This window comes from Bos javanicus, chromosome 26, assembly GCF_032452875.1.
Source record: "Bos javanicus breed banteng chromosome 26, ARS-OSU_banteng_1.0, whole genome shotgun sequence".
Taxonomy (NCBI): Eukaryota; Metazoa; Chordata; class Mammalia; order Artiodactyla; family Bovidae; genus Bos; species Bos javanicus.
Window position 1 is genome coordinate 38,318,791 of NC_083893.1, and position 144,179 is coordinate 38,462,969.

General features: G+C 42.7%; 1 protein-coding gene across 2 annotated transcripts; it reads right to left on the minus strand.

Moving 5' to 3' along the window:
• Positions 1-36,071: 36,071 nt before the first annotated feature.
• CACUL1 (CDK2 associated cullin domain 1) lies at positions 36,072-112,665 on the minus strand. 2 transcript variants are annotated; one of them, XM_061403622.1, is made up of 9 exons: positions 111,801-112,664; positions 89,855-89,981; positions 88,651-88,753; positions 61,777-61,872; positions 59,748-59,850; positions 57,202-57,291; positions 53,586-53,724; positions 45,393-45,436; positions 36,072-44,957 (listed from the first exon to the last, which is right to left on the minus strand). In XM_061403622.1, the coding sequence occupies exons 1-9, from the start codon at positions 112,156-112,158 to the stop codon at positions 44,917-44,919; spliced, it is 1,101 nt and encodes a 366-aa protein (XP_061259606.1). In that variant the 5' UTR covers positions 112,159-112,664; the 3' UTR covers positions 36,072-44,916. The 2 variants fall into 2 exon arrangements, with proteins under 2 accessions (XP_061259606.1, XP_061259605.1); XM_061403621.1 differs by lacking the exon at positions 45,393-45,436 and having other exon boundaries at positions 111,801-112,665.
• Between the last annotated feature and the right edge of the window lie 31,514 nt (positions 112,666-144,179).

Here is a 144,179-nt window from a genome sequence, read left to right on the forward strand (position 1 = left end):
CTACTGGAGTTTCATACATGAGTTTGTTTTTGAACAGGGAAAAATTCTATGTCTCCCTTACTCTCATATGCTGCTTCTGTGATCAGATATGTGGGCATTTTCCCTCTCCAAGCAATTCTGCGACACCAGCTACTTAGTCCCACAATTTAATGCCATTCTAATACTGTCTACCTGAAGTTAGCCTCAGACTCCACAGGTTCTGTGGAGCTCAGTTCCAAAAGACTGCCCCCTATACTTCAGATGCCAATCATAAGTCCAGGTTATCACCTGTGCTTCAGACTGACTGGTTATAAGTCCCCAAGACCCCCACTTTGGGTTTGATAATTTACCAGAGAAGCTCACAAAACTCAGGGTAGCTGTTTACTTACTAAATTATGGCAGCAGAGGATGAGATGGTTAGATAGCATCACCAACTCAATGAACCTGAATTTGAGCCAACTCCAGGAGACAGTGGAGAACAGAGGAGCCTGGCGTGCTGCAGTCCATGGGGTCGCAAAGAGCTGGACGTGACTGAGCAACTGAATAACAACAATAATTATACTCAGGAGCAGCCAGGTGGAAGAGATGAGTATGGCAAGGCATGGGGTAGTGGGGAGGCTTGGAGCTTTCACGCCCTCTCCAGGCACACATCCCCCTAGCACCTTCACATACTCAGTGTCAACTACAAGTTGGCACTTACCAAGAGCATTGCCAACGACTGAACAACAAAGGCCTTTGCCCTCTGCCTCTGCGGAGACTGAACCCCATGCTGCCGTAGCTGTTGACCTTCAACAACCCCTGAGGGAGTTCAGGGTGAAGTGAGGCACTCTGTGCTCCAGGGAATCTGGTGGGACAGGTCTTTAGATGGTTGGATGTTTTTAGGAACAGATTTTATGATCTCAATCCTTGCATCTCCTCATATCTAGAGAAGCACTGAATCGTTTCATGGTGCTATCAGATCCTCATGACTAACAAAAAGCCTTTTGTGAAATGAATGCTTCATGGTATTGAACTCCCCCTTCACCAAAACCTTATGTATTGTCTTTCCCCCACTGCCGCTTTGGAGCAGTCGCTCAGAGCTACCTGGGATGCTGCCTCCTGGCTGCAGTCCTCATTTTGCCCCAAATAAAATTTAACTCACAACTCTCAAGTTGTACATCTATTTTCAGTCGACATCACCAACCCAGGATTTTTATGGAGACTTCATTTTGAAGGCTCAGTTGATAAAATCATTGACTACTGGTGATTAAGTTGATCTCCAGCCCCTTTCCCCCCCTCCCAAAGGTGAGACTGAAAATTTCAACACTCTAATTCACGGTTGTTTCCGCCGGCAACAAGCTTTCATTTTTAGGGCTTTCCAAAAGTAATCTCATTAATATGAACTCATGTGGTTGAAAGAGGATTGTGATGAATAACAACAGTCACCCATTTTTATCTTCATCACTCTGAAACTATTTCAGGAACTGGGAACAAAAATGAAATATTATAACAAAAGATGCCCTTATAGCTCTTATCACTTAGGAAATCACAAGGGTTTTCAGGGTTATGTGCCAGTAACCCTGGAGGAAGACCAAAATAAATATACTAAGTGATGGTCAATGGAATGCAGGAGGAATTGTTGAATACCACTTCCAGGTTTGAGCTCTAAAAATCCTCCTTCACAATCATTCACTTCCTTTCTGCCAGCTGAATGCAAAGAAGACAAGACCTTAGAAGATGAAACACCCACATCATGGAAGAAACTTTAGTCCCTAAATACATAGAACAGTCTAAGACCCTCTGCCCACTTCCCATTAACTGGAACAAAACCTCATTGGATCATAATATGAGCAAGAAATGAAATTTTGCTGTATTAAGTAATTGAGGTTGAGGGTTTCTCTCTCTTTCTCTTTTTTTTTTTTTTTGTATTGGTCTACTTCATGTGCCTACTAAAATAATTTTAAAACTTCCAACCAGAAAGTTTACAAAACAACCTCCATATCTTATATGCCTTCTACCACACTCCTCATAGAGACTCCTCAGTGGTAGGTCCACACTCACCCAGCACCGTTCTGGCTTGCGTTGTCACAGTCCGTGAATGAACGCTAATGGTTACTTTCAGTTTGGTTCATTGTCCTGACTGACCATATTGACACCTGGCAGCTCAACAGTTTGTTCTTAATTGCTGGACTCTGTCTCAGTGCTGCTGCTGCTAAGTCGCTTCAGTCATGTCCGACTCTGTGCAACCCCATGGACAGCAGCCCACCAGGCTCCCCCGTCCCTGGGATTCTCAAGGCAAGAACACTGGAGTGGGTTGTGTCTCAGTGGCACCCACCCAAACATTTCCAGAAACATGAGCACATTAGATTCTAATGCATCTCAGGGCTGAGGTCCAGTCAGCCAATTTTCTTGCCACCCCCACTTCCAAACATCCTTTCTCTTTTCCCTCTCCTCCCCCAGGTCCTTCTCTCCTCAGGATCTGCTGGATCACCTAATTTCTCCTGAATTTATCAGCTGAGCTCCTATTTCTACTAGATGATGTCAGTGCCTTTCTAGTGTCCTTTATCTTCCTGATCAACAGCTATATCACAATCATATGCTTGATACCTACTTGGTACCTATCAGGTACATAATATGTACTCAGTCATATTGTGAAAATAGACCATGACCAAGGGAAGGGGAAGGACTGGAAGCAGATTCCAGGGACTCTGGCTTGCATCATAGAAAGAGAAATGTGCTTAGGGGAAGATGCCTGCTTCACTTTGGGACATGCTGTGTCTGAGGTGGTGTCATCCAACCAGGTGAAGATGTCACTTCAATTTACGAACGGGTTTGCTGAGCTCTCGCCTATGCAGATGAAAGATAAAGCCATGGGCATGGACCATCTGCCAGCCATACTGCTAGAGGGGCTTCTTATACCCTGGGAGCAATTAGAACTTCTGAGTCTTGGGGATCAGCCAGTTCCCGGGAAAGAAAGGAAACAAAGGAGCTTTCTGCCATCCAGCCAAGCAGGAAGGTGGTCCTCGTGTTTTCACCAGGGAGACAAGCTCTGCATCTCACCCTGCTGCTCTTTTCAGGGAGGAAATACGAGCAGAAAATCAGAGGCCCCACCTCCCCACTGCCAGGTCAGACTAGCCTCACTCAGGTTTCTTTTTCTCCTTTACCACAAGGATGGAAGCATAATTGCCTTCACACAGCCTGCATGGAAACCCTATGGAAAGCCTCCGATGCAAGAAAACACAGGGAGGTCACAATAGAGCCAGCTGCAGCTCAACAGGCCCTGTGCCCTCTGCCCTCCATCTAGCGAGAAGGAGGCTCTCAGCAATAGGGCCATTGCTCAGAGGGGAGCAGGCGGCTCAGAGCTGGCTTACAAATCAGCTGCACTGAGTCAGGAAGCAGAAAAGAGTTTCCTGCTGGTGACAGCAACTCCTGTGACCAGTGCACACCCTGTCATTCCTGAGCACACCCAGGCTTTGGCTGGTTGTGACAGAAATGGTTGCACAAACAGACATTTCTCCAAAGAAGACATACAGAGGGCCAAAGGCACATGAAAAGATGCTCAACATTGCTAATTACCTGAGAAGTGGAAATCAAAACTACAATGAGGTATCACCTCACACGGGTCAGAGTGATCATCACCAAAAAGTTTACAGGTAATAAATGTCGGATAGGGTGTGGAGAAATGGGAACCCTCCTACAATGTTGATGGGAATGTAAATTGGTACGGCCACTATGGGAGATTCCTTAAAAAACTAAAATGAAAAATTTTTTTAAACTAAAAATAGAGCTACCACAGGATCCAGCAATCCCAACTCCTGGGCTTATAACCTGAGAAAACCATAATTTGAAAAGATACATGCACCCCAGTGTTCATTGCAGCACTATTAACAATAGCCAAGACGCGGAAGCAGCCTACATGTACATCGACAGAAGAACAGATAAAGAATATGTGGTACATATATATACTAGAATATTACTCAGCAATAAAAAAGAACAAAATAATGCCATTCAACATGGATGGACCTAGAGATTGTCATACTGAGTGAAGTAAGCCAGACAAAGACAAATATCATATGATATCGTTTATATGTGGAATCTAAAAAAATGGAACAAATGAACCTATGTACAAAACAGAACCTGATAACAAACACATGAAAAGATGTTCAGTATCACTCATTATTAGAGAACTGCAAATCAAAACTACAGTGAGATATCACCTTACACCAGGCAGAATGGCCCTAATCAAGAAGCCTACAAACAATAAATACTGAAGAGGGTGTGGAGAAAAGGAAACGCTCTCACGCTGTTGGTGGGAATATAAATTGATACAGCCACTATGGAAGATGGTATGGAGATTCCTTAAAAAACAGGAATAAAACCACCATATGACCCAGCAGTCCCACTCCTAGGCATATCCCCTGAAGGAACCAAAATTGAAAGAGACACATGTACCCCATGGTTCATTGCAGCACTACTTACAATAGCTGGAACATGGAACCAGGATGTCCATCAACAGATGAATGGATAAAGAAGTTGTGGTACATATACACAATATAATATTACTCACCATAACAAGGAATCCCTTTGAGTCAGTTCTAATGAGGTGGATGGACTTAGAACCTATTATACAGAGTGAAATGAGTCAGAGAGAAAAAGATAAATACCATATTCTAACACACATATATATGGAATCTAGAAAAATGGTACTGAAGAATTTATTTACAGCGCAGCAGTGGAGAAACAGACATAGAGAATAGACATATGGACATGGGGCAAGGGGAGGAGAGGGTGAGATGTATGGAAAGAGTAACACGGAAACTTACATTACCATATGTAAAATAGATAGCCAACAGGAATTTGCTGTATGACTCAGGAAACTCAAATAAGAGCTCTGTATCAACCTAGGGGGTGGGATGGGGAGGGAGATAGGAGGAAGGTTCAAAAGGGAGGGGATATATGTATACCAATGACTGATTCATGTTGAGGTTTGACCGAAAACAGCAAAATTCTGTAAAGCAAATATCCTTCAATAAAAAATTAATTAATTAAAAAAAAAAAAAAACAAGAACCTGAGTCACAGATGTAGAAAAACTTGTGGTTACCAGGAGAAGGAGGGATGATAAATTCGGAGATTGGGGTTTACATATATACACTAGGGTTGCAAAGAGTTGGACATGACTTAGCAACAACTACAACTGATACTACACACAGAATAGATAAGTAACGAGAACCTAGTGAATAGCACAGAGAACTCTGTTTAGTACTCTCTAATGATGGCAAATAGATGGGGGGAAATGGAAACAGTGACAGGCTTTAATTTATTGGGCTCCAAAATCACTGCAGATGCTGACTGCAGCCATGAAATTAAAAGATGCTTGCTCCTTGGAAGAAAAGCTATGACCAACCTAGACAGCATATTTAAAAGCAGAGACATTATTTGCTAACGAAGGTCCTTCTAGTCAAAGCTATGGTTTTTCCAGTAGTCATGTACAGCTGTGAGAGTTGGACTATAAAGAAAACTGAGCTCTGGAGAATTGATGCTTTTGAATTGTGGTATTAGAGAAGACTCTTCATAGTCCCTTGAATTGCAAGGAGATCCAACCAGTTCATCCTAAAGGAAATCAATCCTGAATATTCATTGGAAGGACTGATGTTGAAGCTAAAACTCCAATACTTTGGCCACCTGATGTGAAGAACTGACTCATTGGAAAAGACCCTGATGCTGGGAAAGATGGAAGGCAGGAGAAGGGGGTGACAGAGGATGAGATGATTGGATGGCATCACTGACTCAATGGACACGAGTTTGAGTAAACTCAGGGAGTTGGTGATGGACAGGGAAGGCTGGCTTGCTGCAGTCCATGGGGTTGCAAAGAGTTGGACACAACTGAGCGACTGAGCTGAAGTAAATGACATATATGGGGATAGCATGTAAAAAATAATGAGAAAACAAACAAGAAAAGAGAATGTGCATGTTAAGTTTTAACAGTATTTTCAGATTGTCTTCTGAAGATAAGTCCCCAGCCTCTAGTATCACCTCAAAGATCTCACCCAGAACAAAGTGCTATTTCCCACATTTTGTGGGGTTTTTTTTTTTTTTTTTTTTTGGTAAGAAAGTGTTGACACTTCCTGAGCATATATCCAGGACATTTCGCATTCTTAGAACATAAAACATAATGCAATTTAAATGTTATCTGTATTTAGAATTATCTTTAAAGGTTGTATTAAAGAAAAAACCCTACCTTCCTATTATATTTGGAAGTAACCCATCTCTATAAACCTTGAAGTAGTGAAGGCTGACTCATCACAAGCAGTTAATAAGGTTAATAAAAGTGAAGCAGAAATGGGGACTGAAACTGATAAGGCAGCACGTGGCATACTGCAGCAGACACATCTGTGACCCGCCCAGTATCTATTCTTGCTTCCTTCTATCAAAACCTTGATTGTGCTCGGATGACAGTGCCATTTGCCTGCCAAGGTCAAGTCCTACTTTCCGACTCTGGTCTGGTCACACAACACAGTTCCAGACACAGAAAAGGAAACAGGTGTCTACTGTGGACTCCATAAAGATTTTTGCTTTTGCTGATAGAAGGGGTGGGTATCAAGTGTGTATCATTTGCACTAACATCTCTCATCCCACCCTCTCTCCACCATTGCTTTCATCTGCTTTGAGTGAGAAGTGATGCATGAAATGACCATAGCCGTTCTGTAAACCTGAAGACAAAAAACATGAGGGAAATCTAGGAGAACTGCAGAGAGATTGGCCTTGATATTCTCCGGCATAGGCCTCTTGATATTTGACTTAAAAAATCAAACATATATATTATGTTCCTCTTTGTTTAACTACTATATTATTTTGGTACTTGAAGACATAGACATCCTTAATCTTGCATATATTATGTAAAAGTGTAGATATGGTGAAAGTATTTTTAAAGCTGAATTCCAATGAACCTTTATTTCACCAAATAAAGAGGTGAATGAAGGTGCTGGAATATCTCTTTAGAAACTGTTTGCAGCCTTTGGTTGGAAAGCAATATAATAAAAAGAGAAGAGGCTGAACTTTGGAATCTGACATGCCTAAATTAACATTTAATTTCTGCTACTATCTCTTGAGGTGAGGGGGGAAGGGAAACGTGATTTCCTCACATATAATTTAAATATATTCTGGTGGCTGCAATCCGCCTGCAACACAGGAGACCTGGGTTCAATCCCTGGGTTGGGAAGATCCCTGGAGGAGAAATGGTTACCCACTTCTGCTCCATTTTTGCCTGAAGAATTCAATGGACAGAGGAGCCTGGCGGGATACAGTCCATGGGGTCCCAAAGAGTCAGACACAACTGAGCAACTAACTCTTTCACTTTCAAGAGTCTTACAGGTTTGTTCTGAAGATTGCATGTGATGATCACATAGTAAGTCATCAACACATGTTGATTCTCTTCTTCCATTCAAAACTAATCATTTTGTGTAAAAAGCAGCCTCAATCTACCTCCCAGGAGATAATACAACTTCTCATTCTTGACTAGTTTATGAAAAGAGGAAAATAACAAGAAAATGAAGTGATATAGGACTTTTAAATCTAAACTACATATCTCAGGATGTGATTCAACTCAGCTCCTAAACTTTATAGAAGTACATCCTAAGTAAACTGAAAATTAATGCTCATCATGAAGGACTATGAGCTTCTGCAAGGTCCTGGCCTAGAGGACCAACTTAGGTTCACTCTCTAGTACTTACCAATGCAGGAAATATAAGAGTGGGGAGGGCAGGGGGGACAAGCAATGTTAGTTCTTTGCTGTTTAGAACTCCCTAAGGATGACTGTGGGGTCACACAGAGTTGGACATGACTGAAGTGACTTAGCAACAGCAGCAAGGATGACTGTTATCTAAGATTTTGTTAAGGATGATAACATGAATTTTTTTTAAGACAGGAGGAACGTGAAAGATCGTTGACATTGCAGAAGTACAAATTCTACAGTTTTTTAAGGTTGGCAGTTCTTTTGTGTCTTAAAATAAAAGTATGCATTTTCTTCTCACTTTGCAATTAAGAACCATGTTTGTACCAAAAACCACTGAACTGCACACTTTAAATGGTTGAATTGTAAGATATGTGAAGTAGATATCAATAAAGCTGTGTACAAAAATAAAAAGAAAAAAGAAAATAGATAACAAACAATAAATAGCATTTGAAGCTATACTCAATATTTTGTAGTAAACTATATGGAAAATAATCTGAAAAAATAGACATATATGTATATATAACTGAATCACTTTGCTGTACACATGAGACTAACACAAATGGGATGTGTCAAGGCAAAAAGCACAGAGAAAGAAGTGTTCAATAGAACGAAAAGGCAGCCTATGGACTGGGAGAAGACACTTGCAAACCATACCTAATACGGAGTTAATGTACAAAATACATAAGTGATCTAAACACTTCCACAGCAAAAAAAAAAAAAAAAGTAAAAGATAATTGAATAGACATTTCTCTAAAGAAGTTATACAAATGGCCAACAGGTATATGAAAATGTGTTCAGCATAACTAATCATCAAGGAAATGCAAATCAAAATCACAATGAGATATCATTCTATACCTGTTAGAATGGCTATCTTCAAAAAGGCAAAAAAGATAAGTGTCGGGGAGGATGTGGAGAAAAGGGGATCCTCATCTGTTGGTGGGAACTGAATTGCAACAGTAGTTATGAAAAACAGTATGGAGGTTCCTCAAAGAATTAAAAATAGAAGTACCATATGATCAAGCAATCCCACCTCTGGGTATCTATCCAAAGGAAATGAAATCGGGATCTCAAAGAGCTATCTGCACCCCTTTGTTCATTGTAGCGTGATTTATGATAGCCAGGATATGGAAGCAACCTGAATGTTCACCAACAGATGAATGGATGAAGAAAATGTGAGAGAGATATATAGGGAGAGTATGGAATATTATATAACATATGGAATATTATTAAGCCAAAAAAAGAAAGAAATCCTGCCATTTGTGACAACATGGATAAACCTGGAAGACATTATGCTAATTGAAATAAGCCAAATGCAGAAATACAAACGCTGAATGATTTCACTTATATGTGGAATTTAAAATAGTCAAACTCACAGAAGCTGAGAGCAGAAAGATGGTTACTAAGAGTTGGCGGGGGGAATAGAAGAAATGGAGAGGTGTTGGTCAAAGAATACCAACTTTCAGTTATAGGATGAGTAAGTTCTGGGAATCTAATGTACAGCAATGTGACTGTAATTAACAATACTGTATCATATATCTAAAGTTTGCTAGATAAATCTTGAGTTCTCACCCACTCCCCAGTAAAGGTAACTATTTGAGGTGATGGGTATGTTAAGTAGATTGATTGTGGTAATTAGTTCACAATGTATTCATATATGAATGCATCAGTCCATATACCTTAAATATAAAAATTTTTACTTGTTAATTATATCTCAATAATGCTGAGAAGAAGAAAAAAGACAGAGAAAAGCCACATATCTAAGGTGAGTTTGAACCCAAATATTTCTGTGGATGACCAAATGTCCTGGTGGGCCTGGGACTAGGGCTTCCCTGATAGCTCAGTTGGTAAAGAATCTGCCTGCAATGAGGGAGACCTGGGTTCAATCCCTGGGGTGGGAAGATCCGCTGGAGAAGGGAAAGGCTACCCACTCCAGTATTCTGGCCTGGAGAATTACATGAACTATATAGTCCATGGAGTCGCAAAGAGTCGGACTTTCACTTTCAGGAGTTTCTCAGGACGGAGTGAAAGAGTGACTTTCATTTTCAGGAGTTTCTCAGGACGTAGGACACTTGGTCATTTTACTTTTGAAAATGAAAATGAACATGACTCTTCATTCAACTTGTGATACTTTCTGGTTCTCCTTATGATTTCTTCCTTGACCAATGTATTGTTTAAAGATGTGTTGCTTCATTTCCCAATATTTGAAAATTTTCTAGTATCTTGTTTTTTTAATTTCAAGTATAATTTCATTTGGTTAGGGAGCAATCTCTATATGATTTTAACCTTTCCAAATTTATTGACACTTGCTTTATAGCCCAGCATATGGTCTAACTGGGTGAATGTTCCATTTGCAGGAGAAAAGAATATGTATTCTGCTTGTTGGGTAGCAAGTTCTAGCAATATCGACTAGGTCAAGTTGGTTGATAGTTTTGTTTAGCTCTTCCATATCCTTTGTGTGTGTGAGTTGTTCAGTCATGTCCAACTCTTTGCAACACCATGGACTGTCACCCACCAGGCTCCTCTGTTTGTGGCATTCTCCAGGCAAGAATACTGGAGTGGGTTGCCATTCCCTTCTTCAGGTGATCTTCCTGACCCAGGGATCAAACACAGGTATGCTTCATTGCAGGCAGATTCTTTACTGTCTGAGCCACCAGGGAAGCTCATTTACTGAGAAAAAGGTAATAAAATTTCCAAGTAGACTAGAAGATTCATTTGTTTCTCCTTTTAGTTCTGTCAGGATTCTTACTTGTATTTTGAAGCTCTATTATTAGGTACATATACATTTAGGATGGCTATATCTACTGAGAACTGACCTTTGTATCATTATGAAAGGCCCCTCTTTACCTCTGGCAATATTCCTTATCTTGAAGTCTAGGTTAAATAATTCATAAGCTCCCTTCCAACTCAGAAAAGGAAAAAGACAAGGAAGTGTGTGTGTGTGACTCTGCCGCAGCCCTGACTCATTTAAAGTCAAAGATAGTCCGTGTTTTTTTCACTCCCTCTTGGAATCTTGGGGACAGAGCACAACATTCAGAGCATCCAAATTTATTCTAAAAGAAATGTTTGGTTTAAACCTTCCCAGATGTGATTCCAATTCAGCTGCAGGGAAAGCAGCTGTTTATGTCAGACGGGCTGATAAGGCTTTTTGTCTTGGGAAAAAACCCGGAAATTTATCAGTTCTCTTGGACCTAAATCTCTGGGCTTTGGGGGTGGGGGTGGGGGGTGGCAGATGCTAATTCTGCTCTTTGAAAACCTCAAGAACATAGGTGACCTTCTCAGCTAACAACCTCTTTCCCAGTGGCTTGTCTCTCATTTCATCGGCATGGAGATATTCCTGGATGAGGTAGAGCCTCAGGTCATGTAGAATAAAATCAATGGTTTAAGGACATGAACCACAAACCCCCAATTTACAGAGGGGCCATGGGGGTGTGAGAGTAGTAAAAGAGAAGTCACAGGTAGTTTCCAGTTTAAAAAATGAGGGAACAGTGACCCCAAAGACTGGAACAGATGCTGGTGAGTACCGTACTATTTTCATTTTGTGTCTTCCGAGTTCATCACAGTGATAAATGCCTAGTAGATGCATAACATGGGCTTCCCAGGTGGCACTAGTGGTAAAGAGCCCGCCTGCCAAAGCAGGAGATGTAAGAGATGCTGGTTTGATTCCTGGATCGGAAAGATACCCTGGAGAAGGGCATGACAACCCACCCCACTATTCTCGCCTGGAGAATCCCGTGGACGGAGGAGCCTGGAGGCCTATGGTCCACGGGGTCACAAAGAGTCAGGCACGACTGAAGCAACCTAGCACGCAAATGCATAATACACATTTTGGGGGTGATTCAATTAATAAAAGAGTGAAACTGAAGTCAGAATGTGCTCTCAAGGAAAGCAAAGGAATAAATCAGGGGTCAAAATCCCAGCTCCTTTAGGGCTTTATTAATCAGGGTTCAGTTGCAAATAACAGTAACCACTGTAGCTAAACAGCAATGAATTTAATTTCAGGAATTGAGTGTTTACAGAGTCATTGGATGGGACAAAAGAATGAATGATCTCTAGTTTGAAAAGAGATTCCCTCAAATGCATGGAACTGGTCCACCAAAGGACAGGAACTGTAACTTCTGCTACAATCAGGAAGCTGCAGATCCAGGAGGCAATGGCTGGCTGGAGGTCTACTGACCCGTGGTCGGGGGCCAGATGTGGCCCCTAGCACTGCTGACTCCACAGCCCCACTGTGCTGCTGGAATCCACGGCAGCAAACAGACACTTAGCTCACTTCTGAGTGCAAGTCCCAGCAAGGGCATCTGAGAGTCGATCTGAATCACCTCTGGTGCCACACCTGCAGAGAGTTTGAGAAGTGCAGATCTTTCCAAACTATCCAGTTTCTGCCATGAAGGAAGTTATCCCAGAAGGAGGTTGCAACAGAATGCTGGGGGTTCAGATTTTAAACTTTTCAAGAAAAGTGTGCTAACCAGACAAGACACATCTCAGCCACACCTGCGTCTCTTGCAAGCATGAGAGTCCTGGTAGAAAAAAGATTGCAGAGGCTGGGCAGAGCCTGGGCCAGGGAGAGGGGAGAGGAAAGTCAGTACAGAAAGCAGGATTCCACGTGTATGTGTTAATATATGAGATTTGTTTTTCTCCTTCTGACTTATTTCACTCTGTATGACAGTCTCTAGGTCTATCCACGTCTCTACAAATGACTCAGTTTTGTGAAATCTAGAAAAATGGTACAGATGATTCTACTTGCAAAGCAGAAATAGTCACAGAGGTAGGAAACAAGTGTATGGATATCAAAGGGGAAAAAAGGGTGGGAGGAATTGGGAGATTCGGGTCAACACATATACACTATTATGTATAAGGTCCCTCAGTCGTGTCTGACTCTTTGCGACCCCACGGACTATAGCCCACCAGGCTCCTCTGTCCATGGGATTCTCCAGGCAAGAATACTGGAGTGAGTTGCCATGCCCTTCTCCAGGGGATCTTCCCAACCCAGGGATTGAACTCAGATCTCCGGTATTGCAGGCAGAAAATTGATAACAAATGACAACATATTGTGTGGCACAGGGAACTCTACTTAATGCTCTGCGGTGGCCTAGATGGGACAGAAATCCAAAAGGGAGAAGATATATATATATCTGATTCATCTTGCTGTACAGTAGAAACTAACACAATGTTTTAAAGCAACTCCACTTCAATAAAACTTAATTTTAAGAAAAGAAGCAGGAAAAGCAAGAGCAGGCATGTGGGGGAGAGAAACAAGGAAGGTTAGTGCAGTTGGTGATCAGAGAGGAGGTGGCTGAGATTGGAGGAGGGAGCAGCAGCGGGGAGCTGGGAGGAAGGGAATAACACAATGGGGACCATTTGGCAGGATCTCGTGAAACTGGCTATAGCCCAGCTAGTAAAGAATTCACCTGCAATGCAGGAGACCCTGGTTCGATTCCTTGGGTTGGGAAGATCCACTGGAGAACAGATAGGCTACCCACTCCAGTATTCTTGAGCTTCCCTGGTGGCTCAGATGATAAAGAATCTGCCCACAATGCGGGAGATCTGGGTTCAATCCCTGGGTTGAGATCTCCTGGAGAAGGGAAAGGCTACCACTCCAAAATTCTGGCCTGGAGAATTCCATGGACTCTACATTTCAGTTCAATTCAGTTCAGTTCACTTCAGTCGTTCAGTCGTGTCCAACTCTTTGCAACCCCATGAACCGCAGTATGCCAGGCCTCCCTGTCCATCACTAACTCCTGGAGTTTACCCAAACTCATGTCCATTGAGTTGGTGATGCCATCCAACCATCTCATCCTATGTCGTCCCCTTCTCCTCCTGCCCTCAATCTTTCCCAGCATCAGGGGCTTTTCCAATGAGTCAGCTCTTTGCATCAGGTGGCCAAAGTACTGGAGTTTCAGCTTCAACATCAGTCCTTCCAATGAACACCCAGGACTGATCTCCTTTAGGATGAGCTGGTTGGATCTCCTTGAAGTCCAATGGATTCTCAAGAGTCTTCTCCAACACCACAGTTCAAAAGCATCAATTCTTCAGTGCTCAGCTTTCTTTATAGTCCAACTCTCACATCCATACATGACCACTGGAAAAACCATAGCCTTGACTAGATACACCTTTGTTGACAAAGTAATGTCTCTGCTTTTGAATATGCTGTCTAGGTTGGTCATAACTTTCCTTCCAAGGAGTAAGTGTCTTTTAATTTCATGGCTGCAGTCACCATCTGCAGTGATTTTGGAGCCCAGAAAAATAAAATCAGCCACTGTTTCCACTGTTTCCCTGTCTATTTGCCATGAAGTGATGGGGCCAGATGCCATGGCCTTAGTTTTCTGAGTGTTGAGCTTTAAGCCAACTTTTTCACTCTCCTCTTTCACTTTCATCAAGAGGCTCTTTAGTTCTTCTTCACTTTCTGCCATAAGGGTGGTGTCATCTGCATATCTAAGGTTATTGATATTTCTCTCAGCAATCTTGATTCCAGCTTGTACTTCCTCCGGCCCAGCGTTTCTCATGATGTACTCTGCATATAAGTTAAATATACAGCCTTGACATACTCCTTTTCCTATTTGGAACCAGTGTGTTGTTGCATGTCCAGTTCTAACTGTTGCTTCCTGATCTGCACAGGTTTCTCAAGAGGCAGGTCAGGTGGTCTGGTATTCCCATCTCTTTCAGAATTTTCCACAGTTATGGTGATCCACACAGAGAGACCACAGCCTTGTCTAACTCAATGAAACTAAGCCATGCCGTGGGGCCACCCAACACGGACGGGTCATGGTGGAGAGGTCTGACAGAATGTGGTCCACTGGAGAAGGGAATGGCAAACCACTTCAGTATTCTTGCCTTGAGAATCCCATGAACAGTATGAAAAGGCAAAAAGATAGGACACTGAAAGATGAACTCCCCAGGTCAGTAGATGCCCAGTATGCTATTGGAGATCAGTAGAGAAATAACTCCAGAAAGAATGAAGAGATGGAGCCAAAGCAAAAACAACACCCAGTTGTGGATGTGACTGGTGATAGAAGCAAGGTCCGATGCTGTAAAGAGCAATATTGCATAGGAACCTGGAATGTTAGGTCCATGAATCAAGGCAAATTGGAAGTGGTCAAAGAGGAGATGGCAAGAGTGAACGTCAACATTCTAGGAATCAGCAAACTAAAATGGACTGGAATGGGTGAATTTAACTCAGATGACCATTATATCTACTACTGTGGGCAGGAATCCCTTAGAAGAAATGGAGTAGCCATCATAGTCAACAAAACAGTCCGAAATGCAGTACTTGGATGCAATCTCAAAAACGACAGAATGATCTCTGTTCATTTCCAAGGCAAACCATTCAATATCACGGTAACACATATCTATGTCCCAACCAGTAACGCTGAAGAAGCTGAACGGTTATATGAAGACCAACAAGATCTTCTAGAATTAGCACCTAAAAAAGATGTCCTTTTCATTATAGGAGACTGGAATGAAAAAGTAGGAAGTCAAGAAACACCTGGAATAACAGGCAAATTTGGCTTTGGAGTACAGAATGAAGCAGGGCAAAGGCTAATAGAGTTTTGCCAAGAGAACACACTGGTCACAGCAAACACCCTCTTCCAACAACACAAGAGAAGACTCTACAGTTCATAGGGTCGCAAAGACTTGGACACGACTGAATGACTTTCATTTTCACATGAAGCTGGAAAAGCAAGCCCTGAACCCTTCCGGGGAAATTCACACACAGGCTCAGAGAGACGAGTACAGGCACAGGGACATGGGACTAGGAAAAATGACACCTGAGTGTCCCGTCTGTGGGGCAGCACAGAGCTCTCTGTCTATTCGGTGAATACAGAGGTGAAAAGAAAGCCTGTCTATTACCTCTGTCACACCCACACAGGCTTCAAAAACAAAATGTTGGATGAGAGGAGCAAGAAGACAAATGACACATGCAGAACAATACCACTTATTTCCTTTTTAAGACGAACACACACAAAGCACTGACCTGGCTTATAGACACACAGGTGTGTGCTCGCTGCAGGGCACAAGGGCGCACAGCAACTCGCTTGAGATGACAAAGGGTGTGAGGAGTGGAATGGGAGAGACGGGACCCCGCAAGAGAGCACCATTGCTAAAGTTTAGTATTTTTTATAAAAGCCTGGAAGAAAATAGACAAGATATTAAGAGCTGTTCATTTAAGTGGTGACAATACGGTCATTGGTGTGTTCTTTCTGTACTTACTTTCCAGGGCAATTTAAAACTCAAAAAATAGATTTCTTTTTTTTTTTTTTTTAAGAAAAGGAGGTGGGTGATTCTGAAATGGTTCTGTACATTTAATGCAACTCAATGAACATTTGTTTCTCACCAACACGTTCGGATCCGGTGGTGGCTGTTCAGAGGGGCCCAGCAAATCCTGCTTCTCCTGAGGTTTAGGAGAAATTGATGGGGCTTCAGGCAACTCATCTCCGCATACAAAGATGCAATTTAAAATCTTCACAGCTTCTGCTACTGTTGGTGCATCTCTCCCCACCTGGTGCAGGGGTGTGGGTTGGGGGGGGTCAGTGAGCAGGCTCAGCAGCCTGGGGGAAGGCGGGCAGGAACCCCAGCCCATCTGGAGCTGCCCACCCCTTCCAGAGTTAGAGGGAGGGACACCTCAGGATCCGTGGACCCTCCCCAACCTCTCCCTGAGCTAGCCCCTCATCCTGAGCAGTCCAAGGGAGTCAGAAAAGGACCCAAGGAGAACAGGGGCACCAAGGCAGCAGAACCGCCCTTGAAGCATACAGAGCCTCACCCTCTGGGGCTGTGCCCACCTCACATCTCAGGCTGTCTGCTCCACTTCAAGAAACTCTGCTCTCCTGGGCAGAGACCAAGAGCATCATGGCTGAGCACCCACCATCGCCAGGCTCAGAGGTAGGCACTTAATTATGCAAAAGATCAGCTCTCTCATCTCCCAGCAAGCCTGAGGGTGACAAGAAAAATTAACCCTGAAGAGTGCAGCAAAAAGGCATCTAATGGAAGGAGATTGGTGAGCTCACTGAAGTGACAGGAAGGCTGCAAAAAAGGGATCCGAGGAGGACCTGGAAGCTGAGCAGATCCAGCGGTCTAGGAAGCAGCTCTTGTGGGAGTCTTGTCAGGGCTAAGCTGCCAGATAGTCCTGAGGGTGACTCCACCTAGAATCACTTTCGCTGGACTTAGTCACGTGATCACTCTGGCCAGGGGAGGGGAGGACACCTTGACATATCCATCTGAGATCGCACATGGTGGGGAGGTAATTCCCCAAAGGAAATCAAGGAACTGTTAGCAAAGGAAAGAAAATAAATGTTGAGCAGCCAATAAACAGCTGATTTTTATTGTAAACACACCCAATTTACAGATGAGGAGACTGAGACTCAGGCATTAAATCCTTTTCCCAGGGTCACACATTTAGAGCTGAACTAAGGTTCCAGTTCCATTCTTTGGGCTCCAAAGTCCATGGCTCCCCACACTGTTTCCATGATTCCAGAGACTACAGGGGGTTCGAAGCAAACAAGTATCACCCCTGGAGTCGAGGCCATACCTGAGTTTCACTGCCATACCCCAGCCATCTGAAAGCTACAGCTTCTCAAAACGTCTGTGCATTCTCACCCCAGATGGGAATTAAGGCCGTGACCAAGCTCAGGACTTATTGCTGTGATGTGGGACGCTGCTGGAATAATTGTCTTATTATAGCAGGCCCAGAGATTCAATTTCTCAGACCATCTGGCTGGAGTACGTGACTGGGAGGGACAAATTAAGATGCCCTTGGAGAGGCTAATCAGATAATAAATAGCAGACACACTCTGAGAGCACAGGTTCATGGAGAAGTAGCCCTGGAAGCTGTTAGGGACTCGGGGCCCGAGACAGCTGAGCCAGCTGGCCTGTGGTCTGGCCCTTCGGCCTGCCGACCCCTCTCTCAATGAAGAGGTTCCGTCGTCCTGATGGGGAGCAGGGAGGGAGAAAGAAATTGGGTTCCAAATGTGAAGCTTTAGGCATAAATGAAATGAGCTAGTTTGCTCATAACTTGAAGAGCCCAATTGATCATATCCAGCATAAAACATTTTAGATACAATCCTGCCAACATGATAATAACCAACATTTAGGCTGTGCTTTTCTCCCAGAGAAGCTGGTAATAAGCAGGGGTGGGCTACACATTTGCAGAAACATCTTCCATTGGAGAACTGCCTTCTGAACACAGAGCGAGCAGCTTGGCACAGGCCTGAATGTTTTTCTGATGAAGAACTGGCATCAGCTGAATGTTAAGAGACCATCCACTACTGCCTGGCTCCAGTTAAGAGTATGTTGTGTATGCGTGTGTTTTATAACACAGGACATCTTCGAACAAGAATCATCCAGCCCAATACACAACAAAAGTTCTCCACCTTGGCACTAAGCCATTTGTGACTGGTTAATTATTTTCTTTTTAAAAAATATTTATTTACTTATTTATTGGATAGCACTGGCACATAGGATCTTCCATTTTCATTTCAGCCCATGAACTCTTCAGGTGCAGCATGTAGGAATCTAGTTCCCCAACCAGGGATTGAACCCAGGCCCCCTGCATTGGGAGTGTAGAGTCTTAGCCACTGCACCAAGGGACTGGTTAATTCTTTGTTGCAGATGGTAGGGGACTGTCCTGTGCATTGGAGGATGTGCAGCCGCATCTCAGGTCTCCACCCACTAGATACCATTAGCTCCCCACCCCTGCCTCTCTCCAGCTCCTTTATCCTTCCCAAGCCTGGTCCTGCCAGCAACTCTTGTAACCTAGGTCAGAGATTGCTGAGTTGCGGGCCAAATAGGTTCGATTTTGTTTGGTTTGCTAGAGTTTAATGCTTCAATCTGCTACCTACTGGCAGAAGAAGTCAAATTTCTATCTCTTCCTGAGAATTCAAAAAGCAAAAGAAAACATCTGACTTTCCTGGCTTAGCAAGGTGGTAAGTGGAGGGGGCTCCAGGTGCCTGGTCACCATGGAAACCCTCCATCCTGCCCACGCTCACTACCACTTCCCTGAGTGATGGGACCAGCCCCATCTGCAAGTGTTTGAGGATGTGTTCTGATTGATACTGATGCTATAGCTGATACTTGGAGCTCTGGGTTTCTTTGTAAACCACCCTGTCCCAACCCAAGGTGGTTCTGAGGGTTACAGGTTCCCTAACAACATTCCCAGCTCTCCTCACCTCTCATTCCAGACCACCTCATCATTTCCAGCTCTCTCAGAGCTTTGGATGATCTCATGGTCATCTTCTTCATCTTTGTAACAGTCCCAGATAAGGAGAGAGACAGAGGTACAGTCCCCCACAGAGTACAAGAGGGGAAACTGAGGCCCTTAAAGAAGTCACATCACTACACCCAAGAGACCCCTACAGGCAAACAGGAGCTGGATGGAGCCCAGGATTTGCTCCTTGTTGTGAACCCAATGTCTGAGCCTCCCCCAACTTCATATGTTGCAACCTTAGCCCCCAGTGTGGCTGTATTGAAGGTGGGGCCTCCAGAGAAATAATTAAGGTTGAATGAGGTCATGGGAGGGGGTCTGCTCTGGTAGGATCAGTGTCCTTCTAGGAAGAGACACCAGAGAGGACTGTCTGTCCCTCCCTTCTCCTCCCCACACCCCACAAGCATGACCATGTGAGGATCACGTGACAAGACTGCCATCGGTAAGTCCAGGAAAGAGTCCTTAAGCCAGGAAAAGAGTCCTCAAAGCAACCAGATGGGCCAGCTCCTTGAATGTGGACTTGCAGCCTCCAGAACTGAGAAAATAAACATCGGGTGTAGAGGTCAACCAGCCTGTGGTTCTGTTATGGCAGTCTGAGCAGACTGAGTCATACCGCACACAATTTTATAAACTGCTTTTTTCACTTAATGGTGCATCGTAGACATCTGGTGGGCTCATTCCTCCTAAGGGCTCCCTCCTCATTTTTTTAACACCCACATGCAGCTTCTCCTAAACGTTTCTGAAATCCTGGCTGTTGACGTCTTGGGGCAGGGACTCCCTGAGGGCAGGATCCCAAGCCTGGCTGAGGGGAGACCCAGGAAGGGCCAGGACCAGCCTTGGGCAGAGAAGTGATGGCGTCGGTCATGCATCTGGACAAGACCGCCATCCCGGCGCGGCCTCCTTCCGGCGGCCGGGGCGGGGCTTCCTGTCCGGTTGCTCTGTGGCCCCCATCCCCCCTCCCTCAACACACCCGCATAACTCTGAAGTTGCTGCCACAGGAACTCACCAGGCAGAGGCTGGTACGGGTTCTCAGCATGATTGGGGATAATGGTGCTGAGTCACACGAGCCGTCTGACTGTTTTTCAGCTCAGTTTTTCAAATTAGGGCTGCGAGAGCACTCCCAACACCACCCAGGCTGGCAGTGTGGAGTGCCACCCCACCCCACCCCTCCTTGCCTCCTCCCGCCAGTTAGAGGGCATGAAATGCTCAGCCTCGTCCGCATCGTCCGCTAGTGCTGTTGACAACAATCTGCCGGATGCTGAGTTCCCAGGCCACCTGCTCGTAAAGCCCTGATGCCTACAGGTGGCCCGGCTGGGAACAGGGACCCTGCAGCCTCCAAGGGGGTGCCTGAGGCCAGGAGGTTGGGGCGGGGTGGGGGGGGAAGAAGGGCAGGCTTGGAAAAATGGGATGCAGGCCCCCCTCTAGCTGAATCCCTTAGTCCTTGTGACGTGGCTGAGATGACAGCCCCCTCCACCCTGGGGCTGCCTCTAAGGTCACCCCTTCCTCCTCCTTCCCAAAGATGAAGACAAAGAACAACTCCCTGAACAGCTACTGTGCACCAGGCATCCTCCTGAGTCTTTTACACAGATCGTCTCACTTAATGCCCCGTTTAGCTCGAAGTGTGGCATGTCCTAAGGCTCTCCTCCTCCAGGGATGATGGAAAGAAGATGCTGAGAGCCTCCAAAGGCCTTGTGGGGCCAAATTTAAGAAAAAGCCTTTGATTCCCCTTTTTTGCCACTGCCACAGAGGGAGATGGAGCAAGGGAACCCTCAGAGGCAGTCAATGCCACGAGGAGAGAGGGGTAAGTGAGGGTGATGTATCCAAACTCCTTGCAGCCCCCATCTTCTGTCTGGGCAGTCTCTACTCAGCCATGGACCAGGCTCTGCCCCTGAGTTGACAATATATGGCCTTCAGCCTCTCTGTGGTCTGATGGCCTTGACTGTGCAACCTCAGGCAAAGTTGCCTAATTTCTCTGAGCCTCATACTTCTCAACTGTCAAATGCAGCTTTCAGATTAAAAAGATTTTGTTTCCAAAAACCTTCAGCAGCAGAGCCCTCAAACACGCAAGAAGCAAAGGCAGAGCTTGATAAATTTGGGGGGTTTGGAACAGTCAGGGAGCTCACCCCTAAGACCGTATCTGTGTGGTTCCTCCCCCCAAGGCTGGCTTAGTGACTTCTCCATGGACACTAAAAGCACCCTATTCACCAAGAACCACTTTGCTAAATACCAAAGAAAATATCTTACATGAAAAATTAGCATATGTCAACTTAAATATAGTCACAACCAAAAAGTGGAAAGTTGTGTTTTATTCTGCAGAAATTTTTAGGATTTAAAGCCCAGGAGACAGCATCTCAAGTAACCCTGAGAGAACTGTTCTGGAGGGGTGGGGGGTTGGAGTGCGGGGGAAGAGTCAGGTTATAGAGAAGCTTGCCACAAGGGGCAGGTAGTCTGAACATCGAAAACACCTTAATTATTGTTAATTAAGGAAAACCAGATATCTCAAGTTGAAGAATTTAGCACTTTTCTATGTATGGGAAGATGCAAGAGTCTGGGTTCACTAAAATCATTCCTTTCATATGTATCTCAGCTATCTGGGGCAATAGCTTATGTTTCTTTCACATCCACCTTCTCCAGCTCCTCAGAGCTCACTGTCGGGAATGGCTGCAATTAGGTGGCTGCCAGATAGCAGGTATTGGCCTCCTTCCTGGGCTCCCTCAGGGCTCAGAAACTCACATTTGGATCCTTGTCTGCTATGTCGTTGTGTGTTATGTTGTTGTATTTAACTTATATGCAGAGTACATCATGAGAAACGCTGGGCCGGAGGGAAGTACAAGCTGGAATCAAGATTGCTGGGAGAAATATCAACAACCTCAGATATGCAGATGACACCACCCTTACAGCAGAAAGTGAAGAAGAACTAAAGAGCCTCTTGATGAAAGTGAAAGAGGAGAGTGAAAAAGTTGGCTTAAAGCTCAACATTCAGAAAACGAAGATCATGGCATCTGGTCCCATCACTTCATGGCAAATAGATGGGGAAACAGTGGAAACAGTGGCTGATTTTATTTTTCTGGGCTCCAAAATCACTGCAGATGGTGATTGCAGCCATAAAATTAAAAGACACTTACTCCTTGGAAGGAAAGTTATAACCAACCTAGACAGCATATTCAAAAGCAGAGACATTACTTTGCCAACAAAGATCTGTCTAGTCAAGGCTATGGTTTTTCCAGTGGTCATGTATGGATGTAAGAGTTGAACTATGAAGAAGGCTGAGCACCGAAGAATTGATGCTTTTGAACTGTGGTGTTGGAGAAGACTCTTGAGAGTCCCTTGGACTGCAAGGAGATCCAACCAGTCCATCCTAAAGGAGATCAGCCCTGGAATTTCTTTGGAAGGAATAATGCTAAAGCTGAAACTCCAGTACTTTGGCCACCTGATGCGAAGAGCTGACTCATTGGAAAAGCCCCTGATGCTGGGAAAGATTGAGGGCAGGAGGAGAAGGGGATGACATAGGATGAGATGGTTGGATGGCATCACCAAAATGGACATGGGTTTGGGTGGACTCTGGGAATTGGTGATGGACAGGGAGGCCTGGCGTGCTGTGGTTCATGGGGTCGCAAAGAGTCGGACATGACTGGGCGACTGAACTGAACTGAACTGATGTTGTTGTATGATATGTATGTTGATAAGACATATCCTTGTCTGTTGATATGGCAGGAAATACTCCCTTTCTTACATAAATGCTAAAATTCTCAAATGCAATGCTGGTGATAGTCTTTCTGTTGATGAAATATCTTGTGTGTGTGTGTGTGTGTGTGTGTTAGTCACTTATTCGTGTCCATCTCTTTGTGACCCTATGGGCTATAGCCTGCCAGGCTCCTCTGTCCGTGGCATTCTCCAGGCAAGAATACTGGAGTGGGTTGCCATTCCCTTCTCTAGGAGGATCTTTCTTACCCAAGGATCAAACCCCAGTCTCCTGCATTGCAGGTGGACTCTACTGTCTGAGCCACCAGGGAAACCCGATGAAATATCTTAAGCAAAACGAAACTCTCCTTTAATAAGCTACTAAATATTGACTTTACCAAATCAAACAGGAAATCTGATGAAGTAGACAAACTGGTTATTTGGCAAATTGATTGGTGAGTTTTCCTAGAAGGCAGATTCTTGAACCCTGATGCAGACTCTAGGAAGCAGGGTCTGCATTTTAAACAAGGTCTCCAGATAGTTCGACTGCTTTTCAAGTTTGAGAAATGCTAATTTAGAGTAGTGATATTTTAGCCTTGGTTTCACATTAGAAACAGGAAATCACACTCTTGAAGAAATACCTGCATCTGCCTGTTCACTGCAGCATTATTCACAATAGCCAAGACATGGAAACAACTTAGGTCTCCATCATTGACAGATGAACAGATAAAGAAAATGTGAGATATATGCGTATACCTATATAATGTACGTAATATATTCTGCCATAAAAAGGCAGGAATTTCAACCATTTGCAACAACACTGTTGGGCATTTTGCTAAGTAAAATAAGTCAGATAAGCCAGCCAGAGTGTGACAAATACTATATGACATTTATATGTGGAATCTTAAAAAGGTGAACTCTAGAAACTGAGAGTATATATTGGTAGATACCAAGGGTCAGGAGGTGGAGAACAGATGTCGATCAAAGGTACAAACTTCGAGTTGTAAGATGAATATGTTCTGGGGATCTGGGGTACAGATGGTGGCTACAGTTGACAGCGGAGAAGGCGATGGCACCTCACTCCAGTACTCTTGCCTGGAAAACCCCATGGACGGAGGAGCCTGGTAGGCTGCAGTCCATGGGGTCGCTAAGAGTCGGACACGACTGAGCAACTTCACTTTCACTTTTCACTTTCATGCATTGGAGAAGGAAATGGCAACCCACTCCAGTATTCTTGCCTGGAGAATCCCAGGGATGTGGGAGCCTGGTGGGCTGCCGTCTATGGGGTCGCACAGAGTCGGACATGACTGAAGCGACTTAGCAGCAGCAGTTGACAGTGCTGCAGTGAACCCTTGAGGGGCTAAGAAAGGAGATCTCAAACGTTCTCACCACCACAACAAAAACTAGCAAGTGTGTGATGATGGACGTGTTAACTATCCTTATCATGGTAATTACTTTGCAATATATACATGCATCAAGCCATCACACTGTACACCTTAAACTTACGCAATATCATATGTCAATCATGTCTAAATAAAGCTAAGCGGGGAAAAAAGAATCATGTGAGGAGCTTTTGAAACCTGTCAGTGCCCAGGTCCCAGACCCAGAGGGTCTGATTTCCCTGGCCAAGGGTGAGGTCTGGGCTCCCTGTTTTCAAGCTCCATAGGTGCCTGGTGCCTACTTTTCTCTGTCTCCTCCCTCCCCTCTCATCCTCCTGGGGACCTGGGAGCTCCAAGCTGGTTCTGACACGCTCAGCGGGGAACCTGATTTCTATCATCTGTAGCTGACAGTCACAACAAGCCATCAGCCAGGGAGATGCGTCCCTTGCAGAACAAGCCGTGAGCAGCCTCCCCATCCACGCCTTCCATGGGACTAATTTCTGGCAGGATGACAGTGCAAGATGCAAGCAGCCCTGCAGACTGCAGATCAATGAGACCCAACCAGGAGCAAGGCCAGCAGCGGTGGGGACAGAGGCAGGACGCCAGCGCTCACTGACCACTAACTTCCTGGCCTGCTCTCAAGCCCATGAGTAGGTTTGGAAAGGACATAGATCAGGGAGCCACCAGGGTCAGAAGGAGACTGCTGGGCTGGGAGAGGGAGTCGTGTGGGGCCAGGGGAGGGAGCCAGAGCTGTGAGTTATGGCGGAGTTCAAAGCCAAGATGTTGAAGGCTCCTTGAGCTACTACCTTTTTCAAGCTCTAGCACCCCAGCTTCACCTGGAAGGCTGGCCTCACCCCCAGAGTCTCTGATCCTGTTGTTCTAGGGAAAGGCCAAGAGGTTGCATCTCAGACACAAAATTCTGAGATGCTGCTGATGCTGCTGGTCCAGGAACCACACTTTGAGAACCAAATGCCTTTGAGACTATACTTTGAAGCAACCCCTCGGTCACAGGATGCTCAGCATTATGGTTAGTGGAGCAGTCTCAGGGGGCAACCACACCTGAGTTGGAAGCCCAGCTCTACCACTTCCCCGCTGTGTGACCTAGGGCAAGTTACTTAACCTCTCTGTGCCTATTTTTCCCTTATGCTCATTTGCAAGAGGAGGCAAGGACAGTAACTATGCCTTAGGGCTGTGGGGACAAGTAAGAGAAGGAATACCTGCGAGATGTCTGGAGTACCGGTACCTCTTAGCACCCCTTACCTGAACTGTGGCCAGGACGTGTCTGGAGAAGCGTGCGCATACCTCCTGTGGGCCGGGCTCCTTCCGGGGTTCAAGTGTACTTTACCAAATTATCTCTTTCCATCTTCAAAACAACACTTGGGAACAGATGCTTGTATTACCCTCCCTGAGCCCTCAATTTACAGATGAGAAAAATCTGCTCAGCAAGTCCAAGGAATGCGTCCAAGTTTATACAGCTAAGTAGCGGGGTCTGTATTTGAACCCTGGCTACTGACTCTCTTGCCCTCCTATCTTTTATTTAAAGGCACTGAACTGATGTGACTTCAGCCTGTGCAGCCATGCTGGGTACACACAACTTGTGTCCAACAGGGTGGTTCAGAATCTCCTGGAACACAGGACCCTCCAGTTATCCACAGTTTCTTTGCTTCTAGAGCTGTGCTGTTCAATACAGTACCCGCTAGCCACACTGGGCTACTGACATTTGACGTTAGATTCATTAAAATTAAATAAAATTTAAAACTTCAGTTCTTCATTTGCGCTCACCGCATTTCAAAGACTCAGTAGCCACCCATGATTAGTGGCTACTCTACTGGGCAGCGTAGATCTAGAACCTTCCCACCTCCACATAAAGTTCTATTGGCCAGTGTTTCTCTAGAACTTTGATACACTTATTCTCTGTACTTTCCTGTATTGTTTTCTAAATAAAAAGAGAAAAAGAGGGAGGAAGGAAGGAAGAGAGGGGTGGAAGGGGTAGGGAGGGAGGCGTAGAGAAGGGGAGAGGCATGAATTAACTTAAGTAATCACTCTGGAGGTCACCTGTCTCTCCATGAAACCTGCAGATCAGGTCTTTCTGTGTCTCCTCTTGAGACAGGCGAGCAGGAGCCCATTTCTGGGGAAGGTTAAATAAGAGTCAAAGACAATGAGAGTCTTAACAGCCACACTAGCAAGAGTCCAAATACTGCCGGAGGGAGACTTGGAATCTCCACCAGAACAGAGATCCACTGACCTCTGCAGGGGCTAGAGCCCTCTCTGCTGGCTTTTGTCCCTGTCTGGCAGCCTGGGTCAGAGGGCAGCTGGGGTTGGCAGTTAGCTCTTCCCCAGAAATTTCTCTATCTGAGCTTGACAGGAGGCCTTTGAAGACCATTCCTCAGCGGTGTTCCATAAACCACAGCGGGGTCATTTGCCTCTCTGTGCAGTGCGTGAGTGATGCAGGCCTAAGGCAGACACTGCTAACTTTCCCGGGGACTGGGGTGAGAGTGCGGGATGGGACTGATGCTGAGTCCCAGACCCAGCTCAGAAGCTCTGAGCTTTGAGGTTTCAAGGATAGCACATGGCACAAAATAGACACTCACCAAAGAATTGCTAATGAGCAACTAAATTGATGGGTACAGGTTTCAGGTTAGACCACCTGGGTTTGCACCCGGCTTGCTGGCTGTGCCACCTAGGACCAGTGCCTAACCTGTCAGAGCCTCACAGAGCTACTGGGGAGATACGCTGAGATCACATAGGCAGAGAGCTGGTGTAACAAGGTGCTCAAGAAATGTTGGCAGCTGCGATGAGAGTGAAAGTCCACTGGCCCCTGGAGACCAGTTTCTACCTGATGGGCCCTTGACTTCAGTCTGGTCTCCTGGTCCATGTTGGGTCAGCAGTGTGTCCGCAGAGAGAATTCTAGCAGCTGGAACTGTGGCTTGGCGCCCATCCAGGCTCCACTTGCCAGAGGTCCCCTTCCCAGTGCTCCAGGGGTCCTGCCTGGCTTGTCCTCAGATGCTATCTCTACGTACCTCTAGAGGGCTTCACTACAGGGGCCCCCAGGGGTGGAAGGCAGCAGGAGGAGGCTCTGTCCAGGCACACCCCCTGCTCCAGGTGAACCCCCTGCCCCAGGTGACCTCAAATCCTCTTGGCAGGATGCGTTCTGCGTCAGTGCTACAGGGTCAGTCCCCATGTTACCTTCACATATCAGAACCACTGCTGCTGGCATTCAAGGCCTCTGGTGATGAGCCCACTGGACCAGAACTTGGAGGCCAGAGAGCCACACCAGACCTGCCTATTTCCCCCTCAGGGCCTGGCCTCACCCCGAGAGGCCGATGGAGACCCTTAAACAACAACCCTCCTCTCGCCACCCCAATATTTATTCACCAAGGCCATGTGTGTGTCATCCAGGGATGAGAATTTAAACATCCCCTGGTTAATGGCTTTGGATCTGCCACATCCAAGAGGCACGTCCTTTGTCCCTGGCAGGGGAGGGAGCAGTCTCCTGGCTGTCTCAGGCATCGCAGAGAGAACGCACTGTGTTTCTTGATCTTAACACGTTTAGTGGTTACATGATTATGTATTACCTCATCCAGGCTGGTCTGAAGGCTCTGCCACCCCAAACTCACTGACTGCAAAGTCTGAGAGCAAGAACAGAGATCCTGCCAGGCCCTCTCTCCTGCCCCTGGATAATGAATGGAGTCAGGCCTGGTTGCCAGAGTAACCATTCAAAATCCATTTATTTAAGGAAATCAAGAATCCTGTTTATGCCCATTAATCAATATTAATAAAATCTTTGACTGCAGAGGGCTCTGGAGGAGGGGTTCCAAATCAAAGCTTCCTCACGCTCCCTCTCAATCCGCCCCAGCTGCCGGGGTAATCACGCCACCCTAACTGGGCCAGCAGACAATGGGCTCCCCGGGGCTGGGCTGCAGCAGGGCTCAGGGGGCTTGCTCGAGAGAGAAGCTTCAGCCAGGTCTCTCTCAGGACCTCCATCCGCGGAGGCTGAAAGCTTTGCTCAGGGAGAAAGCCGTCGTGAATTCCAGAAAATGTGCCCCGCATGCTGGGCCCCCACTGAAGTGGTTGCTGGGCTCCTCCCAGCTGCCACCAAGGGCTCTGGGTGTGAACCTACAGCAGGAGGTGCCCCATCAGCCCCAGGGCACGGTGACAGAACTGCATAAAAACATCCACCGAATTGGGGATTCTAATTTCAGCCCCAGATGATAAAAATTGAAAGATGATTTAAGAATTAGTCTTCAATTCAGACCCTCCATAGAGGGCTTCCCAGGTGGTGCTAGTGGTCAAGACTCCACCTGCCAATGCAGGAGACATAAGAGACATGGGTTCAATCCCCGGGGTCAGGAAGATCCCCTGGAGGAGGGCATGGCAACCCACTCCAGCATTTTCGCCCTGAGAATCCCATGGACAGAGGAGCCTGGAAAGCTACAGTCCATAGGGTCACAGAGTTGGACACGACTGAGGAAACTTAGCACGCACAGACTCCACAGACGTGAGAATCTTAGACTTGGTCCAGCCTGTGTCCCCACTCGGGGTGGGCCCCAGGTGTATGTAAGTCACCTGGGGCATGAGGATGAAGTGCATGTTTCTGGGCCCTGCTCGGGACCTAGAGAATCAGAATCTCAGCAGGTTGGAGAGGGGTAACGATCCCCACTGGCTCTGCAGGCCAAAGTTCAGGAACCCCCCTCTTTTCACCAGTGAGAAGAAGACAGGCAGCCTGTTGGCCAGGAGCCCCCAGCAAGGTAAGGTCAGGAAGAGGCCTGGGAACAATTCACAGAAATGCCATCTTTGCTGACATGGAGAGGGGTGGTAGCCAGGCCTCGATTGGTTGGGAGGCAGGTAGATGGAAGCTTCTGGACTTAAGGGGATTTGGGCTTTGGCGGCTATTTCAGCCTGGCAGGTGGAGTCTCAGCCCAGGGTGGGGTCTTCAGGAGGGAGCAAACCCACTGGGCCAGGGTCCACTCCTGTGGCAGCCACCAACCAGCAGAGTGGACAGTGCAGGGAATGGTTCAGGGGGGTCTGCTCTGCGTCTGACCACCTCGGCCCTGCCACCCAATGGCTGTGTGACCCTGGGCACTTCTCTGGGTCTCAACTCATCTGAAAATTGGGACTAACCAGGGTTCCTGCTCCCTGGGTAAGTTGGGGTGGGGGGACAGGGTGGGGTGGTGAGACATGGTGCAGCAGCTCAATTGCACTTGCCTCTCAGTTCTTGCTGCTTCCCCAACGCCCACCCTCATCTCTCCGTGTTTCTGAGCAGACGGAGGGGGAAACGAGAACCCCAACTCTGCTCCCGCCCTAAGCCTCCCAACTCTCCCTCCTAGGGGCAGAGCGCAGTTCACTTCCTCCCCTACTCCTGGCCCCACCAGACTCCTTGCTTGGAAAGAGGCTGCCTGCCCACCATATGGTTAACTCACCCCCTGTGTTATTCATTACATCTTTAACTGCCCATCAGGACCGGTTAGGCCAGAATGAAACTGCCAAAGTGGTCATGGAGAGTTAATAGCTTTCCAGCTACCAAATAACCCAATCTGAACAGCATTTCAGAGGTAAATGATCGGTTTCTAGTGAGGGTCCTAAAATGCTGAGGTGGCTCAGAGCCTCATTCTCGAGCTGGGGTCTACAGCATGACCTGGGACTGAAATCACAGCCCTTGGGGACAGACCCAGATCGGACCACAGCTCTATCCCCTAGTAGCTGTTGTGCTTAGTCGTGCTTAGTCCCTCAGTCGTGTCAACTCTTTGTGACCCCATGGTCTGTAGCCCGCCAGGCTCCTCTGTCCATGGGGATTCTCCAGGCAAGAGTACTGGAGTGGGTTGCCATGCCCTCCTCCAGGGGATCTTCCCAACTCTAGGATCGAACCCTGGTCTCCTGCACTGCAGGTGGATTCTTTACTGTCTGGGCCACCAGGGAAGCCCTAGTAGCTGAGGGACTTTAAATAAGTTACTGGTTATCTCTGAACACCACTTACCCCATCTGTAAAATGGGGCTGAAAATGCTCATAGCTCCCTCCTGAAGAGTCTTGGAGATTAAATGCCAGTGTATATAACATTTTTCACCCAGGGCCTGACAATGCTCAAGTTCAATAATTGAAAGCTACTGATTCTGCCCAAGGCCTTCCTTCCCTCACCCGCAGCCTTGGACGCCGAGGCACAAAGCTAATAAGATGGAGACGTCTCAGACTACCATGGAGGTTGTCTAATCTAATCTGTAGAGGCTGCTCTGTGGCTGTTTATTGAGTTAAAAGAAAATAGGAATCTAATTTTAGCCCAAAGAAGAGAAAGCTATATGACAACTAGAGTAATGGGCTCTGGCTAGACAGCTTGATAGTAACTGATGATGTTTCCAGCATTTACTACATGGTAACTGCTTTCCCTTAAAGGAAAAAAGTCATTTAAATTGACTACAATTGTAGCTGCTATCCGTTTTCCCAATAGGATTACTAGCCCCACTTCTAATACAAGCCCAGTGTACCTGTAGATGGGGAAACGACAGTCACATCTCTAAGGGGCTGAGCTGAACTGTCTGCCTCCCTGGAACCAGGCTCCTTCCTAACATCAGCAGGATGTTCTGAGCATCAGCAGGAAAACTCAGTGGCAGCTGACACAGCACCAGTTCTTGCAGCTCTGCGGGAAAAGGGACAGATGATGTGGCCCCAAGCAGCCCCCCAGTGTCACCTGCCCAGGGAGCGGACACCACAGTACTGCCATGCCAGGTGCCAGCTGAGTCCAGCTGTGGGGGTGTGCAGTGTCAGGAGGGGATGGCCCTGGGCTAAAGACGAGGGAACCTGGGTTTATCACCAGCTGGTTCCCCTGGGCCGCTGCCTAACAGAAGCAGCTCTGGAGCCAGACAGCCCTGGTCCGGATGATGTCTGGGCCTCAGGCTGACGGCAGGGGTACAGTAGCAGGGTGAGGACACGTGGCACAAAGTGTGCAAGTGCCTGACACAGTGCTTGGCTCAAAGCAAGGCTCACTAAGGAAGGCTTATTCTTAAATGGCCTCATTTCGAAAACAGACACTGAGGTCTTCAATTCACCGTCCGTCCTGCTCAGGACACGGTGAGGTTGGGGGCCCTTTGGGGGCCCCCTCCAGATCCCTCCAGGCACAGAATGAGAGGGCCTTAGAGCCGCTGTGTGTGGGGACACGTGCCCGTCGCCTGTCTCCTCCCACCCCCACCAATCTGGCTCCCACCGGCCCAGAACATCACCTGTCCTCTCTAGGCCCAGATGCCACCCCAGCGCAGCATGTCAGGTTGTCCCTGGGAGCTCAGAAATGCTGTGATAGAAATACACCTACTGCTACCTGGAGATTGAAAATGTGTTTTTCACGCTATCAGGCAGTAGGGCAAAAGCAATTTACAAATGGTCAGCCGCAGGAGAGCTGCGGCTGGAAGTGTTTGGTGGTTTATCAAACAGTGCTGACCAGGGCTACAAGACATGCAGTGCCTGGACAGGGCTGGGGTGAGCGTGCAACTGGGTTTCTCTGCAGGGTGGTGACCAAGGATGCGGGCTCTTAGGAACGGCGTGCCTGGTTACTCCATGCTGGGGACCTTGGCTTTGGGATCAACTGAGCATCCCCCATTTCTACCCAGAGAGAAAATGCAGAGGACGAAGAAATCGTAGACTCCATCTTTTAAATGTATTTGGTACTGAAAGTGTGTGGGGGGGTTCGGTGAGTGCCGTTCAAAAGCCAATAAACAGGGCAGGTTGGTGGAAAGGGAAGTTTGCTTTATTTTAGGTGCCTGCAACGGAAGGGGTGGTGGTGGGATGGCGGACATCTGTTCAAAGGCCGCCTCCCCCACCCCACTCTACCACCACACTGGCACCAGTAGGACAAGAGCTTTTACAGACAGAAGGGGCTACATGAAGAAACAGCTCAGTCTACTCTGACAGTCATCTTCAGATTGGTCATCAGTGGTGTGACCAGCACTATCCCGGTTGTTTTAGGTACAGTTAACCTTCAGTTCCAGCGTCCATTCATTCCCATTTCTTTGAGGCTTGTTTTTGGAATTGTAGCAGCTTAGGCCGTGGGTACAGTCTGGTCACCGTGTAGTTAACTTCTCCCACCTGGGGTTTCAGTATCTATAAGACAGCTCACAGGATATGGTTCAGAATATTTTCTATAGTCCAGATCCAACCAGTCCATCCTAAAGGAAATCAGTCCTGAATATTTATTGGAAGGACTGATGCTGAAGCTGCAATTCCAATACTTTGGCTACCTGATGCGAAGAACTGACTCGTTGGAAAAGACCCTGATGCTGGGAAAGATGGAAGGTGGGAGGAGAAGGGGATGACAGAGGATGAGATGGTTGGATGGCATCACTGACTCAATGGACATGAGTTTGAGTGAACTCCAGAAGTTGGTGATGGACAGGGAGGCCTGGCATGCTGCAGTCCACAGGGTTGCAAAGAGTCAGACATGACTGAGCGACTGAACTAACTTGAGAAGGAACTAAAGGTCCTTGACTGTGCTTAATGACTACATCATTATTTTTGGTCTCCTTTGACTGTTTTCGGTTCTGCATTTCTCACTTCTCTGATTATTCCTTGACTAACATTTTCCACAAAAGGCAGACTGACGACATGGTAGGGGGCAGGACAAGGACCACAGGGTCCTGCTCCATTTCATATTATTTGTTCACCACTTTGTTTCAGAAAAGCTCCAAAGTGGATAACAAAGACCCCGTTTATTGAAAAGGGATCACACAGATCACCCAGATCTCCTGGGGGCCTTAGGACACTTGGGCTGCAAACAGCAAGCACTGACCTTCACCCCTTACGGTGAAGGAAGTGTGGTCACCAAGTGGACGGCAGAGCTAGCCTTTGTGGGAACGAGAGCCTGGTGGCGTCAGGATTTCAGCAGGCAGATCCCAGCCCAGTCCCTGGGGCCTCTTTCAGGCTTCAAACGGCTCTGCTCAAAACTCCATTTCCAGGGGAGAAAGCAGATTGGCTCAGGTAACACGCCCATCCAAACAAAGGCTGAGGAAGGCAGGACAGTTTCACCAGCCCTGTCCAAACTGTTGTTGAATAGGGAAGAGCAAATTCTCTAAATCATGTGCAGGAGATGGGTTTTATAGCAGAGCAAACCGAGGCTCAGAGAGCTGAAGTGACCTGAATGGGGACACATGACACGTAGGACCAGGAGTTACTGACCCCAAATGCATCTGAGTGAAGAGCTTATGTTATCTGTATGGCCCCACATGGCCTCTCAGAAGGCCTGGTCCACATCTGTACTTGCCCGCTAGCCTCTGGGTCTGCAGGTCTGCAGGTCCCCATGTCTGCTGCCTGTGAGGGCTCACCCTGGGCCCTGGCCTCAGATGGCCTGATGAGACTGGCAAGTCTTGGCTCTTACAAATGCTTTCACATCAACCCACCCCCGAGCTCTGCCTTGCACCTGAAATTTCCCACTTCTCCTCCCAAGACCCCCTTACACCGCTGCTAAGATGACACCCCATAGTCAGAAAGCCCATCCATGCCTGCTTCTTCTCTTTGACCTTTCCTGTACTAGGAGATGGGTCTGGTACCTTTAATTTTCTTGCTGTCCTTGTAGCTCTGACACGGTTCCCCCCTTCACACTGCCGCCTTGGAATACCTTGATTTAGCATGACTTTCAGTAGACTGGAGAACTCCAGGTCTGTGTAACTTGGGAGGGTCTGACTAACCAGGTTATCCTTAGGAAAGCCTGAGAGCAGAGAGTGCAGAACCCAGAAGAGAGGGCTCCTTTAGTGCCCAGGAACAACCCCACTGGTTGACTGCATGCCAAGGACTTTAACTGCTCCTCCACCAAAGCTTCCTCTGATGGGTTGCAATGACATTTTCTCCAAATGTCAATCCAATTCTCTAACCCTGATTGGAAGCCAACATGTACAATCAACTACAGCAAGAGGAGCTATGAATGAAACGTGACTCACATGAGAGTTTGTTAAGCTCAGACCCTCCAATTTGAGGATGGACATTTTTATCCATCTCAAAACAGACTTTTGAGGAGCCACCAGCCCCAAATAGCTATGTGTTCACTGGAATCACTGTGGTTCTCTACAGAGGAATCATATCCCCTTATAATTCTGAGAAACCCATGGGATTTAAAAAAGCAGCTTTCTTGGGGAAACAGTTTTAGATTTACATACCAAGAGTTGCAAAGACAGGACAGTGTTTCTATAAATCCTTCCCCCAGTTCCCCCTAGGGTTTAAACTCCAGGTAACCATGGTACGAGCTTCCCCAATGGCTCAGCAGGTAAAGGAATGCAGGAAACATAGGAGACATGGGTTTGATCCCTGGAAGAGGAAATGGCAACCCATTCCAGGATTCTTGTCTGAAAATCCCAAGCAAGAGGAGCCTGGTGGACTAGTCCACAGGGTCACAAAGGGTTGGACACAAACTAAGCACACAATTTGATTTGACAACCGTGACATTTCTCGAAACAAAGAAGTCACCAAGAGCAGCGCTATGCCTGGGGTTTTATCCAGATTTCTCCAGTTACTCCACTTGTATCTTTTTTCAATCCTAGGATGCCAAATGCCATTTTGCCACTATGACTCTGTACTTACCTTCACATGTCACAGGTTTTTGGTTTTCCCTGACCTTTAAGAGGGGCAGTCGGGTGTCCTGGAGAAAGTCTCCCTCTTGTCTGACACCACAGAGGTGAAGTGTCCTCCTCAGGGGTAGGATACCACGTGATTCATGGTTGGACTGTGAACCGTGACCACTTGGTTAAGGGGCTACCCTAGGTTTCTCTGTGATGAAACCTTTTCCATACTCAGAAGCCAGTCACTGAGTACAGCCCATATCCAGGGGGAGCGTAATTAAGCTCCACTTCCTGAAGGCAGAAATATCAAAGAATTTCTATATGTATGTTAAACCACACTAATATTTGGAGAGACAACTTTTGAGTTTATCCAACTATCCTATTTCTCCTTCAACAACTTCCACATACCAATTTAGCATTCATCAGTAGATCTTGTCTACAGCAATTATTACTGTGGTTTTCTAATGGTTTTCTATTTCCCCATGCACACGTGCATGCATGCTCAGCTCAGTAGTGTCCGACTTTGTGACTATAGCCTGCCAGGCTCCTATGTCCATGGAACTTTTCAGTCAAAAACACTGGAGTGGGCTGGCATTTCCTTGTCCGGGGGATCTTCCTGATCCAGGGACTGAATCTGCAAAGCCTGCATTTCCTGCGTTGGCAGGTGAGTTCTTAGCCACTGCAGCACCTGCGAGGCCTCACTCCCCCAGTACTGGTTAAAAGGGATGTATTCTGAAAGGAGCAGTGGGATTCCACAGTGCGGGGACACCACCATCGTTCTCTTCTTGAAAACTGTGGTCTGAGCGCCCCCACAAGGCAACCGGACTTAGACGTGATCTTACATGAGAGCATCTTTACAATGTTTTACGAGATGTGTGTGTGTGCACGTGCATGCCCAGTTGTGTCTGACTCTTTAGTTGTGTCTGACTCTTTGCGACCCCATGGACTGTAGCCTGCCAGGCTCCTCTGTCCATGGGATTATCGCTATTGCAGCAAGAATACTGGAGTGGGCTGCCATTTCCTTCTCCAGAGGATCTTCCGGACCCAGGAATCTAAGCCATCCTGTGGCTCCTGGATTGGCAGGCTGATGCTTTACCACTGAGCCACCTGAGTAGCCCCATTTTCTGAGATGGAGAAATTTAAATCCCAGAAGAGGTTTGTTGGTTATCTCACAGTAACATTTGATAAAGTATTGTCGGTATTAAATATGTTCTTTATTTTTTAGTGATAAAAACACGTTTGCAATTTGCCACCTTTTTTGTGGTGACAAGTGCCTGTCAATAATGCAATCACGAAGGTACTTTAAAAACAAAAAAGACAGACTTTATCCAACTCTTCAAAGTAAAGATGTTATACTAATAATGAGAAAGAAAGTTGCTATTTTCTGAAGAAATTCATGTTAAGAGCATCTCAAAAATGGATAGACATGATTCCAGCTTTACAAAAATGTGTTGTCCAAAATCGGTCACCTATAAAACCTCTTGTAAGAGCACACTCAAACTTGGGAACTAAAATTCAAAAGTGAGTTTCAGTAGGTCTTGAACCCATTTGTTAATAATAAAAATACCACACTCAATTATTGAGCAAGAACAAGTTAGGAACAGTGAGACAGATGGAAATTTATTACAAAGATTTCAACAAACACTTTAAGACTAGGAGATGGAACTGAAGACAGTATTGTTTCTCAGAAAGCCAAGTCATCTGGACCCACGTCTTAATGAAGTGGTTTGTTTTTTTTTTTTTCCAGCTACAATAGCCATAAGAACTTAGCATTAAAATAAACTTACCTTAGAATCACACATTGCTTTTATTGTGAAGTGTTAAAACTAGAAGTTTCAAAAATAATGAAGCATTTTTAATAATATGGCTCTTACTAAACTTTTCAGAAAGAGTAAAGGGTTTTTTTTTTAACCACAATACACACAAAAAGTATTTTAAAACATTTTTACCTCATCTTTTTTTCTCATCTATTTTTTGTCTTACGTGTATTAGTATAGTACACAGACAATTTAAAAATATATATGTATGTACAAATGCTGGGTCAGAGCTCTACATAGTGAGGCGGGTGATTGATTTACACAGGGCTCTGTTTTCAGACCATTGCTTACATTCATAGAACAAACGTCTCCCACCTCAAGAAAATATAAATGGTATTGTCTTCTAGTTTTTATAACTTTAACCTTGTTCACTTTTAGTCCATCTGCAATTTGTTTTTGATGTACCGTATGACTGAATTTTTGCCAGCTGTATCAGCACCTTCCACTGAATAATATGTCATGATCAGAACCACTTAAAATACCCACCTTTACCACACTTAAAAGCATTTGAGTCTATTTTAAACCATCTTCCATTAACTTGTCTTTTGACAACAGTGTAAAAATTTACCATTGTAAAAAAAAGTATTTTTTGGTACAGCAAGTTCCTCTTCTTTTCCCCCTTTTGATGAAGATTTTATTTTCATCTGTTCATACTTTCACACAAATTTTTTATTTATACTTACAATACTTTTTGGTGTTTGGATTGGCTTTGCACTGAATTTAGATGTTAATTCAAGAACTGACATGTTTACTAATATCAGAATGTTCCTAATTCTCAACTGCTTATAAGCCAGTGTTTCTCTCTGTTCTCACTTCCCCTTTACCCCACCTTCAAGGAGACCATGGTCTTGAAAAGTGAAAGTCGTTCAGTTGTGTCCGACTCTTTGAGACCCCATGGACTATACAATCCATGGAATTCTCCAGGCTCCAATACTGGAGTGGGTAGCATTTCCCTTCTCCAGGGGATCTTTCCAACCCAGGGATCAAACCCAGGTCTCCCACATTGCAGGCGGATTCTTTACCAGCTGAGCCACCAGGGAAGCCCAAGATACTGGAGTGGGTAGCCTATCCCTTTCTTTGGCACATTTTCCCAACCCAGGAATTGAACCAGGAGCTATCACAGAAGCCCCATGGTCTTAAATGTTAATAAATCTCTTTACAGTTTTACTACTTATGAATCCCTATACAATATACTGTTTTTCCTGGTTATGAACTTTATATAAGGGTAATTAGGCTGACTATACTTTTCTGATTTGCTTCTTTTTAACTCAATGTGGTTTCTGAGACTTACCCAGGTTGACACACAAAGCTGTGCGCTGCACTCAGGACTCGACACAGATGCCATGCACACACACATTTCATCTCTTCATTTCCCTGTAGATGGGTCGCTGGCTCTTTTCCTTTTTGGTTACTACAAACACTGCTGTTGTGACCATTCCTGTACATGGGTCCTGGGTATTCACATCTGACGTGATTTTCTCTAAAACTGGAAGATATACCTGACGTTCAACTTCACTAGCTAATACTATTTTCCAAAGTGGTAGTACTGACTTACACGCAGAGTAGCAGATGAAGTTCCTGTTGTCACAACCTCTGCAATTTTTAGTATTTTCTGACCCATCCCCCCCTTTTAAAATTGCAGTTGACTTACAATGTTGCATTAATTTCTGCTGTGCAGCAAAGTGACTCAGTTATACATACATACGTTTCCACTACGGTTAACCCCAGGACACTGAATAAAGTTCCATGTGCTACACAGTAGTGCCTTGTTGTTTATCTATTTTATATGTAGTAGTTTGCATTTGCTAATCCCAAGCTTCTAATTTATCCCTCCCCTGCTTCCTGACTTTTTAATTGTTGCCAATATGGGAATTGATGCTTTTGAACTGTGGCGCTGGAGAAGACTCTTGAAAGTCCCTTGAACTGCAAGGAAATCCAACCAGTCCATTCTAAAGGAGATTACTCCTGGGTGTTCATTGGAAGGACTGATGAGAAAGCTGAAACTCCAATACTTTGGCCACCTCATGAGAAGAGTTGACTCACTGGAAAAAGACCCTGATGCTGGGAGGGATTGGGGGCAGGAGGAGAAGGGGACGACAGAGGATGAGACAGCTGGATGGCATCACCAACTCGATGGACATGAGTGTGAGTGAACTCCGGGAGTTGGTGATGGACAGGGAGGCCTGGTGTGCTGCGATTCACGGGGTTGCCAAGAGTCAGACACGACTGAGCGACTGAACTGAATTGAATATGGGGACTAGAAACTGCTATTTATGGTTTCAGGTGTGTTTCCTGATTACTGATAAGGCTGGACATTTTTTCATGCCTATGGGCCATTTCTTTCTTCTGTAAAATGCCTACTTGTGCTTTTTGCCCAATTCTCTCCTGAGTTGTTGCTTTCTTATTGATATACATTCAGGTGCTTTTTAACAATTATGTATATATCATGATTATCTGTATCTTGTTCCAGTTTGGCCTTACTTTTTCATTCTGTGGCATGTTTGGTAAACAAAAGTAGTTACTATTAGTGCAGCCAAATTATTTCTCTCTTAACTAATGGTTTGTACCTTTTTCCCTTCCCCCTAAAGTCATAAAAAATATTCTTCTATATCATCTTATAAGTTTTACAGTTTTAACTTTAATCCAGTAAATCTTTAATCCACTTGGGACTGACTTTTGTGTCTGGTGCAAGGTTGAAGTCCAATTCACTTTTTTTCCTTTTTGAAAAATTACTGAAGCCTCATTTAAGAAATAATCCGTCCTCCTCCTCCTCACTGATCTGCAGTGACTATCTTTTAACAAAATTTGGTTCTGGAACATGAGTGGGTCAGTTTCTGAGCTCTTTATTCCTGTCCATTCATCTACTTATCATCTCTGTGCCAACTCCACAGTGTTTTAAGCACTCACTGTATTTCACAGTAAGGGTCATACTCTGGTAATCCTAGCTCTCCTCACACCTCACCTTCTTTTACAAGTATCTTGGATATCCATGGTCCTTTGTTTTTCCATTTAGATATTAGGATCAGCTGGGATTTTTTGTTGGAATTTCTTTAATCTACTAACAGATTCGGAGAAAGAGTTGAGACTGAGATGATCTTACCAACCACTGTCTATTTATGTCAACAAAGGTGCTTTTTAAAAATTCTCAATTTCTCATTAAAAGGCTTATGTATCTTTTATTAAGATTTTTAGGTACTTTATGACTTTTCTGTTCCTAGTATAAATTCTATTTCTTAACAATATTTTAAAAATTTACAGACATTACTGCTTGTGGTTGCTGCATTTAAAGGTAATCAACATTTGCATATGGATTGTGTTCTAGCAACCCTGATAAACTCACAAAGCTACTAATCTGCCTTGTAGATATTTTGGATTTTCACAGACAATCTGATCACATGTTAATCTGTTGATAGATGGGTCTGTCACATTAATTGATTTCCTAACATTAACCAATTTGCATTCCTGAGATAAATCCAATTTGGTCATCACTGATCACCATCATCACACACACACACACTCACATTGGTTGTAGAGGTCAGGATGGCCACTCATGCTGCAGGCTAATGAATGTGGTAGAATACGGAGTGTCATTATCATTTAAAGGAAGCATCATGAATGTACTATAAGCAAAACCATATATTCTGTATTAAAACAAACTTCCAGTAAACCAGGTATTAACATAACAAGGCCAAGGACATCTGTACAAGATTTATTTCATTAACCACAATGTTTTAGAGTGATGGTATACACCCTAATACAGAAGGAGTGATTCAAAATCCAACAAGAGTTAAAGGTCAGAGCCAAAGTCAGTGGCTCTGAATCCCCAGTCAATAAGAGCTTCATCCACCATTTTGTTCTTCTTGGATTCATAAAAGAGCTAATGTACAGAACACCCTGTTCTAAGCCCCACCACGCTTTCTGACAGAAAAGGACCACCAGGAACTAGACTCACCGCTTCACTTGCTCTGGCTATGCTGGTGGGTGGCAGAAGCGTTTTGTCTGCATTTGGCCTCCCATTTACTCGCAAGCATTCCTGTCTCCAGTCATAGCTCCCCACAACATCACATCTGAACAACAACTCCTGAATTGCATGGCTGTAATATTGACAAACAGGGCCAATGAGGGCAATGAAATTGCCAACTGTTGAACAAGACATACCCTTTGAAGAGAACAGCCATAGTCTTATTGCATTTAGTACATAGTCACAACATTGAAATGACATCTGAGAATACAAAATATTTATTTTTTTCAAACCACAGAATTCACCTCGGAGCCACACTATCAATTTCCCAGAATTATAAGCCAATAACACACTGCATTTCTGAACAATGCAATCCAACTAGAAATGAAGATAATTTCCAATCAGCAGGGGTACAATATACCCTACGGTCCTATAAGAATGTACCTCTGCTTAGCATTTTCTTTAATGCTCCCACAGCCACTCCACCAACATAAGCAGAAATAGTATAGGTACGTGTGCCACTTGGCTCTGGAAAGAGGTTCGAAATGAGGTCTTGGCCAGTGGACATGGGAAAGTGTCAATGATTTATTTAATCAACAGTGGGAATAGAAGAGGAATCATTTCCCTTGAAAAGAACAAAGGTCCTTTCATAGATCCTGGTGGCCAAAAACTGGGACAAATTTCAACTTGGTAAGGAAAATAACAGGAAAGCCATTTCTCTATGAATAACTATGACCTCTGTTTTAACTTCTGATAAACATAAATTTCACCTTGTGCAATCTTATTGAAAAGAGTAATCACAACTAAAAAGGTCCTTATAAATCTCTTCTGGGTGTATGTCAAGGGATTCATACTCTGATCTTAAATTTTAAAGTCCCGTTAAGTGGTCTAAAGTGAATTAAAGTCAAAGTAATACTCTGAAGCTCAATGAGATACCATTAAAAAAAAAAAAACAAAACCCAAACATCCAAACAATGACTGGATAACTAATGCAAGGGTTCTATTTTGTTTTTTAATTGTGAAGTTTTTTAATAACCCAGATTAGTGTATATTCATAGAACAATGTTATCTAATTCTAGCTGCTTATTGGAAAATTGAATTTTAGCTCAAGGGTAATGCCTCGTGTAATAATCATGGAAATAATAAACTGCAATAAAAAACACAGAGAAGAAAACAGAGCCAGTCTCAGTGAGAAGACGAGATCTGAAGGGTGACCCTGGGAGAGTAAACAGCTTCTTTAAATACGACACAAGCGCTCCTGCTCACTTAGCTCCGGAAACCAACTGTGTTTGCGAGATCACCATTACCTTTGTTTGTACGTGTGCACAGACCACCACTCTGAAGTTCTCCTTTTGTGCTGAAAAACTTTCAAACCCCTCGTCTGGCCGGTACAGAATATTATAGCGAGGTGATGCGTGTGCAAACTCTTCCTGAGGAATTCTTTGTGTGTGCAAATTTGCAACCTGACAGAAAGCATGGCGTGCAGCAAGAGGCGTGACAGTGTCACGGGCTGTGGCACTGGGATACATGTGCGTGCAGCGTTACTGACACAGCCCACTCTTCTGCAAGCTCACTTACTCACACGGTGACTTTCATCCCGCACCCCGAAGGCGGGGAGGGGAACCGCCTCCAACTCATAAAAGGGACAGGGAAAAAAGTCACTTCTCCACAAAATTTAATAACGCACAACTCATGTGCCCAGGTATTAGTCTCGTCTCTTTTCACTAACTCTTATCTAAGACGTAGTATGTGAAGAGTCACAACACCAGGTTTTGCTCTCTGCCCCACAGAAAGCACAGCAGTCAGGTTAGGGTGCAGCTGTGACTAGAGAAGGATATGAGACAACACATACTGAAGCCTAATGCCAGCTTTAAAATAAGTACCATCTCTCCAAACAACGATCATCTATTGATGTTAAGTGGCACCATTCCAAAGTGAGTGAAACGGCTTTCTCTGGAGGGTCCAGTTTCAGGCTGCATGTATGTATACACTAGCCCATTTGGCAAACCAACTACTTGTGTTGACTCATGAGACGATCAACCTGCTTTACAATTTTCTGCCTTTGATGATTTGGGCCCCATAAAAAGCCAGTGTTTAACTATGGTGTGTAAACTACATACTGTACTGGCAAGAACACAAGTGAACACGTGAAGGAAATACTTTTAGGCAGACAGTGTTAGTCAACACAAAATGGAGGCATTTCTTACTTCTTCACTGCAGACTAAGAATTTTGTTAAGAATCCCAATTAAATAAGCAAGGTCACTATTGAGTTAAAGAAATAAATTCTTCATACTGCAGTATACCTCACAAGGCTAAGATGAGTAAGAACCAGGCTGAATGTACTGGGAGGTGTTCCTCCAGTGCCTTCCAATCAAAGCTTTGCACCACTAAGCCCTCACCCATAGCGAGCTGCAGCCACTGTGCAAAAATTTACAGAGAGACTAAATTCTGCAAACTTTACTCTGCCCACTTTGTTAACACACACATAATAAAGAAGACAATACAAAATATTCCCCCATTAACTAAACAATGCAAAAAGCATCCAAAGATTTTAATGCCAATTCATATCCTAATGTGATGCTTTTATAGGGAAGGTTCCATTGTTGGCCGAAGAATACTTCCTTCCCAGAAAAAGCATTTGGGTACATTACTAGGATAATGAAGAGTTCATCCACATTTAATGAAACATTCCAACTTCATTCCTTTTCAGAAATATTATTATTAAAACTACTTGAGAGAATTTGGTTGCAGGTGTTACAAGCCTGCAGCAAGCATTCCACTGAGTAAAATAAAATTTGAACTTCATGATAAAAGAGAATTCTTCCTTGACATTAGAATGTTATGATGTGGCAAATCAAATCGTACAGGGCACAATGAGGGCCTGTTAATAGTCTTAACAGTAATTCAGTGTTTATCAATACAATCCAAGATGCTCACGGCATTAAAGGAGCACACGTGAAAAGTCCTCCTCAAAATCTACCAACTCTGGTTGATAAGTACTTAAAAAAATAAATCTGACAACCTTTAACTTTTGCTTCTCTGAATACTAATTTTACAAATAAGAGGATTTCTATGCAATGACTTGACTTGCTCCTAACACTACACTTCGAACTCACCCCGAGCCTGCTCTCTGCAAAAGCACCAAGTGAACTGGCAGAGGCAATTCTATGAACAACCTGGAAATCACAAGTGTGATAGTCAGTATCCCTGGTATGTCTTCTTTTTTTGCCTCTAGTCCTCTGAAGAGACAAATTAGTCTGACATAGCCAACAAAGCCAAAAAGAGTCAAGCATATGCTTGATTTAGATTTAAGCAAAACTGAGAAGAAAATCATTTTTCCCTTGTTGCATCTATTTTCCTTTGCCTTTCAAAATCAATAGGGTAAGCTTCAGAGTCTTTTATAGGACTAAAGAGCACTAAGGAACTAAAGAGCACTGTGAGTGTATGGAAACAGAAAATCTAGCTTGGCCAGAGCCAGAAGGGAGCCTTAAAACAGCAGTGCTACTTCTTCTCTATGACACTTGAATATAATCTTTTAAAAGATATAGACTACAGACTTTTTTAAGTACTTATCTCACCCATTTAAAATGAGACTGATCAGGAAAACCACACTATTGATTATGTTTGGATTTAATAACCGTATCTGCTTCCTAGAGCATCATAGAAACCAGCTTTGACCACTGGGCAATTCTCAACAGTATTAAAAAGGTAGCTTTAGTGCTAAAGTACTGCCCAACCCTAAACTAGCATAATGCCAACACTACAGCAGCTGGGGAGAGCCTGTTAAATGACAGAGGAATGGAAATGTTCTAAAGAGTTGGTCCCCAACATTTAACAAGAAAACACCAACTGCGAGGCAGGGGGAAATCTGACCCGTGTGCAGCATGTCCCTCTTTCCCCACTGATTTCAGCCTCCTGCTATGAGGTCATACCCGACATCTTGGCGGTCAGACTGTAATGCTATCAGCTTTTTCGGGAAGCATTTGTGAGTTTGACAACATGGTCACAGAGCTGCAAAGTGCACAAAGCTCAAGGCACAGAGTAGAAAAGAGTTATGAACTGATGGGGGTGGGGGGAGGGGAGAAGTTATATTGAAAGCAGAGTTAGCATTTTCCTGTCACAAGACTTTCTAATGCTAAACAAAGACCAACTCTTTTTTGTTTTTAAAGGGGGTCGTTTTGGTTACGGGTGAAAAATACTGTATTTTGTAATGATCTGCTTGATTTTAAAGCAAAAGACATCTTGATGTGTGAATCCAATCTGCCAAAGTGCTAAGTCCACAAATGAACAAAACAAGTGCTTTAAAAAAATCCTTCTGCTCTTATATTTTTTGGAGGAAGCTGCTGATTTTGGCTGCCGGATCTCACTTAGCAATGGTCACTCTTCATGATGTGTGTTCCTCACAGAATCTGTAGATAAACTCGTTAAAAGATTGTCCCATTTCAAAACCATCCCCAAGTCTAGCAGCAACTGTTTTGTTTTTGTTAGTTTTGTTTTGTTTTTTTTTTAAATTACAAACCAAAGCAAGAAGTCCAGCATCCTCTTCCAAGAACAGCTTGGTGACACGGCTCCTGAGTGTCTGCGGGACCCCCGCTGTGCTCTGAACACAGTCTCTGCAGCTCCAGTGTCCTCTTTTCAGGAAGTAAAGTACATTCAATACATTCACTATCTGTACCCTCTGGAACTTGCACAGGCTGATGAGCTGTCTGCAAAAAAAAAAAAAAAAAATTGGAAGGGGAAGAAGTATCAACAGCAGCCAACATCTATCTGATAATGGTAGAAATCTGCTTATGTGACACATATTTCTCATCCTTCTCCCAAAAGTAGATCAGGAAAAAAAAAAAAACCTCAAAACCCCGTGGCTGTGAATGACGAGAAAGGGGACCATATCACCTGGCACTGAGTCTGGACACGTATCTCATTCTAGTGGAGACAAAAGAACTGGCAGCCTCTTGACAACTGCCTGAGCACTACCACCAGCAACTGGGCTTCAGAGCTGCCACGGCTTACAGAACAGTCTGACCCTGCCCATATACAGTGCCCTTGGAGACCACCATCAGGAACTCTGTGGACATCATTATGGCCAGTGGCTGCTTTATATCACAAAACCATCAAAAATGGTAAGGAGCATCATTACTTACTATAAGTCAACTCATCCCCAGCTCTCTTCCGGGACTGGTCACCTCTGGGGATAAGAAAAGGAGGAGTCAACAGAACTGACTGACATCGTCACACACCAAAGTAGAGGAGAAATGAATTGACATCACTGATGATGGAAGTGGAGTAAGTCTTTCAATTTTAACAACCTATTTTAAAACTGACTTTAAAATTGACATTAAACTTGTAAACAGCAGCTGAGTCACTTATAACCTGAATATTCTTAGCTAAAAGGTGCTACCTTTTAAATATAGAAAGCCATTAAATGAAGGAAGGATTATCTATAAAGATGGGTCCTAGAAACTGGTTCAGACTAAACTGTCTTTGAAGACAAATCTAGGCTCTATTAACAACATCCCTGGTGAACTGCATATAACAGGGCAAATTTCAACTATGAAATAGAATATACCAAAATCTTCCCCTAAGAGCCCTATTATGGGATTGAAAACTGCTTAAAGCTTTTGAAGAAAATCTCAGAAATCTTAATGAATACCCTTCTTGCAGACAGAACATGAACCTTTACATACAGTAACCAGTTCACCTTAAATACTTACAGTAACACCTAAATACCTACAGAAGTTCGAGTTCCAATTAAGAGATAGGAAAATAAGAATTCTATGCTATTTGTAAATCCTCCGTTAGTCTCTGAGATTTCTTAGACAACAGTCCAGACAAACGACTAAAATGCCTAAATAATGAGTAATAATAACCAGTCCACTAGCTTTTTCCTCAGTCTCAGCAGCATTTACTTGGTTGACCTCCTCCTTCCTGAAACACTCCAAGTTCTGCCCAATGCTCTGTCCTTGGCCACTTTCTCTTCTCCTCCACGTATGTTCTCCTTAGTCTAGGAGAGTGGTCATACCAGTCCTGTGACTTAAAATATGATCCTTATGCCAATGGCTCCCAGATTTCTATCTCCAGCTCTGATTCCCTCCTGACCTTTCGGTCTTGTAAGGTCCAGATTTCTCATCGCCACTGTCACCTGGATGACTTCCACGTTCTGCAAATTTACCACGGCCAGAATGCATTCCACCCCCACGGCTTCCTCAGTAAATTGCACCACCATCCGCCCAACTACTCAGGCCCCAAATCCTAGCTCATCCTTGATTCCTCTCTTTGCCCTACTCTGGAGCATTCTGTCTCAACACATAACCCCAAATCAACCACTGCTCGATCCCACAGCTACAATGCCAATCCCAATCCACTATTACCTCTCCCCTACTCCACTGCAAGATCTTAGAATTAGTCCAGGCAAGAGCCAGAGCTACCTTATGTTAAAAGCATGTATAAGATGACTTCATGTCTCTGATTAAAAGCCCTTCGGTGGCTTTCTATGACAGTTAAAAAAAAAAACAACTCTAATTCAAATTTATTTTCCCAGCCCTGTGAATTATAGCTCTTATCTACCTCTCCACACCCATTTTCTCTCTCTGTTCACTATACTTCAGTCACTCTGGCTTTCTTTCTGTCCCTTGGACATGTTAGCACTTCTGCACTTTTTTCTGTACCTGCAACACTCTCCTCCCAAGTTAGCCGCATGGCTATCTCCTTACTGTTTAGCTGGGATTCTCCTCGGGGGCATTACATCACTAAGTGAGGGGACAGCCCCTCGTGCATGCCCTAGTCAGCTACTCTCCATCCTATGCTCCATCTCATTTTCTGTGTAGCACTCATTATTATTCGAAATAATTTGTTTACACGTTTGCTATTTATCTCCCAACAGCAGAGTATAAGCTCAATAAAAATAGGAACTCTGCCTGTCTTGTTCACCCAGTATCTAGAAGCAGTATCTAAGCGCAGAGTAGAAAAACGAAATATTTGCTGAATTAACAAATTAGTGCATAACTGATAAATAGCCTCCACAGATGGATTAAAATGCTAGCCCAAGTATTTATTTCATGCTTTTGTGTAATGTTCCAGATTACCAATGTTTCCCACTTTCTCTGGTTACGATCAAGACCAGGACAGAAACCTCTTGCTAAGCTGGATGAGGAGTCTCAAGGACCAGAAGAAAGAGAACACACCAAATGGTCTCTGAAAGATTTTTCTCTCGGCTGAGCACTTAAGAGAAAAACTTAGCATGAACCAGGTTTAGACAGCCTAACAAATTCTAAACAGATCCACCCTACTGCTGCTTTTGAACACCTCTATTGTTAATACACTATTTGGCCAAAGCCGGCTGAGAATCTTACAGTAGTATCATCACAGTTTTGTTGCTGTCCAGTCACTAAGTCGCGTCCGACTCTTTGCGACCCCATGGACTGCAGCACAGCAGGCCTCCCTGTCCTTCAATCTTTCCCAAAGTGTGTTCAAATTTATTGTCCACTGAAATGGTGATGCTATATTACCATCTCATCCTCTGTTGCCCCCTTTCTCCTTTTGCCTTCAATCTTTCCCAGTATCAGGGTATTTTCCAAAGAGTCAGCCCTTTGTATCAGGTGGCCAAAGTATTGGAGTTTCAGCATCAGTCCTTCCAATGAATATTCAGGACTGATTTCCTTTAAGATGCACTGGTTGGGTCTCCTTGCTCTCCAAGGGACTCTCAAGAGTCTTCTCCAGCACCACAATTTCAAAAGCATCCATTCTTTGGTGCTCAACCCTCTTTATGGTTCAACTCTCACATCCACATATGATTACTGCAAAAACCATAGGTTTAACTATACAGATCTTTGTTGGCAAAGTGATGTCTCTGCTTTTTATTATGCTGTTCTGGTTTGTCACAGCTTTCCTTCCAAGGAGTAAGCATCTTTTAATTTCACGGCTGCAGTCACCATGATTTAGGAGCCCAAGACAAAAAAATCTGTCACTGTTTTCACTTTTTCCCGTTCTATTTGCCATGAAGTGATAGGACTGTATGCCATGATCTTAGTTTTTTGAAGGCTGAGTTTTTTAAGCCAGCTTTTTCACTCTCCCCTTTCACCTTCATCAAGAAGCTTTTTAGTTATTCTTCAATTTTTGCCATTAGAGTGGTATCATTGGCATATTTGAGGTTATTGACATTTCTTCCAGCAATTGTGATTACAGCTTGTGATTCATCCAGCCTGGCATTTCACATGATGTACTCTGCATAAGCAGAGTGATAATATATAACCTAGATGTACTCCTTTGCCAATTTTGAAACAGTCCGTTGTTCCATGTCTGGTTCTAACTGTTGCTTCTTGACCTGCATACAGGTTTCTCAGACGATAAGTAAGGTGGTCTGGTATTCCCATCTTTTTAAGAATTTTCCAGTTTGTTGTGATCCACACAATCAAAGGCTTTAGTGTAATCAGTGAAGCAGAAGTAGATGTTTTCCTGGAATTCCCTTGCTTTTTCTGTTCTGTGCTTGGTCTCTCAGTCATGTCCGACTCTCAGGCTCCTCTGTCCATGGGGATTCTCCAGGCAATACTGGAGTGGGTCACCATGCCCTCCTCCAGGGGATCTTCCCAACCCAGGGATCAGACCCAAGTCTCCTGCATTGCAGGTGGATTCTTTACCAGCTGAGCTACCAGGCAAGCCCTCGCTTTCTCTATGATCAACACATGTTGGCAATTTGATCTCTGGTTCCTCTGCCTCTTCTAAACCCAGCTTGTACATCTGGAAGTTCTCAGTTCATGTATGGCTAAAACCTAGCTTGAAGGATTTTGAGCATTACTTTGCTAGCATGTGAAATGAACGCAATTGTACAGTAGTGTGAACATTCTTTGGCACTGCCCTTCTTTGGGACTGAAATGAAATCGGATCATGAGCTCCTGATAACAAAATTCAGGCTTAAATTGAAGAAAATAGGGGAAATCACTAGGCCATTCAGGTATGACCTAAATCTAATCCCTTATGATAATACAGTGGAGGTGACAAAATAGATTCAAGGGATTAGAGCTGGTAGACAGAGTGCCTGAAGAACTATGAAGAGAGGTACATAACATCATCACAGCAGCATTCACCAAATACTCTGAAACAAGTAAATTAATGCTGATCAAAAAGGAAGACACAGCATGGATCTTGAATTTGGAACTTAGACTTCTATAAACAAACTTCACTCCCACCCCTGCAAAATTTTTTAAAAAATGAAACATGTTAAAATAACAGGAGAAAAATACGGATATGAAAACAACAGGAGGCACAAAGAATGTCAGTGTGATGTATGTGAGGCTGTTAAACCACTATCTGATAACACTATTAAGTCAGCTGCCCACAACACCAGACCCAGGCTACTACTGAAAAAGCCCTGATCCTGGAGTGACCGTCTCAGCTAAAAGAACAATACCCCTAACAAGGTTCTACTTTGTTCTAGAAATCCAGGTAACAATCACTCAGCAAGAATGGTTTACTTGCCTTTAAAAGCTACTTGGCACATGCTTTGAAGAGGCCCATAGATGGGTTTGAATGAGGATGCTCCATCTGAGGGCCTGCGTGTTAGAAATTCCCTAGTGAGCTTATCTTCCATAATGTAATCTTTGACAACAGCAGACAACAACCTGCCCTTCCCCCAATAAGCAATTCAACTATGCAGGTAACATGCTAAAAACAAAAACAACAACAACAAAAAAACCCTGCTTTTAGCTGGTGTGTTACTTCTAGCTTTGAAATAAGTCCACACTGTATTTCTTTACACCTAAAGATGCTTCACATAAACTCCAACTCAAATAAGAATCTGTCCATTAACTACAAAGACAATATATTTGACAATATTCACTTACTATTTTAAAACACTTCAAAGACTGTGCCATCCACATTAAAAGCAATGCACTGTCATACCCTACATCATGTAAATGGAATACAGCCTTAAATGAAAAAATAGCTTGCAAAGCTAAACAGGAATCATGTGACTGGCTAGACACAAACCATAAAACAATTGCTCATATGAAGGCAGCCAGTAACAGAATTTTTGTTAGACAGCTTATATGATATTTTTTGCATCAGTGGACACCATTTCTTCAAAGCAATTCTAGCCAAATAATGATCAAAGGCAGCACCAAGTTTGGCAAGAGCAGAGTATGGAAGGTCCAGACACAAGTGCTGGAAGCACAGGTGACTGCCGTCAGCTGCTAAGTATATGGTGTGTGCACACCCTTTCTGACTGGTCTGAGCCAGCCCAGCAGTTCAGAATGTTTGCTGAAAGGAGGTCCTACTCTGTGCATATCACCCAACAGAGTAAGTCACGAGGCAGCCTTTAATCTTCAGAATAAATGTATAATAATTTGTTAACAGAAATAGCTCAACTCAGTTTGTAAAATAAAACATTTTTATCATCTTTTGGAATACGAGAGTTTAAATTTCATATGAATGAAAGCACCTGACCATCCTGACCTTATCAGAACAGTGCCAGGGGAAATGGCACCCCACTCCAGTGTTCTTGCCTGGAGAATCCCAGGGATGGGGGAGCCTGGTGGGCTGCCGTCTATGGGATCGCACAGAGTCGGACACGACTGAGGCGACTTAGCAGCAGCAGCAGCAGCAGCAGCAGGCTAGTCCTTCATGTTCAAAGGCAATGTTACCTGAGATTATTTATCGAGTCAGTGCCTCAACTCATCACAAGCAGATTTTACCTAAGAGCGAGGACACACCAAACAGTCCTGCGCCCTGCTCTCTCATTCCAGGTCCCAAATGTTATCTAAGAGCGGCTGGCTACACACCAAACAGTCCTGCGCCCTGTTCTACTCCAGCTCAAAAATCAGGATTAGGAAAATGTCTCTGGATATGTTCCACACTCTTCTGTAAGGTGAATTCAGGTGTTCAGAGAAATCTACAAGAGCTATCTTCCTACACTGTTTCACAGAAATAAAAGCCTTTCAAGGGCTGTTTGTTAAAAGCATTGATAAGCTCATCTCTAAAATTAAAAGCAAACATTCAAATATATATATATATGGGAAAAAAGCATAAAATAATTCAAAATTATGGTGAGCCTAGGAAAAAAACCTAAGAGCTATACTCAGTTCATTCTGCATTAATTTTTAAAACATTTCAAGAAAAAACTTTTAACTATAATTCAGAATGCATAAGCCATAAAGAAAAAACTTGATAAAGTTAGTTACATAAAATAAAAAAAACTTGCACATGACTTCAAATAAAACAAACAAAAAAAACCCATCATAAGCAAAGTCAAAAGAAATAGAAAACAACTGTCATTTTGGGCAAACAACCTCTTCACTATAAAAAGAGCTCCTAGAAACCAAGAGAAAAAGACTAACAATCAAATAGAAAAATGAGCAAAAAAGCAGAAACTGTTTATAGGAAAAGAAATAAAAACACAGGAAAATATGCTCAGCCTCACTCATAATAAGAGAAACACAAATGAAACTAACTCTGAGTAATTATTTTCACCTTCCAGACTGGCAGTGTAACAACACACTCCACAGGCAAGGACGTGAAGAACAGGCGCTCTGCCTAGTGAACGCGCAAACCGGCACAGTCCCCTATGGAGGGCTACAGGCAACATTAATCAAAATTACCACTGCATTTGCTCTTGACTCAGCAATCTAACTTACGGGAATTTACTCTGCAAACATACTGACAACCAGTATGAAAATTACGCATGCAGCATTCTCTGTAACAGCAAAAAGACTGGAAATGATTCAATTTGCCATCTACAGGGGACTGGTTAAATAAGTTATAGTACATCTACACAACAGAATGTGTAAGAAAGGAATAAAACTAAGAATATATATTGTGCTTGTTTGTATATGATATAAATGCTGGAGGGGCTCATAAGAAACTAATAAAAAATGATTACCTAATGTCTGAGAGCAGACAGGGAGACAGGCGGGAGTAAAACTTCTCAGTGTATGCTTTTTAATATCTTTATTTAAAAAAAAAAAACAAACCTATATTAGCTCTTCAAAACTGAGTAAGTAAAATTACTATAGCATTAAATGGCCTCATTCTGTGTATGAAAATAGTATCACTGTTAGAAATACTACAGTTGATGTCAGAAGACACCCAACCACTGGACATGAGGGAGAAAAGCCAGCTGTTGGCATGCAGACTCTCCCAAGGCCTTTTGTTCCTCTCCCACGGCCTTTTGTTCCTCTCTCACTTGCCACAGAGAAGGCGGGCTCGTGAGCCTGTCTACATAGCTTCCTTCTGACATCTGACCGAGCCCTTCCACCGTCAGCTGCCCACGAGGTGGATAATGATCGGTGGGTTACTCAGTGGCCCCTCTACCACATGAATACAGATGCCTTCCAATGCCGGGACACAAAGGGAATAAATGCCAATCCATGGGCCAGCAAAGAACAAAGGACCTGCTTTCTTTTCTTACTGGTGCTGAAATGAGAAACTTAGAAACAGTGATCTTGATCAAGGCTGGTGTTCTGAGACTGAATGTGGCCTCAGAAACTGTGAAAGAGCGTGGCCATCCCCTGCCCAAGCCAGAGAAGTGAGTCAATACTCAACCACTGTTTGTGGTCACAACTATGCCTCAGGGAGGAACCCAGGTGTCTTTCTTGCCACAACTTTCTCCCTTTAATGTGAGGGATTCAAATAAGAAAAGACATGCAACCATGCTAAGGAGAGGGCAAGGATTATGAAAATTATAAAGTTCTACTATACCCCCCAACGATCTGATTACAGAACAGGGTGCTTTCCCATGAGAAATCACACAATTTTTGCTGAAAATACACACTTTGAAAGATTTTCTGGGATAAAGCCAGGATACTGAATTGCAACTTTCAGAAACATTAGCAAAGAGTTTATATCAAAATCAAGGGAGGTGAATTTTGTGGACACATACAAGTGATATCCTACTTTTTAAGAAGAAATGACTAGAATGTAGTGGAAAAAAATGGAAATATGAAAAACACAATCTAAAGCCTGCTTACCAGTTTAGTCATAAAACTAATCCTTTGCTAGTTTAGTCATAAATGTACCTTATAACTGATCATAAAATTTTGACAAAGTTTTTCCAAATATTCAAAACGAGTATAAGAGGATCAAAGCTGGAAGAGCTCTTCGGAGGCTGCCCAGACTAACTGCCCACCCGATGAGAAATTCCTTCTTCAAAATCTACTTAACAGCAGCTCTCATAAAGTCAAAACCCAGCTTCAACACTTTCACAGACAAGGAGCTCACCACCTCAGCACCGGCCCTATCAGCAGGTAGATGTCTCCCATTCTAAGAACCTGGCGTCCCTCCCCCACCAAGCCAAACTGGCCTAAGGAAATGGACACATTTTATCATGAAAGGAAAGGAAAACTTGCCTCATGAAACCATTCTGTATAAGTTCTCTTTGAAGCTTCTGATCTTGAGCAGCATATTCAGACAGTTCAGACTCCACCGCACGAGGGAGAATGTTTGGAATAAATTTAGAAAACAGAGTCGGAGCCATCTGAACCCACTCTGTGAGGGAAGGAAAAGATTCATTAAGGAAATCATACAATTTAAGTAGAAAAGGAAGAACTTTCTTCCCAAACAACAAGATTATAAATTAAACCAAACTTAAAATGGGGAAAAAAATTAGTGCAGCCCCTTCTGATAAAGAGGTTAAGTTTCTTTTCTAAATGGAATTTACCGAAAGAGGATATTATACATTTTACTGATTTAACCAAATTTAACAAAAAAATCCCTAGAGAATTTTTGAATGAACCATCTCAAAAATTCTAAATGTGGAAGAAAACACGAGGGAAATAAGCAAAGAATTCTGAGCAGGAGGGACTTAGAAGGAAAAGATTTGGTGGAAATACTTAGCCCTGTGGAACATTAATTTAAAAAATACACTGGCCTAAGAATAACAGTACATGAAGTAATAAGCAGACATATTTTTAAAGTACCATAAAAATGGGGAGGGAGGTGGGAGAGATGACGGGTAAGTACTTTTAAAATATAAACCAACTTTGACTCACATTAAATTACAGCAAATTAAACATATATAATGGTGAAAGAAAGAGAACTAACTGGTAATCAAACTACTAAGGAAAAGATAAAAGATCAAGAGAATAATCTATAGAAAAAAATTCATTCATCAAAATAAATAGACAAAAAGAAGTCTAAGGAAAATATCTGCATTAGACATGAGAAAGATAAATTAGTATCTTTACTGTAAAGCATTTTCTCAAATCAGATACTCTTCTCCTTACTCAGTGAACACGAAATATAAATACTGCCACTTCTGTGTCCTCTTGGATTAATCTAGTCCTTTCAAATTTTTCCTTTTGGATATATATATAGGCTTCCCAGGCGGCACTAGTGGTAAAGAACCCAACTGCCAATGAGGGGACCTAAGAGACATGTGTTCAATCCCTGGGTCAGGAAGGTCCCCTGGAGGAGAGCATGGTAACCCACTCCAAGTATCCTTGCCTGGAGAATCCCACGGACAGAAGAGCCTGGTGAGCTACAGTTCATAGGGTCGCACAGAGCAGAACATAACTGAAATGACTTAGCGTGCGCACGCGTGTGCATGTGTGTGTGTGTTCTGGCTGTATATATCAAAACCCATAAAATTTCAATGCTCTATTTAATCCAGCATGCTCACTTTAAAAACTGTAATCTAAGTAAACAACTCTAAATCAGAAAAACAAAGCAAAACACATTTAATGCTATGCAATGCTGGATCACTGGCAAGTTAAAAAAAAAAAAAGCCTAGTAAGAGAAAAGTTAAACTAGAGATGGTGAAAAACAAACAACAAAAAAACCAAGCACCACAAACACTCTCAAGGTGATCCAATCACCCTTTGTATCAAAATGTTCTCAACAGTGTCCCTTTTTCTAGCTCAGTTCAAATGGCTTTAAAAAGTCTCAGGTCAGTGCCCTGGGGAACCACTAACCCATATGTCAGAGAAGGCAAGGAGTCAAACCAGTTTTACATACTCCAGGCAATCATTAAAATGGAGATAAAGAAACAATGAAAAGTGTTTGTATTAAATGAAGAAGAGCAAGATGGGATCATGGGAACTATTCCTAGTGAGCTTCTAAAGACTAGATGGAAACACTTTTAAATAGCAGATGTCATCAGAATCTCCAAAGACTAGGGCCCAGGAATCTACAGTTTAACAAACCTTTTTGGGTGATTCAGATGCATCCATTATATAAAAATCAGCACTACTGTAATGAAAGGAACCTTTACATTTAAAATTCAATTTTTAAAATATTTTAACCTTAATCTGTCAGGTGAATAAAACTGCTTTAACAAACTAGGAAGACAATGGATACTGGCAAGACGAATAAATGTCAAAATAAGTTTAAGAGTATCTCAGAAAATAGCTAGGAGAGCAAAAGGTTCGTCTATGATAAAATTCACCTTTCCAAAAGGACAAGTCTCAAACACAGAATTCTCCTCAGAAGTAGTACGATCCTATTACAAGAGCTCAAACCTGGATAAAAATAGCATTTGGATAAACATGGATCTACAAGTTTTTCTACCATTGACTAGTTTTATGCTATAATTTTGTTACTAACGATAAAAGCCAGAGCTGATAAAGCTGCTCAACTATGGAGGCAGAATTTAGAAATCTGTCATACTGTACTTGGATGTCTTCCAAAATAAAAGAAAAAAATCATTCATAATCTAGCACTAAAAGAAAAATTCATGAGTTACTTTCACCACACTTAGCAAAACGAAATTTAAAATTCTAAGAAACTAGAAATTCATCAGTTTATTGGACACAGGCAATACTTTTAATTTTATATAAATAATTATTCTGTAGGAATATGTCTAAAAATTATGAAGATTAGAGCAAGAACTTATTCCAATCTAAGTCACATTACATTTGAATATTCTAGAAATCATTAATTGTTTAAAGTAGCCTGAGAAAGAAGGTGCTTCTGGTAGATCACAGTCTAACCCTAATATCACAGTTTTTACTTGGTTTCCAATTTGGTAAGCTAAATTCTGCTATATCTTTTAAATTAAGTAAGTAAAATATTCAGATATCAGTCCATTAAAATAACCACTGGACCCAAATGAAAACAGTAACAACAGCTAATATTAGCATGCTTATTACATTATCAGGTACTGTGCTAAGTTCCTTAGATCCTGTTTTATTTCTTTCAATCCTCAAGTGACAGAATTTCACAAAAAGATAATTACTGTCCAAAAGGCATCCTTTAAGTTTCTAGACTGGCAAGTATTTTTCTTTTCTCTTTCTTTCTTAAGTAGCAGAGAGAAAGTACACTCCCAAGAAAATATGAGAGGAGACTCTGAAAACCACAAGCAGTCAGAAAACAATTTTCTACCCTGAATTTCGGCAATCTCTGTCCTATGGACATTTTTTAATTGGCTAGACCACTGGGATAAATTTGAGGTGCTGGGTTATAAACAGAAATCTATGTATAAAAGCATCTGGAGAATCCTTTAAATTCAGTGTTTTTATTATAAGACATATATTAAGATAACTTACAAACCATGCCTTGAACACAGTGATCTTTGATTTTTGGTTCTGCTATTCTATCTCCCTCCTCAAAATACCCTTGTATAATTTTATCAGAACTTCTAGATTCCTTGCAAGATATATAACAGGCCTTACAAGATGGAGCTGTGAATATGTATGCCTGGGCATATTTGCAGTATGAGGTAGAAGGAGAACCTAACAAAAAAAGAGATTCATGCCAGACACAAGATTCAACTGTATCTAAAGTGTCTCCTACAAACGATTTCTTGTATTCCCTAAACTATCTGCTTTTCACTAGTATAGAAAGATTTCCAAGTGAGATCCTGAGTTTACATTTCACAATAATGAGTATCTACTCAACTTTCTTCTGTAACAAACCCAAATACCATTAAGCCTCAGAAAACATGGAGAAACACTATCCTCTCACGAATCAGGCTGGAATTGCCATAAACAAACAAATCTAACCCCTAAACAAATGGTGAATGTTTACCTGGTCTGAGAGTATACAGGCCTTTCACAATATTTGCCATAGTTGAAGGTGTGACCTGAAATGGTGTTGACTGGGCTTCTAAAAGTAAAGCTGAAATAAAGAGAAAACGGGTTACAAAAATGATGCAACTCTTATTGATTGTCAAGGTTTCGTTTTCTATCACCATTTCGCCCAAAGACTGAAGGATAAACAAGGATAAGAAAAGAACAGCTTAAGAGGGTAAAACAATTATTTATACACTAAATTTCTTCTTTTTAAAAATTAATCCACCACAGTCGAGTTCCATCTACCAAGTAAATATGTGCTTGTCTGTTGAAACACTGATGGAAATGATTCGATTGATGGAGGTTCTGAAAATAAGCAAAGCTTTATTAAAGCAACAGTACTCACGGTACTTAAGTGCTGCTGCTGCTGCTAAGTCGCTTCAGTCGTGTCCGACTCTGTGCGACCCCATAGACAGCAGCCCACTAGGTTCCTCTGTCCCTGGGATTCTCCAGGCAAGAATACTGGAGTGGGTTGCCATTTCCTTCTCCAATGCATGAAAGTGAAAAGTGAAAGTGAAGTCGCTCAGTCGTGTCTGACTCTTAGTGACCCCATGGACTGCAACCTACCAGGCTCCTCCGTCCATGGCGTTTTCCAGGCAAGAATACTGGAGTGGGTTGCCATTGCCTTCTCCAGGTACTTAATTGAGTGAGCTTTAAATACTTCACATTAAGTTCATGATTTAAAACACTTACATTTGGGGAATGAAAGTTCTCTAACTCCCTCATCTCTAACTCTTTCAATCATTTCCCTTTCCCCCAAATCACCATATATTAACTAACAAATACTCATGAAACTTGGGGTAATTTTAGTCTAAGCCAGGCTTATCAAATTATTGTTTTTTCTATTCACACCTTTTTAAAAATGGAAATGCCATCTCACTTGTTCAACATTTCTGTAGTTTCAAACATGCAATGTGTGTTACATTTGAATTCATGTACTAAAGGCCACAGGGTCACTGGTTCAAGTTTTTCCTTCTGATTTTATCATCAGTAGATAGTTACAATTTTGAATGGCATATATAAATTTAAAGGCTAACAAATGCTAGGCAATGCAGAAAAATCACGTCTTAAAAAGGAATGTTTAAAAACTGAAATTCTAAATTTTAGTTTCTTGGAGTCTCTTCTACTCTACTAATTTCAACATGACCCCAAACCCAGACTCTGTCTCTGTTAATTCATCTTCCTACTTTTGGACCAATCATTTGGCTTTCAGTAAGTCTTGAAAGTGAAAGTCGCTTAGTCATGTCCGATTCTTTGCGACCCCATGGACTATACAGTCCAAGGAATTCTCCAGGCCAGAACACTGCAGTGGGTAGCTTTTCCCTTCTCCAAGGGACCTTCCAATCCAGGGATCAAACCCAGGTCTCCCGCATTGCAGGCAGATTCTTTACCAGCTGAGTCACAAGGGAAGCCCAAGAATAGGAGTGGGTAGCCTAGCCTTTCTCCAAGGTATCTTCCCAACCCAGGAATTGAACCAGGGTCTCCTGCATTGTAGGCTGCTGTCCACGGGGTCGCAAAGAGTCGGACACGACTGAGCAACTTCACTTTCACCTTTCACTTTCATGCATTGGAGAAGGAAGTGGCAACCCACTCCAGTGTTTTTGCCTGGAGAATCCCAGGGATGCGAGAGCCTGGTGTGCTGCCATCTATGGGGTCACACAGAGTCGGACACGACTAAAGTGACTTAGCAGCAGCAGCTCCTGCATTGCAGGTGCATTCTTTACCAACTGAGCTATCGTCTTATTCCCAACTAACTCTACAGGTTCAGTCATATAGTCATTATGTCATCAAATACATACATTTGCAAATAACCTCTACATAACTATAACCACCTATGTCAAACTTGATAGCTACATAAGGAAATGATAAATTCACAGATTAAACATAAAATGAATACAAATTTAGGATGAATTAATTGAAAATAATCACATTCAGTTACAAAAAGATATAACATTTCAATAAAATCCTCTCCACTTAAAATTGTTTATAGAAAGTCTTTAATTAAAAAGTAAAATTTTCTAGTTGAACTCCCCTTTTAAGTAAAACAAAATGGGAATTTGAGGGAGCCATACATGAGAGAAGGGACAAATGTATGTTCAATTCTCATAAGCTTTAACTTTTTTAATAAAAATAAGGAAACTGAGAGGATACTGTGCTATTTCAAAATACTAACATTATCCTTCTAGAATTATCGGTAACAAAATTACAGGCAAATGAACTCCTTAACATTAATAATATTTCCCCCAATGTCAGAGGAAAACAAAAGAGGCAAGTATCACTCCAGCTATGCAGGCACTGTTCAGAGCCTGGCTTCTCCCAGCTCACTGGGTGACCTTCAAGTCACATTTCAATTCCTCAGTGTCCCGCTATAGAATGAGGCTTTAACACTTCTTGAGATATGATTCGCAAGATGTCAACATTGGGGTTCAGATGCCAATGCTCTCTGAGTCAAAAAGGAAAACCTGCTAGTGTCATGTCATCCCTCCAAGACGGAACACTTACGCATTAGGCTGTAAATGTGCTTTTCTGCAACATGTTCGGTAAACAGCTTTATAAGGTCATCTTTTAAGTCTCTGTTAAGCTTGGTTTCGATGTAAAACTTATTCTGAAATGGAAAACAAGTTATTTTTCAGGGCATCAATTAGAGGGAAATAATTAGTCTAATGAACTCAGGCACTAAAAAATAATTTTAGGAAACAATTCATAAAAGCATCAATTAAAACATAAAAAACCAACATCAGAAAACAAAAGCTCTGCCACTATTACAGTCTTCCTAACATGGGAGTTTAAAGCACATAAAGATAAAATGCTATAAATCATATAAAAGAACATGGAAGATACTCAACATTAACTAGACAGGGATGTAATGGGCCATACTGTATGACCAGCACTTAATACGCCCTTTTATATGACTACATCATCATCCAAAGGCAACACCAAGAAACACGAGTGATAGGTATGCTATTTAAAGATCCAGGCTTAAAGCAGGCAGTGGGCATGCACCGGTTGACTCCCCTACATTCCACTTTAATGATTAGTCCGAATCATTCAGTTTACAGCATTCCTTCCGGATGGGTAGTCTTTGGTTCAAAGGCAGACAAGTGACCCAAGGTAACCCAAGCAGACCAAGGGAAACTGAGGCTTGAGTGAAGAGTACCTTACAGTCATCTTACAACCATGTGGAAAACAAGATGAAACATATGTAAAGCAAAGAGACAAAAACAAGCTAAGCCTTTGGTAACACTGCTGCAACTACAGATTTAACCAACCCTGGAAACGACTTCATTTCTAGAATTTTATAGCAAGAGATAATACTTTTCTTTATTTATCTACATCACTTTGAATCAAGTTTTCTGTTTCTTACAGCCAAAAGCATCCTAATTAGAATGACTGGAAAGTCAAAAAGACTAAACTCATTCGTGTTTAAAAATGCTAACTCCATGTACAGGAGTGGAATATACAAAGAGGAATATTAACAAGTTGCTCACTGATTCACTCAATTTTTAACATGTTTTCTTTCCTCTCTGATATGTTTTATTTCCCCTAAAATAAAGAAGAAAACACTTGCTAATGAAGAAATACAACACACTGCTTTACATCTTGCTTTTTCACCTTATGTTGTAGCTTGAAAAGATTTCTCTCAAAAATAACATAGGGACATGTCATTATTTTTGACTGTATAGTTTTCACTGTAAACATCCTTCATCCATTATTTAAACAGTAGTCTCCCACTGACAACACAGATTTCTCCCAATGACCTGGTTTTTTTCTCCCCAGTAAAGCATATCTTATGGACAACAAATCATTTTGAAGTTTGGTATCACACACATAGCGACCTCTAAGCAATAGAATGTAGAATCAATCTAACAACTCAACCTAATATTAACGAGAAAGTGGGACAATGGTTTCTAAAGGCTCTTCCATTCAGTACGAACACAAACATTAAGATCCTATAACTTTATATATTTAAAACGTGGGGTGGGGTGGGGTGGGAGTGGAGAACACGTCAGCAAAATCAAGAGACTACAAATTATACCCATGGCATAATCCTCCAAATGAAAGAGATCATTAGAATGAAAGAAAATTTTATTGTTCCACTTTTTATGGAGTTACCTCCTTGGCATTTATTATACATCATGTTTTTAGATACATGTCTTAACTATACTTTCTGAAGATAACAAATCTTCGTATATAGGAAAGATTTTATTTTCTTACCTTTATTTCTTTATCTTTATTTTCTAAGCACAGTATTTTTTATATGGTAGAAATAAAATAAATGCTAATTGAGTGACTGAGATTAAGTAATGCCTAATTGTCTATTTCAGCAATGGTACTTATGAAATTTTAAAACAGTGTACACAAGGCTAAATAAGTTTTCTATGTCAACACTATCAAATATTGCTGAAAGAGATTAATTTGCATTTCTAACATAATAGTAAAAGAAAAATAGACTATACTTAATTTTCTGCATCTGTTTGCACTTAGGCCAATAAACCAAGGTATGTAGAGAGGGAAAATAGCTCCAACTTACCATATATATGAAAAGAGGCACAATGCTCTGCAATGCTCCCATATATTGTCCAAGAGCTATATTAAATCTTTCAATATAGAGGTCTGGAGGGCTGGCCTGTGAAAAACAACATACATGGGATCATTTTGGGAAACCAGGTATAAAGATCTTCCAGCACAATCTAAAATGCAAACAGAACTCAATCAAAATTCATATTGAGATTCACAATTAGGAAAAGAGGAGGCTTATATCCTGAAGTTTAGTTAAAAGTTTTATCTCTATTCCAGTATCTGTTATATAAAACTAAGGTTTGATTTAGTTGTCTTTAAAATTTGTGTAACTGTACCACCTTAAAAGGCTTGCTCTGTTAATAAATAAAAATGTAAATTCATAATTAAGATAAATGATACAATTTTTTAAATTACCACTAAACTATAGACATTTACTATGGGAACCAAACTATATCTGGGCTTGGAAAAGAGGAGGGGGGATTCAAGGAAATGGTATACTATATACTTATAGTATACTTATATACTTATAGTATACTTATAGTACACTATATACTTATGTACTATATACTGTATATTTAATATACTATAAGAAAGGCCGTTGGTATTTTGTAATTATCTTTGACACAGTAATATTCTGAGTTCTATACTAACTAGGTTGTAAACCACTCGCGTAGCTAACCAACTATAAACCTCATCAAGCCAAAAGAGGGTCCATATACATCTGCAGCTCTGGAGAGCAGTTAAAATAAATATAATACACGACTGGCACTTAACTGTTATCAAATATCATGTTGTAAACCCATCAAAAGAGAACACTTCCAATTTCAGTGCGTGTTGTCGAGTGTGCCTGCCTGCATGCCTGCAAGCTATGTGTGAACCCACACGCAAGTCCTAGCCAGTGAAGCTGCAAGCAGAGGCTAAACGAGGCCACAAGAGCCCTGCTCCTAAAGAATTAGTGTCCTTATAAGAAAAGGCACCAAGGGGTTCATTCTCTTACCCTTCCTCTCCCTTCCCTCCCGCTAAGCATACTCAGAGGAAAGTCCACAGGAGCGCACTGCAAGAGGATGGCTGCCTACAAGCCAGGAAAAGAGCTCTCACCAGAAATCAAATCAGCTGGCACCTTAACCTTGGACTTCCCAGTCTCCAAAATGGTGAGAAGTAAGTCTCCACTGCTTTTTTTGTGTGTGTGTGTAATAAAGTTTTACTAAAGTATAAAGGAGATAGAGAAAGCTTCTGACATAGGCATCAGAAGGGGGTAGAAAGAATACCCGCTTGCTAGTGTTGACAATGAAGTTATATACTCTCTAATGAATCCAAAGAATGTCTGGAGGTTGTAAAGACCTCATCAGACCTACTCCCATAATTTACATTTTAAGATAACAGAATTAGCCAGAAGGTTTAATCCAAAGACTGTCCTTAATCTAGAGACTGTCCTCAGGCAGGATACATTATTGTTATATAATCCTAAGGAATGTGGAGAAAGAAAAAAAGTTTGTCCTTTCTTCCTCCTTGAGAATTCCAGACCCCTCTCTCCTTGGGGACCCCTAGATTTCCTATCAACCTGCCTAGGAAATGACTCTCTCATTCCCCCTTTTTCTTTTAGGAGAATTATGTTGCCTAGGGAAAAGGGGCGTCGTTCTCGTTCCATAACTGCTTCCGAGCTGACAAGGGGCGTTGTCCCTAAATTGGTGAGGCAACATATTCTCCTAATCCTCATATTGAGGATATCTGATCCAGGGGCCCCAAATAGTAGCTGGAGGAAGCTACAGCAGTAGCAGGAGTTTGAGCAACCATTTGTAACTTAAAAGCTTTCATGCGGCTAGAAACAAACCCAGTTATACAATTACAGATGCAGGGAGCAAACAGCAAAAACAAAACAATCAGAATCAAAATTAAAAGTCACATTATGTCCATAAAGTACAAAGTTGCACCAGTCCATTTTAGGGTTGGTAGATGTCATGAGATGAAGAAGAGGCATCGCATGTGATTGTTGTCGAAGGTATTCACAGACTTGGAGAAAGTCTTTTCCTTGAAGTGGGGATGTCCACCACGGGAAACCTTCCACTGACGAAGAGGGGAGCACTCCGCAGACCCAGCAGTTAGACCGATTGTGGAATGCAGCATAAGAGTGAGCCCAGGACAGGAAGACATTGTCTTGAGGATCCAACAGCAGACTCACGATTTTTGGAGTCAGCAGAAGTAGACTCACATAGATTATCAGGCCCATCCGCTGCCCTTTGCTTAACTCTAGAGTTCGGGTCAGAGCCACAAGCTCCGCTAACTGAGCACTGGTTCCCTGGGGGAGAGATTTTGCTTCTAAAACCTGTTCAGCAGTCACCACGGCGTAACCTGCTTTACATTTTCCATCCTGAACAAAAGAACTGCCATCTGTAAATATTTCCATGTCAGGATTGTCTAATGGGGTATCCTTTAGATCCTCCCAAGCTGCATAGTTCAAAGTTAGGAATTGAGAACAATCGTGATCAGGTGTTTCATTTTCCTTCTCAGGAAGGAAAGTGCCAGGATTTAAATTTCCACAAACTTTAAGCTTAGCTTCTGGTCCTTCTAACAACAATGACTGATACTTAAGAGGCCTACTGTCTGTCATCCAAATATTAACCTTAGAATTTTTTTTTTTAAATTTATTTTAAATTTTTAAAAGAAAATCCATCCTGAACCCTCCTCCCTCCTCCCTCCCCATACCATCCCTCTGGGTCGTCCCAGTGCACCAGTCCCAAGCATCCAGCATCGTGCATTGAACCTGGACTGGCATCTCGTTTCATACATGACATTTCACATGTTTCAATGCCATTCTCCCAAATCTTACCACCCTCTCCCTCTCCCACAGAGTCCATAAGCCTGTTCTATACATCAGTGTCTCTTTTGCTGTCTCGTATACAGGGTTATCGTTACCATCTTTCTAAATTCCATATATATGCGTTAGTATACTGTATTGGTGTTTGTCCTTCTGGCTTACTTCACTCTGTATAATAGGCTCCAGTTTCATCCACCTCATTAGAACTGATTCAAATGTATTCTTTTTAATGGCTGAGTAATACTCCATTGTGTATATGTACCACAGCTTTCTTATCCATTCATCTGCTGATGGACATCTAGGTTGCTTCCATGTCCTGGCTATTATAAACAGTGCTGCGATGAACATTGGGGTACACGTGTCTCTTTCCCTTCTGGTTTCCTCAGTGTGTATGCCCAGCAGTGGGATTGCTGGATCATAAGGCAGTTCTATGTCCAGTTTTTTAAGGAATCTCCACACTGTTCTCCATAGTGGCTGTCCTAGTTTGCATTCCCACCAACAGTGTAAGAGGGTTCCCTTTTCTCCACACCCTCTCCAGCATTTATTATTTGTAGACTTTTGGATCGCAGCCATTCTGACTGGTGTGAAATGGTATCTCATAGTGGTTTTGATTTGCATTTCTCTGATAATGAGTGATGTTGAGCATCTTTTCATGTGTTTGTTAGCCATCTGTATGTCTTCTTTGGAGAAATGTCTATTTAGATCTTTGGCCCATTTTTTGATTGGGTCATTTATTTTTCTGGAGTTGAGCTGTAGGAGTTGCTTGTATATTTTTGAGATTAGTTGTCTGTCGGTTGCTTCATTTGCTATTATTTTCTCCCATTCTGAAGGCTGTCTTTTCACCTTGCTAATAGTTTCCTTTGATGTGCAGAAGCTTTTAAGTTTAATTAGGTCCCATTTGTTTATATTTGCTTTTATTTCCAATATTCTGGGAGGTGGGCACCTTAACCTTGGACTTCCCAGTCTCCAAAATGGTGAGAAGTAAGTCTCCACGGCTTAAACCACTCAGTCTGCAGTACTGTGTCATGGCAGACCAAACAGACTGTGTTTTACACAAGTGTACCCAGGTTCTATTTCACTTTGTTCTCCGAAGCGAAATTAATTAGGTACCATTTTAACATTGAAGAAACACACAAATGGGCAAGGATTTGCCAAAAATGAGTGTGTTAGGAGATGACATATCTGGGTCTTCCAGTTCTGAATTGAGTCTTGGGCAAGGAGCTGGGGTAACAGGCATGGCACACAACATCACACAAAGCTGATTCCACAAAAGGGCTGACTCGTACCCGTCTGATAAGCTGATAACCATTATCATACACAGAAAGTCTGGCTTTCAAACAAGGCTACAGAGAAACACCACACTGAAAGACTCCTAAATATTAAATACTGAGATTATAAAACCATTTCAGCTAAGCTGCTTTAGAAAATTTCCAAACAGTTCAATAATATTTTAAAATAAAATTTAACTCTTTTTTTTAGTTCTGCTTAGAAAGAAAGAAAGTGAAGTCGCTCGGTCGTGTCTGACTCTGCGGCCCCATGGACTGTAGCCCACGAGGCTCCTCCATCCATGGAATTTTTCAGGCAAGAGTAGTGGAGTGGGTTGCCATTTCCTTCTCCAGGGGATCTTCCTGACCCAGGGATCGAACCCGGGTCTCCTGCAATGCAGGCAGACGCTTTACCATCTGAGCCATACTTACTTCTAAGTCATCTCCCATTACTGAGTTCTTACATAGAGGTTTGGTGCACACTGTTTTAACATTTATTTTTCTTAGTCTACTGCAATACATCCAACATTTTTCTATTTAACTTCTGACGTAACTGAGGCTCAGAAACAATCACTTGACTGTAGTCTACTGCTAATAAGCCCAAGAATTAAGACTCAAACACTGTTCAAACTCAGTCCTGCATCTATTTATTAGGTAGGTACAAAAGTAACTGTGGTTTAGCATTGTTGAACTTTGCCGTTTCATACTGGAATACATTCTTAAATAAATGTGGTTATGTTATACATCATTTTAATGTGCGTATCTCGATTTTTTTGGCTAGTGACTTACTACTTGGTGTGTATTTCATATTTATTTCAGACTAGGAAATGATGTTAGACGAAAAGCAAACTCAAGTGATTTTCTTATTAGAGTTCAAACTGGGTTGTAAAGTAGCAGAGACAACTCTCAACATCAACAACAAACCCATTTGGTCCAGGAACTGCTAAAGAACGTACAGTGCAGCGGTGGTTCAGGAAGTTTTGCAAAGGAGATGAGAGCCTTGAAGATGAAGTGTTAGTGGCCAGCCATGGGAAGTTGGCAATGACCAACTGAGAACATCATCAAAGCTGATCCTCTTATAACTACACAAGAAGTTCCCAAAGAACTCATCGTTGACTATTCTCCGGTCATTCAGCATTTGAAGTAAATTGGAAAGGTAAAAAAGCTAAATAAGTGGGTGCCTCATAAGCTGACTGAAACCAAAAAAATTGTCATTTTGAAGTGTCATCTTCTCTTCTTCTATGCAACAACAAACCATTTCTCAGTCTGACTGTGACATGCGATGAAAAGTGGGTTCTATACAATAGGCAACAACCAGCTCAGTGGCTGGACTGAAGAGAAGCTTCAAAGCACTTCCCAAAGCCAAACCTGCACCAAAAAAAGGTCACGGTCACTGTTTGGTGCTCTGCTGTTGGTCTGATCCACTACAGCTTTCTGAATCCCAGCAAAACCATTACATCTGAGAAGCATGCTCAGCAAATCGATGAGATGCATCGAAAACTACAACACCTATAGCCAGCACTGGTCAAAAGAGCCCAACTCTTCACCACCACAACGCCCTTCACACAACCCACGCTTCAGAAGTTGAACGAACTGGGCTAGGAAACTTTGTCTCCTCCTCCGTATTCACTTGACCTCTCATCAACCAACTACCACTTCCTCAAACATCTTGACAACTCTTGACAAACATCTTGACAACAGGGAAAATGCTTCCACAACCAGCAGGACACAGAAAATGCTTTTCCAGAGTTCACTGAATCCCAAGGCATGGGTTTTTATATTACAGGAATAAACAAATTTACTTCTCATTAGCAAAAGTGTGTTGATTATAATGGTTCCTATTGTGATGAATAAAGATGTGTCTGAGCCTAGCTATATTTCTTGGGCTCCAAAATCACTGCAGATGGTGACTGCAGCCATGAAATTAAAAGACACTTGCTCCTTGGAAAAAAAGCTATGACCAACCTAGACAGCATATTAGAAAACAGAGACATGACTTTGCGACAGAGGTCCATGCAGTCAAGGCTATGGTTTTTCCAGGAGTCACGTATGGATGTGAGAGTTGGACCACAAAGAAAGCTGAGTGCCGAAGAATTGATGCTTTTGAACTGTGGTGTTGGAGAAGACCCTTGAGAGTCCCTTGGACAGCAAGGAGATCCAACCAATCCATCCTAAAGGAAATCAACCTGAATATTCATTGGAAGGACTGATGCTGAAGCTAAAGTTCCAATACTTTGGCCATCTGATGCGAAGAGCTGACTCACTGGAAAAGACCCTGATGATGGGAAAGACTGAGGGCAGGAGGAGAAGGGGACGACAGAGGGTCAGATGGTGGGATGGCATCACCGACTCAATGGACATGAGTTTGAGCAAGCTCCAAGAGTTGGTGGTGGGCAGGAAGCCTGACGAGCTGCAGCCCATGGGGTCACAAAGACTGAGTGACTGAACTGAACTGACAATGATTTAAGATTCACAGTCCAAAACTGCAATTATGCTTGCACCAACCTAATACAATCAATTTTTAGCACTTCGAAACTTAGAGAAAAAAATTCAAAATTCCAATTTAAAGCACTGTCTTACCTCTATCCTTTCACATCCTGCTTTCACATCCTCCCATGCAGCTACTAACAGCTCCCCAACAACATCCATGTGCTGCTTAGGCCTAACTGCCTACACGTTCTACCTCTTCCACCACACCCTAAGACTCACCATGGCTAACTCCTCCTACTCATTCTTCAGGATCTGTGTCACTTCCTCAAAACTAACTGAGATATATGGCCCTTCAACTGGGCACCACCACACTTACTTCCTTCTCCACTGGGTGGTCTCTGTCACTAAACTTTCAGACCCTAGAGGGCAAGATCTGTGTCTTGTCTTTACATCTCCAGTTGCAGACCACAGAACCTGAACATCATAGGTAAAGATAAATGTTTTTGGTGTGGTTATTTTTGCATTTAGAACAGTCTTGCTTATATCTAAACTTGTTTAAAACTAATCTGTGCTATGCACTCACTTGGTCATGTTAGACTTTGTGACCCAACGGACTGTAGCCCACCAGGCTCCTCTGTCAATGGAATATTCCAGGCAAGAATACGGGAGCAGATTGCCATTTCTTCCTCTAGAAAACTCTAATCTAGCCTTTGTTTAAATCTAAATTGCTATTTTATCATTTAACAAGGTTATATGACAATTTACTTATTTAGCCTTTTGAATTTTGATTTCCATACATACAAAAAAAAAAAAACAAGAAAAATACTAATGTGCCACTTCCAAGATGTGTTGAGAATCAAAGAAAATAATGTGTAAGTGCTCTGAAAAATGTCAATTATTACACATGTACATGCAAATAGTAAACCCCTTTCTGAATTAACTAATACCTCAGAAAAACTTATTAACATTATTAAAGGCATTCTCTGTCAACTAAAGAAATTGGGGAAAACGGTTCCACATTATGGGCAAACTTTTCACTATAACTAATCAACAGAATCACATGTAATATCTTTCTCCAAACTGCATCAAAGAACTCTGGAAATATTTCAGCATTCAAAGAAATAAAATGTATAAGTATTATATGAAAAAAGAAAATCTGAAGAGTTTTTGCATTAAAATAATTTTCTCTTTTCATAAAAGGATATTTAATCTATCCAAAAGTTAAAAGTATGAACACTGATCAAAAGTCATGCTTAACAGCAGACAGAATAAATAAAATTGAATTCCTTAGCTATTCTTTTAAAGAATTCCCAAAGCCTCAAAGGTTATAAGTGTTAGAAAGTACTTTTTGTACTGAATCAAATGTCAAAACAGTCACTTAGCTTTTATACTTCCAAATTTCATGTAGTACTTTTTTCAAAACCTAGAAAATACCTGCTGGTAAAAAAACTAATCAGATTTTTTTCTCCTTAAAACTTAAGTTCAGTATACTTTGGGCCCCACTGGGGAAACTGCTACCTATTTGATTTATATAATTTCACCATTAAGTGTATTTGAATTGGACAGTATGTGAAATTTTTTACCTCTAAAATATAAGCAAGCTTCATTTTCTTCACTAATAAAATAAGAAAAAGCAAGTCGCCAGAAAAATAACCATTATTCCAAACTTGCTCCAACTATCGTAACAGACTTATATATTCCCTGAAATTTGTAATATAGCTGGTAGGAATATTTTAATTTCTTCTTTTTTAAATGAGTAATGCATTCAACTGGTTTTAAACTCAAGGAAGTTCAAAAGTTTTAAAGGGAATTCACCTTTTATTCCTTCCTTACTGAACAAACCAACACTTAATTCCTTTATAACCTTCCAGAAGAATTTTACTTACATACAAGTAAATAAGAGCCCTATTTCTAGCCAGTGGGAACTTAGTGTATAACACAGGGAGCTCAACCCGGTGCTCTGTGACAACCTAGAGGGGTGAGAGGGGTGGGAGGGAAGTTCAAGAGGGAGGGGACATGTGTGTACCTATGACTGATTCATACTGATGTAAGACAGAAACCAACACAACACTGTAAAGCACTTATCTTCCAATTAAAAATAAATTTAAAAAAAATCCCACTTATATTCTTTTTCACATAAATGCTAACTTACAATCATACTGGATCTGTACTTTTCTTAACAATGTATCTTGGAGACTGTTTCCTTCTAGTGGTTCTCAAACATTGGGATGATGTCAGGAATCCTTTATACTCTTAAAAAGTAATTGATTATTCTAAAAGTATTTATAATGTAGGTTATTCAGTGCAGTTCAGTCACTCAGTCGTGTCCAACTCTCTGCGACCCCATGAACTGCAGCACACCAGACATCCCTGTCCATCACCAAGTCCTGGAGTTTACCCAAACTCATGTCCATCAAGTCGGTGATGCCATCCAGCCATCTCATCCTCTGTCGTCCCCTTCTCCTGCCCCCAATCCCTCCCAGCATCAGGGTCTTTTCCAATGAGTCAACTCTTCGCATGAGGTGGCCAAAGTATTGGAGTTTCAGCTTTAGCATCAGTCCTTCCAATGAACACCCAGGACTGATTTCCTTTAGGATGGACTGGTTGGATGTATTGCAGTCCAAGGGACTCTCAAGAGTCTTCTCCAATGCCACAGTTCAAAAGCATCAATTCTTCAGCGCTCAGCTTTCTTCACAGTCCAACTCTCACATCCATACATGACCACTGGAAAAACCACAGCCTTGACTAGACGGACCTTTGTTGGCAAAGTAATGTCTCTGCTTCTCAATATGCTATCTAGGTTGGTCATAACTTTTCATAATAATAATAAAAATTGCATTTTAACAATTTTAATGTTAAAATACAGCTGAATACTTTATAAACTAATATGTAAATAACTATATTTTCCCCAAAAAAATTAGTAAGAAGAGTGGTATTACTACATAACATCAAATAAATTAATATCACCACCTATCTCATCAGAAAAGTCTTTTTAAGGATTGGGATATTATCAAAGTCATCGTGACAGATACAGGTTTTCCAAAATTCTGATTTTCACTTCAACGCTCGAATTTTACCATTGGCAAATAAATAGCATCAGTTGTTTTTCTTTAAGTGACTTGCATCTTTCCTTTTTCAGAAAATGTCTATTAAACAGCAGTCTAAATAACCATGAGGCGTTCCTGGTGGCTCAGACAGTAAAGAATCTGCCTGCAAAGTGGGAGACCAGGGTTCAGTTCCTGGGGCAAGAAGATCCCCTGGAGAAGGGAATGGCTACCCACTGCAGTATTACTGCCTGGAGAATTCCATGGACAGAGAAGCCTGGTGGGCTAGGGTCCATGGAGTCACAAAGAGTTGGACATGACTGAGGGTCAAACACTTTACTTCACTTTCACTAAATAACCATAGTTTGTCATTTTTTCAAATAATCTTTTAAAGGGGAAAACACTACCTAAACAGCTGGTTTAGCTCAAAACTCCTGTAAGTACCACAAGTGCTATTTCTCAAAACAATCTTTGCTACTTTAGTATACACAGCTTCCCATTTCTGCACAAAGAACATTCCTTTAAGTATATTCAAAGTCACAGTTTAGTAAAATTAAGACTTATCACTGTTTCATCCTGGACATTAAGTGAAATGCTTTTGTCTTCTGCTGTGAGTGTCAAGAAATGAAGATTCAAGCTAAGACTCCAGCAGTTTTACCCACCATTGCTTCTGCACTACCAGACCAAATAACATAGTGAAAAGGGAAGATGAGATCTTAGCATAATTAGAAAAACTGGTGATTTTACAGACCCCCTGAAAAGATTTCAGCGCCCCTCAGAGGTCCTCAAACCACTGTTTAAAGAAATCTATTCTTGTAAATACGGTGTTTGAATGTACTATTCATTTAAACAGTCCCCACTGATAGCTTATTGTTTATCTTTTATCACCACACAATGTTGAAATGAATTACTTCATACAGATGCTATTCTGCAGAGTAGTCTTAAGAAAAATTAAGTTTAAAAAAAAGGTAGAATTAGATAATCAAATATCATCATAAAAAACAAAATAATTTTGACACTTTGTTTTATAGAACAAAGCTGCTAAATATCAATATACATAAACACATATATTTACTAAGTATATTCCCCAGTTAACTTAATTTTGAAAGCTAGATAGGAAAGTCTGGTCAGTTACTCTAATTAGATGTATATTAATTTTTAGAACAGCATGACTTGTTTCATAATTTTACTAGCCAATAGAGGGCTTCCCCTATGGATCAACAGGTAAAGAGTCTGCCCTACAATGCAGGCGACCAGACTTGGGTTCAATCCCTGGGTTGGGAAGATACCATGGAGGAGAAAATGGCAATCCACTCCAGTGTGCCTGCCTGGAGAATGCCATGGACGGAGAAGCCTGGCAGGCCTCAGTCCAAAGGGTCACACAGAGTCGGGTACACTAGCACTAGACGCCAACAGACAAATATACTACAATCTAGGTCAGTACTGCCCCAAAGAATCTCCTGATGATGGAAATGTCCCGTATGGGTCATGTCCAATATGGCAGCCACTGGCCACGTGTGACTACTAAGCACTTGAAATGAATTTAGTAAGTTACATGTGACTAGTGGCAACCAAACTGGATACTACAAATGTAAAATACAAGTTCCAGAACTTAATAATTATATCCCTCCTCTTCTATCCACACCCTGTTTCCATCCCACCAAAATGAAAGATACACACAAATAAAATTTAAGAGTACCTGCTTTTATGTTCATAAACAACATAGTTGTCTTCAAATAAATAGCTTTCATACGTTATAATGAAATAGGGAGGTAGAAAGGAAGGAAAGGAAGAATGTAATAAACCTAACAAGGCCACTAACACATAATGTTTGTTGGAAGTAATACATATTCATTGAAATTTTTAAAAATCAAAAATGCAATTATAGAAAAATAACCACTACCAAGAATGGTAGATAACTACCATCAACATTTTCTTCTGTTCTTCTGTGTGTATGTGTTTTTATGGAATGAATTTTGTAATCTAGTATTATCACTGTGTTATATATACTCATTAACACCTCCCAGATCAAATACATTTCTACAATGTAATTATAATGACTATCTGGCCCTAGCAGTGTCTACTTCATCAGTCCCTCTTCACTAGACACTTAAACCAAGCTCTGCTATTTGTATTACCCAGGTATGCACAGTACTCCTACTCCAGACTGGCACTGCAGTGGTGCAAATGTGTTGTGTGTCTTCAGCAACAATACAATCTTACATTTAAACCAAAAGACACACCACTCCTAGCTTGAAGAGAGTCCAGGTTTGGGAATCACGACACATTTCCCCAGGCCACCGCTCTCCTAAGCACCTGAAAGGTTTATTAATGATGCAGATTCCTTTGCCACACTCCAATCCAAAGTCCAGACTCAGAAACTCTCCAGGAGTCTGTATTTTTAATGAGAACTTCAGGGGATTCTTTAGACAGCTGGCCCAGCAGCGGTTAAGCACTTAGAAAACTCTATCTTCGACCACTTCAAAGGAAAGAGAGGTGCTCTACGGGAAGGAAGTCTAAGGGATCCAAGGGAGGGTGGAACAGTAAGCACTCACTGACACAAGGCATTTACTGCATGACACAGGGACACTGCAGCTGCAAACTATACCAAAATCAGTAAAAATATGGTACACTAACATTTTAACATTAGCATTAAGACTATAGGTGAATTGTTTTTTTTAATTTAAGAGCTTCTTGATTATCGAATTCAGTGATTATGAAGTTATTAAAGTCTAGCAGTGAAGCTCTAACTCCACTTAGAATGCAAAAAGCCACCAGAGAACATCAGTCCTGCCCTGATAAGAAAAAGCTGGTCAACCTACAAAATCAATTTTCTGAGCTCAGAGACCTGACGTCACCATGTTTTACAACTGCAATGTCCAACCCCTCCTGATTCACACTAAGAACAGTCACAGTGCACTGTTTGAGAGTCTGAGGCCTTATCTACTGAAACAATAAAACTCAAATCCAACTCAACTACTAACATGACTGACTCAACTCCTCACACTAAGAGCCCAACAGAAGAGCGGCAGGCCCACTAGTAATAAGCATAAAATCATTTATGCCAGTCTCTACTATTGTTTCCATACACACTGTCCAGCATTCAATTAGAAACACCCCAAAAAAGCAAGAACACACACCCACTGTCAAGAGTTAAATGGCCAATAGGCCCAGACACAGAGATGCACACAAGCTGAAACTATCTTACGCACTTTAAAATAACTATGATTAATACACGTGATGATCTAGAAGAAAAGGTTGGCAACACGCATAAAAAGATGGGGTTTTTAAAGTCAAACAAATGCTAAAAATTTTCAAGTAGTTCCTTCATCTTTTAACATTTATCCCTTCTATTACCAAGCAGGACTTCAGCATTTTGGATGCCATACAAAGGGCCCTGAATGCTGTCTTAATATTTTCTGAATCAAAAATTCCTTTTTCTCTTTTAAATCTGCCTCTCTATGAATAACTTTAGCAAAAAAGAAGAGCATGTAACATACTTGGTCTAACTAGCTTAATCCGTGACTTTGCAGAGCACTTCCATGCTGCCGACAGCCGGGTTTCTCAAGGCTCCAGAAGCAAGGCTACCCTGAGACCGACAGACGCTACATACAAACGGAAGTTCTTTCCAAACAGACACAATACATCCATCTAGTGTTATATTCTCATCCATTCCCATTTCCAACGTGCAGATACTGCTTCCACAGTAAAATATGCAAAAAACTGTAAGATATGTACAAGGTAAATGAGTCTCAGGAGCTATTAAGAATTATAATGTATATATTAGATGCTCCTAATACAAATTGTAAGGATGATTTTCTAATTAAAAACAACAGTAAAAAATAAACTGAGTCTAACAGACGGTGGAAGACATTTCTTGTTTAGGCCTCTTAACTTTCAAAGTCAACTGCTACTATTACTACTGTTACCATTATATGGAAATTTCTTTCTCACTTATTTCTAAAAAAAAAAAAAAAGACTGTCTTTATTTTTCAAATACTATTTGGATCTGAACACTAAACAGAATTAAAATCAAACCTCTGTATTCCTGGATTCCTTTAGCTTACCCACACAACAGTGAGATAAACCTAGGTTCTAATCTCAGTTTTTTAACTGACAGGTGGTGGTTTAGTCAATAAGTCGTGTCTGACTCTTGAGACCCCATGGACTGTAGCCCACCAGGCTACTCTGTCCATGGGACTTCCCAGGCCAGAATACTGGAGTGGGTTGCTCTTTCCTTCTCCAGGGTATCTTCCAAAGCCAGGGATCAAACCCCGGTCTCCTGTGTTGCAGCTGGATTTTTTACCAACTGAGCTACCAGGGAACAACAAAAAACAGTTACAAAAGGTTCAAGGATTACATAATAGTGAAAATATCCAAAGAAGTCAGATGGACTCGGATGACTTTTCAATGTCCTATACCCCTCATCTCTTTGAACGATGAACAAAAATGATCTGATCACTTCTCCATATTTGCTTATTTTTTGAAGTAAACCTTTTTCCTTATCTTTTCCAATTTAAGTACATAACTCTGTCTTAAAACAAAAAGTTTACTTTAAAAAGAGTATAACTCATCAAGGTACTCTGTACACTCTGATAATAAACAACTGCAAATAATTATTATTTAAGTGATTTGACTCTCCTGCTCATCACAAATCCATTTTCCAAGTTAACTCTTTTAACTGTAACAGACGGTTCTAGAAATCTCAGCTATAAGGCAAGCACATTTTTTTTTATCTTTATCAACTTAGTAAGCGCTTTTACTGGATCTCTTTGGGGCCTGGTGGTCCTATTAGGACAAATGAAAAGAAAACACAGACTTGCCTTCAAAGGATGGTGGTAAGCATATTAGAACTATGGTCTGAACGCAAGCCTATAGACTGAACAAGGGTTAAGGCGTCTCACTGGCAAATTCCCTGAGATAAGAAAAACTTTGCTATAACAACTACTTTAAGTTCTAATTTGTACTTAAAAATAGATCTCCAAATAACTTATTCGGAAAGACTTCTTGGGAAGAGTTACTTACCAGTTGGCAGTAACAGCTACCTTACTTGAAATCTATGCAGAAAGGGTAACAGACATTGTTCTTATTATCTAAAAATCTGTTAACCTTTCTGCATAGTTGTAGAATATATGTATACACTTTGTAGTTCAACAGCTATAGAAATTATAGCCTCCAAAAAATACACAAAATTTCACAGGACGACACTCATGACAACTAGTTGAATTATGCTGCCATCCACTGGACAAAACACAAATGGCAAAGCAATTCTTGCTCTGATTTTTAAACACAAAGACAATCAGGTTCCATTTGTTAGCAGTTTTAAGAGTAAAGGATGTCAAACCCATGCAGTTCAGTTATCCAAATGGTAGCAGGGCAAAACAGAAAACAGAATCTTCTAGATATCATCAATTCAAGTGCTGATTTTATCAGTCAAAACACAACTCCCCAAACCTCAGTAACTCAACAGAACAGAGCTTAGATAAACAAACTGTGATATAACCATACAATGGAATGCTATCCAGCCAAAAAGAAGAATGAAGCATCATGCTATAATCATAAATAAACCTTGAAAACATGCTACATAGTTATTTAAGACAGATACCAAAGGCCTCATATTGACTAATTCCATTTCTATAAAGAATAGGCAAATCCACAGAGACAGAAAGTAGATTAGTTACTGCCAGTGGCTGAGAGGAGTGGAGATGCCGGACTGGCTACTAATAAGCGCCAGCTTCTTTCTGGGGTGAATAAAATGTCCTGACATTAGTGGTGATGTTGCACAACTTTGCGTCCACACGAAAACCCACTGAGTTATAACTTTCAAAAAGGTGAATGTCAGGGTATGTGAATTGTATCTCAATAAAAATATAATAATTTTTTATTGTGTTTAAAAGAGGAAAAAAGTCCATACAGCATACTTTTATTTCTCCCTTGTTTCATGCCCATCTTGAGTATAGCTCCATGCTATACTCACTTAGGGATCCAGGTTACAGGAGGCTTTACCATCTAGAGCACTGGGCAGAGAAGGGAAACATGGAAAATTGCACTGCCGATCTTAAAGGCTTCAGATCTTTGGGGGGTGCACACCTCACTGAACACACTTTCTCTTACAATTCACAAGCCAATGCACTTAGCCAAGTCTAACTTCAACAGGATTGAGAAGTATACTCTTGATTGGGAACATTTGGTTAACAGAATCAAGACCAGCATATTTACCTAATGAATTGTTGTTGCTGTTTATTTAGTCAGTAAATTGTATCTGACTCTTGTGCGACCCCACAGACTGTAGCCCGCCAGGCTCTTCTCTCCATGGAATTTTCCAGGCAAGAACACTGGAGTGGGTTGCCATTTCCTTCTCCAGGGGATCTTCCAGACCAGGGACTGAACCCACGTCTCCTGCATTGACAGACAGATTCTTTACCACTGAGCCACCAAGAAAACCCTACCTAATGAGTACTTAGTTCAAGACCACAACAGGCCAAGGAAAACAAAGTAAGTTAGGATCCTTGCCCTTAAGAAGCTCTCAGTATTGCAAAGGTGACTTCCTGCTGGTAACTAAATATATGCCAAGTGCTAAACTAAGGACTCTAGCAGCAACACAAAGTGCTAGGGCGGCAAACCCTAACAAGGGGACAAGGAGAATGCCCCCTCTGCAGAAAGGGAAGGAGGAAAGAAACAGCGGCCAAAGGAATTAAGAAAACACACAAAGATAAAAAGACAACCCCTGACCCCACCACCACCACCATCTAAATTTTAAAAGCAAAATACTCTTACACTATCTTGCTGAGTTCAGGTGCAAGGAGCCTTGAAATTCTTTTTAAGCAGGATGGTGTTTGTTCTTTGGGCAAACGAAGAAGCAAAAGGTTAAGAAAATGAATGACATGCTAAGTCTAAAAAATAAACAAAATGGATAGAGGGAGGGTGCAAGGTCAAGATATGAACCAGCAATCTTTTTCTATTGTTTGAGCAAGTATGAATGAAGACCTAAATAAACTAGGGACGTGGCAGGGAATAAATCTGAGACAATTTACAAGGGAGGAAAATCAGTAAGACTTGTGACTCATTTCAAATCTCTATCATGCTATTCACCACACTCCAGTATATTAAAATGACCATCACACTTTTTCCCTGAACAGTACAAAGAATAAACCCATCTTACTCATCACTGTATCCTTTACATCCAGCACAATGCCTGGCATATGGACACTAAATGTTAGCTGAGCTAAATATTCAAAAACCACTCTCATCTTCCCTCCCACTCCCACTTCTAACAATTCCCCTGAAGCCAAAATGACCTTCAAATGCTCTCATCCTACATCTCTTCCATCTTACTGTCTTATTTGTCCTGCCTCTTTCATCTGTGCAATGTGCCCCAGACATCTCTTTCTCCCTTTTGATTGACAACAGGTTCACAATTTTTCACCCAAGATTCCCGGGACTAGAAGTGTGCTACAATTTAGAGCTTTTCAGATTTAGAAAAAGCCTCTTGATGAAAGTGAAAGTGGAGAGCGAAAAAGTTGGCTTAAAGCTCAACATTCAGAAAACGAAGATCATGGCATCTGGTCCCATCACTTCATGGGAAATAGATGGGGAAACAGTGGAAACAGTGTCAGACTTCATTTTTTTGGGCTCCAAAATCACTGCAGATGGTGACTGCAGCCATGAAATTAAAAGACACTTACTCCTTGGAAGGAAAGTTATGACCAACCTAGATAGCATATTCAAAAGCAGAGACATTACTTTGCCAACAAAGGTCTGTCTAGTCAAGGCTATGGTTTTTCCTGTGGTCATGTATGGATGTGAGAGTTGGACTGTAAAGAAGGCTGAGCACCTAAGAATTGATGCTTTTGAACTGTGGTGTTGGAGAAGACTCTTGAGAGTCCCTTGGACTGCAAAGAGATCCAACCAGTCCATTCTGAAGGAGACCAGCCCTGGGATTTCTTTGGAAGGAATGATGTTAAAACTGAAACTCCAGTACTTTGGCCACCTCATGCGAAGAGTTGACTCATTGGAAAAGACTCTGATGCTGGGAGGGATTGGGGGCAGGAGGAGAAGGGGACGACAGAGGATGAGATGGCTGGATCGCATCACTGACTCATTGGACGTGAGTCTGGGTGAACTCCGGGAGTTGGTGATGGACAGGGAGGCCTGGAGTGCTGTGATTCATGGGGTCGCAAAGAGTCAGACACGACTGAGCAACTGAACTGAACTGAACTGAACTGATGGTACATAAACCATATACTCTGTAAAATATCCAGTAGAGAATGGGAATATCAACCTATTGATATTTCTGGGAGAAAACATATGTAGGTTCCCACTAAGTTCCTTCCTCACATGAGTTTTAACCAAGTTTTACTGCAAATGAGTTTTGGCACCAAATTTAAGACCGGGGAAAAAAATCAATTTTCAAAGTTTTTTTTTGTATTTTGGAATTACAGACAAGGGACTGGGGACCTATATATATTCAGAGGTATGTAATTCATATCTCAGTTTTCCTTCACTCCTACTGACTCTCCAAGTTTTCATCTAGGGATATTTTCCTTCTATCTGAAGAACACTCCAGTATTTCCTCAAAAGGAGAAACTACTGGTGATGAATTCTCCCAATTCTTGGCTAAAAACGTATTTCATCAGTTCTCTCCGTTTCATGATCACCTCATCTCCTAATATAACCAGGTATTTCTGACTGAACATCAGACACTGCTTATGAAAAATTATGCAAACAATTTGATGCCTAGGATAATTATCTTGCTACAGACAGAATTTATTTTTGCTTCTGGTAAGCCACTAGAGGAGCTAGCAAATCCACACCATCTTCATTCCATCAGGAATCAAATGCCAGCTACCATGACAGCTCTAACTGACCATTCTTAGTATACCTGGGATGTGATCCTTTAGGTTTGGTGGGACCTGAACCCCAATTTTTATCACCCTACCCTCATAAACCCATCAAAGTTTTATAAAATTTCTCAGCCTGGAAATCCCATGGATGGAGGAGCCTGGTAGGCTGCAATCCATGGGGTCTCGAAGAGTCGGACACAACTGAGCAACTTCACTTTCACGCATTGGAGAAGGAAATGGCAACCCACTCCAGTGTTCTTGCCTGGAGAATCCCAGGGACAGGGGAGCCTGGTGGGCTGCTGTCTATGGGGTCGCACGGAGTCGGACACGACTGAAGTGACTTAGCATAGCATATGACACTCCTCTTCCCAAATAAACAGGCGCCTCTAGCAGAGAAATGGCTCAAATGCTAGTCTCCCGTCTCCAGATTTCCTTCTTTTCCCAGATCTTGGTCCTATAATTCTTCACTTTTTAATTAGCTCCTTGGACTTTTTTTTTTTTTTAAACATTTTTGTTTTTTGGCCATGCCACAAAGCATGTGGGATCTTAGTTCCCTGACCAGGGATCGAACTCGTGCCCCTGCAGTGGAAGGGTGGAGTCATAACCACTGGACACCAGGGAAGTCCCCATCCCTGCTCTCAGCTGTAGAGTTGGTCTAAATGACCCAGACTTATCAATCATACGTCTATGGCTGCACCTGCCAGAGCACCCTGCACACTAGCATAGGAAAGAGCAAGCTCTAGTAGGTTCCCCACTAGGGATCCCTACAACCCACCGACCAGCTCAGTTACTTTATACTGGCTAAGAAATCAACAGTGATTAAGAAAAGCAAATGGGAATCTTTGATGTTTTTGAATAAGAAAGTACGCCCGTCAGAAATTAGCATTTTTAGAAGATTCAGTTCAGTTCAGATGCTCAGTCGTGTCCGACTCTTTGTGACCCCATGGACTGAAGCATGCCAGGTTTCCCTGTCCATCACCAACTCCTGGAGATTGCTCAAACTCATGTCCATCAAGTCGGTGATGCTATCCAACCATCTCATCCTCTGTCGTCCCCTTCTGCTCCTGCCTTCAATCTTTACCAGCATCAGCGTCTTTTCCAATAAGTCAGTTCTTTGTATCAGATGGCCAAAGTATTGGAGCTTCAGCTTCAGTATCAAGATTAGTCAGTCCAAAAAAAAAAAAACTGACTGAACAAAGGAAGACCAGTTAGGAGAGTCCTGCACTACAGTAGGCACTAGCCAGCAATGACAAGGAAAAAGATGACAGCAGTGGGAATAAAAGGGGACAGAAACAAATCAAATTATTGTATTCTATCAACCTTGACTAGCACCTGGAAATAAGAGATAAGGGAGAAAAAAGGAATCAAAGGTGAATATGAAATAACAAGCCTGAGAGTAAAACTGATTTGAAAGAAGAGGAATTTCAATTTATACATGAATATGGAGTATCCAAAAGGAGAAATACAAGTTGAAATGTCTAATGGGCATTTGGAAAAGCTGGTTTGAGCCATCACCTAAAGTATAATGATTGCCACAAGTTTCAATAGAATTTTCTTTTTTTTTTTTATTCAATTTTAATTTAAAAAAAATTATACATGTGTTCCCCATCCTGAACCCTCCTCCCTCCTCCCTCCCCATACCATCCCTCTGGGTCGTCCCAGTGCACCAGCCCCAAGCATCCAGCATCGTGCATTGAACCTGGACTGGCATCTCGTTTCATACATGACATTTCACATGTTTCAATGCCATTCTCCCAAATCTTCCCACCCTCTCCCTCTCCCACAGAGTCCATAAGCCTGTTCTATACATCAGTGTCTCTTTTGCTGTCTCGTATACAGGGTTATCGTTACCATCTTTCTAAATTCCATATTTTCCTTCTGGCTTACTTCACTCTGTATAATAGGCTCCAGTTTCATCCACCTCATTAGAACTGATTCAAATGTATTCTTTTTAATGGCTGAGTAATACTCCATTGTGTGTATGTACCACAGCTTTCTTATCCATTCATCTGCTGATGGACATCTAGGTTGTTTCCATGTCCTGGCTATTATAAACAGTGCTGCGATGAACATTGGGGCACACGTGTCTCTTTCCCTTCTGGTTTCCTCAGTGTGTATGCCCAGCAGTGGGATTGCTGGATCATAAGGCAGTTCTATGTCCAGTTTTTTAAGGAATCTCCACACTGTTCTCCATAGTGGCTGTCCTAGTTTGCATTCCCACCAACAGTGTAAGAGGGTTCCCTTTTCTCCACACCCTCTCCAGCATTTATTATTTGTAGACTTTTGGATCGCAGCCATTCTGACTGGTGTGAAATGGTATCTCATAGTGGTTTTGATTTGCATTTCTCTGATAATGAGTGATGTTGAGCATCTTTTCATGTGTTTGTTAGCCATCTGTATGTCTTCTTTGGAGAAATGTCTATTTAGATCTTTGGCCCATTTTTTGATTGGGTCATTTATTTTTCTGGAGTTGAGCTGTAGGAGTTGCTTGTATATTTTTGAGATTAGTTGTTTGTCGGTTGCTTCATTTGCTATTATTTTCTCCCATTCTGAAGGCTGTTTTTTCACCTTGCTAATAGTTTCCTTTGATGTGCAGAAGCTTTTAAGTTTAATTAGGTCCCATTTGTTTATTTTTGCTTTTATTTCCAATATTCTGGGAGGTGGGTCATAGAGGATCCTGCTGTGATGTATGTCAGAGAGTGTTTTGCCTATGTTCTCCTCTAGGAGTTTTACAGTTTCTGGTCTTACATTGAGATCTTTAATCCATTTTGAGTTTATTTTTGTATATGGTGTTAGAAAGTGTTCTAGTTTCATTCTTTTACAAGTGGTTGACCAGATTTCCCAGCACCACTTGTTAAAGAGATTGTCTTTAATCCATTGTATATTCTTGCCTCCTTTGTCAAAGATAAGGTGTCCATATGTGCGTGGACATGATGGCTGGTTTGAGCCATCACCTAAAGTATAATGATTGCCACAAGTTTCAATAGAATTTTCTAAAACTAACCAGAAAGAATATCATTTACTAAACTAATAAACCAATTTTGGTATATCAAAAAATCAGAACTGTAAATTCACATTTTGAGGCTTTGGAGACATAGGGGAAAAAAACAGAATAGAGATGTTCATCCCCATATTTAAAGAACAGAGGAATGAAGCACAAGTCCGGGAGAACGACTTTAAAAAAAAAACACATGCAAAATAGGTCACAGTTCAAACAATCTGGTAGTTTAAGTAAAAAAAAAAAAAAAAAAGTATAGATACATACATAAGAAAAATACAATAGTAAGTAGAACACTAAGTCGGTTTAGCTATGAAAGTGATTTAATAAATTTAACAACAAAAAAGTTTTTAACTTACCAAAGTGGTCAAGTCATTGTTCAAAAATACATTTTTTCAAGAACAAGCAAGTCAGATTATGCTGTTATATTAAAACATTTAGGTTTGACAAATTAAAAGAATCTTTTAAAATATCTAAAACCAATATTCTATAGTTTTTAAGTCAATAACTGGGGAACATGAAACATTATTTCATATACTCTTCAGTCCCTTCAATACAATATGGCTTTTGATAGAAATAAATAAATCATTCTGACAGTGTAAACATACACACACCAGTAGTTATTTTAAGATGCTCTTGAAAGATAAGAGGTTGATGCCCTAAAGGTCCAACTCACTGATTATATTAATCCAAACACCAAATTTCTGATTATCTGCCAAATGTACCTCATATCACACTCCTGTTTTAGCTCATAACAGCATTTCATTACTACACTCAGAGCTGCAAACAAAACATTCCACCCAAACGGAACTCTTCTGGCTCAAGGGACCTGAGCATACACTCATGTTCTGTCCCAAATGAAAACTGTCCTTAAGGTCTCTATAAAGTAGAGATTGCATCACCATTATGCCACACACCTGCAACACTGAATAAATTGATATACTGGATTAAGTGAAAACTGAATTAATAAAATGCCTACACAACTAGTTAGGACTTTCCAGATGGCTCAGTGGTAGAGAATCCACCTGCGAACGCAGGAGACGTGGGTTTGATCTCTGGTCTGGGAAGATCCCCTGGAGAAGTAAAAGGCAACCCACTCCAGTGTTCTTGCCTGGGAAAGCTCATGGACAGAGGAGCCTGGTAGGCTATAGTCCATGAGGTCACAAAGAGCTGGACACGACTTAAGAGACTGACCAACAACAGGCATCCAGAGACATAAAGATTAGTGGTCACTAATTATGCTACTCTTCCCACTGGTCAAATCTGATGCCGAACATTTACTTGACAAACATTTGGTGAGCTGTAACTGTGCCAGGCACTACAGATAAAAAGACAAACAAGACAGAGTCCCTGCCTTCTAAGGAGGAAGGAGCTGTCAGGTGTCCAGACGTGGACGCAGGAACAATACAGAGTTGTTATTGCCAAGATGCTATGGGTACACAGAAGAAAAAGTTCCACTGGCGTTCTGTTTGTCTGAGGGAAATGCGAGGGTGTGAGGAAGATTTTACACAGGTGGACACTAATGAGTTTAAGCCTGAGAAAAGAATGAAGCAGCACTGGCCGAGAAGCAAGCAAAGAAAAAATATCTTAGACCTGAGAGTAAAGGAACCAGATATTTCGGTAAAGCCACTTCATTTTAAGAATGAGAAAATTTGCAAGATGATATCAGCATGCTTAATCAAGAGGCAAATAGCTGCTGAGGGGCAAGAGTTGAGACCAGAGCCCAGGTCCCCATATTTTTATCCACTTCATCCTGCTATTAATAATGGTTTGACTTAACAATTTTACAACAGAGATCATTTCGAAACAAGATTTTTCATAGTCCCATGCCGCTGAACTCAAAGTAGGATATGTATTGATTCTAAAAATAAACTAAGCTCCCTGGTTTTACATAGTATACTATCTGCATATTTATCAATATAGCTTTTAAAATTTTAGCTATCACCTAATACTAGCTCACAAGAGCTATCACCCCTGACTACAATTTTTATAAGAATTATGCCTATATTAATACAAAGCAAAAATTCTTTAGTTACCTAACATGCCATATTAGTAATGGTAGAGAAAACAGGCATTCTGATACACACCGAACCAGTGGGAGCACATAACTTGGCACAACTTTTGTGAATCACAAAATATGCACAAAGTACATGAGATGGCAGGCAGACCTCAGAGATACTATAGGTTCCACTGCAGACCACCACAATAAAGCAGTTATCAATAAAGAGAGTCACACGTATTTTTAGTTTTCTAGTGCTATAGTCTATTAAGTGTATAATAGCATTATGTCTAAAAAAAACCCAATCCATGTACATACTTTAGTTTAAAAAAACCAATCAATGTACATACTTTAGTTAAAAAAAAATGCTTTATTGCTAAAAAATTCTAATCATCTGAACCTTCAGCAACCTAAAGTAATAATATCACTCATCACAAATCACCATAACAAATATAATAATAATGAGAAAGCTTGAAATATTGCAACAATTGCCAAAGTGTGACACAGAGACACTACGCAAACAGATGTCCTTGGAAAAATGACGTCAGTAGACTTGCTCAGTACATGGTTGCCACACACCTTCAATTTGTAAAAAATGTAGCACCTGTTAACTGCAATAAATCAAAGCACAATGAAACTTATAAGAGCGATTATTCACTGTACCACTGTTAGTAATAGCCAAAGACTGGAAGCAACCTAAATATTCACCGGTTAAAAAATGGTTAAATAAACTGAGGTACATCCATAAAGCAAGGGACAATGAACTATGGTGCATTTGTGATAAAGAATAAAGGAGCTCTACACACAGTCAGAGATCACTCTCCAAAACCACAGAAACTCACTCTCCAAACCTCAGTGTCTCCCAGGTATTAGGTCCCTGTACAGTCCATCCTGGGCAAGTAACAGGTTACCTTTGGGATACCGATAACTGATCAAACAAATTTATGCCAGAGACTGTAGCAAGTGGTCTTCCAAAACTATCGGTTAGATAGAGCTTGATGATACTACACTACAAGGCCCTCTACCTTTAAAAGTATTTTACAGTAATATTCTAATTGTAAGAATGAAAAGTCTTACAGTGCTTACAAAATTAAGTACCAGAAAAATCTACTCAAGCAGAAACTGCAATACGACAAATAGCTTTGGCAAATCAGAACTCTATCAGTCAAATTAATGACACACGAGAAGTCAGAGCATAAGTGTAAAATGTATTATAAAATTTCCAATTCACATTTCAAAGATGACTTTTATAAGACAAGTAATATATTTTATCCTTATAAGTTGAACTGAAAGGTTTGCTTTCTGTTTAGAAGACTATTTAATATTATTTCAATAATAGCAAAAGAGTACTAATAACACGATCCTTTTTGAGATGAGTTTTTTGCTGATCTAATGAAATCTCTGGTATATCCTACACCCAGAAGATCACCTAGATTTCAGGTTAAAAACAAGATCAAACTCAGATTTCTACTAGAAAAATTTTCATTACCCAAGAGATAATAAATATTCATAAACATTCATTCACTATACATTTTATTCAGTAAGTGATGGCTAGTGCGTATCAGACACTGCGTAAGGTACTAACGCACAATAATGAAGACAGACATGCACCTCTGCTCTCTCAGGACACACTACTGGGGCAGGGGGTGTGGGGAGAGGGAACAGCCAAACTAGAAATTACAATACACAGTGAACTACCATGACATACTCAGTGCTAGAGAAGCACAGATAAGGGGTTCCCAAACCCAGACTTGGGGAACAAGGTATCAGAGAATGTTTTCCAAAACAAACGATGTCTGAGCTGCAGCTTGAACGTTAAGTTCACAATGACTGAAAATATAAGAGGGAAGAGGAAAAGGAAGAATGTTTCAGGCAGTCAACTTAACATGGGAAAAGCCAAGATGTGAGAGAGTACCTAAAGTGTTCAAGGAACTGAAATAAGTTCAGGAACAGAAAAGCCATTATTGCTGTTCAGTCGCTAAGTCATGTATGACTCTTTGCGACCCCGTGGACAGCAGCATGTCAGGCTTCCCTGTCTTTCACAATCTCCTGGAGTTTGCTCAAACTCATGTCCATTGAGTCAGTGATGCTATCCAACCATCTCATCCTAAAAGCCATTAGGCTACAGAAACAAGCAGGAGTCAAGACAATGAAAGGCTTTCTAAATCCCGTTAAGAAGCTTAGATGTTATTCTAACAGGAATATGATTATCAGAGCTGTATTTTAGAAACAGTCACTCTAAAGTGCAAGATTCTAGTTAGAAGTGTTAAAAGTAGAGGCAAAGCACCAACTGAGAGGAGCATTTGAGAACACACCTAAAAAGACGTAGCCTGGACTGGATGATGGAAAGTGGACAGGAGCCAAGACAGAAGTAGAACATAAATGGGATTTGGCAATAAACTGGACGTGGGGATTCAGAGAGGGTAGAGTCAAGAATTATTAAGCAAACCATTCAAAGCCACAACGCACAGGTCTTAAGTTTTACCTGTAATTCATATACAATGCCCAGTACTAAATATATTTGTTAAATGGATAAAAATTTTGTATTTACACGTGTATGTATGGCTGAGGCCCTTCGCTGTTCAACCGAAATTATCACAACACTGTTTGCTAATCAACTATATCCCAATACAAAATAAAAAGTTTAAAAAGACAAAAAAGACAGATTTTGTATTTAATGGCAAAAAAGATGACAAAAACAATTTACAGCGACAAAAGGAAAAATATATATCTGGCTATGATAAATACAACTCTGACTATAATTTTTTTTAAGAAGCTACTTTTACTTAGTACAACAACTGTTTGGGGTAAACAAAAACTAAGACACCTCAGACCACAAGGGAAGCGAGGAACCGTATCCAAATAGCAACCCAGCACTTGCTGGAAACTGGGTATTTCAGAATTGCTGAAGCACATCCTGACTGAGGGGGGACCTCGGTGATCTACTGCTGCGTGACTCTTCTACACATCCTGCAATTTCTACACTGCAACTAAAATGTGAGCTGGCCCTGGAATAAAGATAGTACGTGACCTTCAAGCACTGGAAACTTTACTGAGGCGGGGAGGGCCAGCAAGCCATCAAGAAGCCAAGTGCCTCCTTAAACAAAATATTTCTGCAACTTGCCCCAGATTTCACAGCTGGGATGATGTTCGTCTGTAGAGCTGACCAATAAAATGCTAACTTCAGTTGTTAATATTAGCAAATATTAGAAGCTGGTAGGCAAATAACGCTTCAAAGATAACAATAAAAAAAAAGTTCAGAAAAAATTAAAATACACAGGTTCATAATACAAAAGTCACCAAAGACTGAGGTTAACAGAACAAACAAGGTTTTAAAGAAAAGAAATGCTGACATGGTTAATAAATGGAATTAAGGTCGGAAATACACATAATCTAAAAATGTCCACAGTTTATGTTAAATTTCCAAATTAATCTATTCCCAAGACGAGACAATTTGAAGAAGCAAAAATCGATACAATCAGTTCTTTACCTGCAGCTCCTTTGAGACTCGTTCTAAGTGGTTAGTTATCTTTTTAATCAGATCACTGTACATCTGCTCCGAGTGCTGCTGGCACACGCATTTATACACACAACTGTGGGGAGGAGGGCAGACAGAAAAATCAACAATGACGCACTTAACTCAGCCCAAGGTAAAGGCATACCCTCAATATATAACCACTGGTGAATTAATTCGGGCCTAACAAAGTAACCAACTGCAACTCTTAAACAAAAATGTACCCTGCCCCAATCAGTGTTCAGACGGAAGAGCCAGCACTGCCAGCTACAAAGAATCTTTCTGAGGATCCTATTAACTATTTTATCAGAACTAGATAACCTAATACTGGGTAATAATCTGAATTTGACTATGGGAACTACTTAAAAGTCAGCTTCTCTCTTTGACACTGAAAACTGAAAGTGAAAGTGAAGTTGCTCAGTCGTGTCCGACTCTTTGCGACCCCATGGACTGCAGCCTACAAGGCTCCTCGGTCCATGGGATCTTCCAGGCATGAATACTGGAGTGGGTTGCCATTTCCTTCTCCAGCAGATCTTCCCAATCCAAGGATCTAACCTGGGTCTCCCAAATTGTAGCCAGACGCTTTACTGTCTGAGCTAATAGGGAAGTCCCATTAATGAACGTTAAAATAAGGAAGAGAGAGAGTGATGCACAGCCGAAGTTTCTAACTCACAAAAGTGTTTGCAATGTAATGTCTTTGTGATTCACTTGTGTAGAACAGCACAGCTGTCACTGCCTCCTCTTGTGACTGGGCTGATCTGACATCCCACCCCAGTCCTCACTAATGTGGCTACTTTCACCTACCAGGAGCTGGGAAACAAAATCACCAAAGATAGGTAAACTTGTGTATCATAAACATCAACAGAACAAGCTAGCACCTCCCCATGACACTGAAAGGACAATTTTTTTTTTTTTTGCCTTTTTCACTGACCTCTATAATTTCTGCATTGTGTTGGTGGGGGTGGCAGGCTGAGGTAGGGTTAACAATACCTTGATTTGAAAACCAATTCTGAAGTAAGAAGTACAAATAAAACCCCCAATCCACAAGTGTGTAATATAAATAATTTATAGAGCCTCACTGTATGTATCATACATTATATGCATACATACTGCCATAATTCAACTTGCTGTGAACCTCAATATACCCTCTAAAATCCAAGCAAATAAAATCTTGACTTACCTGTATATCTGTTCATAGGATATGGGGATATAGTCACCAGGACTCTGAGTTAAAAGCTGATCTATGGCACCATCCAATTTTGGCCAGTATGTGCTCTTATAATCTTCAATAGTTATAACATTCATTACTAAAAGTAAAAAGTAAGATGAATATTACTATGTGCCACATATAAAATAAACACAAACCACAGCAGTTTTTCAAATTCCTCTAATTTTACATTGACAATCTATCACCTAAATACAACTCAATTATTATTTCACTTCCAATTTCAAAAAGCCCAGTCTGATCAGGGAATTTAAGCAGCCATTAATTATGATTTTAAAAATTACTATACAAAAGAGAAAAAAAACTACTATAAATCTACCTATCATTAAAAATAACAAAACAAGCAATTCTCTCTGGTTCCCTTTGCAGTTTTCTGTGATGACTGAAGCATTCCTAACATGCACTGACCTTCAAATACACATTGTCCATGATGCGACAAGATGGCCTATTCAGGAATCGCAATAAAGTTCTAGGAAACTTAACTTCTAATCAATCTTTACAGAAACCCCTGGGAAAACCTACCTAGGGAAATGACTGGAGATTAAAGTCCCAATGCTAGAGTGCTAGAAACCTGCCAAGATTTTACGGCACCACCAGGAGCTCCTGGACGTGACAATGGCTGTGATGCAGGCTCACGCGACCCCACCCTTCAGATAAGCCCAACAGAAAAGCGTTGAGGAACTCCAGCCGTGTATTGAAGGCTTACCTCATTCCTAACGGCTGGCTGGCTCTTATTCCTCCAGGATGGGTTTAACAAAGCGTTTACATAACAGCCTGTTCTAACTGTGAAATCCAGGGGCGATGGGGACTTCACAGCAATGAAACGCTAATAGTGAGAAGAGCTACCCGAAGCACCTAAAGTAACTTGCATCGTAGAGTCTCTATAGGAGCGAACAACTACTAGATCAGCCATTTTACTATTGAGTTTATCAGAAACTTGGGAGCAGAAGGGTGATTTCCCCAAGAGGACACAGCTAATCCCTGGCAGTGGTACCAGGAAAAGCAAAGTCTTGATCTGACATCTTTCTATCACGTTAGTGTTAGTCGCTCAGTCATGTGGGACTCTGTGACCCCATGGACTGTAGCCCACCAGCATCCTCTGTCCGTGGAATTCTCCAGGCAAGCATACTGGAGTGGGTTGCCATCCCCTCCTCCAGGGGATCTTCCGGATCCAGGGGTCAAACCCGGGTCTCCTGCATTGCAGGCAGATTCTTTATCGCCTGAGCCACCAGTCCATTTCCCAATTTTAGGTTCACTAAGGTTCAAGATATTTCTCATATCTGTGTCACATCTATTGTGTTTGTTCAATATTTTCTTTAAATCAATTGACTTTTGGGGGGGGCTTAATATACTTAAAGGACACTTGAGGATTTAACAAGTGATTTACACAACATGGAATAATCTTAAATGTGTTCTGCTAAGTGAAAGAATCAGATCAAAAAAGCTATATATATATGGTAAGACTCTCGTATTTATAAAGGCAAAACTGTAGGGAGGAAAACGGATCAGTAGCTGCCAGAGACTGGAAGGTTGAAAGAGGGACTGTCTACAAAGGGGAAGCAGGAGGAAATGTTTAAGACAATGGACTCTTTTGTATGGATATGTGGTGGCGGATACACCACTCCGTGCATTTCTCAAAACCAAGAGAACTAATCACTATAAAAAGTAGATTCACTGTATGGAAAAAAAAAATTCAACCAGGATGTAGTAGTAAAGATGGAATGTAAACAGTGACAAATAAATCTAATTTACAAATGAATCACATAGCTGCCACTAAAAAAAAAGGGCTGGCGGGCAAGGGCGGAGGGCGGGGGGGGGGGGGGGGGCGGGCGGGGGGAAATGGAGACAAAAGTAGTGTTCTGACTCTATACAAGGCTAAAGACAAAAAGAACTGGACGTGTGTGTGCACACATAGGCACACACACAAAAGGCAAAAGGTGGTCAGATCCTGGAGGGCCTTATGAGTGGTCGAAAGATTCTGCCTTTCACTCTGAGTTAAGAGGAGGAGGGTTTTGAGCAGTCAAGTTATGTAATCTTGGATTTCTATGTATCATTCCAGCAGCCTTATGTAAGAAAGCTGTGAGATGGTGGGGGGCTGGACTATGTGAGAGCAGTGAGGATAAGAGGAAAGGTCAGATTCCGCATGTATTTTAAGGGAAAGCCAACAGGATTTGCTGATGGTTTGGATGTGGGATGTGAGAGAAGGGTCAAGGATGACTCTAAAGTTTTTAGCCTGAGCATCAAAGGATGGGGGTGCCATTGACTAAGATGTGGAGGACGGAGGAGAAGCCACATGTTCAGGAGTTGAAACCGCTGGTACCCCGCCCACCTACTCTGCCCACAAAGGCCATGGGGGGGGGGGGGGGAGGCACCTACCACTGTTTGCCAAAGTGCTATCTGGCTGCCACTCCTCTGCCTGAGGGAGGGGCAGGTTGGAAGTTCAAGAGAATTAACACCCCCAGGAGCCACCATCAAGTAATGATTACTGAGTCCTCGGGCACACATCCCCAGCATCTCCCTTTACTCTGGGTGAATGCTGAGCCGACTCCCAAGCCCCCACTGGGAACACACTCCAGTTGCCACGGTGCTGACTTCTTTACTGGCTTCCTTACCATCTCGGTCTCTCATCTCCACACTCTGACAGGTGCTTCCTAGAATCACCCCCTTGGGCATAAAACTACCCGTTCTTCAAACAAAACAAACAAAACCCATCAAAAACAGAAAAGTAGTACCATATTGGCAATATGCCCCATAAACATAAATACAGTTGTTAAATTCTAGTGAGGTCCTACTGCCTTGAAAGATTGAGTGAAGCTTGCTTTCCCAGCGATAAAAGGGAATCAGCAGATATTGCAAAGGATTACACGCTATCTCCAAAATACCACCTCCCCTTATGCCAAGTCCCTTCGCTGTCTAACAACGTTGTTAATCGGCTATACCCCAATACAAAACAAAAAGTTTAAAGTTTGAAGAAAAAAACTGAAAATAACTGAAAACCAAAGAACTCACTCTGTGATTCTAGGTTACGGAACCTATCAGTGTGTGGGAGACTGCAGGACAGAGGAGCCTGGCATGCTGCAGTCCATGGGGTCACAAAGAGTTGAACACAACTTAGCGACCGAACAATACAACCTCAGTGTTCATCATCTAAACCACACCATACACCTGCTCCATGCCCAAAGCTGGGAGCTGAAAACGCTAACATGTTCAGATCAGAAAGAAAACTTCAAGTCCCAAAAGCCAAGAACGAACAGGCCAACACACAGGCTCCTGGACAGCTCAGTTCAATGAACTCCATCTGGCACTGGAGCCGGCACTGGAGCTGCCTGCTTTCCAAGCACGGGTCCCACACTTCTACAAATCTCCAAGGCAAAGATCTGATGGAGGAAAAAGAACCTAAGATGTGAAGTCCCGCAGGTGTAAGGACAGGATGAAGTCCCAGTACAGAAGCAAAGATTTCTGATGCCTCTCGGATATCTTTCATGTGGCACTAAAGAAAAAAAAAAAAAAAGCTCTGCTTTTAAATATCTTTGAGAACAGACTTTCAAACCAAAATGAAAAAGGCACAAGTCACAGCAGAAAATTTTAACTACTATTTCCACATCTAAAAAGAAGTTATAGCTATTTCCACATATATTTTGCTTGAAAAACCACAGAAAACCAATTCACTTACTTGCTACCTATTATGGAGTGAATGTTCACATCCCCTCAAGACTCATGTGTTGAAATCCTAACCCCCAGGGTGATGGTATTAGGAGATGGAGCCTTTGGGAGGTTTTCAGATCATGGGGGTGGATCCTCATGAATGAACTGAGTGACTCTAGAGAGCCCCCTCACCCTCTCCACAATATGAGGACCCAGGGAGAAGGTGGCCTTCTATGAACCAGGAAGCAGGCTCCCTCACCAGACTCCCAGTCTGCCAGGGCCTTGATCCTGGACTTCTCATCTCCAGAAATGGGAGCGATAAATAAGCCACTCTGTCTACAACAGTCTGGCCCAGCAGCAGGAACACTAGCTAGCATGTGGTTTCTCAGGAGCCACCCAATCTTCACCACAGTAGAAAGGAAGGCAGAACACAGATCAGCATCTGCCAGCTACAGGGAGTTTGAAGGGTGAGCACCGGCTGGTGTTCATACCTTCAGCCAAAGATCAAGAAGGGTTTTCATATCACTCTGCGGTCAACACTTAAAACAACAATCCCGACAACTTTTAAAATACTTAATTCCTTGCTAATCTCAACCCAATCTCTGATTTAAAACAAACCAAATAATATTAGCCATGTGTTTGGTTTATCTAACACTTGATACACACAGCCTCAAACACTGTGTGTGCCTGAACCCACACAGCCTTGAATTCTAAAAATAGACCCTCTTGTTAGAGAAAGGTAAGCAATCCCTTTCAACTCTGCCCACAAAAAAGTTCAGACTAATCAAAAGAAATATAAAATACGGAACCTAAACAAAACCTAACTGAATTTTATCTAGGTTAGATTCCCCAGCTTGAAAAAAATGCACTATTTTTCAAAGTGCCTAAAGAAGATACTCTAAACTCAAATGCCTACAAGGCCCAGGCCAGTAACATAGATGAGTAACACAGACCTGGCACAAGAATAAAAGACCTGTGAGCATTTCAATGAAGTGGAGAACGCACATGCCCTCTAAGAGACATTCATGTTCAAACAATTTAAAAACCCTACAGCCTCAAAACATCATGCCACAAGGCTTAAACTTTGAACCTCATAAGATAACAAGCTCACATAGCCTACTGAGAAAGTACTACAACTGATCTTTACTAAAATAAAGTGAAATACAATCTGAAACACATGGAATAGCTGGAATCGGAGGTTCAGAAAGTACTGTCAGTTTGCCAATAAACGAGAAACTACTGGGGATATGTAATTCATACCAGGCAAGAATAATTATGTTCAACTTTCATACTTTGTTATCCAAATAACTTGACATATTATGTGTTAAATATCAATCTTCCTCAAACCAGACACAAGCCCTTTGGAGAAGGAATTCATTCAATGCTAGATTCCCAAGTCCAAACTAGCACACGATAGGTATTCAATAATGCATGTGAAGTAAATTAATTTAATGGAAGACAAAATAAATGTTTAATATAAAAACAGTTCAAGGCATACTACTTATCAGTAGCTTTGGAATTAAAGTGCATTTGGTTTCACAGACTAAAGCAAACCCTACCAGATATTCCTTTTGAGTATTTTTTTTTCTTGTTATTTGTTTGTAAGGGGAGGATATACTCAGAAATTATAGCAGGCATTATTAATTCATTCTAGATCTACTGCAAAGACTGGTCACTCCCTTCGATCAGTGGCTCCGAAAATGTGATACTAGAAGCAGCATCACCACCACCTGGAAACTTGTTCATTTGATGTAAATGCAAAACACGGCCAGGCCCCAACCCAGACCTGTGGGGTCAGAAAAGGAGGGAGGGTATAACACATGATGCAGAAATCCCTTTGAGCCCTTCAGATGATTCTTCTGCCTGCCTCTTAGAGAAGCACTGCCCACTGCTCCTACTACGCTCAGAACAGCCGGGGGTCACAGGCGCTCCTGTTCTCAACTTGCTAGCATGTGGTTGTTGGGTCTGAACAACTTCAACCGCAGAACAAATAAAGGTGCACGTGTAACAAAGAAAACAATTTAAAGGGCAGCTAGTCAAAAGAGCCTTCAAGTTCTAGTCTTCCATTCCCTTCTCCCCACCAAAAAAGCCACCTTCATTAAGAATTGGCTCCTAAAGGAGAATATAGTATTGGCAATTATGAAATAAATGATTAAGCCAAATTAAATAGGCTAAATTATGTCTCAAGCATAATGACTTTTTAGATTAATTACAACTAATTACAATGAGATAATCTGACAAGTCAACTAGGAGAAAAAAGATCTGGCTAGGGTACATGATTTAAGAGAAAAAGTATGATTTCTTGTGGTCACAGTGTGCCCATCTATCAATAACCATCTTGTAAATCTGTGTGGTCTAAAACTTCACCCCCTGGTAGAATATTCTTCTCCCTCCAACATAAGGGGAAGTCTGAAATCTTTCAAGCAATGGAGCGAGAGAACAAATCCTGTAGAATGGGGAGAAGCCTTTGGAAAAAAAAAAGAACAGTCACAGTGGAAGAGAATTAGAATCAGAATAAGATTGTGCAGTTTAGCAAATAAATGGAGTTTTCCTCTTTCTTTAAAAAAAAAAAAAATCCCTGTTACTTATTTCTCTCAATAGGAAAATAATTTGATCCAAGCAAAGAAAACAGTAGTTTAGCTGCTCCCAAGAGAACTGCCCAGTTGCGGGAAAAAACAGTAAAAGAAGTTACCAAATCCTTTAAATATATTTTTCCATATTAGAAGGAAAAAAACAAAACCTGTACCAGCTACTCAGGTATATTTTGATTCACCATTAAAAGATGATAGCTAATGTTAAATGTTAATAAAGGAATTGTTTCTAAAGTAAGCTAAAACTTTTTAAGAGCTACATGCTCTATGGGGAGTTTATAAGTTTTAAGTTCTAAGTTCCATGTGTCTGGGAAGTTTCTAAGTTTTAGGGCATATGGTTTATATAACTTAATTTAAACACTATGAACAATATAAAATATCTATTGTGATCATTAAGAAGTCATTCTTTGTAATGTTGTTATATCCATGTAAACACTGAGTTACATTTATGTAAACAAATAACTAGATTAACATTTTGGTCCAGAAAAGAATTATAAGATAAAGACACTGGAGCCTTGGAGAAAAGCTAAGACAAACTTAGAGCATTAAAAAGTAGAAACCATGCATATTAAAAAGTAGAGACATGCGTATTAGAAAGTAGAGACATCACTTTGCCCACAAAGGTCCGTCTAGTCAAAGCTATGGTTTTTCCAGTAGTCATGTATGGATGTGAGAGTTGGACCATAAAGAAGGTTGAGCACCGAAGAACTGATGCTTTCAAACTGTGGTGCTGGAAAATACTCTTCAGAGTCCTATGGACAGCAAGGAGATCCAACCAGTCCATTCTAAAGGAAATCAACCATGAATATTCACTGATGGACTGATGCTGAAGCAGAATACTCTGGTCACATGATGAGAACAGCCAACTCTTTGGAAAAGACCCTGATGCTGGGAAGACTGAGGGCAGGAGAAGTGATGACAGAGGATGACATGGTTGGATGGCATTACCCACTCAATGGACATGAGTTTGAGCAAACTCCTGGAGTTAGTGAAGAACAGGGAAGCCAGGTGTGCTGCAGTCCATGGAATCACAGAGTCAGACATGGCTGAGTGACTGAACACCAACCATATGGAACTATAGAACCTGCTTTGCCTCGCTTCAAGTGACATGTTTCTTTTCCCAAACACCATAAAACTTACACAGAAATACATTCCACTATTACTTAATTTGAGAAAATGTAATAGAAGGGTTGGGGCTTCCCTGGTAGCTCAGCTGGTAAAGAATCCGCCTGCAATGCAGGAGACTGTGGTTCAATACCTGGGTCGTGAAGTTCCCCTGGAGAAGGGATAGGCTACCCACTCCAGTATTTTTGGGCTTCCCTGGTGGCTCAGACAGTAAAGAATCTCCCTGCAATGCAGGAGACATGGGTTTGATCCCTGGGTTGGGACGATCCCCTGGAGGAGGGCATGGCAACCCACTCCAGTATTCTTGCCTGGAGAATCCCATGGACAGAGGAACCTGGAGGGCTACAGTCCATGGGATCGCAGGGAGTCGGACATGACTGAGAACTGAGCACACAGCAAAATAGAACAGCAGAAAATTCCTTCATCATTACTATGTTACAAACAGAAAATAGGCGCTGAGGCCTACCAGCAAGATTGAAACTGACATTACTTTAGAATAATTCCTGCGCATTATTCCACAATATCACACTTGAGCCTGTAAAAGAGTTTCCACAATGAACATGTTATTTATGAAAGCACATATACGAAAACGGTCAAGTGCTATCAATATATCCTTTATGGCTCCAACTCCAACTAATCCCAAATCTCCCCATGCTCAAATAGAAAGCATCTGCTCAATTGAGGTTCCACAGGTGTGAACCATGCCAACTTAACTGTAGGTCTGCCACAGTTTTAAAATTCCGTTACTTCTTGCAAGATTTAAAGTCAACTCTCCATGGCACTGACACCAGGAAAGTAACTGCAGTAAGAGCAGAAGGCAGGACGCGCTGAGGCGCAAACACCAACAGGTGAGCTAATCTTGCCCTGCAGAACCCTGAGAAGTTCACAGGAAGACACTGAGCAAGGTTAGAGACAGAGAATTAGTGGGAAGGGTGAACGCTGGTTACAAATCTGTAGACTAAACAATGAGAAAGAGAAGGGTTATTCTGCACAGAGACTGAAAGATAAGAGCTTGGGACTCCAGGACGAGATACACGGTAGGTGGGTGCGTAGGTGGGAAGCTCAGGGCTGGTGAGTTGAACTGAAGTCAAAAGTCAAAACAAGAAATGCTCAAACATCCAACCCTGCCCCTTTAATTCTAGACCGCCACTGGCAAGGAGTAATGTTTTTACTTCCTATTTGGCAGATCACCCAAGAAAACAGCAGTTCTGCATCCAATTAGCCTACAGCGAAGACCAACACTTACAGAGGCAAAGTCCCTTGCAAACAAAGAGCTACCAATTACCTTTTCACTTTTAAATATGAATAGCTGGCAAAGGATCACCAAAATTTGCAAGGTTTCAAACACGAGACTGGAGAAGGAAATGGCAACCCACTCCAGTACTCTTGCCTTGAAAATCCCATGGACGGAGGAGCTTGGGGCAGGCTACCATCCATGGGGTCGCAGAGTCGGGCACAACTGAGAGACTTCACTTCACTTCAGACACGAGACACCAAAAAAACAAAAATTGCAAAAACATAAAAGCAAAGATAATTAAGAGAATAAAATAAAACTTAAAAAAAAAAACTTTATAATTACCATGCTCAGAGAAGACAAAATTTTTAAATGGTGATGAAAAGGAAGCAATCCAAACACTCTCAAGATTAAAAATACAGCCACTGTTAAAAATCCAACAGAAAGCATCAAGAAATTCTCCCTGAGTTTAGAGAAATAGAGGAATAGTTTAAGAGAAATAGAATATACTGAAAAATAGTTAACAGACTTAGAAGATCAAGGCAGGAAATTCAACATTTGACTACAAATAATTCCAGAGAACAGAGAACAGTAAAGGGAGAAAAACACTGACTCACTAACCTAAAAAAGCATCCCGATAACTTTCTCAAGGGAGAAAAGCCACATGCAAAATAACAAGAATAAAAATTGTACCTAAATTCTCCACTGTAACAGTGCAAACTTATAAGTAAAGGAAGCAACAGTTTAAAAATTATTTACGTAAGAATTCTCAACCCAAAGTGTTAATTGAATATGAAGGAGCATTTTTATATATTCAACACCTGAAACTATTAGCCATACACATTTTTCTCACAAGTTTGCTAGAAAATATGTTTTATACACACACACACACACACAGAGGAATATACCGGTAAAAAGGAAGACATGAAGTGGGGTGGCCAAGACAGCAGAGTAGAAAAATCCTGAATTCATCCCTTCTGCCACGGAAACACCAAAATTACAGCTCCTTACAGAGAAGCTATCTAGGAGAACGGCCCAAAAACTAGCAGAAAAGCTACTCCACAGCTACATACCTAAAGAAGGAATCACAACGACCCAAGTAAGAGGAGACACGGTACACTCAGGACTCACAATTCCAGGTCAGGGATTCACAAATGCGAGGAATATCACAATCACAGATGTTCTCTCCAAGGAGTGAGGCTCCTGAGCCCACCTCAGGCTCTCCTACCCAGGGCTCCTGCACCAGGAAGACGAGCCCCAGAACCTCTGGCTTTGAAAAGCAGCAGGGCTTGTGTCCAGGAGAGCCTACCCACTTGCTGATCCTGGAGAGCCCCCTGGAGAGGCAGGAGGCAAACCGGACTCCCCCTGGGGGTGGAGATGCTGGCAGCAGCCATTTGAGGGCGCCCCTTCTACCAAGGTAACACAGCCCTGGCAAGTGACACTTCGGAATTCTCCCCTAGCTTATCATTGCTTGAGGCTTACCCGCCCACCAGCAGGCAAGCCCCAGGCCCAAGGCCAGGCAGAGAAGCCTACTTCACCCTCCAGCAGGCTTCACAGCCAGGCTGGGGGCCAGTGCTACCCACCAGCGCACCAACCACAGAAGCCCCACCATAAGAGAAGGGGGCAGGCAACCTACAGGGGCGCCCCAGAACATGTGACTCGGCGACCAGCAAGTGTGTGCTGCTGGGACCTACAGGATGTCTCCCACATGAGGCCATCGCTCCAAGACAGGGAAATGCAACCAACCCACCTAACACGGTGAACTGGACAAATGAGCAGAGGAACATGCGCCAAAGACACAAGACAAAACCTCAGAAAAAGAACTAGATGAAGTGGAGGTACACAGTCTACTCAACAGAGTTCAGGGTAATGATCATAAGGACGCTTCCTAACTCAGAAGAATGGATAAACATGGTAAGATTTTAAATTCCAAACTGGGAAAGGAGGATTTCAAGGCTGTATACTGTCACCCTGCTTATTTAACTTCTATGCAGGCAGAGTACATCATGAGAAACGCTGGGCTGGAGGAAGCACAAGCTGGAATCAAGACTGCCAGGAAAGAAAGTGAAAGTGAAGTCGCTCAGTGGTGTCCGACTCTTTACGACCCTGTGGACTGTAGCCTACCATGCTCCTCCGTCCATGGGATTTTCCGGGCGAGAGTACTGGAATGGGTTGCCATTTCCTTCTCCAGAGGATCTTCCCAACCCAGGGATCGAACCTGGGTCTCCTGCATTGTAGGCAGACACTTCCCCATCTGGGCCACCACATTGCTGGGAGAAATATCAATAACCTCAGATATGCAGATGACACCACCCTTATGGCAGACAGTGAAGAGGAACTAAAGAGCCTCTTGATGAAAGTGAAAGAGGAGAGTGAAATAGTTGGCTTAAATAAAACTCAACGTTCAAAAAACAAATATCATGGCATCTGGTCCCATCACTTCATGGCAAATAGATGGGGAAACAATGGAAACAATGAGAGGCTTTATTTTCTTAGGCTCCAAAATCACTGCAGACGGTGATTGTGCCAAGAATTTAAAAGATGCTTACTCCTTGGAAGAAAAGCTATGACCACCTAGACAGCATATTAAAAAGCAGAAACATTACTTTGCCAACAAAGGTCCATCTAATCAAAGCTATGATTTTTCCAGTAGTCATATATGGATGTGAGAGTTGGACCATAAAGAAAGCTGAAGGCAAAAGAACTGTGGTGTTGAAGAAGACTCTTGAGAGTCCCTTGGACTGCAAGGAGATCCAACCAGTCCATCCTAAAGGAAATCAGTCCTGAATATTCACTGGAAGGACTGATGCTGAACCTGAAGCTCCAATACTTGGGCCACCGGATGCAAAGAACCGACTCATTTGAAAAGACCCTGATGCTGGGAAAGACTGAAGGCAGGAGGAAAAAGGGATGACAGAGGATGAGATGGTTGGATGGCATCACCAACTCATGGACATGAGTTTGAGCAAGCTCCGGGAGTTGGTGATGGACAGGGAAACCTGGCGTGCTGCAGTCCATGGGGTCACGAGGAGTCAAACACAACTGAGCAACTGATTCGAAGGTTTTAAAATAGTTAGAAAATACTGAGAATCAAACAGACCCTAAGAATACAGTAACTGAAATTAAAAACGCACTAGAGGCAATCGACAGTAGATTAGGTAAAACAGAGTAACGGATTGGTAATCCGGGAAGATGACGATAGAAACCACCCAAACTGAACAGAAATTAAACTTTTGTTTCAGTACTTCCAATATTCTAAAGCACAAGAAATGAGAAAGCTCAGCTAACCCACTGCCAACGGATCTCTCCACCCAAATGTCCCACAGATAACTTAAAAGAGACACATACACATACACCCCTACCTATACTCCTTCCTTATCCATATCCTCCCTTCTTCACCCCCAAATTTTATAGACTATAGTCCCCAAATGCTTTCAAACTACCGCACAACTGCACTCATCTCACACGCTAGGAAAGTAATGCTCAAAATTCTCCAAGCCAGGCTTCAGCAATATGTGAACCGTGAACTTCCTGATGTTCAAGCTGGTTTTAGAAAAGGCAGAGGAACCAGAGATCAAATCGCCAACATCCGCTGGATCATGGAAAAAGCAAGAGAGTTCCAGAAAAACATCTATTTCTGCTTTATTGACTATGCCAAAGCCTTTGACTGTGTGGATCACAATAAACTGTGGAAAATTCTGAAAGAGATGAGAATACCAGACCACCTGATCTGCCTCTTGAGAAATCTGTATGCAGGTCAGGAAGCAACAGTTAGAACTGGACATGGAACAACAGACTGGTTCCAAATAGGAAAAGGAGTACATTAAGGCTATATATTGTCACCCTGCTTATTTAACTTCTATGCAGAGTACATCATGAGAAACGCTGGACTGGAAGAAGCACAGGCTGGAATCAAGATTGCCAGGAGAAATATCAATAACCACAGATATGCAGATGACACCACCCTTATGGCAGAAAGTGAAAAGGAACTAAAAAGCCTCTTGATGAAAAGTGAAAGAGGAGAGTGAAAAAGTTGGCTTAAAGCTCAACATTCAGAAAACGAAGATCATGGCATCCGGTCCCACCACTTCATGGGAAATAGATGGGGAAACAGTGGAAACAGTGTCAGACTTTATTTTTCTGGGCTCCAAAATCACTACAGATGGTGACTGCAGCCATGAAATTAAAAGACACTTACTCCTTGGAAGGAAAGTTATGACCAACCTAAATAGCATATTGAAAAGCAGAGACATTACTTTGCCAACAAAGGTCTGTCTAGTCAAGGCTATGGTTTTTCCTATGGTCATGTAGGGATGTGAGAGTTAGACTGTGAAGAAGGCTGAGCGCCAAAGAATTGATGCTTTTGAACTGAGGTGTTGGAGAAGACTCTTGAGAGTCCCTTGGATTGTAAGGAGATCCGACCACTCCATTCTGAAGGAGATCAGCCCTGGGATTTCTTTGGAAGGAATGATGCTAAAGCTGAAACTCCAGTACTTTGGCCACCTCATTCGAAGAGTTGACTCACTGGAAAAGACTCTGATGCTGGGAGGGATTGGGGGCAGGAGGAGAAGGGGACGACAAAGGATGAGATGGCTGGATGGCATCACTGACTCGATGGACATGAGTCTGGGTGAACTCCGGGAGTTGGTGATGGACAGGGAGGCCTGGCGTGCTGCGATTCATGGGGTCACAAAGAGTCGGACATGACTGAGCAACTGATCTGATCTGATAGTCCCCAAATGCTTTCAAACTGTGGGGCTGGAGAAGACTCTTAAGAATCCCTTGGACAGCAAGGAGACCAAACCAGTCCACCGTAAAGAAAATCAACCCTGAATATTCACTGGAAGGACGGTTGCTTTAGCTCTAATACTTTGGCCACCTGATGTGAAGAGCCAACTCATTAAAAAGACCCTGATGCTGGGGAAGATTGAAGGCAAAAGGAGAAGGGGATGACAGAGGATGAGATGGTTAGACAGCATCACTGACTCAATGGACATGAATTTGAGCAAACTCAGGGAGATAGTGAAGGACAGGGAAGCTTGGCATGCTGCAGTTCATAGAGTCGCAAAGAGTCGGACACAACTTTTGAGACTGAACAAGTCCCTAGATATTTCCAAAATCTGAAATCGCCTCTGTTCCAATCCTTAATTTGCTCAGGCTGTCACATCTCTTGTCATTACAAGCCCCTAACCAATCTCTGTTTCCATTTACTCTCTTTTCTAATCGAACATGCTAAGACAAATTTTACCAAGGTGACTCCCTGTGGCTCCTGTTCCCACAGAAGAGAATTCCACCCCTAACCTGGCATGCCCTTTGCATCTAGACCTTTCTATCTAGGTTTAACTTGTGCCACTCCCTCCTCACACCCTGCTGCTGCTGCTGCAGCTGCTGCTGCTGCTGCTAAGTCGCTTCAGTCATGTCCGACTCTGTGCAACCCCACAGACGGCAGCCCACCAGGCTCCCCCGTCCCTGGGTTTCTCCAGGCAAGAACACTGGAGTGGGCTGCCAATTCCTTCTCCAATGCATGAAAGTGAAAAGTGAAAGTGAAGTCGCTCAGTCGTGTCTGACTCTTAGCGACCCCATGGACTGCAGCCTAACAGGCTCCTCTGTCCATGGGGTTTTCCAGGCGAGAGTACTGGAGTGGGGTGCCATTGCCTTCCTACAATAATTTCAACTGAGTCTTCCACACAGGCTTCTGTCTCTGCAAAGGAAGTCTTTTCGAGCCCAACCCTGCCACCTCAGTCCTCCCAACAAAATGTTCATTTTCAAAGATTCTTTTTCCCTCTGTGCTACCATGGACATACATAACTTTACTACAGCATTTAATTATAACATATCACAATCATCTGTCCATCAACCTCCATGCTAAATTCTGTCTCATTCATCAAGAGAGGCCAAAATATTACCTTGGCATACAGAAGACAAAAAATATCTGTTAGATAAAATGCCATCCTAGTCAGCACACCTGCAACTACAAATTACTCCTCCTCTATCTGTGGAGGTTAACAGCCAAATAACTACAAACGATGAAAAAAATACGAAAGGCCAGTTTGCTCTGCCAAGACATATTACCAAAGAATACCCAAAATAACTTTTTATATAGCTTTTAAGTTTACAATGTGATTATATCAATATATGGTCTGCAGCTTACAGAGTTACTGTTTTTAAAGAGGAACTAAACAATACTCATTTTCTTGAAGGATTTGGGACTGAGCCTTACATAAATATTAATGGATTTCTCTTACAGTTTCATCAATGTCACTTGTGCAATTTACACCAAAAAATAGCAAGACAAGGGACCTCCCTGGTGGCCCAGTGGTTAAGAATCCATCTGCCAATGCAGGAGACATGGGTTCAATCCCTGGTACGGGAGGATCCCACATGCCCGGGAGAAACTAAGCCTACAGGCCACAACTACTGAGCCTGTGCTCGCGAATTCACAAGCCACAACTACTGAGCCCACGGGCAACAACTATTGAAACTCTCATGCCTAGAGCCCGTGCTCCACAGCAGGAGAAGTCACCACAGTGAGAAACCCACACCCCGCAATGAAGAGTAGCCCGGGTCACCTCAACTAGAGAACGCCCACACGCAGCAATGGGAACCCTGCGCGTCTACAAATAAATAAATAAAGGCAAGACAAGATCCCCAATGAGATCCTGAAATGTGGACAATCGGTTGATATCACAGTGATGTTTGCTGCTCTGGAGAAGGAAATGGCAACCCACTCCAGTATTCTTGCCTGCAGAATCCCATGGACAGAGGAGCCTGGCAAGCTATAGTCCATGGGGGTTGCAAGAGTCAGACACGACTGAACAACTAAACCACCACCAACTGCACTAAGACAGACAGTGAGAAGACACCAAACCACCACAACCGATGCCACAAACAGTGCATACTGTAGGGCCTGAATACATTAGCTGATCCACTTGGAAAAGAATCAACCTGGAAACTGGCAGATAGGACTTGATCAGATAAAGAGCAACTTTACTCAGGATTTACTAAAATCGGTTAACACTTTCACTAAATTCAGAAGTCAATTTTAACAGACTTCTGAATCACTAATTTTAAAAAGTGATCTCATTAAGTTCAATTAAAAATACTGTGAAGATTTCATCTATCTGGAGAAGCTTCTGGTGTACTGTGCTCATAGTTCTCCTGAGATCATGACACAAGATCATCAGTCAATGCAAAATCCCTCCCAGCCATCTCCTTCCATCTACCCCTTCACTGCCTTTTATCCTCACACTCAGTTCCACCTGCCCGCAGCCCCAAACCATTCAGACAGGGAACCATTCTAGCCTATTTAGTACATTTGGAATATAAACAGATGTCACATATGCTACATCTGAGCAGAGGCTTTCAAAGCCATTGGGTACTGCCGTCCACTCGCTTCCCTTTGCCTCGGCCAAGAGTGACAAGACCCAGAAGAGAGGTGTGCCTCAGAATGAGATGACGTGTGAACAGTGACAGCCAGCTGTCAGCCAGGAACATAACATGACCAAGAAATAAATCTTTACTGTTCCACAAGCTTCTAAAATTCGGGGGTTAGTGTTATAGAAAGCTGACTAACGTGCAATGAAAAACTGAAGTAAATAATTTCACTTCCCAAATTACATTCCATCAGTCAGACACATCTGAATGAGATTTGGAAGGGGAAAGTGAGGCAAAGGACAGATTATTGCGGCTGGTGGCTCTGGCAAACAAGGTTAGAGATGTCAGAGTTTGTGGCAGCCAAACTCTGAGTTTCAGCATCTGGTCACCAACTTCAAGGACGAGGGAGGCAACTGTGATGATTCAAGAACGCCGGTGGTGGCAGCAACAGCAGCCTGCCCTGGGGAGTGCGGCCAGTGGAGAGCCTCACTGACTGCATGTCTCCAACCTATCCGACAATTTGCAAAGGACCTGGTTTTTGCTATTAAATCTCCTGTTGCTTTAGATACCTACTGTTTTCTTGGACTGAACTGTGGTTGATGAAGTATTTGGTACCAGAGGAGTTACAGGACACAGACTCAAGTTAGGAAGCTGACTTTGGTTTGCCAATCTAATTGGATTTAAAGGCAATGATGGGCATTGCCACCATTAGATAACATAACGCTAACACTAGATGACATGGAGCGGCAAAGAAAAACCTATCACCTGCAGCTACCTGGGATAAAGGTCTTCTTGAAGAAAACACATGGCAGGCTGCTGCGGCTGTCAGGATGGAAACAAGAAAGACGAGAACTGGAGTGGGCTGACTCTGATGACAGGTGAATGCTTTAAAAAAATATTTAGCTTAGTAAACCGAGGGCCAAAGAACATCCACGATTGCAAAAAAAAAAAATGCCCTTTAATGCTTAAAGGCACAGGATTGATAGAGCTAAAAATGAGAAACAGAATGATTCTGCAAATTACAGAATTACCAAATAAAAATTCAAATTCTAGACAGATCTCTTAAGTAAAAGTTAGGACACTGATTGTGAAATGGTAGGACTCTGAGACCTGAAATGGGGTCAGTTTGGTGTTTTATCAACCTGAGAATTCTGACCTCAAAGCACTCACAGAGAGGAGGACCCCTTCTCCCCAACATGAGGCTGATCTTCACTTGGCAGAAGCCCCTTCCACAATACTACCTGGAAATACACCTCCAACTAAATTTCATTTCCCCAGGGGAACAAGCACCAAATCCAAACAAACAGGAGCCAGTTTTTTTTTCACTCCAAAAAAACTAGACGCACAGTAGTTAAAACGTAACTCATCTTATTGTGCTTTGTTTTACTGCACTTTGCAGATACTGGACGTCTTACAAGCTCAAGTTTTGTGGCAACTCTAAAAGTCAGCCAAGTCTACTGGTGCCGTTTTTCCAACAGTATTTGCTCACTTTGCGTCTCTGTCGCATTGTGGTAATTCTCAAAATATTGCAAACTCTCTACCAGCAAAAAGATTATGACTTGTTAAAGGCTCAGATGATATTTAACATTTTTTTAGCAATAAAGTATTTTTAATTGTTATGTTTGTTGTTTCTTAGACATAATGCTATTGCACACTTAACAGACTATACTATACTGTAAATATAACTTTTATAGGCAATGGGGAAACTAAAATATTCACGTGGTTCACTTTATTGCAATGGTTTGGTACATAACCCATAATACCTCTACATAGGCCTACGTAGACTTTCAGAAGACTTTTTAAGAATTCTAAAGACTGAAATATAACTTTAGATGAGACTTAAGTTATCAAAAGGAATACACTAACTGAAGATTCATTGTAATATCTCAAGAAACTAGACATAATTATAACAATTCGCTCAGTTAACTGACTGAAACCTGGATCCAATGACAGCCTATGTTAAAAACAGTTGGAACTCCTGCTGATCAAGAGCAGACTTGAACTAACAACAAATTAAACAGCAAAGACAACACAGCAATAGAAACTATCTGAAGTGAAGCACAAAGTGGGGTGAAAAAGCTGAAAAAGATAATGAACAGAAACTCAGTGATTTAGCGTACCTAACATGTGCGACTGAGGGGCACTGCGCAGTCATTCTGAACGATAATGTTCCAAACTGGACAAATTCCAGAACCCTAAGCTCAAAGAACACTAAAAAGAATAAACCTAAAGAAAACTCTACCCCCAAGGAACACACAATCAAACTCAATTTGATATAGTGAAAGATAAAATGAAAATCTTAAAGAGAGCCAGAAAAAAAAAAAGGACACATTACATAGAGAGGGAAGTAGAATATTCACAGATTTATTATGAGAAATAATGGAGGATGAAAGACAAAGGAAAGACATATTTAAAGTACTGAAAGGAAAAACAAGGCAATACAAGACCATCAATCTAGAATTGTATCTCCAGCAAAAATATCCTTAGAAAATGAAGGTAAAAAAATACTTCCGTGAACAAGCAAAAGGTAAATAAATTCCAAGGTAGATCCCTTGGCAATATTAGGCACTGCAAATATCTTCTCTAATTCTTTCATCTCTCTGTCACTGAAAGAAAAATCTTTCATTTTTTTCTACAAAGTTATCATTTTTTCACCTCTGTTTAAGTCTTAGCAGCTTTAAGATGCCCTTCCCTGTCCCGAGGGAAAGAGTGTCTTCAACATTGTCTTCCATTCATTTTCTAACTTTTCCTTTCACACTTAAATCTCTAATTATCTATAATTCATCCCATCTGTGGTGTTATATTGTTTTTTTCCCCATACAGTTGAGTCACTCTTCTGAGCTACATGACTTTCTCCGATGATTTATGATAACACCCTTAAGTTCCTAAACATTTATAGGTTAACTTTCTGCTCTCTAATTTGTCCCCCTCAGTCTATGTTCTCACATTCCTACTAGTTTTTATTACTATAGTTTTGAAACAGAATCTTAACTTCTGATAAGTCAAGCCCCGACCAAAGCAAATCTTCAAGACTGATTTAGCTATTCAGACTTTATCCCACCTGTCATATAAATTTTAGATCTAGGTTATGGAGTTTGTCAGAAAAGATGACTGGAATTTTGACGGCAGTTTAATCAAACTTACACATTAAAATGGGAATCTGCCTGACAATGAAGGAGATGTAAGAGATGTGGATTTGATCCCTGAGTGGGGAATAATATCCTCTAGAGTAGGAAATGGCAACCCACTCCAGTATTCTTGCCTGGGAAATTCCATGGACAGAGGAGCCCAGTGGGCTACATTACAGTCCATGGGGTTGCAAATAGTTAAACTCGACTGTGCAACTGAGAACACATTTCTGGCTCCTTAGTCAAGTTCTCTCCTTAAAGATCTTATGTGTTCTTAGGTTCATTCCTAGAGACTAGTTTATTCCCATTATTGTATACAATATTTATCTTTGATTACCTTACTGATTGCTTATTGCTAGTGTACTAAATACTACTAATTTCTGTAGGTTGATTTTAAAAGCAGTAACCCTGCTAAACTCTTACTAGTTTCAACAGTTTCTCTCTTGATTCTAATGGTTATTCTAGATAAGTAATATTATCTGCAAATAATGAGTTTTCTTGCTTTCCTTCTTGTTCTTATACTTTTTATTTTTCCTTCTGTAGTGTCAGTCAAGACCTCCTTATGTTAAATACCAACAGTGATACAACGGCATCCTTACCTTGTTACTGATCTTAAAGTAAGGGTATCTAAAATTTCTTTATTATTATTTGCTGTAGGTTTTTGGTAACGACCATTATCTAGTTATCTTGTATTCAAAGCTTGTTAAGATTTTTTTATCATATATCGGTGCTGGATCTTATCAAATGATTTTATAGTATAGAAATAATTGATGACTTTTCTCCTTCAGTCTATTAATGAGACAAATTACATTAACAGCTAAACAGATGTTGAACCATATTTACATTCTTAAAACAAACTCTATGGATCAAGATTCTTTCAACACATTGTTGGATTTGATGAGCCAGTATTCTATGCAGGATTTTTTGTTTACACTTTCTCATATTGTATATGTATTCTCATATGTATAACTTTCTCACATTGACCTCAACTAGTTTTGAAATCAAGACTTTACTAACTTTATAAAATGAGCTTGGCATCTTTTTTTTTTCCCCCCTATTCCAGAAAAACCTTTAAAAAGAAATTTTCATTTAAAAATTCATTGCAACTCGGTAAGATTATCTTCATACAGGGTTTTCCTGAAAGGGGAGGTTTTGCCATTGTTTATTAAATATTTATTAGTCAGCTCAAGCTATCTATTTCTTCTGATACCAACCTTCATAGCTTATAGTTTTCTAAGAATTTATACATTTCCTCCAGGCTTTCAAATTTATAAATTATAAATTAAAAATTATTTTTTAAACATCTCACGTTTGTAGCCGTTTCCCATTTATCACTTATTTTATCAGCATCTTTTTAAAATCAGAGGTCTGTTTAGCTTATTTACCTTCAAAACATCTTCTTTCAGTTTGGCCAATCTTTCTTTCCTTCCTAATTTCACTGATTTCTGCTCTTAACTGTAGGCTGTTTTTTTTTTTTTTTTTTTTGGAACTCTTGAAATGAACTTGGTAAAAGCACTAAGGCAAGCTTCCTTCAACATTTAGATAAGTCACCCTGCCACTCTGTCTCAGATCTGGTTTCACTACATAGACTTCAACACAGAAACTATACACTATAAACAGTTTTCTCTCCTATTCACAATAAAAATAAAACTAGACAAATCTTATCAACCCTAACTACATATGAATGTCTCTATGTTGAAGGCAAATAAATAAGGTAATGTGCTTGTTCCCCCAAAATATGTAAGGCTACCACTAGGTACCTGAACCAAGGCACTTTCTCTGCACAGCTACTTGGACAATTACTGGTACAGCTTGATAAAATTAGCAACTAGAAATGAAATCTCCAGTTGCTTTACCAGATGCCATTCAAAACTTGTAGTTATTAATAGAAGGGGAAAAAATCTGGCTGTGGCGATCGATTTCCACCACCACCAGCCCCCCAAAAAACTCGCTTAAAGCAGAAGCACTTTTTTTTTTCTAGCTGTGGAAGCATACATCCCTGGCTGGGGACAGTTTCAGGTACAGAAAAGATTTTGATTTTAAATCTTTCTCCCTGCAATTGAGCGTTAAGGGGGATCACTAACATAAAGTTCAACATTCAACACAACCTTGGACTTGGACACATACCGAATGGCTTATTCTTATGAGTGTAGGCTTTGAAAAATAATTTTATACAGTATTAGCTTCAAAACGGATGTCGTAGCTCCCACTGTACTGGTGTTAACTCAAGAAGCAACTCATACATTTTCCCTATGAGGATGCAGAAGGCGTGCACTGGAGACGGGAAAGAACGAAGCGCAGATACAGGTCAACTTTCTAATTCCTGACTTGCTTAAAGCAGGCTGGCTAAAAGCGCAGAAACACAGTGGCCAGATTTTTTTTCCTCTGGCTGCAAAAAAAAAAACAAAAAGACTGAAGGCCTCTCCCTAACGAAACCCGAGCAACCTTATACTTTTCCTTCACGTTTGAGGGTAAAACTTAAGGGGGAACGGAGAAGAAAAGAGCTTCCTAACGTTGAGAGCGAGCCTGTCGTGATATGGATCGCGTCTGCAGGAGAACTCGGGGCTGCGTGCGTTTAACCCCGGCTGCTCTTTTATAGGCCAGGTAATACAAGAAGCCAGGGCCGCTCCGGCGCCGGCCCACCGACACCAAACCGGGAAGGGAGGGAGGGAGGGACGCGAGGAGGTGGGGAAGAGGAGACCCGGGCCTGAAACAAAGGAAGAAGGGCTGGCCGAGAGGGACGGATTCGGCGTCCGCGTGGGGAGGAGGAAAAGCCAAGGCTTCTGGTGAAAGGCTGGACTCACAGAACTTGGAGGTGGAGGTGTTGATGTTGATGGTGGAGCCGGGGGTGGGGGCGGGGGCCGCCTTGGCCACGGAGGCCGCGTCGCCGCTCTTCAACATCATGATCACCCCATTGGCCTCCGGCGGCGGCGGCGGTGGCCCCATTGGAAGCCCCTCCTTGGGGCCTTTCCTGTCCACGGAGACCGCAGGCATCGCCAGCAGCTGACCGCCGGGAGTCTCTCGGGCAGGGGCTGGGATAGAAGGCGGGGGTGGCGGGGGCTGCCGGAAGCCCTCCACGGCGGCCTCCCAGTTGTTGTGGTTCTGGTCGTCCATCATCGCCTCGTAGCTGCCCCCCTCCTCCTCTTCCATGCTTTCCTCCATCCTGTAGGCCCCCAGCACCCGCCCGCCTTCACAGGCACCTGCTGCCCGTCTCAACCCCGGGCCGGGCCGGGCCGGGGTAGGGGGCGGGCACCGCAGCCTCCTCGAGCCTCACATCGCCGAGGGCCGGAGCGGGCGCGGAAGGGAGGGGCAGCGGCGCGCCTCGGGTCTCTCAGTCTCCGCCGGGACGCCTCTTTGCAGACAGGGCTGACGGCGGTGGGCGCTCCCGGGTTCCACTCTGGGGAGAGGCAGCCGTAAAGCGGGAGCGCCCCTCACGACATTTTACAGCAGCTTCCAACAGGCAGTTGGGGAAAGGGCGGGCAGCGGGGGAGGAGCGGCCAGGAGGGCACGTGGTGCGAGGAACCAAGCCTCCGGAAAGCGGAGCGAAAAGGGGCGGGAGCTGGGAGCCACCACCAGGCGGGAAAACAGAGGTTCGCCCCGCCTCGACTGGTCGCGCGCAGAGAGGCAGGCGCTGGGCGACCCAGTTCCCGGGTAGCCGGCTCCGGCCCCGCCCCGTGCCCGGACTCACGTGATAAGGGAGAGGAGTTGCGCATGCGCTTTCTCAGGTTGGTTACCAGGACGACGGGCAGCTGAGTTTGTGACTGAAGATGTGTCCAGAGCCTGGCCTGGCGGTCGATGTGACCCGGGCTTCCCCTTTCGGCCGTGTTTTTCTTCCGCTCCCCCGATTTATCGGGTCTTCGGACCACAGAGGGCCTTGGATTTCCGACTTTTTCTTGATCACGTAACCTTGGTGGGCAGTAGAGGGTCCAGGTCGAACATTATAAATGGGTTGGGACCACCCAAGGGCGGCCCTTGGCCGAATCGCTCATGACCCTCAGCAGACCCGTCCCAAACCCTCAACCTGGTGAATAACAGGCGAAGCAGCAGTGACTAAAAATACTAAGTGTATTTGAGCTAATCAAGGATTTTTTAAGTTCCTAATTCCTCCATACACTGAGGCCAGAAACTTTAAACTTAAAAATGACACTTTCCGTATGCTGTTTCACAAATCTTAACTACAAATTTGAGATTATGAGAGTTTTGAGGGACAAAGAAGAAACATTATGTAACTCTGTTATAATTTCTTCGATTCCTCTGCATTTTCAGATTATAGTAATAGCAGTATATTGTGTGAGAATGTGGTTACAGTTGTTTATTGTGGCGCTCATTCTCGCTGCTGGTGAAAAGTTGTCTAGAAAAACCCTTAATTACTTTAAGCTAGCAAATAATGAATCTTTATTTCCACAGATATGTAATTAGTTTGAAGTTACGTAAATCACTTCAGCCACTGAGAAGTTGTCTCTGATAAACTTGTGTCCACATTTATTTCAGCTTCTCTACATGTATTTTCCCAGCATATTCTGCACTATACTTAATGAAGCATTTTGACCACTTGCTGTTTTTTTAGTCATTAAGTCATGTCTGACCCTTTGGCAACCCCATGGACTGTAGCCGATCAGATTCCTCTGTCCATGGGATTTCCCAGGCGAGACTACTGAAGTGGGTTGCCATTTCCTTCTCCATGGGATCATCTTGACCCAAGGACTGAACTCATGTCTCCTGCATTGGCAAGCAGGTTCTTTACCACTGTACCACCAGGGAGGCCCAGTGAGCACTTAGAATGGTTTAATTTCAGAAAATGCTGGCTCATATTCATTAAGGGCATATATTTTTTGAATCAGCACAGGATTTTGATTCCCTGGCCCTGGGACATTTGGGGAATATGGAAAAGAAAAAAAGACAATTTTCACAGTGAAATGCTCGGGGGGGGGGGGGGGGCGGGTCGGGGATTGTAACCTTAGAATTATAAGCCCAGCAAGAAAAGAATGTGAGAGGAAAGAGAAATTATAGTTTTTTCAGGCAACAAAGGATAGTTTGTCATTACTAGACTTTTGAGGTGGTGGGTGTGGCTAGGTAAAAAAACGCTCAGTACACAAGATAAGAGAATCATAAATATGTGTCTAATAATATGGGCACAAAATACATAAAGCAAAAGTTGACAGAAGTGCAAGAAGAAAGAGAAATCTGCCATCGAAATAGGTGATTTAACAGTTTGCAGTGGGGTTGAATAGTAGCTCCCCCAAAAGATATCTCTGAACCTGTAAATGTTACTTTATTTGGAAACAAGTTCTTTGCATAGGTAATTAAAGATCTTGAGATGAGAGCTTCCTGGATTATCCAGGAAGTGGGTTGCCATTCCTTTCTCTAGGGGATCTTCCCAACCCAGGGATTGAACCCAGATCTCCTGCTTTGCAGGCAGATTCTTTACAGTCTGAGCTACCAGGGAAGCCCTAGGATTATCCAGGTGGAACATAAAACCAGAGGCAAGTGTCATAGTTAGAGCAAGGAGAGAGATCTGAGACAAACAGACGAGGAGGAGGCAGTGTGACCTCAGAGGCAGAGGCTGGAGTGATGCAGTCACACTCTCACACCAAATGCCAACAGCTACCCAAAGCTGGAGGAAGCAAAGAATGAATTCTCCCCTAGAGTCTCCAGAGAGAAGACAGCCCTGCCAAAACCATGATTTCAGACTTCTAGCTTCCAGCACTGTGAAAGAATATCTTTCTGTTGTTTAAAGGCCCCTATTTCTGCTAATTTGTTACAGCAGCCACAAGAACTAACATATAGATCAAATGGACCAAAACATCTTTAAGGGACTAGAGGATTTGAAGAAAACAGTTACCAAGTTTTGGTTTAAAGTATACACAGATAACTCAACAACTGCAGAATATACACTCATTTTAAGAATATGTGAAACTTTACGAAAATTGAACATGCTGGGTCATAAAGCAAGTCTCTCTACATGTCTCAGGATTGGTATCATAGCAGCCACATTCTCTGACCATTGTATAGTTCAGTTAGAAATCAATTACCAACAGACAGCTAGTAAACCCCCATATTTCTAGTCTTCCAATCCACTTATGGGTCAGAAAATCATGATGAAAAGAAGACATTTAGACCTGAAGGGAATGGTAACTGTCACAGCATATAACTTTCATCTATTAATAGTAAGGCTTACTACAGAGAGGCTTACTGAGCATACTTGTGAACATAGAACCCTTTTGCCATAATAATCAATATGAGACATTCATCTTAGCTGTAACTGGTTAAACATACCATTAGGGAAAAATCTAACCATGATTGAACCAAAGCAGTTACTGACAGGGTGCAATTTGCCATAAATAAGAAGCATCACCTACTGAAGGGAAACAAATGAACATATTGATAACATTGATTTTATGGACATGAGACATTATTATATTACACTTGGGGCTTCCCTGGTGGCTGAAACAATAAAGAATCTGCCTGCAATGTAGGAGACCCTGGATTCAATCCTTAGGTCGGGAAAATCCACTGGAGAAGGGAGTGGCTACCTGCTCCAGTAGGCTTGTCTGAAGAATTGCATGGACGGGAGACTTGTGGGCTACAGTCCATGGGGTGGCAAAGTATCGGACAGAACTTAGTGACTAACACTTTCACTAAAAGCTTGATATATTTTAATAGGTATTAACTTAAAATCTTTGGTGATTTGTTCTGGGATGTGGAGATGGGGAATAACATTACTAGCAACCATTGACCCAACACTGTACAGATAGAACACAGGTTAATTAATGATTACTACAACATGCCATAGTCTCAGACATTAATCTATTTTCTTGGATTTTTGATTTGTCTTTTATTTTCTGGGGTAACAGGCAAATTTGGCCTTGGAATATAGAATGAAGCGGGGCAAAGGCTAATACAGTTTTGCCAAGAGAATGCACTGGTCATAGCAAACACCCTCTTCCAACAACACAAGAGAAGACTCTACACATGGACATCACCAGATGGTCAACACCGAAATCAGATTGATTATATATTCTTTGCAGGCAAAGATGGAGAAGCTCTATACAGTCAGCAAAAACAAGACCAGGAGCTGACTGTGGCTCAGCTCATGAACTCCTTATTGCCAAATTCAGACTTAAATTGAAGAAAGTAGGAAAAACCACTAGAACATTCAGGTGTGACCTAAATCAAATCCCTTATGATTATACAGTGGAAGTGAGAAATAGATTTAAGGGACTAGAGCTGATAGAGTGCCTGATGAACTATGGAATGAGGTTCGTGACATTGTACAGGAGACAGGGATTAAGACCATCCCCATGGAAAAGAAACGCAAAAAAGCAAAATGGCTGTCTGGGGAGGCCTTACAAATAGCTGTAAAAAGAAGAGAAGCGAAAAGCAAAGGAGAAAAGGAAAGATATAAGCATCTGAATGCAGAGTTCCAAAGAATAGCAAGGAGAGATAAGAAAGTCTTCCTCAGCAATCAATGCAAAGAAATAGAGGAAAACAACAGAATGGGAAAGACTAGACGTCTCTTCAAGAAAATTAGAGATACCAAGGGAACATTTCATGTAAAGATGGGCTCGATAAAGGACAGAAATGATATGGACCTAACAGAAGCAGAAGATATTAAGAAGAGGTGGTAAGAATACACAGAAGAACAGTACAAAAAAGATCTTCACCACCAAGATAATCATTATGGTGTGATCACTGACCTAGAGCCAGACATCCTGGAATGTGAAGTCAAGTGGACCTTAGAAAGCATCACTATGAACAAAGCTAGTGGAGGTGATGGAATTCCAGTTGAACTAGTCCAAATCCTGAAAGATGATGCTGTGAAAGTGCTGCACTCAATATGCCACAAATTTGGAAAACTCAGCAGTGGCCACAGGACTGGAAAAGGTCAGTTTTCATTCCAATCCCAAAGAAAGGCAATGCCAAAGAATGCTCAAACTACCGCACAATTGTACTCATCTCACACGCTAGGAAAGTAATGCTCAAAATTCTCCAAGCCAGGCTTCAGCAATATGTGAACCGTGAACTTCCTGATGTTCAAGCTGGTTTTAGAAAAGGCAGAGGAACCAGAGATCAAATTGCCAACATCCGCTGGATCATGGAAAAAGCAAGAGAGTTCCAGAAAAACATCTATTTCTGCTTTATTGACTATGCCAAAGCCTTTGACTGTGTGGATCACAATAAACTGTGGAAAATTCTGAAAGAGATGGGAATACCAGACCACCTGATCTGCCTCTTGAGAAATTTGTATGCAGGTCAGGAAGCAACAGTTAGAACTGGACACGGAACAACAGATTGGTTCCAAATAGGAAAAGGAGTCATCAAGGCTGTATATTGTCACCCTGTTTATTTAACTTATATGCAGAGTACATCATGAGAAATGCTGGACTGGAAGAAACACAAACTGGAATCAAGATTGCCGGGAGAAATATCAATAACCTCAGATATGCAGATGACACCACCCTTATGGCAGAAAGTGAAGAGGAACTGAAAGGCCTCTTGAAAGTGAAAGTGGAGAGTGAAAAAGTTGGCTTAAAGCTCAACATTCAGAGAGCTAAGATCATGGCATCCAGTCCCACCACTTCATGGGAAATAGATGGGGAAACAGTGGAAACAGTGTCAGACTTTATTTTTCTGGGCTCCAAAATCACTACAGATGGTGACTGCAGCCATGAAATTAAAAGACGCTTACTCCTTGGAAGGAAAGTTATGACCAACCTAGATAGCATATTCAAAAGCAGAGACATCACTTTGCCAACAAAGGTTCGTCTAGTCAAGGCTATGGTTTCTCCTGTGGTCATGTATGGATGTGAGAATTGGACTGTGAAGAAGGCTGAGCGCTGAAGAATTGATGCTTTTGAACTGTGGTGTTGGAGAAGACTCTTGAGAGTCCCTTGGACTGCAAGGAGATCCAGCCAGTCCATTCTGAAGGAGATCAGCCCTGGGATTTCTTTGGAAGGAATGATGCTAAAGCTGAAACTCCAGTACTTTGGCCACCTGATGCGAAGAGTTGACTCATTGGAAAAGACTCTGATGCTGGGAGGGATTGGGGGTAGGAGGAGAAGGGGACGACAGAGGATGAGATGGCTGGATGGCATCACTGACTCAATGGACATGAGTCTGAGTGAACTCCGGGAGTTGGTGATGGACAGGGAGGCCTGGCGTGCTGTGATTCATGGGGTCGCAAAGAGTCGGACATGACTGAGTGACTGATCTGATCTGAGGGCTAATGGGATTACAGATGGTTTTTATCTACTTCTTTGTTATCTTCCAATCTTCCCTATATTCTCTACAGTGAGCACATATCAATGCTATTTTTATAATCAGAAAAATATTCCTAACCTCAAAGTTTAAAAAATAAAAACGTTAAGAAAGTGTAAGTTGGGATCCTGTATGTTAAAACATTTATTTTGGCTTCCAGAAACAGAAATCTCAAGTAAAAATTGCTGAAAAATCAAGGCTGTTCATTGACTAACATACTGATAAAAGTCTAGGAGGGACAAAGGTGAGGTGTGTTTCAGTCAGGTCTCCAGCTCTGTTATCTGCCTTGAGTTTTGACCTGATTTTCTCGTTTGCAGACTTCATCCTTAGGCTGCCAACAAACTGGCTGCCACAGCCCTAGACCTCAGATACTTGACCAACAATGTCCAGAAGAGGGTCTTTGGCTCCTGGTAGGCATTGATTGTAAGCAAGCAAGTTCTTTCCCAGAAGCCCTGAGCATACTTCTTCTCCATGTCCCATTGGCTCATTCTTGAACCAATCTACACAGCATTTAAACCCAAATCCCAGAGTCATTTACTGCAAGGGCATGGATTTATTCTTGGAAAATGAGGCCCATCCCTGGTACTCAGAGTGGGATACAAGAATAAAATCTGAGGTCAAGTAGGGAAGTTTAAACTGATTCAATACCCATTACAGGCCCAGATATCTAATCCCCAGAGCCTGTCCACTACATAACTTCATCCCAACCTCTTCACTACCTCCTCCTCGTAAACACATCCCTAAAAATATATATAGGCAAAATTGAGTGGGCTTCCCAGGTGATCCTAATGGTAAAGAACCTGCCTGCCAATGCAGAAGACATGAGAGATGCAGGTTTGATCCCCTGGGTTGGGAAGATCCCCTGGAGGAGGACATAGCAACCCACTCCAGTATTCTTGCCTGGAGAATCCCATGGACAGAGGAGCCTGGAGCTATAGTACACAGGGTCACAAAGAGTCAGACGTGACTGAAGTGACTTAGCATGCACACACAGGCAAAATTGAGTATGCATTGATTTGAATCAAGACACAATTACAAAATAAATATGTAGCTAATTATCTAAAATAGTTAAAATAGGGGAGTGTAGAGGTTTTGTCACTAAGAATTAGTCTTACATAGCTTTGATACCTGGAGAAGGAAATGGCAACCCACTCCAGTACTCTTGCTTGGAAAATCCCATGGACGGAGGAGCCTGTTAGGCTGCAATCCATGGGGTCGCTAAGAGTCAGACACGACTGAGCGACTTCACTTTCACTTTTCACTTTCATGCATTGGAGAAGGAAATGGCAACCCACTCCAGTGTTCTTGCCTGGAGAATCCCAGGGACGGGGGAGCCTGGTGGGCTGCCGTCTATGGGGTTGCACAGAGTCAGACACGACTGAAATGACTTAGCAGCAGCAGCAGCAGCAGCTTTGATACCATCATGTCACCTTTCCTACAGAGTATTTCATTACGATTGTTCAATATTTTTGAATGAATAAACACATCACTACCTTAAATCTACTTGAAATCTTATTTTTAGATTGGTAGCCCTTTTTCATTTTAATAAACTCTTAAAATACCATCCATATGATAAGATAACATTCTTCCCTAAAAGAAAACAAAGCTTATTATTACCATTTTTTTTTATATCTTTCCATCTATTTAACCCTCCTAATTCTTGCATTGTTGGTGGTAGAGTGGTTTAGTTGCTAAGTCATCTCTGACTTTTGCAACCCCGTGGACTCCTCTGTTGATGGGATTTCCCAGGCAAGAATACTGGAGTGGATTGCCATCTCCAGGGAATCTTCCCTACCCAGAGATCAAACCTGGGTCTCCTGCACCGCGGGCAGATTCTCTACTGACTGAGCCATCGGGGAAGCCTCTAGAAAGAGATAAAATTGCTCAGAGGTGAGCAAGAAGAGAAAAGAAGAGATGAAAATTTATATGAAAAAAACTCCCAAACTGTACATGCTTCTAAGTAGTCAAGTCAGAACCAATTGAATTAGATAGGCTTGTGATAGATAACACATGGACCTATAGATGATTGTTTTTAATTTCTATTTCATTTTAAATTCACTATTAATTTCATGAAGGCATTAGCATGGAAAAATTGAAAACACAACTTTGATAGAGATAAACTATATTAGGATAAAGAAGAATGAATACTTTTCTTGTAATCTCCCTAGGAGATTATAATGGTACCAATACAGCGTTTGACAAAGAAGTGACTTGTGAATGCATAATGCAATTGGAAGTCTAAAGGCAAAGCTATTGGAATGATCTTGATTAGAAGGTAAGAGGATTAAAGGCATGTAAATAACTCAAGCCTCAATAGCTGTGCAATGAGATTACTGCTTACAGTGGAAATGTGTAGCCACTCGGGGGAGTATTCTCTATTCGATATTTCTTTCCATGTTGGATTTTGTTCCTTCCTTTTACATTTTAGCATCTGCATTCAGCTGGATTCCATCCTAGCAGGGGAACAAAAATAATGATGCAGATTCTTTCTGTAAAGCTGATGAATTAGGGGCTAAAGGAAAGGATTCCAGGCTGAAGGAAACTATAGGAAAAAAGCTTACCCTACCAGCTCCCTGTTGTCAGCCTATTTCTTTTACTCCCTCATTCACAAATATCTCTGTGCTCAGGCGCTGTGCTGGGGCTACAGGTGTAAACAGACAGGAAGGGTTTCTGTCCCTCATGGAGTTTCCTCTGAAGTGTCGAGATTTAAACAATGAACCACAGAAACCAAAGCCTGACAAGCAGGATAAAGGAAAACATCAGACACTGTAAGAGGGCATCACAGAGAAAGTTATTTTACTTGGGGTGACCAAAGAGACTCGACCTGAAAAAGAGTATTTCTGCCAAGACAAAAGGATGGGTAGAAGTGAGCCAGTCAACAAGTTAAGGAGACAACTTTCCAGGCAGAAGTTGTTTGACATCATCTAGGAACTAAAAGAAAGAAACTGAGACTCTATGGAGGGAAGAGGAATGGAAGGATCGTGGCATTTGAAGGAGAGGTAGAAAGGGCTTCCCTGGTGGCTCAGTGGTAATGAATCTGCCTACCAAAGCCTGCCAGTGCAGGAGATGTGAGCTCAATACCTGGGTCAGGAAGATTCCCTTAGAGAAGGAAATGGCAACCCATTTCCTTGAATATTAGAAAAGGAATACCAATATTCCAGTACTAGTATATTGGTATTCCAATATATGAATTGGAATACCAATATACTATTGGTATATTCTCTTGCCTGGAAATTTCCAGGCAAGAAAATATGCCAGTATTCTTGCCTGGAAAATCCCATGGACAGAGGAGCATGGCAGGCTACAGTCCCCGGGGTCGCAAAAGAGTCAGATATGACTTAGCGACAAAACATCAACAACAAAAGGAAATGGCCACATGTGTGCTCTGTACCTCCTGTTGAGGAGTCTATATTTCTGTTTGAATGGAAAAGACATAAGGAAGTGCTGTAAGATGTAATTTACATTGTATAGGGGCATCTCACTACCTTGAGGGAAGTGGCTTATAGGGAAGGAAAGAGTGGGAAAAGAGACCAATTAGGGAGTTATGGCAATACTTCAGGCAAGAGAAGATGGTGGGGGACTTCTCTGGTGGTCCAGCAGTTAAGAATCCGCCTTGCAATCCAGGGAACATGGGTTTCATCCCTGATCTGGGAACTAAGATGCCACATGCCACAGAGAAACTAAGCCTCTGGGCTGTGAGTACTAAGCCCTCGCACTCCAGAGCCCAGAGCCTTGGGCCAGAACTAGAGAGTCTGTAAGATCCCAAGTGCCAAAACTAAGACCCAATGCAGCCAAATAATAAATATTTTTTTAAAAGAGGTAACGATGACTTAGACTTTGGGGATGGTAATGGCTGAAGAAAAATGTAGTAGACTGCAGGACTCTTTTGGTACTTGAATGGACAGGACTTGGGTTAAAGCTTGCAGGTGAGGGAAAGAAAGGTTTCAAGAATGATGCCACTGATTGATGTAAATGATCATATTCTTCTAAAGCTGGGGTTTTGTCAGATGCATGAAATGGAAGGAGAGTTGGATCAGTGATGAAAAAGATGAATCAGTCATAAACTTCAAGCTGCATAAGAAAATAAAGACAGATGGGGCAGGTGGCTAGAGAGCCAGGAGAGTTGTTTATGAACGAGAGGTCTCCATGAGGTTGAAGAGTTGCTGCAAGGAAGTGAAAGTGAAGTCGCTCAGTCGTGTCCGACTCTTAGCGACCCCATGGACTTCAGCCTACCAGGCTCCTCTGCCATGGGATTTTCCAGGCAAGAGTACTGGAGTGGGGTGCCATTGCCTTCTCCATGCTGCAAGGAGGTCTGTCCTTAATCAGGAAACCTGCAGGATAGATGATAACCAAAAGGTAGAGTGTTTGAATTAGCAATTCAGTATTGCTTCTCACTGATTCAATGGACATCACCAATTCAATGGACATGAACTTGGGCAAACTCCGGGAGATGGTGAGAGACAGGGAACCCTGGCATCACGAAGAGTTGGACACAACTTGGTAATCTAACAACAACAATTGCTTCTCCAAACCCCACATCCTCAAAACGACAAGCAACAGTTCTGAATGCCATGAAGGTTTCTGTGCGTTGGTGGTGACACCACCAATGGTGGACAGTGACGTATCAGAGTGCAAGGAGGAGCTGAGCAACAGCAGCACTTAACTGAAAGAGAAGACAAATTAATTAACTTCTGAAACCCTTTCCCCTTGGCGTTAATGTGATCGATTCTTGCATAACAGTAACATTGCCCAGTTGTGCCAGGTGTCCATTTTCATGTTCTAATGCATAGGCTTGGAGCTACTTGCTGTGTTAATTTAGACAAGATAGATGGGGTTCACTTGAAAAGCGAAACAATAGAAGTGAATTGCAGTCTTCAGTAGAAAATAGTTACTTTTTTTTTGTATTTGTATTTGCACTGTCCACAGATACTTGGTGTGAACTGTTGCTTACAAAACACAACCATACACAGTTGTTTGTTTTTCACTTTTTAGAGCATTGATATTTTAATTTTTAAAGAAAATGTTAAAGGAAACAAAGTTTGCATGACTACAAAAAGCCTTGTACAAAACTACCCCAAAAATGGTTTCTGTGGAGATTTTTTGTCCATTAGAGATCAAAATGGACTCTGAAGAAAGATTTTAACAAATGAAATAATATACTGTGGTTGTCAGTCTTCTTATTCTATCTCAGCATTGAGGAATTTGAAAGGAAAATCCTTTAAAATAATGTATAAATCTTGATCTTTCTTATAAGAGAGAGTGAAATTCAAGATATTGGCAAAAGAAATTTTCATAATGAAATTGAAATATTTTGTACTATTTTCTGTAACAGTAACTAATTATATATAGCCTAACCCCATTAAAATATTACATATGAAACTCATAATATATCATGATCATATGCACATGATGTTAGACTTATGATTCATTTCCAATCTAAGTATTGTTTTAAGAATTTAATTGACAATTCCAGTTGCTGCAACCTCAACCAAACGTAGTTTCTTCATTTTGAAATGTCCCCAGAAGTTTATCTAATTCATCATTACTCTTGATAGAACACAAATTATGTGAAAGTCTTGATTATAACAACATAATTAGTAATTTACTTAAATGAGGCAAGAAAATTAACTTTTATAGAGTAAATATAATTTATGAATTTTTATGAGTTCATTTTATTACTTATCCAAATAATAAGCTCATGGAAAGAACACCCAGCCAAAACCAAAATCAGTTATGAATAAATCCATCATCTTGAAATTTTACCACAACTTTACACACTTTGTAATGTTGCTGTCATATAAAGATATATTTTTCAAGAAAAGGGGATAGTATATGTGTTATTTAGCATTCTGTTAGCTGGGTGAATAACATGTCAATATTTGGACATAGAGACATATAGATGAGCCTCCATTTGTATTCTTGCAGCAAATATTATAATTAGGCCTGGTGGGATTTCCCTGGAGGTCCAGTGGCTGAGACTCCGAACTCCCAATGCAGGGCACCTGGGTTTGATCCCTGGTCAGGAAACTAGATCCCAGATGCCTCAACTAAAGATCCCACATGCTGCAACAAAGATCTAAGACCCTGAGTGCTGCAACTAAGACTCAACGTGACCCAATAAATATTTTTTAAAAATAAAAAAGAATTGGGTCTAATGAGGAGGCCAGCAACGGTTGAGGCTAGAGGGCTTGAAGGGCTCTCTGCACAGATGTTGGTGTTTCCCACATGGGAGTGATGGCAGGGCTGACGTGGAGATAAGGGGAATCTGGAAAGCAAAGTGATGGGGGCGGTAATATCCAGGAGGTGGTCAATATGAGGAGGGCGGGTAGGAAACTCCAATGATGTGAGCCTCAGTGGAGCTCACAAGGGGCAGGGGAAGGAATGGATGGGACGAGAAGGACACCAACACCACTTGCCCATCAAGGAACCCAAGTCATGGGAAATGTGTCCCTTTGGGAAGTCACAGGGAGACTGCTCTCGGAGGAGGGCTAAGTCTGGGTTAAAGCTGAGACGTGGAGGGAATATTTGAAGAAAAAATACATGAGAAAATCTGCTGATTGTGGAGCAAACATTCTAGAAGGCACAGTGAAAGGAATTATGAAGGAGGAAAAGGGTGAAAGATTGTGTCAGGGGAGAAGATTACAGAGAACTTTGGAGATGAGAATTAGAAGTTTATTAAACGATATCGCCTACACTTACGGGGGGGAAATGGCATTGAAAGGTCTAGTGCATCCAATCCCAATGGAGTTCTCAGAGGAAGGGGACACCTGGGCCCAACATCATTCAGCTGTGGCCTGGAAGTAAGGGTCTTCCTGGGATTTAAATTCAGGACTCCCCCACCCCCTCTCCTCCCCCTCCTGCCACCATCAGCCAGCACTGGCAGGTGCCACAGGCATAAACATGGTTGGCAGCAGTGAGCACAAAACACCTGGTTCCTCATGGCCAATCAGTCCAAGCAATTGTCATCTGCATTCCAGGCGGTTGGACCAAGATGCTTCACGATCTTGGGGCCAGCACTCAGTGGATTAGCATTGGGCAGGGGCTCAGAGCCCTTTACAGGCCACACTGATCATCTGGTAGGAGCTGACATCCATCTTGTCATATTTAAGGAGCGACAGACAACCACGGGCCTCGGCTCCATCTGTTTTGCACACAATCAGCACTTCCATACATCATACCCCAAATTGCCTTTCATACTCTCAACCCAAACATTTCCAGCTTTGGCACAGTGGTGTCTCCTGTCAGCCAACTGGTCAGTTTGGGCAGCTCCCTCTCATATCTGGTCAACAGTATGTGTTTATGAAAACTGCAGGGGTTTTGCCTTATTGTTTTATAAAAATGAGTAGAAAATGGAATACTGGATGGACTGGTGTGTGTGTGTGCACACACGCGCGCTCAGTCATGTGCAACTTTTTCGACACTGATCTGTAGCCCTCCAGGCCCCTATGTCCATGGGATTTTTCAGGCAAGAATACTGGAGTGGGTTGCCATGCCCACCTCCAGGGAATCTTCCCGACCCAGGGATGGAACCCGCATCTCTGGCATCTCCTGCATTAGCAGATGGATTCTTTACCACTGCCCCACCTGGGAAGTCAGATGGACTGATACCAGTGATTTCTAGAAAGCTGTAAAGTTAACCCCATTTTAGACACAGATGGAAACCATTAGGAGCACCACAGGAAGTCTAATCTCTACTGGCCGGTCACTGGACTTCAGCCAGTGACTCACATGTCTAATTGCAAAATAAAAGAACAAAATGAAATTCAAAAGGCAACAAAACATCAGCAAGGAAGGTTTAAAAGGACAGCTGTGATTGAGGATTTTAAATATTTTTCAGCTTTGTGAGGATAGAACAGCCGTTTATTACCACATGGATCCATTGTTCAACTTCACGTATACAGTTGTCCCAACATCTTGAGGAATTTTTTTGTAGGGAAGCGGAGGCTGCCTGTGCCGTCAGCAGAGATTCAAAACGGAAACCTCTCTCCGATCCTTAGGCATCACACAGGAGGCTTGACAGGAGAGACAGGCAGCCTGGTCCAACAGAAAGGAGAGTTTGGGTCAGAGAGATAATCCACCTTGCTGCTGCTGCTGCTGCTGCTGCTGCTGCATCTCTTCAGTCGTGTCCGACTCTGTGCAACCCCATAGACAGCAGCCCACCAGGCTCCCCTGTTCCTGGGATTCTCCAGGGAAGAACACTGGAATGGGTTGCCATTTCCTTCTCCATTGCATGCATGCATGCCAAGTCACTTTAGTCGTGTCCGCCTGACCCCATAGACAGCAGCCCATCAGGGTCCTCTGTCCACGGAATTCTCTAGGCAAGAATACTGGAGTGGGTTGCCATTTCCTTCTCCCAATCCTGCCTTAGAGGGAGCATTTCCTGAGGTTCTGAGGACCAGTCCCATTCTCTCTGATACCCTCTTTCCAAGGCAGAGCTTTAATATTCCCCAGAAGAACTGGGGCAGCTTGGCCCCACTTATAGCCGTATGCACCTCTCTCTCATCCCCCAGTCAGCTTGCCTCCTCCTCTAAACAGTCCTCTCTCTAACCTCTCATTTCCATCCCTTTTCCCTGCCTCACTGTGCCTTATCTTGCCAACCCCACCTACAAGCAAAGCTAAAGCTTAGTCCTCAGGAATGCAGAGATGGCAGACATCTAGTGGAAAGTCACGAAGCAATGGTTTGCAGCTAGAGTCCTTTGATCATAGTTTTGCAGACCCGGCTGGGCTCAACCAAATCTGCCTAGAGTGTGGCCATGCTGGTTTCAGGCAAGGACAGTTGGTAGCCTAACCAACAGTCACTCCCTGTCCCCACAAGTCTACTAGGTGGCTGGCAGGCAACAGGTAACCCTGGGTACTACGGAATGAGTTTTGATTTGCTCAAGCCCGTTATAGTGGTTCCTTAGGAACAGTGGTTGACTTAGGAATGGCCCTGGGCTGCAATCCTGGCCAAGGAGTCATGATTAATCTACTGGAGGCTCGAGATGCCAGGAAGGCATGTCCTTTTCTAGGGACGTGGGAAAGCTTGGAGATACAGCACCAGATACACAACTACAGGTCTGAGGTCAGAAGCCAACACGCTGATTAGAAGAGCAGGAAGATGGAATGAGCCTGAGTGTTCCAAAAGTAAATTAACTAAGCCTGGAGCTGCCTCACCTCCATAGTTCCTATCACGAGCGATTTTAAGTCCCTTTGAAATTCTAGCTGTTTTTTGGTTGGCTCCACTATCACATGTGGGTGAAATCACCCTGATACAACAGCCCATTAGCATCTGGTGGCCCTTGCCATTGATGGGGTACTATGTCCAAATCTGCGCCAAACTCGGGATGCCCTGGAAATTTTAGTCCCATCACCAGCACCCCAGACCTGTGGGTAAAAATGCAAATGAACAAGTGGGAAATTATATAATAAACTTTCCATAGGCCGGAAAAGTGTCAAAGCACTTTACAATCAAATCTAATTGAAAACAACAGCTCTTTAATCTAAATTTACAACATAATCAGCCTTCTGGTTACCTAATTATAATTAAATTAGATTGGCAGTGTATTTCATAGATGCTAATTAAAAGCACCAAAAGAAAACACTGTGTTTTGAAACTGCTGTGTCTCTTCATTCCCTATGAGAACCAAGTGTGGAAAGAGCTCCCTGAGCTGTAAATCTGGAGACCTAGATTCTAATCCTGCTTCTGCTCAAACTGGCTGTGTGACTTTAGGTCAGCCCCTGAGACCCTCTGAGTCTCCTTGTTTGTCACATTCCTCCAATCAAACACAGTGCTGTCTTTGATTCATTTTGCCTGTTCTTGAACATGATATAACTGAAATCAGACGACACGTAATTTTCTGTCTAGTAAGACACCTACGACAATTTTTAGGGTGTTTTATTGCCAAAGAAATGACAAGCCCCAACTAGCAAAGATTTTGAGTGTTGAAGCATTGAGCCACCCTCTGGGCCCCAAGATTGCCCAGGCAGGAAGTTGTCTTATGCAAGCTGGACAGCCTCTAAGTAGAGCAAACTCCCCGACATTCACTTCAAATGTGGCCCAGGAGATAGTGATCAGGGAGAAATCTCCCAAAGGGTGGAGTCAGCCATAGAGAACAATGGACCAGGGAGCTCCTCTCAGAAATCAGAATAGGCTGTAATGAAGGGACTAGTCCATTCAACGGAGAAGGCGATGGCACCCCACTCCAATACTCTCGCCTGGAAAATCCCATGGACGGAGGAGCCTGGTGGGCTGCGGTCCATGGGGTTGCTAGGAGTCAGACACGACTGAGCGACTTCACTTTATTTTTTCACTTTCATGCATTGGAGAAGGAAATGGCAACCCACTCCAGTGTTCTTGTCTGGAGAATCCCAGGGACAGGGGAGCCTGGTGGGCTGCCGTCTATGGGGTCTCACAGAGTCGGACACGACTGAAGCAACTTAGCAGCAGCAGCAGCAGTCCATTCAAGAGCCCACCTCCTCAGTGTGTGCCTGGCAGAGCTCATCATGGCTGGGGGCCAGGGGCTGCTCTGTCTGCCAGCCTTCCCTTTGTGAATGGTACTGCAGTCATGTTGTGTCTGCCTCTACTTCCATGTATAGGGTGTGAGCTGAGGGAATTGAGATAACTTGCACTTTTAGTTTATATGTTGTTAATGCGAGAGAAGCCACATTCAAACTCAAGGGCTATCCAGTATATTCTTAGGGAAGGAAGAAGAAAAGTGTGCCCAGATGTTTAGCTGGTCACCAAGGCTATGTGACCTCCTTCTGGACTGGGGAGTTGTCACTGGGGAGCAGCAGCTGCCCTGCCAGGGATAATGTTTGCCAGCCCCTTGCATGCATTTTTTTTTTTTCAATTGGGGTGAAATTCGCATGGCATGCAATTAACTGTTTTAAAATGGACCATTCAACAGGAGCTAGTCCATTCACAATGTTGTGCAGCCAACCCCTATATCAAGTTCCAAAACATTTTCATCACCTCAAAAGGAGCAATTACACCCTATTCCTCCCTTTTTCTGGCTCCTGGCAACCACCACTCTGCTTTCTGTCTCTATGTGCATGCGGGCTAAGTTGCTTCTGTTAGGTTCGACTCTTTAAGATCTCATGGACTGTAGCCTGCCAGGCTCCTCTGTCCATGAGATTCTCCAGGCAAGAATACTGGAGTGGGTTGCCATGCCCTCCTCCAGGGGATCTTCCCAACCCAGGGGTCGAACCCACTTCTCCTGTGGCTCCTGGACTGCAGGTAGATTCCTTACTGCTGGGCCATCAGGGAAGCCCTTCTGTCTCTACAGATTTACCGTCTATGGGGTCCCACAGGTTGGACTGTACTAGGACATTCTGGACATTTCTCATAAGAGGAAACATTCAGCATGTGGCCTTTTCTGCTTCACTTTGCATGGTGTTTTCCAGGTTCATCCATGTTGTAGCCTATGTCAGTGCTTCATTCCTGTTTGTGGCTGAATAATGCTTTATTGTATGGATTTACCACAAGTTGGGTTATTCATTTGTTTGTTTTAGTTGTTTTTTTAATTTTTATGGCAGTATAGTCAATTTACAATGTTGTGTTCATTTCAGGTATACATCAGAGTGAATCAGTTATACATATACACATATCCACTCTTTTTCTTTAGATTCTTTTCTCATATAGGCCAATACAGAGTACTGAGTAGAGTTCACCATGCTATATACAGCAGGTTCGCAGGTTCTTATTCGTTATGTATTATATATATATTTTTTTAAATATATATATGGTAGTATGTACATGTCAGTCCTGATCTCCCAATTTATCCCTCCCCGCACTTATCCCCTGGTAACCATAAGTTTGTTTTCTATATTCGTGCTTATTTCTAATACAGATTGCTTATCCATGCATCTGTTGATGGGCATTCCTGGAAAAGAAAATGGCAACCCACTCCAGTATTCTTGCCATGGACAGAGGAGCCTGGCGGGCCCCAGTCCATAGGGTCACATCAGTCAGGCACAACTGAGTGACTAACACGTTGTCATTGTCGTTGATGGGCATTTGGGCTGTTTCCACCTTTCGGCTATTGTGGATCACGTGACAAATTCTCTACAATGACAAGTGGGTGGAAGGGACCTTCATCACATCTGGGCAAGAGTACCTCTCCTCTGTCTCAGCCCCCTCAGTGGACTCCAAGTTGTACGGGAGGAAGGAACCACAAGATGGAGGAACCTCAATCCTTGATGAAGGCTGCCTGACCAGGAACACACGCACATCATGGTATAAACAAGAAATAAACATCTGTTGTTTTAAACTACTAAGATTTTGGGGTTTGGGTGTCCCTGCAGCTGGCATTAACTTATACCTCACTCAAGCTCCATCTCTTAATTTCCAGCTTCCTAGTAGAGTCCAACCTGTATAATCCACCCTCAAATCTCAACTGCTGCTGCTAAGTCACTTCAGTCGTGTCCGACTCTGTGCGACCCCATAGACAGCAGCCCACCAGGCTCCCCCGTCCCTGGGATTCATCATATCTGCTCTAGGCAGGGATATGTCAATTACAGGGATCAGATCAGATCAGATCAGTCGCTCAGTCATGTCCAACTCTTTGCGACCCCATGAATCGCAGCATGCCAGGCCTCCCTGTCCATCACCAACTCCCGGAGTTCACTCAGACTCACGTCCATCGAGTCAGTGATGCCATCCAGCCATCTCATCCTCTATCGTCCCCTTTTCCTCCTGCCCCCAATCCCTCCCAGCATCAGAGTCTTTTCCAATGAGTCAACTCTTCACATGAGGTGGCCAAAGTACTGGAGTTTCAGCTTTAGCATCATTCCTTCCAAAGAAATCCCAGGGCTGATCTCCTTCAGAATGGACTGGTTGGATCTCCTTGCAGTCCAAGGGACTCTCAAGAGTCTTCTCCAACACCACAGTTCAAAAGCATCAATTCTTCAGCGCTCAGCCTTCTTCACAGTCCAACTCTCACATCCATTCATGACCACAGGAAAAACCATAGCCTTGACTAGATGGACCTTTGTTGGCAAAGTAATGTCTCTGCTTTTGAATATGCTATCTAGGTTGGTCATAACTTTCCCCCTTAAACCAAGAGAAGCAAAATAAGAGTTTACTATAAGGCTACTGCGGAGAAGGCAATGGCACCCCACTCCAGTACTCTTGCCTGGAAAATCCCATGGAAGGAGGAGCCTGGTAGGCTGCAGTCCATGGGGTCACTAAGAGTTGGACACGACTGAGTGACTTCACTTTCACTTTTCACTTTCCTGCTTTGGAGGAGGAGGTGGCAACCCACTCCAGTGTCCTTGCCTGGAGAATCCCAGGGACGGGGAGCCTGGTGGGCTGCCATCCATGGGGTCGCACAGAGTCGGACACAACTGAAGTGACTTAGGAGGAGGAGATAAGGCTACTGAGATGTCAGGGACTTTGGAGACAGGAAAAAAAGTACACCCAAATCTCATGCAAGCAATCAGAAGCACAGCAAGCAAAGACAGCTAAAGGAAAATGGGCCCCTGAGTGCCAGTCACAGGGTTGTCACAAAAATGTAGGTAGAGAACGTTTTCAATTTCAGTTTTGCACTAAGTTGAGTTTAGTCACCAAATTGTGTCTGACTTTTTGCAATCCCATGGACTGCAGTAGGGGACCAGACTTCCTTGTCCCTCACCATCTCCTGGAGTTTGCCCAGGTTCATGTCCATTGAATTGGTGATACGATCCAACCATCTTACCCTCGACTGCCCTCTTTTCCTTCTGCCTTCAATCTTTCCCAGCGTCAGGGTCTTTTTCCACTGAGTTACTGTTTTTAAATATGCTGACCATGAAGCCTCTAGTCCAGCTGTATATTTGATACTCATTTCCAGGCAAACCCTAGCCCCCAGGCTCCATTGATCTTCCTCTGTGCTAGGATGAGGGTCCAGATGGCCATTAGGAGCCGAGGAAAGTACCATCTCAACTTCCCCACCCAGGGCCCAGGTGGTCTCTGGTCTCTGCTTCCCTCTGGGCAACTGTGCCTGGCTCTGCTTCACAGACGGCAGTCTCCTGCTTGCTTCTTCTCTCCCAGGCAGGCCTGATTTCCCACTGGAGGCAGTCCACCCCTTTATCCTGAATATCCAGACCTCACTGGTTTCATTTTTGCCTCTGAAATCTTAAGTGGCCCAGGGCCCACTCCCATCTGTCACCTAGAATTCCTGCCTTGTGTGGCTGGTTCTTCTCTAGTGATTGTTTATCTCATCTCTGCAGGGAGAATAGGGTGCCAGAGTTTCATGCCTGGGCCAGAACCTGGCGCCCCCACACATTATTTTATGATTGCAGGCAAATGACTGAATATCTCAGAGCCTTAATTTTTCATCTGTAAAATGGGTAGAATAATACAACCCACCTTAGAGTTCTTGCAAATATTGTATATATATATATATATGTATGTATATATAAGGTAATGCAAGCGTATTGCTTAGTAGGGTTCCTTAGTAGGTTTCCTGATACATAGCGACTGCTCTCAATTTTTACTGTTCCATCTCCCTCCTCAGTCTTGCTGGTGCTTGGGGAGCAACAGATGTGATCATCTATCGGTCTGGTCCTCAGACCTTCAGATGAGCAGAATCAGATAGGGAGCTTTGGGAAAGGCTCCTTTCCCGTCCCTCATGCAACTGGATCAGAATCCCAGGGTTGGGCTTAGGAATCTGAGATTCTAATAATCAGCCAGGTTCAGCACCCTAGGGAGACTCTATCAGGCTGGTAAGGCCACTTTCAGTAGGAAATAGGGAGAAAATGCCAATCACGGCCTAAAGCGGTCATCCCCCTGCAGTCGCTAGAGTTCCTCCCTCCCTCATTCAAACCCTGGTCAAAATCCTCTCCTCAGAGGGGTGACTGTCTCCCTCCATCTCTTTCCTCATCCTTCCTAGCAGTTTTCACTACCCAATCTGGAGTGTGTGTTTACTGCTCATCATCCATCTCTCCCACCCTTGAGGCCTGTGGCAGTGCCTAGCACATACCGTGAAGAAGAGAATGAACCAGCCTCTACTGAATCTCCCTTTCCCATCCCTTAGCAAGATGTGGGGCAGATTTCAAAGCTTTCAGGTCCCCTTCCTTATTAAAACTCAGCCCAGTTTGGTTTAGAACTTAATCTCTTATCTGATTCCAAGGTCACCCCTTCTCTATCATGAGTGGATGTGGGGCTCTGGGGACTTGAAAGGGGACAGACAGTCTGCTTTCCACCTCTTCCCCCCACCTCCCTCCACCCACCACTGGGACTGAAGGGAGCTTGGTGTGACTTTGAGATAACCCTCTCTTTCCTCAGGTTGTCAGAGGTTGGGGGCTGGGAGTCAGCAACTCGTGGGAAAGGAACGGGAAGTCTCCCGATGTAGCCAGTGTTTTGCAATCCTCTCCAGGTTAGCAGAGCTGCTGGCCTGCCTGACTCTTCCTGGGGGAGCTTCTCAACGCCAATGCCTTGTAGGGTGCAGGTGGGGTTCCTCCGGATGTTCTCTGAGTGAGTGATCCTGTTCCACTCCACCACACACCTAAGCTGCCTAAACTGGCAGTTACACCCACGGCCTCTTGCTACTGGGGTCCTTTTGCCTGCAGGCAGCCACCTCCCACTGTGTCCCCTGGACACCTGAGAAACTCACACATGTGGGTGTTCAGGGCACACATGGTTAGATAGGTGCCAGCCCTACCCTACGGCTTCTCTTCAGCCCTCTTCTCCCCTGCATGGTGAGGCTCATCTAGAGAACAGCATGTTCAGGGCTAAGCACTATCTGATTGGGATAGAGGGGCTCCCAGGGCCCACAAGGGATACTTTGCAACCCTTAGTTACACAATGAGGGTAAAAACACAAAGGAGCAGCTCCCCTCCTCCACGCACACCTTGGGGAGGAAAGGAAACTGCCCCTGGTGAGCCCCTCCTCACACAGCCCCATCAGGCGACTCCTTGTCCTCATCAGTCTTGGGCCAAGAGCCACGGGACAAGTCCCAGCTCACAGCCTGTCCAACAGTCAAGCACTTCTTGATCTTCTGATCAAAGCTTCCAGATTTGGAGGCTGTGCCAAGTGCAATGAATTCATGAAACTTGTAAAAGTCAGGATCCTAACAGAGCCATAGGAATACAAATTTTGGTTCCTCCCTCCCCTTCCTTCCTTCTTCAATTCTCCAGTGGCTGAAGGAATATAAACTGACTTCTAGAAAGTGGCTCTTAAAGGAAAGGGCAGGATCTTCCCTATTTCCTGATGGCTAGAAGGTGGACCTGATGGACGTGATGGCTGGAGCTACCACAACTATCGTGGGCTATAAAGGAGACACTACACGATAAAGGTGCCAGAGCAGCAGAGCAGGAGGAGTCTGGGGACCCCACGATCATGGAACTGCCTTTCCATCCCTAGGCTTTTGGGTCTATGTACATGGGAGAAGCATATCTTACTATGTTCAACCAATCTTTTTCAAACTTCCTCTTACAGCCGAAACTCGTGCTAATAGTCTGGCTCTAAGCTTGAGGCCTCACTTTATTGGAAAAATTATTTGCTTGCAGGATTGCAAGACAAATGGAAAGGAAATCTGCCTCATGACTTGATATTCTTTAAACATATTGCTACTTTAGTTCTCTCTCCTGCCACAGGTGGTGCCTGCCTCACGCTTTAGGAAAATCTCACAGGTTACAAAGTCGGTAAAACCCAAGTTAGAATTTGGTTTCTATGATTTCTTCAGCTGTGTAGTAACCTTGAGCAATTTACTCAACATTTCTGAGTTTTAGTTTTCTGTTTTATTAGAGGGTTTTTAAAAATATATATTTTACTTACTTATTTTTGGCTGCATTGGGTCTTAGTTGCAGCACACAGGATCTTTCGTTGCAGGGTGTGGGCTCTCCATTTGTGGCATGCAAGCTTAGTTTCCTGGGGGAATGTGGGATCTTAATTCCCTGATTAGGAATCGAACTGGAGTCCTCCGTGTTGGAAGGCGGTTCTTAACCACTGGACCACCAGGGAAGTCCCTTCTGTTTTATTAAACAAGAATAATAAAGTCTGTCTTGAAGAGTTCATCTGACAAATTTTTATTGAACGTCCACTATCTGCATGACATTAAACTGGAGATACCATAGACAATAAACAAGGGGAGAAATAAACAAGTCCAGTGAGGGAGAGATGATAAAGAAAGCAAATAAACAAGCAAACAAAATAATCACAGTAAACAGTTTACTGTAACAGAACAGCAGAGTGTAGGAGCCCTGGGAGCTAGGAAATCCTCCACGATGAGGGCGAAAAGACACACTTCATGTAAAGCGCTGAACACATGCACTAGCTACTATTCTAGTCCTCGCCTAGACCTTTCAGTCTCCTCACACAGGGCATGAACAAAGCCCAAGGACAGTCCCCCATCCTCTGCAGCTTGTGCACAGCTCTATCAGGGTAATCTGATCTGTGCTCTTTCTGTCCATCCAAGGATGGAAGGGCTGGACAGACAGAGGGCCTCACACAGACTGCCAGCAGAAAAGCTGTTGGCTGTAGACCCTGCCTGGCACAGACCCACCAATGAACTGGCTTTGTCCCCGTGTCTAATGGGCACCACCTGGGTCCCAGGGATGGCAACTGGCATCAATTAGTTCTCATCAAGCCCAAGCTGGAGCGGCACCCTGGCTTCCCTCCCAGGTAGCGGCGTCAGAAACCGCCAGCTCCCAAGCTGCGTGTCGTTTACTGCTAACGACCTCCGTCGTGACCTCTGTTCCATTACTTGGGACCCCACCAGGCCCGTGGCTGTCATCATCATGAGAAACCTGGTTCTCTGAAGGGGCCAGATGTGTGCAGTGAGGATCACTGAAGCAACAGAAGAATTCTGAAAATTCCCTTTCTGGCTTTCGAATTTCATGCAATACAGAAAGATAGGCAGTCCAAAACTGGAGGGACTGCATGGAACCTAAGCAGGTACTATGAAGGCAGACCTAACGGAGAGATCAAGTCCTCCTCAGCTGTTTCCAGGTGTCTGATCTTGGGCAAGGTACTTAACCTCCCTACACTCTGGTTGCCGCATCTTAAAATGGGCATGGTAATCCCTGGAGGGGAAGAAGTAACCAAAACAATCCATGTAAACACTTTTAGGAAATCTTCCACATGTGTTTGTTTTGACCCATTTTCTTTATTCCACAAACGTTTCTGAGCATCTAAGATGCGTGAGGCTCTGTTCTAAGCTCAGGAAATGCAAAGACAGATAACAAAGCTGGAAGGACAGTTGAAAGGCATCTCATCTGGGACCATCCACTTTTGGACTGCAGAGCATCTAAACTGAGTAAAAGGCCCTAGGATCCACCCACCCCAGGTAACAAGCTGCTCCAAAGCTCAGTGACTTCCAGCAATAAGTGTTTCTACTTTCTCGTGACTCTGTGGATTCTCTGGGCAGTTCTTCTGGTCTGGGCCAGCCTGGTCAGACCTGGGTGGGCAGGGTCGGCCCCACGCACAGGTCCCAGGCCTCAGCTGGGGGGTCGGCAGCTACATTTCTCTTGGTCTCGGAGCCTCCAGGAGGCTGCTGGTGGGCTAGTTCACTAGCTGCCAGAGGGCCCCATGGTAAGAGAGGAGGCAAGCTCCAACTCACCAGCACTTTCTCAGCCTCTGCCTGTGACACATTAGCTTCGCTCCCTTGGCCAAAGCAAGTCACATGGTCAGGGCCAGAGTCTGTACGGGAGGGGACCACCCAAAGGCGTGGAACAAGGGAAGTGGGAACAAATGGGGCTGTCACTGCTACAGTCAAACACAATAAGCCATTTCCACCTTCCTGAGGAGAAAGAACCTGACGATAGGAATCAGAGAAGAAATATAAGGGAACCACACACTACGTACTTCAGTGATTCACAAATGTTTTTGATCACATATCTCTGTATTTGATCACATATCCCTGTATTTTGATCACATATCCCTCAGGGGCTGCCATAACAGAATACCACAGACTGGGCTGCATAAAGGACAGAAATGTACTGCTCACCCTTCTGGAGGCTGGAAGTCTGAGATCAGGGTACCATCACAATGGTTTCTGCTGAGAACTCCTGTCCTGGCTTGCTGATGACCACCTTCTGGATGTAGTGGGCTCATGTGGCCTTTCCTCCGTGTGTGTGTGGAAAGAAACAGAGAGATTGCTCTCCTCCTGCCATTATAAGGTCACCAGTCCTATTCGTTTAGGGCTCCATCCTCATGACCTCATTTAACTTTGCGTGCTCAGTTGCTCAGTCATGTTTCACGCTTTGCAACCCCATGGACTGTGGTCCACCAGGTTCCTCTGTCCATGGAATTTTCCAGGCAAGAATACTGGAGTGGGTTCCCATTCCTTTCTCCAGGAGATCTTCCTGATCCAGGGATTGAACCCGCATCTCCTGCATCTCTTGTATTGACAGGCAGATTCTTTACCACTGAGCCACCTTGGAAGCCCCATTTAACCTTTGATCATCTTCTAAAAGGCCTAATTTCAAATTCAGTCACCATGGGGTTAGGGCATCAACATATGATTTGGGGGCACCATTCAGTCCATAGCGATACCTAATTTTTTTAATTTCGCCTCTCCAATATATGCATGCTTATGTACACATTGTATACACATTCTTTTAAATAGGAAATTTAGGCAGATGAGTTAAAGGTGAAAAGTAATACTTGAAGTGTTAATTTTGATGACTCTATACTATTAATAACTAATATTCCAAGGCACAATATATACTAAGGGTGAATTTCATCATCAACAACAGTGGGTGTAAATCCATCTTTCAAGTAATCTCCTTCATAATTTTTAATTTGGGGGGCAAGGGGAATGACTTCTTGTCTGATCTTGTTTTCACCTCACCATGTGCCAATACAGAGCTCATACCAGCCACATCAGCTAATGTTTTTGTTTTTTACTGAGTCTTGTATTATTTTATTAGTATTGTCTTTAATTCTCAGTCTCTCTACAATAATCCGTTCAAATCATTTCTCCATTTTGTAGGGATTAGTTTAGCTAAAACTAGATTGTGTAATTTGTAAATCACTTATCCAAGCACATGTCAACCGTAATATCCCAAATCCTCCTGGGAAGTAATTCATAGGTGAGGTTACCCCCATCGCCCCCTCACTGTAGAGCTCCTGAAGGGCCTAACTATGTTATGGGTGACATCAGACGCCCTGACATATCCACTGAAGGAAGCTACTAGTGCTGATCTGAACCTCAAGAGATTAGGAAAGTATAACTGTGGGGCTTTGGGGGGACTCCAAAGTTTTACTTTTTCCCCACAATCCACTTGTGTTGAGTACCCCACTTGGAGACCACTGATTTGCTTTATAAAGACAAATTTGAAGTTTTACACATGATACTAAGATTTGAAACAATGCCTTATACCCAAACCTGGGGGCTTAAAGCCAGAGAAACGTATTCTCTCATAATTCTGGAGGCTTGGAATCTGAACCCAGGGTGCGGGCAGGGCCCTGATCCCTCTGGAGGCTCCAGGAGAATCCTTCCGTGACTCCTCCAGCTTCTAACGTTGTCAGCATTCCTCAGCTTGCATCACTCTGCAGTGTCTTCACATTACCGTTTCCTTCGTGTGCTTATCTTCCCTGGTAAATGTCCTTTTACAATGACAAATGACATTTGTCATTGGATGTAGGGCCTACCCGGGGCTTCCCAGGTGGCTCATTGGTAAAGAAAGAATCTACCTGCCACAGTAGATGTAAATTTGATCCCTGAGTTAGGAAGATCCTCTGGAGAAGGAAATGGCAACCCACTCCAGTTTTCTTGCTGAGAAAGTCCCATGGACAGAGGAGTCTGGAGTGCTACCGTCCATGGGGTGGCAAAGAGTCGGACATGACTGAGCAACTGAGCAAGCACACACGTGGGGCCTACCCAGATAGATGGTTCAGGGTGATCTCCTCCTCTCAAAGCCCTTAATCACATCTGCAAAGACCCCATTTCCAAATAAGATCACATTTGCAGGTTCTGAGGGTCACCATTCAACCTGACGCACGCATCCTTCCCACTATTGTAATGGATGCAGTGGAAACTAGAGGGGAGTCGGGGCACAGTGTGGACCGGCTTCTGTCTCTCCCTCCTTCTGTCTCTCCCTGCAGGGCTTCTCTGAACACAGGTTTCTCTCCAGAAAACTTCCCCCAGCAAAGAACTCCTTCCTCACTGTGGTTCATGAATAACTCATGTCTTCTGATGTGAAGGAAATGCCTGAGACTTAGAAAAGCAATTGCTTGTCCTTTAAGAACTGTTAAGACTCCTTCCTCCCATCTTTCCACTACCATTCCACCGCATCTCTTCTCCTCTAGGCCTCCTCCAAGCATTTTCTCAGGAACTACCAGCCTGGTTTCTGATTTCCAAGGAAGGAGCCAGCCACTGGGGCTTTACAGTGGGCACAATAGCGCCAAAGCTTGGCCAGCCCCAGGGCAGAGCTGTGGCCAACCAGAAAAGGAAGAGTGAACCGGGGACATTGCCTCTTAGCCTCAGAATCTAACCACTTTCAAGTTTTACTGGGAGTTTGCCCTATAATCAGGGTTGCTGTATTTAGCAAATAAAAATGCAAGGTGCCCGGGTGAATTTCTGTTTTGGATAGACAATTCGCAGTTTTGTTTTGTTTTTTGTTTTTAGTATTTTAGTATGTGTATTTCTCATGCATATTTAAAAAAACTACTGAAGACGAAATATTTGGAAACAAAAATTGAGTATCCTGCATTTTATCTGTCAACCCTACCTATGACCTTCTCTCTCTCTTCTTCCTTCCTTTCTTCCAAAAAACCTAGTCTCTGCAAAACCCCACAGTAGGCATGCTGCTGCCGCTGCCGCTGCATCGCTTCAGTCATGTCCGACTCTGTGCGACCCCATAGACGGCAGCCCATCAGACTCCCCCGTCCCTGGGATTCTCCAGGCAAGAACACTGGAGTGGGTTGCCATTTCCTTCTCCAATGCGTGAAAGTGAAAAGTGAAAGTGAAGTCGCTCAGTCGTGTCCAACTCTTAGCAACCCCATAGACTGCAGCCCACTGGGCTCCTCCGTCCGTGGGATTTTCCAGGCGAGACTACTGTAGTGGGTGCCACTGCCTTCTCCCGTAGTAGGCGTAAATAAAGCCTGATGCTTTCCTTGGGGCTTCCCGGGTGGTGCAGTGGTAAAGAAGCTGCCTGCCAATGCAAGGGATGCAAGGGACTCGGGTTTAATCCCTGGGTCGGGAAAATCTCCTGGAGTAGGAAATGGCAACCTGTTCCAGTATTCTTGCCTGGAAAATTCCATGGACAGAGGAGCCTGGTGGGCTGCAGTCCATGGGATAGCAAAGAGCTGGACACGACTGAATGCACACACACTGCTTTCCTTCAAGGTATTCACAACATAGGGGAGGAGACAGGTAACAGATGGCCTTTGCACAATGAGATTCATCTCCATCCCAATAAATCTTCATTCAGATTATTCAGACTACATAGAAGCAGCAATTCTATATGAGGAAGAGCTGAATGAGGTGGGAAAAAGTTCAAAAAAAAGCACAGGGGTGGAAGGCTCTTGAGCTGACTCCATGGACAAGTGTAAAGCCATGGAAGGCATGGCTTCAGGAAGATATGCTGGGCTCTGGGAGCATGGAGTGGAGGTCTTGATGAGGCCAAGTTGCTGATGTGGGAGCTGTGTGTGTCTGAGGAAGCTGGCATCAGAAGTGGGGGCCAGAAGTGTTGTCTGGAGAGTGAAGGGCTCTATACACCATGCTGAGGAGTTGGGGCTTTCTCGGATGGGTCCTAAGAGACCAAACCTACAAATGGACAAAGTTCAGATCATAAGTGACCGTAGAGCTGTGACCACAATCGCTGCAGCAACCTGCCCAGAAATCCAAGTCACAGCCTCAGTCCATACCTCCCAGCTTCCCACCTTTTTGTCCCTGCTTCCAACTCAGGACCAATCACACAAAATGCCCCGTTTCCAGTTACCAGCCTCCACCTTCCTCAGGCAACAAGCTCCAGTCAGGGCACACCTGAAGTCTCTGAAAAGCGTTCCTGCCCCCTACTCGGCTTTGAGTTTCTGCTCTAAATAAACTGCTTGTTTATTCTCATTTAAGTCACGTCTTCATTTATTTCCACAGTAGAGACCACAGGTATTGCTTTGTAGAGAGAGAGAGAGGGGGCAATGGAAACAGATCTCATACCCTGATATGTGGTGTTAATACAATCACAGAGAGTGGTGTTATTCAGAGCTAGAAAAATGTGCTTTTTAAGACACTTTGCAATCTATACACACACACAAATTCTTAATGTTTATGTTCACCTGAACACCCCCAAATTCGTTTACATTCTAAAGAAAGGCTTTGTATCTTTAAATGCAGTTTAAAAACAAGTGTCAGCACTGCCCTTCATTTTCTTTCTGACAACATTTTTATTTCCCCTAGTGGGAGATTGCATCAATTTGTTCCTCTTCCCTAGATCAGGCCCCTGAGCCATTTTACTCTACAGCCTCCTCTCACCACCACCACATCCCCTCCACCCTCCCCAACTAAATGGGTGGAGCCCTGTGATGTTGAATTTGGTCGTGTGCCCTGCTTTGGCCAATGATATGTTAGCAGATATGATGCAAGCAGAGGCTTGAATCAGGCTTGGCCTCTGAGCCTGGGGCTCTTATACCTCTGCCACCTTCGTAAGAAGGACCCTGCGTCTTATGCAGGGTGAGAAGAGGGTGAGTGTCAGGTGGAGCTAAACCACTCCAGCCAAAGAGTTTAGATTAGACAACCGCCAGCTGACCAATGAGTTAAATAGTTATTTTTCAGTTCCTCTAAAATTTTGTGATTGTTACTCAACAGTTTCATACCAATAGTTGACTTTTCACCACTTGATTTCAGAATTTCAAGGGATTTTTCATTACCATGAATATATGATTGTTAATAGCAAATTCTAATGATTGTCTACCCAATTTCATGTTTCCCTGCCATTCTTTCCTTCTGTTAGAGCCTTGATTTTATTTTCAGGTCACCCTATGCCCAGACAAGGGCCCAGAGAAGGTGTCCTGTTCAACCTCAAGGAGCAAATGTCCATTCATCCAAGTCAATTGTCATTTGCTGGTGACTGCAAATCTGTACCAGTTATGGCCAGTGAAGTGTGAGAAGGCTGCTAGGGGCTTTCTGAGATGGCTTCTCTCCTCCTTATAAGGAATTCATGAGATGATGCTTCCTTTTTTAATGCCACTTGACTCTTAGAACTGCTGCAGCCATCTTAACAGGGCAAACCAACACTTTGAAGAGAACAGATTGTGTCCAGACTCACTCACTGCGTCCAGAAGAGAACAGGCTGCGTCCCAGACTCGTTGCGTAGCCGTCCCATAGTGAGCCTTTGGCACTGCCCTAACTCAGGGCTATTTGTTCTGTGCCCTTGCTATTTAGGCCCTGTTTTCTCACAGTTTCTATTCCTGATAGCTCAACCCTTCCTGATTCAGATGTTTCCTCAGAAAAGGAAAATCCCATTTAAAGAAGGGGATGTGTTGATTTTCTTTTCTTTCTTATGTTTTCATCAAGTGAGAATCACTTGATAAAAAGTGGAGCAAGGCCTCTCAAAATCTTTAAAGATGGGCTTCACATGTTTGCTCCAATTTGTTGTTGCTGTTGAGTCATTCAGCTGTGTCCAGCTCTTTGCCACTGTATGGACTTCAGCACACCAAGCTTCCGTGTCCTTCACTATCTCCCTGAGTTTGCTCAAACTCATGTCCAATGAGTCAGTGATGCCATCCAATCATCTCATCCTCTGTTATCCCCTTCTCTTGCCCTCAATCTTTCCCAGCATCATGATCTTTTCCAATGAGTCAGTTCTTCACATCAGGTGGCCAAAGTATTGGAGCTTCAGCTTCAGCTTCAGCAACAGTCCTTCCTGGGAATATTCAGGGTTGATTTCCTTTAGGAATGACTGGTTTGATTTCCTTACAGTCCAAGGGACTCTCAAGAGTCTTCTGCAACACCACAATTCAGAAACATCAATTCTTGGGTGCTCAGCCTTCATTATGGTACAACTCTCACATTTGTACATGACTACTGGAAAAAGCATAGCTTTGACTAGTCAGAACTTGGTCATATAGATGTCATTTGCTTCAGTTGATGCCTCCAAAATTTGACTTTAAGTGGTGTCACCATGACTACAATATGCTATGAAAGGACTTCTGACCTCACTACATGAGTCTGTGCTGCTTTGGGCTGACAGGTAAGTGCAGGAAGAATTTCAACAAGCACAGGTTTTCTTAATGATGGTCCCTCCTTCCAAAGAAAGACTCCCAGGGCCTATTACCCTTCCTTGACCAGGGTGAAGTTGACCTCTTTAAGTAGTAGCAGATACATCATAAAAAGCAGATTCAGTCCACAAGAATGTTCTTGCTCCAGCACAATAAGTACGTGATACATCTGCTCACTATGATACATCCCATTGCAGTAGATGACACTTTTTGAAAACATATTAAAATCTCATTAGATTTTATCTAAACTTGCTGCTAATTTGGGTAACTTGACTATCTTCCCCTCGTCCCATGCTGTGCTCAGCAGAAACCAGCTCATGCCAAATTATCATTCATTTTGTTAAAACAAAACTTCAGGCCACTCTCTGGACTTGCAAACTTTCTTCTGCCCCAGGGCCACTCACTGCCCTCGCTCTTATTGTTCCCGGGAACATCTCTCTCCTACTCACTGCCGGTAAACTCTTGGCATCTGGCAATGCAAAATTCAAACATCAATTCCTCTCTGAAGGTTCGCCTGGATCCTTGAGACAATGCTGCACAAGGGGTGAAGTCAGACCACGTGATTTTGGATTCACCTCTGCACCCAGTTGGGACTCAGGTTGTAAAGAATCCGTCTGCTGGTGCAGGAGACTCGGATTCGATCCCTCGGTTGGGAACATCCCCTGAAGAAGGAAATGGCAACCCACCCCGGTATTCTTGCCTGGAGAATCCCATGGACCAAGGAGCCTGGTGGGTTACAGTCCATGGGGTCACAAAAGAGTCGGACACAACTTAGCAACCAACACTTTCACTTCACTGTCCCCAGTTA

What these genes read in the sequence shown, in the direction of transcription:
- CACUL1 (XM_061403621.1), bottom strand. Translation starts at nt 112,158, where the DNA reads ATGGAGGAAAGCATGGAAGAGGAGGAGGGGGGCAGCTACGAGGCGATG. An exon ending in TGCCTCTTTTCATATATATG is followed by an intron (nt 59,851 to 61,776) that starts GTAAGTTGGAGC and finishes TTTCCATTTCAG; the next exon opens with AATAAGTTTTACATCGAAAC. An exon ending in CCTGTATACTCTCAGACCAG is followed by an intron (nt 53,725 to 57,201) that starts GTAAACATTCAC and finishes CTTCCCTCACAG; the next exon opens with AGTGGGTTCAGATGGCTCCG.